The following is a 143084-nucleotide window of genomic DNA, read 5'->3' on the forward strand; positions in this document are numbered from 1 at the left end:
CCATTTATGCCAGAGTCATTATGCTTTCGCACTCCATTTACCTGACGGTGTCCGCTGAGACAAACAGCAGTTTATTATTAAAGCGGTAGCATCTCCGTATCCCCATGAGCCCCAGGCTGGAGCACCAAAGCTCAGGCAGGAGCTCACCGAGACCCAGATGCAGCACGGGGGATGCCGGGGAGGGTGGGCAGGCACCCTGCTTGCTGACGCTGCTTGGTTTCCCCAGGGCAGGATCTGTGCTTGCATCCAAAAACATCCCAATCCCTCTGCAACTGCAAGGCAGCTGATGGACCTGAGCAGGATCCCAAGCAGCAGCGTGCTGTGGTTGGACACAGAGGCAGCCCTGGGCTCTTCCATGGGCAGGCAGAGCCGCCCAGCCCCTCTCACCAAAGCACACAGCTGGTAGAGGATGTCTGCTTATCAGAAACCACAGTTTTCACAGGAAAACAAACAGGTAGTATTTTGCACTCTTTCCCACCAAATTTTTAAACTGAAAATACCACGATTTCCAAAGAAGGCCAAAAAAAGAAAAAATATTACAAGACAGTGCATAAGTAGGAATTAATAGAAGTATTTCCACAGGATTTTTAAGCATAAAAAAGCTTTTATAAATATCTATGGAAAAAGTCCTACTATTTTGGATCAGCTGTGGAGTCAGCATCAAGCAACAGATTTTGCTGAGCATCCGCTCCCGTAGAAACGCTTCCCAGGATAGAAAGCAAAGCTCCCAGACTTCTCAGCACACTCAATTTGCTAATTTTGTCCAAGGAAATCTACCCACCAAGCTTATCCCTTCGTGTTTGAGGGGGAGCAGTCCCAAGGAAGCGCAGCAGCACTGCAGACACTTCGGTCACCGATCAGTCCTTCCTGAAGGTGCAGTGTATGTACAATGGTGTACCTGGCCTGCTGGGGGTCTGCCAGAGCCTTTCCCTTGCCAAATACACATTTTTAACCATTTTAATGCTGATCCTCCCTGCAGCCCCTGAGCGGTAACAGGGGGCTGAAACACAGGCAGAGCATGGAGGCAGCGATGAAGCCGTTCACAAGGTGTTGGGGAAGCACTGAACCCTCCCCGAGAGCCCCGGTGGGAGCTGAGCTCCTCTTGGAACAAGCGGCAGGAGTCAAACAGCAGGAGAATTCTGGGGAACTTCTTCCATCTGCCCAGGGGCGTTCAGCATCGCAGGCAGCTGCATTGAACTGGGGCTATTCTTAAAGAAAAACCAGCAGAAAGCGTAGAGAACAAGACCCTTGAGAGAGGGTGGAACAAACTGTATGGCCACGGCTATAGACTAACAAACAGTGGCTTATTATCTAACTAATGATCAATTAGTGTTAAAGCACAAGGCCTGATCCATTCAACGAGCCAGCAGCAGCAGTGTCTTCCTTAGGAGCCTGCGGCACCCCAGTGCACATGAAAAGACCTTTCTTCATGGGAATCACTAGCAAAACCAGCAACTTATCCCATGCAGACAGAATAATAATAATAATAATTTCAAATAGTGGAACTAATGTGATTTGGCCACACGTTTGGGCTTTTCCCCTCCCCTGGATAAAGCCCTTGTATTAGCATTTATTTATTAACATAAGCTCTTATTGTAATTGGGATTAACCTCCTGCTTTGCACTGCTGAGAGCTGAACAGACACAGGGCACACGGGTGCAGCATAGGGGACCCAAGTCCAAAGGCACCCAGGGTTTTGTGCAAGCTGCGGGGACTGGAAGGGTTACCAAAACGGCACTGCTGATCACTGGGAGGAAAACAACATCAGCGGTGTCCATGGAGGGTGCTGGACTGGTGCTGGCAGCAACAGTTTCACCCCCAGGTTGGTACTGCATCTTCTGGCTGAAGACAAGCGCTGTTCCCTCGAGCGGGGCATGATGCACCAGGATCAGCCAGCATTTGTCCCGAGTAGCTCCTCCAGGCTCGTCATCACCCACACACTCACCCACGTTTTCTGCCTGTACCACGATTGGAAACAACTGCACTGCCGAGACATCACCACATTGTCCGCATGCAGATGTGAGCACAGGGGAGAGAGCAACTTCCAAAACCACTGCAGATTTTGGGCATAAAAACATTTTGGGGGATAAAGTAAATCAGTATACAGAGGCAAATCTCCCCACCTACTGATAAAGCCTATTTCCTGACAACACGTAGCATAGCAGAGCAGCATTTACTCTTCATAATTCCAGTTAAATCAACAGAAATACCTAGAAAACAATTTAGTCCCAAAAGTTAGTTCATATTGAGCCAGATGGGATGAATGACAGTGTGGGTCCTCACTTGTTTGTTTGGTTGTTTTTTTAATAAATCAATTGTCTGGACTTGACTAATAATCCACAACCTGGACTCTTAGTAGAGTATTGATGCATTTTTGGTCCAACCCTAAATCTGCTCAAGACAGGAGGACCATTTTTACTGACTTTGGAAGGTGTTGGTCAGGGCTCGCCTCCCGGAGGCTGTGCTGCCCCAGGCACGAGGTGCAGGGAAGGGGCTTTGGTTCTCATCTGCATGCCTGCCTGGACTGAAGCCAGCACCCACCAGCCCCAGCTATCACTCTGCAGGGCAGGAGCTCTATTAAAAAACCAATTGCGTGAATATTTTACAAGCATACTTTTTTTTTTTTTTTTTACATTTGCCAAAATCAACTCTGTAAACTGTCAATGCTGCAGCAGAGCTCTACAAGACAGGATACTTGTAAGGCTATTTTAAAGATTTTAAAAATTGGGAAGTGAGTTAAAAAATAAATAAGAGTGCCAGCTGAAAAGTATAAAGCCACTTTGCCAGCTAAATGATGCAAGGAAAGCAAAATATAATTAAAAATAAAGGTAGTAAGTCTTTAATACTACATTTATGAGACAAACTGAATATATGAGCTAAATATAGCAGCATTAGACTTAAACACTGTCCTTAGCAGGCTTAAGTTTCGACAATTCATTTGCTATTTAGCATCTACATGAAGTCAGTCAGCACCTTGATTTTTTGAAACAAAGAGTAAATTTTTATCAGTTTAAAGAAGCCCAAATCACGGTGGGCTAAACATAGAAAAGGAGAGCGATACCAGAGAATGATGTAAAACCTAATTAAAGACCTTTGACTGCTACAGAATTGAAAACCAATTAAAAACCTCTTTTTGCCTAGAAAAGTCCCAGAAGAAATTCCTAAATCTTAATTTGCTTCTGTCCTTATCTCCATTGTGACAGGTCTCTGAAGCCTCCTCTGCCAAGCCAGGAAGATAAGAGAGCAGCGGTGCACCCGGTCTGCCTCCCCCTCCACGGGCAGAGCCAGCTGGACCATGATCTTTAATTACGGAGCACAATCAGATGCTCCATTAGAGAAAGGGCTTTTAAAACCCCATTTAAAATTTGATGCGCAAGCCTTGATAACTTGCTGCTAAGTATAGCCCTCCCAGACGATGAAGGATGATGTTCAGCCCAGGTCATGCCTCAAACCCACCTACTCCTGCCAGCAGTTTCAGCTGCTCCCAGCTCAAGCCACTCTGGGTACATCAAGGAGACAAATGGAAATTTTCAAGTTTATTCCCAAAAAAATGACGTTAAAAGGATCAGCTCACTTCTGTTCTGCTGCTTGGGGCTAGTGCCTCAGCACTTTGCCAGACACTTGATACCATTTTGTTTTATTACTGCAGAGAATTATCAAGGAGACAGACTGAGAATACTCAGAAAGTCTTTTTACAGGTTTATATTTAATTTAAGAATCTAATCTAATTCCTTAGTAGCCTTTCCTTTTTGTTAAATTAACACTTAATTCCTTCCTTGCTATTTGAATGAATTCATATCTGTGGTCAGCCAGAGAAGACAAAATTGGAAATTACAATTCTGGGGGTGTTATGCTGCATGAATAATGAGAACTATGTTTTTTTTACATGGATTTTGACATTTATTAATTTTCCTTAATACCACTTTTTGTTCTGTATGACAATCTCATTATGACTTGGGGTTTGAGATTCACAACCATGGCAAGTGCAGAGACCAGAGGTAACCAGAGGGCTCAGCCCTGCTCCCAATTCCACCACCGGGAAGCCGCAGCCTGCCCACTGTGTGCCCACTGATCACAGCAGTTGTCCTCCCAAGCATCGTCAACACGTGGATCAGAAATCCCAGGCCACTGAGACCCTCTGAAGTGTGATCGAGGAGCTGGTGCCATGCTAGAGGAGGAGCATCCGAGGGCAGAGAGGGCATGGTGCTGGATGTGCTGGGGACACGATGTGCCCTTGGAGTGATACAAAAACATCTTTCCTCCTACACATCTTCCCCTTTGAATGTGCCCTTGGTCCTGTTACTGCACTCCTTTTTTCTTCAGTTTTTTAGACCTCCAACATATTCTGTATTTTCCTTCCCACCAAGCCAGACTCAATCTTCCCTACCATTGCTGAGCCATGCAGCCAGGTCAGCTCTCCCCACTGCGGACAGCCAGTGACCCTGCTCACACCGTCCCTCTCACAAGCACTAGTCTTCCCACCTGGAAGAGGGAGATAAAAGTCTTCTTAGCAAAACCCTACAAGATGATGGATGACTGATGACTGACGACTGCACTTTCCCCCTGGAGATCCCACAGGCATTGCTTGAGCTGGCAGCTTGCTGGGATTTTCTTGTTTTAGTGTGTATCCATAAGCTTCCCAAAGAGCAGCTTGGGTAGTGCAGGTCCTTTCATTATTTTTCCTGCTGAAGCCCCAGGCTCCATCCAAGTCACCAGCTGCAGAGAAGCAGCCTGCACCTGTTTAGACACAAGGAAATATCACAGTGCTGGTATTTACCAGCAATTACATAAAGCCAACTTTCACCTTAGGAACATATTGGCATTATTTAAAATGCATGTTCCTGGTGACTTTGCTCCCTTTGCTTGTGCACATCACGATTTCAGCCGCAGCATATTGCTACCTTGAGCACGCCATGCCCATGGGGCTCTGTTTTCTTCTTGGTCCCAGCCCCGGGGCTCTTGCTGCCCATGGACAGGGCTGGGTGCTCTCTCCTCCACCCTTTAAGTCTGCAGCTCCCAAAATGACTTATGCATTTTGTTGCTCAGCTCAAAACCCTCAAAAAGAGCTGCTTTCTCCCAGATGGGCACAATCTGCCAAGCCACACTGGGCACCAATCCTGCTGGAAACACCCCCTTTTGCCCAGGTACCCTTCCCATCTCCAGGTTTTGCAGTGCAGGAAGGAGTGTCAGGGCCAAAGCAATGCCCGCACAGCTCCAGTGTGGGGTAAATGGCCCCCAGGGTTCCTACAAGCTGCTGCCCAGAGAAGGGAAAACTTCTCCCTCAGCAGGAGGGGACGGCAGCTATAGCGCGGAGAGGTGGCACAGGGAAAGATCAGCAGCAGGGCCCAAAGACCACAGAGATGTGTACCCCATATTGAGCAGTTAAAAATCTCTGCAGAGAACTGGATACCAACCCGGGCTCTTCCCCTGCACACAATGAAGAGGGTTTTCTGCTGACGCAGGGGTTCACGGTCCCTGCCATCGTCAGGAACGTGCACGCAGGCCTGACTGTGCACAGGGACCTCGCTGCACACGCGAGCTCAGCGACACGGGGCCGCTGCTGGAGACGTCCACACGCAAGCGGGTGCAGGATGGGACCCCTCCACACAGAGGCAGGCAGCTGCGAATGTTCACTGGGCAGGTGCTGCGGTCTCAGAGCCCAATTACTGAGCCAGAGGCAGCAACGTGTTGGCCATCAGCAAGCCTCTTGCTCACTCATAGGTGTTATACACCAAGATGAGTGATGAGAGCTGGAAAACCTACCGGCCCCGGGGCCCGGCTTTAATTGCAGCATCTTCCCCCCAGGACAGGGGCCTCGGAGGGCAAAGCTTTTCCTCCCCATGGACCAGCTATGCTCGGAGCGCTCACCCTCTGGCATGCTGGGCAATATGCTCCAGGGCTCCGGTGGTCTTTTCGCTTCAGGTGGGTGCACTTATCATCACTTAGCATTTGCAACCAGCCCTCAAGGATCATTTCCGTGAAGGAGGGCGATGAGTCATCCGATCAGTGTGCTTACCATGCCAGTGAGTTTTGCTGCTGCACTCTTTGCATGAAAAAGGCAGCGTTAATTTGGGGAAGGCAGCTTTAATCCTGCTAGAGAAGAAAAGCCATCAGGAGTTCATTTAGCACAGTTCGGCAGGAGCTCTGCGTGTCAGCTCTCACGCCATCAGACACTTAGTAGGAGGCAACTCCAACTGGGAATTAACCCATTTTGCAGTTACTGCTAAACCTCAGGGCTTAATTATTTTAAAGAAAGTATTTTAATCCCCATTGCTGGTCTTTCTCAGAGATCTCTCAGCCTCAAAGCAGGTTCCTTTCTACAATGGCAACTTCAGGGCCTTCTCTAAGGTAGGTTGGATCCAGAGCTCAAGGAGCCTCAGGCCATCAGATCCATCCAGGTATCCCAAGACCATCAGTCTCAAGGGCTCTTCTACACATAGAAACAGGCATCCCCCCCCTCCATTGGTACAGCTGAAGTTTATTTTCCTTTATGCCAAGCCTTTATTCCTGAACAACAGGCTGCCCTGAGAGAAGGATGGAGAGGGACTGTCTAGAGGTTTGTGTATTGTAAAGTCACAGCAGGCTTTCCCTGATGTAAGTCACTAATAGCATGGCTAGACACACTAAATGACATAAAAGTCTAGAGTGGACAATTAAATATAATTTCAAAGTGATACTTATCCTACTTGAAAAGAGCACTGGATTTACAATGTCTAATCCGTTGCAAGATGTCTGTATATTAAGTAGCAATATTTAATGCGAACACGTATCCTCTTGGTGATCTCGTTAGTCTATCCCCTTGCTAAAAATACTCTTGGTTTGTCTCTGGGAATACAGTAATTCTCATTAGAAAATCATGGTTAGTCTTATCTAATACAACAGCACAGACTAATATACATGGAAAATACATCAAAGAAACTAAACGATGGCTTTATGCCTTTCCGCGTGGTAAAAATAGCAAAGCAATCAGCTATTTTCTTGTGAGAATATAACAGAAAAAAACAAGCCCAAACCACTACACACAAAAGCTAGCGATAATCTTGTGCATGTATAAATTAGACCATACACCTCACTGTGCTCAGACCATGCATCGTACCCAGAGCTACATCCTTTGATTTCCTTTATGGCCCCTCTTGGAGGTCCTTGATATGAGCCATACCGACCTCGCAGGGTTATGTGCCAGCTGGAAACACCACCTCAAAGTGCTTTACATTTACACCAGGCTCATTTGGGTTTCTTAAGTCATAGCTTTCCAATGTCTCTTCATTACAAGCACAGGCCCCTGAATTACAGGCAGTTGCTTGTAGAATTCTCCAAAGTGGGTGCTGCTTTCACACCATCCTTGCAGAAGTGTTCCAGCCCGCAGGACGCAGCACAAGCCCTGCGTTGCCCTTTCACACCAAGGCCTAATTTGCAAAAGAAAAATGTATGTTTTACAGAAGCGTTAAACCAAGCAACTAGGAATTCTTAAGATTACGCAAAGCACCTCCCATGAGCATGCTGGTCTTGGGGGTGGTTTGGCTGGTTTGGGCTCAACTTTGCACAAATCAGGATCTCCCTTTCTCACTCCCTGCCCCTCAAGGTCAGTTCTCTTATTTACCAGCAACTAAGCTATTTATTTAGATAAATTCTAACCTTTACAGGCAAGAGAAAGCAGCTAGTTACCTTGCGAAATAGCATCAGGAAGATAAAAACAATCACACTCACATGTTTATTTTTATTGTCATATCAAAGATTATCCATCAGTAAAGAAATGTAATGATGCTTTTTGAAATACAGGACAACTCTTTGGGGGTTAAAAAAAAAAAATCCCCAAAACCCAGACTTAGAGATTTTGCCTGGCAGTAGGACCCTCTTGGGATGTGGATAGACAGCAAATAACCACTTTGCATGCAAGAGCTCGTTTGCCTTCTCTGCTTCATTTAGCTTCTATATTGAGAAAATGAAGTTACCAAAGTAATTCTTATACTCTCCAGAAAGCATTCACTTTGGAGCTCACTTACTCAAATAGCACGGCTGAGCGAGGAGCAGCCAGTAACAACAGAGGCAGCCCAAAACTGCAGGGCAGATGAGTGCTGAATCGGGTTCCTCTCACAAATGGAAACAGAGGCTGCAAGAGATGAAGCTGAGCACACCTGCAGTGAGCCTGGCTACAGGCAAGATGCTCCCTGGCCTGGAGGAAAGCTGTGCCCCAGGAGGGTGTCGAAGCTCTCGGGTACCAGGCAGCCTCGCAAAAGGACATGCACGAGGCTGAACGCTTCCCTGGCCTCCACTGCCTTTAAGCAGCAAAACCGTAAGAACCTATCAAACAGGTTGAAATGTAAGCAGTATTTTTACTAAAACTGCTTTAAAAAAAATCACTGTAGCTTTCAAAAAACTCTCATTTTACCACTAATTTTATCACATCGTTTGGGTAAAAAAAAGCTCCCTCGCTGCTTGGCAACAACCACAAACAAAACTCACACCACCTTGTGCCTGTAGTAATGCTAACAATGCACTCTGGATTTTTTTCCTCAGCCTAAAATTACTTGAAATAGCTTTTCATCGAGACACGTAAATCTGATCTGTGACCCACACACAAACATCTCACCTTGTTCCACATCATTCACTGGAGCTGGAAGGAAAACAGACCTTAAATGAAAAAAAAAAAAAACAAACTTTGCATCTGAGTATTTAACATTGCATTTTTTTTTCAACTGAGGGAAACCAGTTCCCCTGTTACATCCTTCTTGTTTAATGCTTAATTCAGCTGTGAACATACAATTACTGGTGACAGATATTCTAGTAAGTAACCAAAGTTACTTTTAATTAGTAAACAAAGTTACTTTTACAGAATAAGTAAACTGTAAAGCTTTCTTGCTTGCCTACAGAATGTGTTTTCTCTTATATTGTGTGCGATCATATTATCAGAGTCCTATTATGCAAACCTGGTAAAAGCAGCACAAAAATATCAGGCAATCTGAAAGGTCTGAATAAGAAAAATGTTGCTGGCGAAATGGCTGGTGGGGCTGTACAGTTTCTAAGAACAAGTTGCCACTAAAATACCACACCTCTTTCCAATGTCTTAATGATGGAAAGCAAAGGTGGGAGCTTGTTGAGAAGCAGTAAAGCTTCCTACAGGCAATGAGAAGGAGCAGGGCTGAAACTGCCGTATATTTACCACTGTAGTGTGCATTTTTACAACCAAATGTTGATGTATAAACCATCATGATGGAACAAGCACTAAAAATGGAAGTAAGACCATTTAGCTGCTATTTAGCCACTCAAGTTTTTTATTTAGCCATTCAAGGTGGTTTGATATTCGTCTTTTTTTTTTCCAAACAATCCATCCCACTCCACCTTGACAGCTTGTTTACAATTTGTTTCTAGCCACAGAGAGCTGACAGATGTGATGTGATTAGCAAGACAAGACAGCCTAAATACAGAGCAGACAGCACAGCAGAAGACACGCAATGGAACTGCAAGCTACTTTGCACGCTACTTTGCACGCTTCGAAATACCTACCAGTCTTGAAGTTTTCATCTGAAAGTAGAGATGGGCATTAACCCCTGCAATTCCAGGCAAGGTTAGGTTTCAAAACTAACTGCATTTAGGAGCAGACCCAGTTTCTGTTGCATTATAGAGGAAAAAAGTAGGTGGCTTTCTGTGGCTTGACTCTTTCAGACAGAAACATTTTCAGCTCGGTTCCACTATCATTAGCAGAGTTACTAAAATAATTATTGCAGTTCAGCTCGTACTGGTGACCTTCTCCTTGATGCCACCTCTGCAGTGCTATGGTAACAGGAGCCCACGCAACAGGCACTGCAGAGTGCCACAACTGCTCTGATCTGCAGGAGCAGAGGTGCCTGTGGGGAAACACACCCCTCCAGTATTCTGAGCTGTCAGACACGAAGTCATCTGCGTATTTTCCAAGCAAAGGGGTAGGGACTGGGAGGAAGAGAAAAACCAAAGAAATCGCCTAACAAACCCAAATGAGTATCTCTAGTGTTAGTAAATTCAGATACCTGGGGTCTTCCTTGCTAGGGTCTTGACACATAGCAGCGATGCGCAGCATTCTGGCAGAGGCATTAAACCAACAGGGACGGGTATCTCTTGGCTCAGAATGCAGCTGGCTGAGATGCCACTGCACTTTTTGAGCGGTTACTCATCAGAAAAGAGGAAGCCCTCTCACCCCGCACATGGCAGTACTATTTTAGCATGGCTGAAGCTCAGCACAAGCCAAATGGGACACCCAGCCAGGTTGCAGCCACCTCCCACACCTGAGCAGGGATGGGTCAGAGCCAGGAGGAGCAGCCTGTACCATGTCAGACTTTTAATCTGTACCACACCAGACTTTTAATCATGTCTGCAACAAGCCCAGTTACTTGCAGCAACTCAAGAAATGTCTTCATAAAACAACCAGTGCTTCCTCATGAGGTTCTCCTATGCCTTCTATGTGTGGTCAATACAGCTACTTGACAGCATAGTCCTTACTGTTGACACCAAAAAGCTCTGAATTTGACCCATCATCTACCTTCAGGCAGATCACAAGATGTTAGGGCTTTTAAGGAAAAAAAAAAAAAAACAAAACCCAAAACTAATCAATAAGTCCTTCAAACCTTAGATGATAACCAGCATCAAGAGTGTCATAAATTATTTGTTCCCATTTCATGCATAAGGGAACACAGACTTCCCAGGTGGCTTAGAAAAGATACAGGAAAGAGAAAGGTCTTCCTTTAGCAAGCAGGAGAATTAGGAAAATAAAGATGTATCACACCCTCCTACTAAGACCCAGTCCCTGAACTCAGCTCATGGACAGCCAGGGCCAAGGGTGCCCCTTCAAGACCCTGGTGCCGCTCTCCCCAGATCTCCATCCAGAACCGGCTTGCAGAACTCAGACAAGCAGCAGCACGTGTTACTGTGAAGCTGAAGAGCCACGCTGTTGGGAGGTCACGTACCGCTGGAGGTTCACCGTGCTCCTGCTCTCAGGGCACTGGTTTTGCCCACCAGCTGCAACATTCGGGGCTTCTTCTAGCAGGTCGCTCCCTCCACTCTGAGTAAACATTGTGCCAGTAAGATTTAGTAATACAGAGGTTTCTTTTGCATATTAGCTTTCATATTTGCATCTTGCAAATTGAACATTCCTCTACTTAATTCCAACCTATTTCCAATGGCCAAGTAGTAAGATGAACACAGGGTTTAACAGCTTGATACTGCAAAGTCAGATCTGTGCAGGGCCTGGGGAGGAGGAAAAGACTCAGAACAGGGGCTTCTGTAAAAAGAAACTCCTGTAATTTTTGTTTGCTAATTGATGGGCTGATTTTATACTGCTCAAAATAGTAACTGCTATTTCCCTTCAGCCAGTAGACTGTTAACGAAGCTGGAATTTGTGCCAGTGACCATATGGCATACATCATCTCTATCAAGTTATATAAATTCCAGAAAGTCCACATTTATAAGGGTATAAATATGGAAGAGGAAAATGAAATGTGATTCCTTAAGAAGCGTATTTTCTGGAGTAACCCTAAGCTGCAAGATTCAGCTGTTTATTGAATGGCATGGTTTCTCGTACCACATGGTGTTAACGGAAGACTAAAAAAATTCATCTTAATTTGGAATAGACAGCAAAAATGAGGAGTGCGAGGGAGAATGTGAGACTTCATTTTAAAATTCCCAGATCTGATGCCTGGTCTAATGAAAATATCTGTTTACAAATAGGATTGGTTTTCTTGGAGGAAGAAGTAAGTTTGGGGATAGCAAACAGGGCTGCAGCTTTTTTCTCATCAGCATCCCTAAGTACAGGACATATGCTTGGTGGCACGAGGAGGTCTCAGTCACGTTCCTAACTACTTAGCCCCTGCATGCCCCAACCTGCCTGGAATCAGAGACACAAAATGTGTGAGAAATATTTAAAGGCTTGGCAGAAAAGGGGGGGGCGGAACCCTGACTACCTCCAAAATCAGTGGTTGATAAGTGCTAAAACTGAGTGACCTCATCCAGACATCCTCTTACAGTGACCTCTCCACACAAAGATTGCAGCTCAAGTTTGCCCTATGCTTTTGGAGAGCCAAGATTCAAATAGTTCCTATGAACAATCAAGGATAAAAAAAAAAAAGCCGCCTTTTATGCTGTCAGATGAAGAGATTCTCAGGGCTTTGCTGTCTGCACAGGAGCCACACTATGAGCCTTGCTCGTCCCTGCTCAGACAGGCACAGCCAGCACCCTGCCTTCACAACTCACGCTCCCTCCACCGACCTTCAGCTTTCCAGCTGGGGCAGAGGCAGCCGGGCAATGGTCCTTGGCTTTGGGCAGCCGCAGAGCCGTCCCCCAGGCAGGTGCATGGAAACAGGATTTGAGGCTTGGTGCCTCGGTGCAGACAAGTGAGCACTGCTATTCCATGGCATATGACAAAAGTCATGGCTCGGGGAATAACGCAAAGACGTTCGATTTTTTTCTTTCCCAGCACTGTGTCACTGCAGGCCAAATGGAAATCTCCTGGGTTATTAAACAAGATAAATTTGACAGGATCGTAAATCATAAAATTGTCCCAAATTGCAGACCTGCTGACAGCATACACTATAATCCAGTTGGCATCTGATGTTTCCTTTTCTTTGTTTCTTCTTGCCACAGGAAGAAACATCCCCTCCTTAAAACTCTCTACAGCAAAAAGAAGCAGCAGCAATTCCAAAAAACCTGAATGATGAACCGAAACCTGACATTTCACATTTGTTGGGTTCAGCTAAACACAATACTGCTGTAACAGCTAGATACAGAAACTGGCTTTAAAAAACGGTGACAAACCCCCCCCCCCCCCAGTATATCCTCTTAATATTCTATATAATTTTAAAACATTATTCAGAACTGCCTATAAAGAAAACACCATGACTCATAGGAACTAGGGCATCATTCATGTGATTACAGCAGAAAAGTGAGGCATTCGTTATATATGAGCACTTGAGACATCCCATGTATACACACAGTCAAATGTTAATAGTGTAGCATATCAACAGAAGCAATCTGTCTCCATTTTGGGGACAGACTCGGGGATTTACTTAATTGTCTTTATTTACAGCAACAATCCTTTCATTGTTAATACCCTGAACTCCCGACAAAACATGCCTAAGGGACAGCAACTCTCCCTCCCCTTTCTAGAAACACAGGCTTTCAAATTGAGACGTTGACTTTTCTTTCTTAACTGCAATTAAGAAGCTGCTTTGATTTTCCATCCAAGTCGAGTTCTCCTGTCCCTGGTGCAGGTTCTTTAGTTACACAAGGTTGGTCCTTTGAAGCTGGGAGAGCACCACTCTCAAGGAGCCTTTGTGGACAGAAAGGGAGCCTACCAGGCAAAGGCTGAGTAAACCTCACAAGCCAGTGCTCTACCCATCTATTAGCAAGGAATACACACTCTCTAAAAAAAGCTACATAGGCACTACTTGCTAAAAATATAACTGAAAGAGTAAAATATTCAAAACTCAAGTTAACAAGCACAGGCCAAAATAATCTGCATTTAAATGCCTGATGCACAGCAGGCCTGTTCTCCAAAGCTAATTTTTTTTTTTTCCCAGAAGCATTTAATTGTTAAGAAAAGGGACGAGACTTCTTTACCATACCTAACGATGCAGCACAGGAGCCTGCACCCATTAGCTGGAGTTATATGACTTTGTAATGATATTTATTGACAGCTGTCAAAGGTTTGGGTAAAAATATGGAAAGATACACTGGCAGGCACTGCATAAGAAACATGGGGAGGGGACTCAGGTGATCAGTGGTGTGTTTATTTCAGTGCATAAAACATGTAAGGAAATTTATTTCCACACTTCTAAGAAAAGGTTACAAGCAATGAAAAACAAATGGAAAAGAAACCAAGCAGTTTTTTTTACAGTGATGTTGAACAAGGGAGGTAAAGGCAACGTTGTTAATTCAACAGAGGCCAAGTATTTTGGAACAATCCTGGATATGGGGAACACATGTTAAAGTGGAGCAATTTTAATTTTTCCTTCATTAATTGATACTGTTCCATGAGTGAATGTTTAAAATCTGAATTGTTCCTACAGTTCTTTCTCCCCACAGTGTTGTGCAGACAGATGAGAGTAAACAAGCTTGCTCTCTACTGAGATCTGGAAAGTGTGACCAAACCCTGACCTTTCCTCCTGCAATTTCCATACAGGCACAGAAGAAAGAAAGGGCAGAATCAATGGCCAAGAAAGAAGTATTGCATACCAAAGAGTCCCTGTATTTATCCCCTTCCAAAGGACTCAGCAGCTCTGGTACACAACCCTCCTTGAAAAGAGGATGAGGAGATTCTGGTGGTCTTTAGATGCCAGGCTAACTAAAATTTTAGGTCAGCCTTAGAGATTTGCCTCCTGCACACAGATTTTTGCTGGGTTTGGGAACATTTTGCAGACCAGCAAGAGGCTGGCAGGTAATTAGATGTCCAAACCATGGTCCTCATTCCACAGCTCCACATGGTTCTTTAGGAGGCCAGAGCCACAATGTACTTTAGATGTAAGAATCAAAGGTCAGATTTATTTTGTAACTCAATTAATAGGCAGCATGGAAGACAGGAGAGGTGCTTTTACATTTGCCCAGAGAAAACAGACACCTGCCAGTGCAGAATGTTGCAGTCTAAGGGAGAACACAGCAACAGGCCAGCCAAGAGTGCAAAGAGGTATGAACAACTGAGCTCTGCTTCATCTAAGCCAACTATAAATTATTTAAAAAAAAAAAAATCACTCCAGACAGCCTGTGGGAGCTCCATGTCCAAACAAACCTCTGAACCATGCCAACAAACTCAAAAAAAAAAGCTTTTTCTGCCTAGAATTATAATTTTACCCTGCAAGTTTACTAGCTTTGTGTGTTTCCAGTCCCAAACACATTTTCATCTGAGATCTCTTCACATTGCAAACTGAATTCTTCGGAAACAGAGCCCCAGATAGAAAACTTTTTAATGAATATGTGGATAGCCTGACAGCACGTAGCACAGAAAGAACGAACTGAACCTTTCAGTCCCACTACAGATTCAGAGAGGCATTACTCATTTCATGAATAAAAAGTGAAAAATCCAAACAGCAGCAATATAAAACTCCCCAAAGGGGGAAAAAACCCCAGCATTCAAGAGCAAAAATAATACACAGAGGGGGAGGCAATCCCCATTCCAGATCATTCCTTCTGGAAAGTCAACCATGCAGGGCTTCTGCTGTAGCACCACTCCCAGGTTATCTAGGCTGCATCTTCTACAAATCACCTGGTCATTAAATAACTCTGGAGGACTCCTGTGCATCACCTGAATTCCTGACAAAAACAAGCCATGCTGTTTTACTGAGTAAGATATTTGTTGTGGACCAAATCCCACCATGTTTTCCCCAGAACAGGTAACCAGCAGGTCCAACAGAGACAGACATCAAAAGATAGAGCCTATGGACTGAGAAAAGAAGTTCACTTAATGATGCGTAAAAGACTGGCAACAGGAACATGTGAACTGGTGTCAGTCAGTAAAGCCATCCTAATTCCCTAGCTTGTTCTCAAAACTGAGATCACCTTTTCACAGCTGAACAGGTCCTGCAGTACTCATGGGACCAAAAATTTTATCATTAAGCAAAGCATACATAACTCTGCATTTTAAGACTTTTTTTTTCCTTGACTACATCTGTACACAAAGAAATATCATTCACATTTTAACTAAAATACAAAAGAAAAAAATACCTGATAAGCTACACATGCTGTGCAAGTAAAGTACATTTTCACAGAGCTTGGAAAGCATGAAGTACTACATAACAGAGTCTGACTTACCCTCCAGATCTCTGGGTAACCTATCACTACACACAACCTAAAACACCACGTAAGGTGCAAGCCAGGAGCAAATGGGACATGCGTTTCTCCTTCAACACACACATACCTTTTACTAGGTTAAACCTGCTTATGTATTTCCAAGTATGCACAAGCTGAATTATGATAACATTTATCAAAAGTATGTTACATACCAGCAGTGGGCTATTTTCTCCCTTGACATGAGGACCATGCCACTAGAAAAGCTTCAGCTTTATCGATTCTGATTAGGAGCAGAGGAAATAAATATATCAGCTAAAAAAAGGAATAATTAAAAAAACCTAGGAACCAGCAGAATCAGACACCAATGCAAAGATAAGGTAATTACCAGCTGGAGGGTAAATTAAGAAGCAACAACAACTCTAGTAGGTAGAAAGAACTTTGCAAAAAAAAGTGCTCTGATCTTTCCAGATCAGATAATCCCCAAATCTTTGGCTATTAACTTCTCCAGACGTTTGTATTGCACTTATTGCTGTGGCATCAAATTATTTTTTTGATGTCCAACCAGCCCATCAGATTAAGGTTGTAAGCCTTTGGGGAGAATTTTATTTATCTGTATGCAAACTGCCCTAATCCAAGATTTCCATTATTCCACTAAAGAATCAGACTATTGGTTTGAGCTTCCGACTGTTACTAAAATGCTACTCCTTCAAGTTCCATCCCCCTGCCCAGAAACAGAATGGGCAATTAAAAAATGGCATTGGTATAAGAGAACAACTCATTTTTGTCCTGGCACCCACGTTAAGACTCACAGTGATTCTTCAGTACAAGGGAACTCCAGAGCCACAGGTCAGGCTGTCAGATGCTTTCTGCTGCTCCATTTCTCACCCCTTCATGACAACTCTATTACCCCAAGAACACCAAGAGTGCAAATGTCCCAAGATAGATAGGTTGGGTCCTGCCATGAATTGCTTTCCCTAGGCCAGACTCTCAGACTTTATACAACTTTCTGAGGGAAGGGGAACCACTGAAAACTGGACAGCTGCAGATAATCAGCTCTTCAATGTGAATAGGGCAAAGAAACTTCAAATAACCTGGGTTTTCCTGGGTTTTCTTCTCCATCGTTCTTGTCCTGTTTCAAAACACAGCACAAATGAAATGTCATCCTAGACATCTCAAGTAATTCAGAGTGCTGTGTTTCTTTGCAGGGATATCGGCCAGGCCTTTTGACAAGTTGTATATGGAAGTGAGCACTTCCAGCATTTGCTACTAATTGGGCACCAGAAAAACCAAAGTCCAAATGAATTCTGAGATTGCAGTGTGGGTCTGCCATCATCAGGAGAGGGCAGACAGCTCCAGCGACTCTCCCTGTAGGTACACTAACGTAGTCTTATTCGCATTCAGGTCAAATAGCTACTAATTGCTTTTTATCCAGATGCTTTTCTAATTTAGGTACTATAACTGCAAAAATGAAAGCAGTCAGGATTTATGAAAAAAGAGGTGGCTGCTTATCATCTGGACACTGCTGGGCTCTAGATACTATGATGGACTTACTCTTCATAAAAGCAGCCTTACTGAAAATGGAGACTGAATATCTGCTGTATCTATATGTACACCTACAGCTGTAGATTCAGAGACGGAAAGGGTTTGTTATGCTATGGTGAAGAAAGATGTAATGAGCGTCAAGTCATTTTACACTGCATTAGAGTAGAAAACAGTTTGCGGTTTTTGGCAAATCTTTGATGTTTACATTTCAATCCTGGTATATAGATGGTAATTAATGGCATTATGAATACTTTAATCCAGAGGGAGATTTAAGAAAAAACCTCAAAGATTAATTTGACTGAAGCACTACATTTAATCCACTACGCTGCATCCAACACTGATGACAAAATGATGTTCAAAAAGAATTCTTCCACTTTAAGTAGAACAGATGAGTCACTAAAAAAAAAAATCAATCTCTACATTGTGGCCATATACCAGCCCCTGGGCTATTCTCAAGGCTCAGACACAAAACTTTGACATCCTGACTTCTAACTGTCTCATAATGGTTAGAACCTACCCTAAGCTTCTTCCGAATGGAGAATACCAGTGAAGATACTCACTTTCAAACAGTGCATCTCTTCATCGCCAGCATACAGACAGTAGGATATATTTACATTGTCCAAAAGGAGTTGCAACTACTTCAACTACTTTTTAGTTTCATTAATAAAACAGAAATGGAATATGGATTTCAGGGGATTTAAACTCAAGCAGGCTCTAAAATCTGGCCTGAGCTGGAAAAAAAAAATCATTAGCATGTGACACTTCAATGACTGACACATACTTAAATGACAGACCAACATTTTCCTATGTGGTATTTTGCACAGCATTGTAAGAGTATTCTTAAGGTGATGAATCAATTCATCTTGACTGGCTACTTTCCAAGAGCATCCACTGGTGCCACTATTAACACCTGTAACCACCTCACACAGCTATGCAGAATTAAGATTATTATTTTTTTAAAGAGGAAGAATTACTTTTGATTTTAACCAAAACAATTATAAAACCTAAAGCTTATATGTACATTTTGGTAGTGATCATTACTAGTAAACTGAATAAAGAATAGATATCAGTACTTCCAAAATTGACACCATAGTAATACTGCTGCTTGATGCATCAAGCAGGGACAAAATACAAATAGCATACTCCCAACAAAATTCTATTAAGCTTTACATGGTTATTGGTAATAGGTAGCACAATAAAATAAGCTAACCAATTTAAACAGTTTTTCCCCAGATGATGCCCCTCTGACTGTGTTCATTAGCAAAACAACTTGTAATATATGATGGGAAGTTCAGAACAAGCACGACGGTTATTAGCCTTCTATAAGCACTCAGAGCTGCAATTTGTCAGCAGTGCACTGTATTTTGGAGCAGATAAAGATTTCTGTAAATTTGCATGGCTGCACACATAAGCAGTAGTTCTCAAAAAAAAATTAAGACCATTTGTTCTTTTGTCAGTCCTTAACAATAAAATGAACACATCAGGCCAAAACAGTTTCTTAAAAGTAGGTCAAAAATACCCATTCACGATCACTTCTGCATTGGTTTCCTAGCAAATTAATCTACCCACAGATATATGTAATGCGTATCCTGGAGACAGCGAGGCAGAGCAAGAAAACCAAATACATTAATGAGGTAGCTTAGACTGAATAACTGCAGTTAAAAGTTTTATTGAACAAAAGAAGGTAAAACGTGGTAGTCCAAGTTCACTGAGCAAAAGCAGCTCTCTCGCTGAAGCTGCACTTTGTGCTAAATAACCCTATTAACTGAGACTATACAGAGGACACATTATGCAAGTTATCTCAACAGCAAAGGAGAAAAGGTAGATTAAATTTCATCTGATGGAACGATTTGGTCAAATTCAGTGGCTTAAGTTAATGTTTCTAGCCCTTATCTACCTATATTCAGTACAGGCATACAACAGAATATACAACTGCACTGAATTCCCATTTGTTAATAGTGTGTGCTCCCATGCAAGCGGAAGCCAATTCCTGAAAAAACCCGAATTAAAAAACCCAAATGTTTTAAGTCTTTTGTTTTAAGCATCACTCAACTGACTCAGGAAAAACACTTGATATATGTTATAAAAAAACTCCCGGCCTCTACAAGGTCCGCTTCCTGTATAGTGCTAATATTTTAAAATTATTTTATTTCTCCCCCACTGCCTAAGAAACTTCATATGCTCTGAAAGCACCCACAAAGTCAGGTGGGTAAACAGATATGTCAAAAATACTCTGTGAAAAGAGGGAGGTAGCGCAGGCCCCTTGGCAACCTTCTGTCATAGTTCACATTGATGTGGTCTACCTCCCCTTGTAATCTGCAGTCAAAAATGAAGGGAAAAAGGAGTTCAACTATGAAATTTAGTGAAAGAATGTGTTCAATACAGTCTTCAAATTTGACTCATTGGGCTTCCAAATGTAAGCTATAAGGTACCTCACACCCAATACACAACATTAATAACGTACCTAGTTCATACATTTTATAGACAGTATCTTCTCATTTGTTAAACATTTGGCTCGGGTGAGTACATCTTTTTTTGTTAACCACTTGACAAACATTCTAGGCCAAACAAACAGCACAAATAATGTCAAAGTCTTTTTTTTTTTTCCAGTAATTGTACGAAATGCTGTAGGCTAAGCCTAACAGAAACTACTGAAGAAAAATAATAGACTCCATGATGCAGTGCAAAGGTGTTACTACAACATCATAAGTCAAGGGATGTTTCTAAGGTGCTGAAAGAGGAGATTCTCTAGACGGTGACCCTGTATTGTCCTCCGGTGGGAAAACGGTAAGAGTGCAGGCTCGAATGCCACCAAGTGATTCTGGAAGGTCAAATACTTTATGCCACTCATCTTTTTCTGGATCATATTTCTGAACTATTTCCACCATACACCGATTATTCCAAGAATATCCTCCAACAACATAGATTTTATTTTCAAAGACAGCAACCCCAACATCACTTTGCCCACGTAACATGGCAGCAATTGGAGTCCACTGGTCTAGAGTTGGTGAGTAATATTCACAGCTTAGAACATCATCATAATCACTTGTTCCTCTAAAGTGGTTGCCACCAATAACATATAGCTTGTCTCCTACAGTACACATGCAATGCAGACCTCTGACTGTTGTCATCGGAGCTTTCTGAGTCCATTTGTCTGTGTCAGGGTCAAAACACATAAGTTCCTTTTGGAAAGTATCATGGGTAATTCCTCCTAGAGAAATAAAACACATGTTAGAATAGTGCTCACCCTAATAAGCATTAAATAAGCAAAAAAACACATTTTAGTGAATGAATTCTACCTTCCTTAAAACTTCTTCACTTTAGCTTAGATTACTATCACATGTACTCCATTTCAAATGACATTTTTAATGTACCTTGTTCCTTTAAATCTGAATATGGAAAGAAGCCATGTTTCATACAGTACTTCGTTATGTAAGATGACACTGGCATATTAAAAGAACAAAAAATTGTTACCTATGCTTCATTTTGGCAAAATTATTTCTTTGCTTACATTTGTTCAGTTTGCTAGTTTTGTTTCTCACCATCAAGAAAACAGGCATCTGTTTCCCTTTCAAATTTTGATACTGTGCTATAGTGGTCTTATCACATAGCAGAATTTTCTTCAGAAAACTTTTTTCATCAACTTGAATTGAAGGGAGACAGGACACAGATTTCAAGTATTCTTCTGTTAATAGATGCCTATGGTTCTGTCTCTGTTTACCTTCTCCATGGTTCCCTGCAAAAGCAGTTGGGGAGGCTTCAGAGGAAATCACAGGACGATTTCCCATCAGTGGATGAAATGTCCCACCTTTCCGCAAGGTCACTAGGCAGGTCAGAAAGCAGTCACACCAATTTCAGACAATGTAGGCTTATTAGCTACAGTTTAAGACCACAATGGAACTATATTTGAGGTGCTAAAAATATGCAGAGAACACACTGCTACTGAAGAACCTCCTGCTGGGCTAACCATTCAACATGGAATTATCACGCTTGGATAATTAGCAGACAGAGATGGCATGGCATCTACAGGAGTTATGTAAGAAAATACTTAATTCTTCAGTGGGGCAGTAAGAATTAAATACAGAAAACATAGGAAGACTGTCCAGCCCTGACACTTAATGACAGCCATAGTAGTGGCAGTGCTTGGGAGCCTGTCAGAGAGAAGAGGCTTTAATGACAAAAGGAACCAATCTTCACATTTTCAACCCCAAAACTGCCTAGACTCACTGGGATATCTGAGAGAACAGGAGGAAAAGAAAAAGCTGTGGGAAATCTACATGAAAAAAACACAGCAGGGAGCATATACATGTGCCACCTGCAGTAAAACAAAATGGGCAAAAAAGTAGAAATAGAAACATGATGATTAGAAGCTAGCTTAATGGACTTGCTCATAGAAAAATAAGAAGCTGTACCTTATGGTAAATTTTAAAACAAATCCCTTCTAGTCTACTGGCATAAGGCCCCCTGATTCAAAATACCCTGAGAATCAATCTGCTCCAGTGCATCTCCCCACCAGTTCCTAACAGCTAAGCAACCTTGTCCCACCTCCTGCCCTGCATTTCAGCTTAGTTCCTAGAAGACATCCCTTAAAATTGCAGTCGGAGGACATATATAGGTCTGTGATCTCTGTAGGGATCTCCAACAGACAAATTGAATCATCTTTAAAGATTGAGCAGATACCAGATTTTCAGAAAACCTATTGCCTCCAGCTTGGGAAAAAAAAAAAGGAATGAAACTATAACCTTGGTGACATATAGGACTGAGCATATTACAAAATGAAAGACTGGTGAAAGTACTTATCCCTTTCTATTAGCTCAATGAAGGTAGATGTTGTTCTTTAAAGTATTACAATTTCCAATGCTTTCCAAAATGTATCAAAAAAGATGTGTTTAATGGTTATTGCTATATAAATGTGTATAGGTGGTGTTGACATAGAAAAATGTATTTTGACAGTTAAAGGGAATAGCTTTGGAATTCAGAGCTGTCATTTACTATGTAAATGCACAATATTATCTAAAATAATTTTCCCAGGCTCTGCAATATTTGACTGGCTTCATATAAAATTGCATGACTGCTTATACCACAGCATACCTACTGCAACCAGAGACTAATTTTTATTGTCTCCCACTGCAACAGGAAAAGTTAGGTAAGTAATTTTTTCATAGAGATGATATGATCATAGGAATTATTTACCTGAAATATACATTAATCCCCCATACACAGTTCCAGCATGACCATAGTGGGGTTCGTTCATTTTTGCGACATAGCTCCATTCATTCATTCTGGGATTGTAACATTCCACAGTGGCTGTTTAAAACAAATGAGAATATGAAAATGTTGAAAAGCTAGCATGGCAATTTGGTTTTGAGTACAGTCGCAGTGGCAGTAATATATTCATGAACAGAGGAAGTATCAATGAGAAACACTGTTCAGCTGAGAAAGTGTCAGGGGAATTACCAAGCACCATGTCGAGAGACAATACAGAAAAACCTCAAGCTTCGTCCCAGAGGAACAAAAAGGAAGAAAAAACCCCTCTCGCATTCTTGCCTTCCACTTGTCTCGTTCCCATTCCCGCTTGACACACAACCTGTCCCAGCTCATGAACCCTGCCAGAAGTACAGCTGTGGGACATCAGAGAAAATGGCAAAGCAGCTGGGTGAATTCAGCTCTTCTACCCTTTCCTCTTGTACAACTCCTTTCAGTGTCTGCTGTGGAGAGATAGGGAATAGACTTAAAACCTATCTCAAAGAGGATCTGGCAACCAGAGCAGACCCATGTCTTCCGCAACATCCCACCCATGCAGAAAATCAGGCTAGATTTTCTTCTTGGTATTTCACATTGAAATGGTCCTATGCCCTCAGAAGAGGACAGCAACTGTTGTATTGCCATGTTTTATTAAGTACTTGAACAGCAACATACAGCACAGCATATGCAAGTCACAAATTCAAACAGTTTACAAAAGCCAAGCTTAAAAAAAAAACCCAAGATGAAACATCACTGAATCTCGAATAGAGAGAAGCAGTGCCTGTGTCGATACACAGCTCCATTTGTGGAGTTTTCTTTGTGAATTGGAGTGTTAAAATGATCAAAGGATTTATCATATCAGAAATCGCTGAGGTTAGTACTAAGTTAAAAAGAACCCCAGAGCCCAGGCGTCCTTGCAGAAAGCATTTCTGAGAAAGAATCCTCTCTTCGAAGTGAGATGGAAGAGATGTGGGGTTGCAGGAAAAGGTCTATGCAATAAGAATGGAGGATAGAAGTAGAAAACAGATTTAATAATGGATCTGAGCAAGCTGTAGAGATTGGCAGCTTGAATAGTACAATATGACCAGAGGGGTAAGAGATCCTGAAAACCCCGGTAATATAGTGACCTTATGATGCACAAAGCAATTATTGATAATTGTGTTATCTTAAAGACAAATTAAATCTCATTTTAAATAATTAAGAATCAGATTCTAATGCTTATTATACAATGCTTAATCTGAGATGTTTATGAACTATGCGTACAAAATTGAATCTGTCTTTGAAAGTGACATTTTACTTGCTCTCGAACAAGCTTTTTATTCAATCAAGGGTAGAAAATCTGAGCCAGCTGTATGGAATCAGGGATGGTGACTTACAGTTCAGGATTACACATCAATTGAAAGAGACAAGAAAAAAATATAGAATCTGAGACTCTTTTAAAAGGCAGAAACTAGTTAGTGTTAGTATAAGCCTGCAGAATTAGCAGTACTGGCCAGGTCAGTAAAGTACATCAATCAGTAACACTCATACAGTGACTACAAGGTACCTCACCCTAACTCCAAATCTGCCTTTTAAAAAAAAATCCTTTGGGGCATTTTGGAAGAATAAGGTATAGCTATGGTGTCAGACTATCACTAAAAAATCCCTAGTCATGGAAAAATTTAGCAAAGAGCACATTACAGTGACCTTCTGAATCATCTTTTAGCTGCTGTAAAATGTACAACCTCCTTATTGTTGCAGAACGGAATGATATTTTGTAATTCCATGCAATTAGTATCTCAAGCAGACACACTCAAAATAGAAGCTTCTGGTTCCAGTGTCAGGAATACTGTTTGACAACCAGTTCAGCATCATCTAAGGTTAAAAATAAAAAATAAAATAATAATCTATATTGCACATAAGAATTGCTAAATAGTTATAAGCCCTCTGGATTTTCTTCAGCTTTTCCTCAGCCAGGAGCTGAAATTTAAATTTAAGAAATACAAAAAAGTGCTGGTCCAGAAAATTAAGTTCATGATATAAGGCAAAACACATTAAATTCTTGTTTCTTTTAAAATGAATTATACACATTGATTTGTAGGTATGAAATTATTAATTTCATATTCTTGAAACTGTTTAAAAATTATAATCAAAGCCTGAAATGCTTCTGGTTTTGTAAGAGTGCCTTGCACAGGGACTCCCAGTAATGCCAGCTATCTCAGGGCTTTGTACAATGGACAAAAAATAAAAAAACTGATGCAAAGTAACTGAAGTCAAGTGTGTCTATACACTATTGTTACCCTGTCAAATTTGTGATTTAAAAAGCCTGCCCAATATGAGCAAGTTCCCGAGTTTACTCTGAGAGATCATGTCTTTCACTAAACACTTCTACTATCTAGCCTTTTGTTACTGCATTTCCTACCTCAGCCATTTGAAATGAGGCTTGAGCTGCCTTTCAAATTACACACATGTACAGGTAGATAAAAGTCTGCATAAGGGAGGGTACAAAATGACATTCAAGCATTCCTCTACAATGAATATTTTTAAAGTCAGGCTTGATTTTTTTTTTTTAAATAAAGTAAAAAAAAAATCTTAAAAAATTTGGGTATTTTTCCTATTTGACATGCTGCACACTTCGTATATCCATCAAGGACTTACACAGCCATAAAGCCAGTGAAGGCTGGACAGCCTCTTGCCCAAATAAAGTTATAGGCACAGAGAATTGATTCCACAAATTACACCTAAAATTACATTTATGGGTTGTATTTCTGCATATTGCCATCCTGACACCACATGCAGTATTTGCCCAATCCCCAAATAAACCCATGCTCTTTCTTCTACAAATGTATTCATCCATTCCAATATTCTTTTCTAAAAAGGCAAGCTCCTTTTACTCTGCTCTATTTAGCAATCAGAAGAAAACAAAGATGTGCAGAAATTTCAAGAACAGAGAAAAACAGATTTGACATGCAAGTAATTATAGCTGTCCCAGTTCTACCCTGACAGCAGACCCTTCCGACCTGCTGTTCGCTGCTATGCTGCACCAAAATCATCATTCTACTTGCTTTCACAAAAACAAAGGCATCCTCTTTCCCATTGCACTTCCACTCTGTGCTGGAGGTGAGGAACTCAAATTTCTAATACACTATAAGGACAGGAAGAGCAGAGTATGTTCAAAGCAATCGCAAAGCCAGCAGCAACGAGATTAACGTGATGTTCAATGCTGGACAACTGTTTATCTCACTCTGTACTACTGATTGCGTTTAAGAGAGAAACCATAGCCAAAAGACCACTTTAGCAAGAGAAGATAAAACATGCAGAAACTGGTAGACATTACTGCCATCACTATCACCTTCAGTTATCTGAGAAAGGACGCTGTTGAGTCCAAGATCCCTCACTTTCTGATGTGGCTTCAAAATTATCTTGAACACCACCAGTAGAACTGAAGTACTGTTTGACAGTATTTCAGATAAATCATTCCAACTCAAATCTCAAATCTACCATGCTCTAAAACAAAGATAATTATTTCCCTGCTGAAAAAAACCCTACTGTTCCATTTGGTTGTTCTGAGTAGTTGTTTCCCTGTTTCCTTGCAAGGTCATTCCACTTCTCTCTCTTAACAAGATCTCCCTCTGCACTGAAAAGGAAAAAAATATTAAAAATTTCAGCTATTAAAGGTGCCCGACAATTTAAGAGAGGCATCAGGATGTTCCATACATCATCTCCAGACAGCACAGTTCGCAAAACACTCAAAAACTGCTACTTTACTGAACCTAAGCATGTATCCTATATAGCATGCAACTGAAGGATTCATTCTCCTAACAGCATGAATGATTCAAATCAGGCTTTATTTATGTTTAACAGTGGAACTTTTGATCTGTTCATTACCATAACCCAGGGAAGACAGGCCGCATTTTAATAGAATTAAGCAATCTCAAAAAGACACAAAGCTTTGGCAGTCCCAAGGGATGCTCAGTCTGCACTCATTTTATAGTGCCATCTGTGATGCTATTTGAGGAGTATACAGATATTTACCACTTCTCCGTCAGTAGCTTCTAATGCGTCTTGAGGTTTCTTACAGTAGCACTTAGCAATGTGTGTGTGATGTCCCAAACCCCAGGATCTTCATTTTGTTACATTATTCCCATACTACAGCTTGCTTCTGTAGATCTCAAAGCTGTCGTAGTTAAACAGAGCCCTGAGTAATTTTGTCCTTAGCATAGCAAGGAGTCACTTCAACAGAAGCTCCTATGCAAGAGGTCCTCCAGTTCCCACCTTGGTGTGTTCACACAGCACTAGACAGACACCAAACAGCCCAGCTGGATATTGATGCATATTTTTCTTCTTAACCAACAACATTTAAAGTATATATCTATTATATAGACTCACCAGAGAAGTTTTTACATAAACAAGGAGTTGTTTGAATTGAGGGTTAAGCATCATAGAGGGCACCTGGAAAATAAATGCCTTCCCACTTTTTGGGCAAGGGGTCAGAAGAATGCGTAACTGTCCTGCCCTGGACTAGGCGTCTTCTCTTTCTGTCTTTATTGTAGCACGATGATGAAGGTATCAATGAATCTGTGGTTTAGTCACAACCCAATATCCTCTAAAGTGCTTAGGAAAAGTCCATATATAAAAATCTCAAACTCCACTCAAGCCTATCAACAGCAGAGCCTGAAGTATCTGGAAAGTACCTAACTGCACAAGTTTACTCATACTTAAAGGCACAGCTTCTGCCATCACCATCAAGCACCACGACGGAACTATTTCAAAAAAAGAGCTACAAAAATCTACTTGTCTGAGAAAACAAAACAGTACCCAGTGCTCTGCACAACAGCACAGCTGGAAACTGCCAATGAGCTTTGCTTCATGAGTATCTCTGTGAACCACAGCTGGTTTTCCTTTTGTCTCCTTTTCCAAAAGTCTTGCCTTTTGCACACCTGCCCTCTCCAGGCTGGTCTCATCCTTGTGCCGGAGTGCTCATCTCCCTGCCTTCTAGGAATATCTTTGGCAGGTGCCTGCTTTGACATTTTAAAAGAACCAACCAGAATTATGCACAATCCTTCTAGGAGCAGTGCGAGCTTCTGCGCAGCCCCAAGTTGTCACAGCGTTGAAAAATCTGAATTATAATTTTGTAATTCAGTACGTTTCAAAGATACATTTACCACATTCTGATCCATGTACCACATGCAAATTCACTCATCCTTACCAATGAACCAAACTTTTCTCAGTAACACGCTGTTAAAACAGTAGCTGTTTATTACTGCTAAAGCACATACTACTGAGGTAGGAAATCGTATTTACAAAGTTCTCAGAAGATTAAACATCTGAAAACTGTTTTGGGAAGGCTTGATAAAAAGCCTCAAAGAAAGTGTAATTTTTATTCCAATAAATGTCAGGAGAAAAAATAATAAAGAAATTAATTTTAGTAACTTTAATCCTTTGGCCCTTTTCCATTAGAGCTGATCTCCTGGAAAGCTGAATTTAGCTTTTGGGAATTTTTCCTCTCTAACAACAGACTGAAATTAGTTTGAACTCAAGGGCAACTTCTTTAATACCTGTCCAACACACATTTGACCTTCTATGAAAAGCTTGGAAGTTTTTCTTATCTGAAGAGAATGGGAAGTTTAAGCTGGATTTCATCTTTCAGCTGTCAAGGTTTATGAAAGAAACATGAAAATGAAAAGTGACTTGCCTCACAATTAACAAGAAAAGAAACTGAAGCCCCAAATCAAAGCATCAGACAGTTACAATATTTAGCATTTATAGAGTACTCTTCCCGCAGAATGATCCAATGACATTTTTCAGGTCTGAATGGAAATCATTGCAGCATTTTAATGATATCCTTACAGAAGCATTTTAGACAGGTGAAAGATTTTGTATTTTAATTAAAGCTGCAGAAGAGTTGAGGTCAGCAGAACGATACTGCTTGATCTAATTTAAGAAAAACACTGCACTTAAAGCCTGCTGTACACACAGGTTGCACTGGCTTAGTGACAGTATTATTTCATATTGATTTTACTAAACTTGCAACTTTTTCACTGACATTCTTACAACCCTGCTCTGTTTAGATGGCACAGTATACAAGGAGAGCAATTTGATTATCTGCTATTAATTCATACCATTAGAAAACAGCTCAGTGAAGGTCAGGTTTTCTGATACTCAAGGTAAAGATCAATACAGGTTAGTTTGTAGATTTGGTCTTTTGCAGGGTATTAAGCTTGCTTTTAGAATGTATTTTCAGATAGATAAAGTGGCATGTAAGAAAAACTCTGAAAACCTCTGGATCTGCATCAGAAAATGGCTGTCTAGGGAAAACAAGTTACTGGAAAACAGTTTCCCATGTTGTGTGGAAACAGATGGCATTTTTAAATGTCTCATTTCATCAAATATTAGAATGGATTTTAAACTTCGAGCAAAACCAGACCAGTTTTGTGTAGTGGAAGCAATGTACTACATGTTTCCTAAGGAAGTCTGATCATGAAACAAAGTGTGTATGTGAATGACTGAGATGTATTCATTAAAAAAAAAAAATATCACAGATGCTGCAGCACAAATTAGGTTTTGTATTGTTTCAGTTAAACATGTTTCTCACTGCACTTAAAAGATACTAGTGCATTTCTAAAAAGCAAATCTTAGCAGCAAGAGATACTGCCACAAAGACAAGACATGGTTAAGCATTGGGCTGAAAGCAGCAAACAAAATAATGAAATGTTACATATGGTTTAGATATAATATTACGCTAAAATTCCAAGCATAATCACAGTAACATTTCAATTTTAAAGCACAGACAAATTTACAATTGAGTGTATGCTCCCAGACTTTACTGCAAACGCTAACCACTATGTCTTTGGAAAATGCAGTGGATTAATACCAGCCATCCTCTATAGACATTCGTTAGATTAAAAGTTACCACGTATTTGTACTTTGTCTCCAACCATCTTATTTCCCTGAAGTGGATTATTTCTTTTTTTGGTTAAGTAAAATGAATCATCATTTGCAAGGGGCAAAAAAGGAGGCAGCAGCACAGAGTCATTCATATAAATAAGTTAACTGTGTAGTTAGAAGATCAGAGATCACAGGCAAACTATAACATTTTTAGTAATTAAAAAGTCCAGAATTTCAGGACATCTGGATCTCACCGATCTGCGAGTGAAACAAATCACTTGGTCATTAGCCTACCTTTAAAAAAAAAATTACTAGCATTTCAAAATGACTATTCAGAAAATTCGCATCTTTTAAAACACAAGCTTCATTCAACAGTGAGTTTCAGTCAGAAAGTCATGTATCCCTTAAGAGTGAAAAGAGTGGGTTTGGTTTCTCAGCTTAAATAATGATTATTTTTTTTATATATAGTTGTGCTTTTATATATACACACACGTTTAAACAGGTAGACGCCCATGCTTACTTCATGTTTGATGGTAAAGACGTTGGATATTATGTATCAATACACAATTTTTTTTGTGGAAGCCCTTTAATTAACTGCTTATACTATCCAGATAAATTTCTCTATCATTTGCAGTATTTCCAGAAAGAAGCTGCACGCCAACAACTTCAACTTGTTTCCTCTCCACCCATTCACAGGGCAGGACAGTATTTCATGGCCTAAAGGGCAAGGCAAGAAGCCATTGTTCTGCAGAAACACTCACCTAGCTCACCCGCTGCATTTCGACCACCGACTGCGTACAAATGTCCTTTGAGGGCACTTAGGTGGAAGAAGGTGCGCTTCTCATTTAAAGATGCGACTTGCATCCACTTGTTGTAGCGAGGATCAAACCTAAAGACCGTGTCAACCGCCGTCTTTCCTTTCGTGTCATAATTGCTCTGGCCCCCAACTACGTAAAGAAAGTTTCCAATCACGGCAATGCCATGCTGGTACCTTGGTGCATCCATGGGAGCTAAGGATTTCCATTCGTGGGCCTTTTCGTCATACATCCGTAACTCCTTGCTGACAACCAGCTGCTGCCTCAGCACTCCCCCCAAGGTCACCAAGTGAGTACTGTCCGACCGAATGGCCGTCCTCTCCGACTGCATAACCGGTTGCATGTATGGCATCATTTGGTAATTGCTGGCTTCCAAAAGCAAGTTTACACAAGTATTGTCAGTTCTCATGAAGTCCACCGTTTGAACATAGTTAATAAGATCCTGGGGCGTCATCAGCGGAAACCTGATGTTCTTCATGAGCTTAGCGGCGTACTCCATCCGAGGCTCCTCATACCGTAGCCAGCGACAAGCCGCCTTGAAGAGTTCAAGTTCAGTGCAGTGCTTAAGGCTATTACTTGAAAGCACAAAGGCAAGACGTTCAAAGGGGAGTTTCACAAATTCACCAGTACTTAGTAATGCAGGGAAGTTCTTCAGGATAAAATTATTAACATATTTATCCACTTCTGTGAGATTGTATGTGTTGGCAATTCGCCCAACCTCAACACAGTTTTCCAACGAAACCTATTAAGTAAACAGAAAGAGGAATCAAAACACTTTCTTAATTCGGTGCCTAAATGATAATGTAGAATTTAAAGAATACTACAGAATCAGCAATATTTCATTATTTTGCAATGCTCAAGGTGATTTACACATGAGCAAATAAATATTCAATGTGATGTATATATTCATGACTGCAAGGGGAGATCCAATGTATTCCTTATTTTGAAGAAAGAAACAAGACAAGTAACAAGCAGATGGCATATATTAATTATGTCAAATACATTATACAATGATGATACATAGCAATTATACGGCACTTCATCTTTGAAAAGCTCTGCAAACATCTTTGTAAGAAAAACATGTAGAAAGTTAAGGGAGAGGTGACCAGCCCAAGGTTACAGAGAATAATGAAAAGTAGGTTTCGCCATTAGATGTTTTCTAATATTATTATAATTGTATTGTCATAATGCAGCCAAGGAGAATGGCACAGCTACCTCTCCAATGCGACAATTTCAGATAATTTATTTACGGTGTTCAATCCCATGAATACATTCCTTAGAAACAAACAGAATTGGATCTTAAATAAGTCAAGGTGGTGCTCTTACAGAATATATTCAAAATTAAATACACGTCAAAAATAAGACAAAGATAGTGATTTTATTTTATATATATATATATATATATATATATATGGGAGTTTGGGGGTTTTTTGGTTGGGTTTTTTTTGTTTGTTTGTTTTTAAATAATGAACCTAGGAGGATTTCCCCTAGAAATACCCAGTACATGAAATGCTTTAGCAGCATGGATCATACCCTAATTTAATTCAATACCTGAGTGGCCATATCTTGGTAACCATCTCTTTTACACTGTTGCTGCATCTACCTTTGTTACATCTTTGGCTCCTAAATTTCTGAGGTCACTTGGGATCCAAGGCAGAGGGAGGAAAAAAGATGGGAAAGATGGGACATAACTTAAAGCGGGTCTCCAGTGAACCCAGCCGATTCATTTCGGCAAGCTATGGTACATATGCAAAGCAAGTCAATTTTCAAATGCTTCTTGCTGAGAATTGCAGCTTTTTTGCATTCCATCCTTATTCTAATCCAAGCTTCATTTACACATGCTTTCTAGTCTCTGTGCATGTCAGTCCTACTCAATGTTGACAATTTCCACAACTTTGTGATTCTCATTATATTTGTAATGCCAAAAGAATTTAAGCTTCTGAATCTCATGGTTATTTTTGAAAAGATTATAAAGATTGAGAACTGTGACCTGATTGCACCCTAAGAATTCAAAAACCTTCAAATGACCTTCTGGTCATGACAGAGATTACAAGATTTTTAATACTGTATAACTCAATCTGATCGTTGCCCTTTAATACCAGACAACAGAAAAGTCTAATGAGTATGGGAATAGGAGATTTTTTTAATTCACTAGAAACCAATCTAACTTGCCCTAGAGTTAAGATCTGCAGTCATCAAAAGTCTTTATTCACACATCCTGAAACACCTTGATACAGTCAAAGGTTCCAAATCCTACTCTTCATCTCCAGGAATGCTAATTCTGTAATCAGGTCCTACCTAGAAGATGAATGTGTGGCAGACTGTCAGGAGTTCTATTTAAAATATCCGTGCAATATATACATGGAAATTATTTTTGTATTAGAAGTCAAATTGTTCTATAGGACATTGCTAGCTGATTTGATTATCTTTTGATATAAACATTCTCTGATGCTTAAGAAACATTTTTTTCTTTTTTTTGACTGTTTTTGAGAGTCAGTATCAAACTAATTTCTGTACATTTCATTTTAGGATTTTCAATTTACATAAATTAACTGCATAATGGAAGTAACAGCATACCTTAAATTAAGTAAATGAAACAGGGCATTCTTACTTCTAAAATTTCTTTCAGGCTGTATAATAAAAATAAAACAACGGAAAAATCACCTCTTAACAAACAGCTGACTTACAGTGTACCACAAATCTTAACTCTTGCTATACAGTTATTGTATTTAAAAACTACTTTGGAATACATTTACTGGCATCAAACTACAGCAATGCAGCAATTTCTCCATATCAAGGTAAGCAGAGAGAAGGATATTATCACATACAGAAAAGGCATGCTTGAAGTCAAGAGATCAAAGCAAAAAAGGTACAGATTACATATCATTGGTACATGGTATTCAGGTTGCAATGAAGTGTTTAGACCTATTGCAGAATGCATGCCAGTTATCAAGTGCCCAGCACGCATCCAGTTGATGTATTATCATAACTATGTTACACTATAAATCTATGCAATTGAATATATTCCTGGAATGCTTACATTTGAGAAATTTATTGACACATTACACACTGTTAACGACTGATGAACATGACATCAGCCGTTTCCAGTCACCCCCTAACTTGCAGAAAATTTATCTTATACTACCTTAATTAAACCACTAGAATTGTACTGCACTCAGGGTTGGTCATTTCTGTACTATGATTGCAAGTACTCTCCATTATGCTTATGAAATTATACACTTTGTTTGGCTCACTAAAATTCCACCACTCACCCCAAATCAGAGTACCATATTAAATATTTTCTTAAAGGTTACTTTCCTTGCCAAAAGTACTATTACCAATTTTATTGTGCTCTAAGATAACAACCAATGTACCAGGCTAAATTATATTGCAAAGATTTCACAGTCATAAAAATATATACTCTAGAGATTCTTCAGTCCTGAGCCAAAACATAATCCTTCAACAGAATGAAATGCAACAGTCAATTCCACTTAAATATTCAAAATTGGACAGTGTTAAAGTACAATAATGCTATTTAAACACTTAAATACTTCAGTTACTCAAGTGCTGATTTTCAAAAAAAGTTTGACTTATGCTATGGTACTTATGAGAGGTGTGGAAACCATTCTCTATGGAAGTCAGTCAATCAGGAGCTCATCAACAGAAGGAACTGCTACTTCGGGAAATCCCACTGAAGCGAATGGGAGGAATGGAAATATCAGATGAAAATATAAGACTGGCTGTTCAGTGAATCCAGTAACTAGTAAAGATACTCTCACAGAACCAGCTAAATAAAAGCCATAACTGGTCAAACAGCTAAGCAACTTCTTATGAAGTTGAGAATTTTAAATAAACCCTATTTTCTTCCTTGGGCTTTGACTACTGCACAGAGCTGCTCATTCACATTACTCATTGTAATTGCTTGTTACAAAGCAGAAGTAAAAATTCCAGAATATACTAAAAAGCTTTTCAAAAAAGCAAGGTCAAGCACAGCACAGTGTTATTACAGCCTGAAAAACCAAACCAAATGCAAAAGCCAAGGTATTTTCTCAAGAAAGCAGTTGACTTAATTCTTTGAAATTTTGAAGCATCCCAAGCTCTGGTAAAAACTTAATTGACTATAAAATGCTACAAAACTGGACACAGAGCAAAAATATTGCAAGCATGAGAACCCTGGAGAACAATTCAGGAGAAATAAAATGCACAGAAAATCAAGTCCTCAAGCCCAGTACCACAAAATATTTCGGCATCTAACTTTGTTTCAATGACTGTTAGACATTGAAGGACTTAAAGGTAGATTTCTGGTGGGTGTCAGAGCCAGCCCTGGCATTAGATCCCATAGAACCCACGCCCCCACAAAACTGAGACCATCTGGCTCCATCATCAGTTAACCAAGTTCTTGTGACAAGACAGACTTCCAAATATTGAGACCTCAGTATTTGACAATTTGCTAGTTGTTACAAAAATGTAAAGCACAGAATTATAGAAGGAATAAAATTTTCTTATGCAGACAAGACATTGACTTTCAGTGTTTTGGAACGTTTTCTTTAATTATAGCATAACATCCCCTTCCCCATTACACTGTGATTTTCCTGAGTGTTGTAATTTACTTGGATAGGTTTCTCATCTTTCTCTGTTCTGTACAGTGCTGCTACTTTTGCAAAAACATTATTGTGTGCTCTCTAGCAATCACTACTCTGATTTCCATGGCCTTCTTATTAATTTTAATTCTATTATGGCTCATTTAGATGTGAACCTGGGAGTAGTCCTAGTCTATCGCAGAGCTGTAAATATTTAAAACCAATACCAAAAGCGAGACTGAAAACGTCTCAGGAAGTGTTCCAGTGTTTCTCTGGGAGTCTGGCTGCAGAGCAAAGATTATCAGAGCAATGGCCTACTTGACAGGAGAGGTGTAAATGCAGAACAAATAAAAGAACACTTACAAGTCAGCTACAACATATATCATTCTTTGAAGAGGTCTCACTGTTTTGTTTGTTTGTTTGTTTCCACAAATTAAGCTGTTACTTTAAGCTTATGTTTTTCTTTGTAAATATTTCCAATACCCTCTTATGAAGTAACACAGTAACACTATGCTTTACATAAACTGACTTCTATAATCTCTTTAATAATGGACTCCCTAGACAATTCAAGGACAATTAAGTATTTATCTGGGAATGGTTACATCAGCTCTCAGCTGCTGCTCTCAGTCAGCTAGTTTCAGTAGGAATAAGCTCAAGACTTGCTCAGAAAACTCATTTACATTACAGAAATGCTCCTTCAAAAATGGAGTGAAACTAGTACAATGGGGAGTAATCTTTGTAAAGCTAAGATATGGTAATTAAAAAAGCAAAAAAATCCAACCCATTTACTCACCAACTCTTGTTCCTGTTCCAACAAGTTCAAAAGTAAGTTCATTCAAAATTTCTTTATACAACGATGCTGAGAACATAACTAGGCTAACAGCACAAACCTAGTTTGGTACTTCCTGTCCAGTTATACTATGAATGAGATTATGTCCCCTTAGACACCGGTATAAATGAAAGTATTTCAGAAAAGAGAAGCAATAAAATTATGAGAATGAATAAAAATTCCTGATTCTTTCAAAATGTAGTATCAAACAAGACGTTTCTTACTTGAGTCAAAACAGTGACTGAGGCAACACCGTAAGTGAAGGAACCTTCAGAAAACAAGCAATTCTAAACAATGAAAAAAATTCTTCCAAATAACACAATTTAACGTGAAAGAAGCTCTTTCCCTAAGAAAGCAAAACAAACAAGCAGCTGCCCTACCCAGAAAGGGGAAAGGCCAACACAGTGTCCCTGGAGCTCACCTCCCATCAGAGAGGGAGGCTGTTCCAAATCCCCGATTCAAAAGAACACCAAGATCTTATTCCATGTTGGCATTTATAGCAACATCAATCCTAGAGAGGCAGACTGCATCATTCTGGAAGGTAAAAAAACCCTGAGCAACGCAAAATAGGTGGTGTAGGATTTAAGAGTATCAAGATTAATGAAACATTATCACAACATTCTCAGAGAACTGGCCGATTAGAAAATATGCCAAAAATAAAAGCAAAACAGTAGCATTTCAGAGCCTAAATGCCTCTTAACACTTTCCTTATGAAACACAATTGCTGTTGTTAGCAGCTTGGAGTCCTCTTTGCATAAATCCCAGTACATGTCTTCATTAGAGAGGTCATATTTCTGAGCCTGTATTCTGAGAAGCAATGGGAATACCTGCTTCTTTATTTCACATTACAGACTATCAGAAAGCTGAATTCCAAATAATAATATAATTCACGTAGAACACGCTCGTTTCCCTGTTACAAGTAAAGTGAGATTTCTAGTAAGGTATATAAGCAATTAACATTAACATCAGAAAGCCTCCAGGAAACATTAGAAATAATGCCAAAGTGTCTCTCTAGGCAGAACTGCTTTGACAGCACAGCTCTTACAGCTCTCATTCTGCAGCCCCACAAAGTAGACACTCCTTATTGTTGGCAGGACAAAGAGTTATATTAATACAACAAAGCAGGGCAAGAACTAGGAAAGGTATTAAAGCATCGTATATTGGCATTGCTTATATACTCTGTTTAAGTCAGAAAACAGGTAACTGCACCCATATTCTGAGATTGCACTATTTTAGCTACAGAAATAAAGTGAACGTAACTGAAGCATACAAAATGTATGCAGTAAGTTGACTGTAATGCTAGAATGAGTGCAGTCATGCAGCGAGACCCTGAAACCTCTGATATCTGAGATTTAGGAAGTAAAAGGTGTTCGAAAAATACAACCTCTGAAAAACAACCCAAGCTGATCAAATGGGTATGTGAGCTATGCCTAATAAACAACAAGATTAAACAGATGAGCATAAATCCAGTGCTTTTAACAAGAGGCTGGGGCCAGATAAATGGAATGTTTCCACATCACATCTCTTTCCTTATATGCCTTTCTCACCCATGAAGACAGAACCCAGGAAAAAGCTATCACAGGAAGCCAGTTACCACTTAACAAGCTGAATCTTTAGCAGCGCTCTTGCTTTTGCAAAAACAGAAGTTTGTTTTTAATACAGAGAAAAATGCAAAACTGTTTGACATTCAACTTGAAGGGAGCATGGCATTCTTCTCTAAAGCACAGCCTCAAAACAAAACAGGACATCAAGTCTGAAAAAGGGAAGGAAAGGAGGAAGAAAAAAGGTTGTTATCAAAGTTTCCTCTCCCCCAAGAGCAGGTTCAGGACCTGAGACTTTAATCTCTTTGATAAATAAAAATCAGCAGGGCAACTCTAAACCATAAATAGACTGTACTGCATCAGAACTACAGTATACTGCTTTGCAGGGCAATCCTTTTATTTGTTCCAATTGCACAAAAGCAACTGTGCTACATAGGTATTATTCTTTTAACTATTATTGGTAGAAAAGGAGAGAGGTGCTACTTTGGTGGGAGTCCCCTGCTAACAAAAGCACTTATTTTGGTGATTGTGAAAAAATATTTCCCAGTAGGCAAAGCCATTTTTACTTCTAGCAAAATATGGCAATCAACATAAAATCCTTGTAACTACTTTTCTCATATAACCAACATTTCTGTAACACCCCTATTAGTAAACCCTTTAGAGAATGTATTATTCTAAAGGACTGTGACCAAGTTCACTGGTTTACAGAGAAGATGTAATGGTCTCTGTGATGATCACTACAATTGTGGCCTTCATTCCTCAAAACAAAAGGGTTTCAAGAAAGTATATTAAGAGACAGCAACAGCAGCTTGCCCTTCTGTTATTTTTTTCAGTTTAACTCACCAAGTAGCTTTCTTACGGAGGGATGTAGAGTGTGAGGGCATGAACTAAGAAATCCAGTAATGAATCTGGGAACTATGATTATCATCACTGCTATCATCACTGCAATACACTTAGGAATTGGAAGAATTTTAACGTGTTGTAACATTTTTATCAAACTCACACTGTACATAATACTCAGAAGAAAAAAGATTTTCAGGAAAACTACAAAGCAAACTTGTTCTCTGTGAATCCAAATTATGAATAATGGCAAGTTTTAGACTTAACTTTGACTATTACATAGTCATTGTTCTTATTAAAAAAAAAAACAAACAAAAAAACCCCCCGAATCATACTTAGGCCTTAATCATTGTAAATGTGAAACAAGTAGTAAGCCTTACCCCAGAGATAAGAAACACTTTACAGAAGTCCAAAACAGGTAAAATCTGCAGAAAACTGGCAGCTTCCAGAGTGTCCTGAAGGTTGTCCATGTTAAGGGAAAGTTTTGCAGTATAAATGAAATCAATGATCTTCTTTAGGCCTATTTTGTTCACACCATGAAGCTTAATGCACATTAAATCCTGTTCCTTCATTCCACCTGAAAAAGGCATGTAGGTAAGTTTATATGATCATTTTAATTGGGTTGAAATAATTTCATATTTTAATTTTGTGTAAGTTTATAACTTTAAAGTTTAATTTAAAAACCCATATGCAACACTGAACACATGTCTGAGTGTCCAGTTGATGACAATTTGGAGATAGCAGTATGCATTACTTAAACAACAACACCACCTGTGAACATAGCCTTGAAGTAATCACTTGCAGAAGCCATCATTGCTCTGTGAACAGGAAACACTTCGTCACCATCTCCTGGAACAAGTGTCACATCACAAAGCAAACCTTCCACTCGCAGTTGGTCAAAACCCTGCAAGAAAAGCATAATGTGAAACATCCATTCGATCTGGGAGTAGGAATCTCTTTCATTTCCTTCATGTAAATACTTATTAACTTTTATGCACATATGTACTGTAGTTCCATAAAGTCACCAAGAAATAATTTGTCATCTTACAACCATTATATCTAATATGTTCAATGATAATTATTCATTGGAAAACAAGCAGAATAATTATTATTTTCCAGAAATGGCTGAAGAATGCAAAGTACACTGGGCCTTAGAAAGTAGCTTTATTCCATAAATTAAGTTATTTTCAGGAAGGAGTTTGTTTTGTAAGCTTGCACTCCAGCAATTGTTTAGGTAGGGACTGATACTTTTTTTGGACCTACCCTTTCTGGACACATATGCATTCTAGATATATTTCTGCTCCACATCAGTTTAAGTGCTTTGCAACCTAAGAGGCTGCAAAATACTGGGGCCTGAAAGGAAAGCTGTCACCTGGTTCCATGATTATCAAATTTATTATCGAAGTTTACACAGTAAAAACTCCAAAATAAGCTCACATTATATATCTGATCTTTTATGAATCACTTATAATGGCTAACTGTAACAAAAAAGAAAGTCATCAACAACAGCATCCTAGAGTAAGAATTCATCTAAAGATATGCCTGGTTGGGGATACTGGAGGATGGGTGGAATACTCACCTTCTCCACACACTGCAGAACAGAAGCTCAAACATAAAACAATTTCCCTTAACCAGGCATGTCTGTTGTTTTTCTAGTACTAACAAGAATATAAATATTGTCTTTATGATTTAACACTTCGAGAAGTCTTGGCATCAGCCCTCATGGTTTAAAATTTAAGGTATCTTAAACCAAGGCTGTATTTTTAAAACTGCAAAGGTAAGTAGAAATTAGCATTCAAATCTGTTGCACAGAAAAGAACAGAGTGCAAAGGAAAAAAATGAGTTATTAGCTCCAATAAATGAGAAGCCAAACACGGGATTATATAAAACTGATGTATTTCAATGACTCGAACAACTTGCCTGTAGTTCCTACAAACAAGGCTTTACAACTACTGGTTCTCCATTTGATCATTTTGAAGAAAAAAATTGAAGGAGAAGGAAATAAGCTCTGCACACTTTGCTTAGTGTTCAAACAATGAAGAGCTATGCGCAGATGCCCAAGCCTTACAAAACTAAACCAAAAGAATCACTAGCTTCTCTGAATTAAAAAAAAAAAAAAAGTCAAATTTTTGTCCCAGAACTTAGGCAATCTATTTAGGCAGCAAATCGAAAAAAGAAGTGGCAGTTCTCCAAGGAGTCATGCCACACAGAAGTCATCTGCACCCCGAAAAAGACTGCATTGGTAAGCAGCAAGAGCTGTAAGCTTGACTCTGTATGGCATGTAAAAGCTCCAGCAGAAACAAGAGGATAAAATGACTTTACTTTTAAATTCTTAAAGCTTCAGAGAGGATAACATTTTTATCCATTAGAGAAATGTTCTACCATATGGTAGTGCCACACAGTCAGACCCAGCACAGGGCATTACACTAAACCTGGCAAGGCTCTGCCACCTTAGGGACATGAAGAAGGAGCACAGAGCTCTCCTTATCACATCCCTAACACACCTTTCACACAGGAGATGGTACAACTGTTTGGCTAACATAATTACATGATTATATTCAAGTGAGCTTCTTTGATACAGCTGTCACTTCATAGTTTAAACGATGTGACCTCTTAGAAATGAAGAGTGGACAGAGATACAACCTAAGGAAAAGGCCAGGGTTTTTTTCCAAGCTGTTGCTAAAAGTCAAACCTTCAACTCACAGTAAAAGAAGTCACAAGCCGTGCTTGCTTGTGGGCATTGTCAACACAGCACACTAACATGCCTTTTTTTTGAGATTTTTTTAGGAAGTACTAGTCTGATAAAGTCTATTGAGTGAAAGCATTGTTTAAAGCAGCCAAAATTCTCAGTACAGATCAATACTAACACAAGAATATTTAATTACCTGTAATACCACAGAACTGTGAGTATTGCTGGTGAAAAATCTTGTTGTCCCTGTCTTAGAAGACTGTAGATGGGCAGAGACGCCCATATCGCTGCTACCAAGAGATACTTTCATATGAGGATCCTCCTCTTCCACCAGAGATCTAAGAAGATTAGAACAAAGAAACCTTAAGACCAAACTCATTTTCATTCAGCGCTCTTGCGTATTAAAACCACAGTCTTCTGGGATGAAACATAAGAGCATGGAGGCTATAGGTCAAAACCAGCAGGTGACAGAATCAGTCCTTAATGGTCCCCTTCAGCTAATCTAAGCAAGTGAAGCATTAACAGTCTCTAAAACAGCATAACTCAAAAACTTAAATTTTCAGTTAATAAATTTTTCCTTTTCCTTCCACCCCCACCTCCCTGATTAAGACACTTGCACACTATTTTACTTCTGTGTATGCTTCCAGTATGGTAGGATGCTTGCAGGGGTTTCATCCAATTTTCAAAATAAAGCATCTTACCAGATTGCCAAGGTAAGCTATAAGATTGAAACTCTGTATAATGTTAAAGTTCAGTAATCTCACTCTTATGGCTTCCATTATCTTATCTTGCTCAAGTATGAGCATAATGATAGAAAATATACATAGTGGAGTTTCAAACTGTAACACTAAGCTGCCTTTAGAAATACACAACTAGAAGAACTCCTTTAGGACATGATATCCAGTATTTTGCCACTGCAGGCAACCACTTCATAAATTTAATTTAAGATTTGTTAGTGTGAAGTGAATACTTATGTTTTTTATTCTAAGCAATTACTGTCCAAATCTAGATAGGAAGGTAGAATTTTAGGTAGAACTGTTAAAGAATTGCTGCACTATTATTAGTCTTCCATTTTAATCTTGAGATGTAAATTAGGTTTACATAAAGAGAAATGCATATGATATTCTAACTACCCTAACCCCTGATTATTATAAAATGTAAACAAATTTCATCTCCAGAAATATTAACAATAACTAGTTCCTGTAATTTCTGTGATCTAATGTACTACCTATTAGTATGCATAGCGGTACAATGCGTATATACACAATATTAATTAGCAAACATAAGCTGTTAATCCACCCACAGATGAGGGCATCTTCATTATTAATAAAGACTCCATGTTTCAAAAAAGATTCACAGCAGTTTGACATAATTGCTGCAAATCTCAGATACAATAAGTTTTCCAAATTTTAAACGTGTAGGTTAAAACATTGGCCTCCAAGCTAGTTTCAGAAATTACTTTAAATAAGTGACAAACATGTGCTTAAATTCCACCCCACCACCCCCCAGCTTTGACTGCAATCACTATGTAAGGACAAATTTGGAATTTGCAGATGAAAAATAATTTTCATATTTCCCCACCCAAAAAGTTTTGTTTCTTTTTAAAAAAAAAAAAAATTATCCCCACCCTCTTTGGTTACATGGACTATGTAGAGCAGTTTCTGAAACTCACACATTACCCTGATAGCATTGATGTGCCTTGTTCAAACCCATGAGTGCATAAAGTCAGCTATGAAAACATATTCAAAACAAATTCATCATTCAACAGTGTACATGGGTTTGAAACAGTAAGATATCATGCACACAGACATAACAACAAATTATAGGAACAAGGGTACATCTAAATAGCTTTGACTTCTAATGTAGCAACCCAATACTCAGACATCTGAAAAATTAATGAATGTGGATGTACTGCAGCATACAAGAATTATGTCATTTTTGAATCAATATTATCTCTATTATAAAACAAATCCAGAGTGTAATTTAGATAAAGCTTTACACAGCATACCTTAAAAAAGGTGTTCTCCAAACTATCTTTGGCATCCAACAAATGCATACAACAATGTAACACAGCAGCAGAGCAGTTGCTAGCTCATGACCCAAAATATTTTTGTTCTCCTTGTTCTAGGGTGTTTTGCATTTGGGGGTGGGGGTTGTGTGGATTTTTGTTTCAGTTTTAATACAATCACATCAAGGAAAGAGTCTAACATAATTTCAAAGGACACCCAGCCTCTAAATTTGTACATGTCTTTCTAAGAAGAAATATAAAATAATGTGGGGAGACTGGTAAGCATGGGTGGGAAGGAACCACAGATTCAACTAGCATGAATCTGACTATTTGCTCTTGAAGTATCTTCCTGAAATGTCAGATCAGATAGCCATTATATCAAGGGGCTTTTAAAATACTTTTTCTAAACTCAGAAGAAAATAGCAGATATACACATTAGTTAAAAGCATTAGGAAAAGAAACGTACAAGCACACCAACTTTCTTGGCTGTTTGGAGCGGGCTTTTTACCATGTTTGCCACATGCACCATGCTACTTTATTTCCCAACAGCAGCATACTTCCTAAGTTTTACAAATGAAGACAAAGACCTTGACCACAATTCATTTATTCCAAGAATGGCAGTGATAATGGAAGCATTTTTTCTGAACAGGCCACATGACATACAACTTCCCAAGCTTTGTCCTCCGAGGTCCCTCCATAGCACAAGATGCCTTGTTACAACTGCACAGCCAACACAGAGGATACAATATATTTCAAAATACTTGCAATACTTAGAAGTAGGCATTCAACATGCCAGGTTATAAGCAGTTATTTCCCCTACCTGATTTTCAGTACATAATGGACAGTCGTCTAATACCTATATCACACAAGCTCAGCAGCTCACAACTTGATGCTCCTCTGCAAAAGAGATTTTGACTATTTCTCTTCCATATTTGCTGTTATGCATGTACAGGAACTTGCATATGTGAATTAGACATTGAAAATTGCAAACTTCCACATTATAAAAATCCATGAGAATATGAATGTTACAGTTCTAGTCTCAAACATTAACTTGGCTGCATATGACTCCACGAGAAACTTACTAACCAAATTGCATTATTCCTATACTGGTTTTTCCTTTATAGCTAAACAACTATGACAAATTAAAAAAAAGTCGTTTTGTTGCTGGGATTTTTTTGCTTTGTTTTGTTTTCAAAACACACCACCTTTTTTACCTACAGCTTAACAGTGTAGGAAGGCAGAGTACCTCTCCCATCACACAGAAAGTGACATTCAGGAGCTGGGTTTGGCAGAAGTTACAATGCAAGTCAGCAATAAGACCTGGCAACAACGCGCTGATCCCCTGAATCCCAGCCTTGTGACATTCACTGAGAGGGAAAGAGCACTCCCAGAGCGACCAGAAATTATGAGTTTGTCATTGGCTTTGTATCAGTTTCAGCATTTATCTTCACACAACAAGAGAAACCCGTCTTTGTAAGACAAAGTGAAAATGCAACAGCTCTTACGCACTGCGTTAATACCAACACACAAAGAAACAGCAAAACCCTAGCACTACATCATATACAACAAGAGTAATTTTAAAGTACCCTGCAAAGAAATTTTAAACTATTCAGAATATAACTTCTGTCTGGGGGGCCGTAAAGTGAATATTCACAAGTAACTGCCATTCACACCCAGAACAGACGGGTAACATGCTTTATATCTGACCAAATTCCCAGCAAAAACACAGTAAGTACATCTGTCTTGTTTGGACACTTACCAAAGGCATTATTTACATTCATTAACATAGGTCTGCTAAGCACTATAATTAATTAGATAATAATGAATGCAAACATATTGATTTTTTTTTTTACTTTATTGTAAGTACAGTACATCACAATTAAGCATACTACCAAAGAAGAAAGCTAATTCATTTTCTAATTAATTTTATTGTTCTGATCAATAGAAATCATTAAACAAGAAGTGGAGCAGTAGCATTTTAACCAGGGTTAAAAAAGAAAAGTTGGAGGAGACAGTTAAAACTACAATAACATGTAGTGATAATTCACAACAAGTTGCTCTAAATGTGGACATTAACACCACTTTCAATGCATACACTTGGTCTGGAGGGGGTTGAACATTATAGTGTTAAGAACAAGGGAATGTTGGCATTTAACATGAAATTAATATTAACATTGCAATAGCAAGCTGCCTGACTCTTTCTGCAAACTTTGGGAAGCAGTGGCTTGGAGTTCAGAGAAAGGCACCAGAGGTTAATTAGTTGTTATCACAGAATAACCCGTCAGTCAGAATTTTCTTTCTAACCTTATGTTGATTCTTTCAAGTACAGCTAGTTTTTTCCTAGCTACTATATCCAAACATGCTTTTCTCATTACTCCAAGTTAACCCTCCAAGTACTTCCAACTGGTATTTTTGTAGCAATGAAATATGGAGTGTGCATTATAAGGCTATTAATTATGTATCTTAATTTCCTAACTTCCTGACAATTTTGAAGGAAGATAGCTTTGCTTTTTACCATTAAAAAAACGATGTAAAATTCAAGTTTTCTTTCGGTAGATGATTGCCCACTAGATGCACTTTCATTTATTTTCTCTCTAAAGATATTATTTTTAATCTTGTTCATCTACTAAAAGGTACCTAACACCCTCTTTGACAATCTGTGCAACCTCTTTAGAACTAGAAAGAAGACCATAAGCCAAATGTTGAGCTACAGGGGGGGTGAGGGGGTGGGCAATAGTTCAATAGTCTTGCCAAGCTAATGTGAAGCTACACTGACTTTGGGGGGGTTTTGGTTGTTTTGGGGTTTGTTTTTTTTTTTTCTTTGTTCAGGGCTTTGGGCGGGTGGGGATTCGCAGCACAGGCAGAGGAAAACCATAGCTAAGCACCACCCTAGTGGAGAAAATAAGAGTTCAAATTGGAACAGTTCAGTAGTATTATTTAATTTTTCATTGATTTGAAAGATACAAGTTCAGCGGCTTTTAAATATTATCAGGTATATAATTCCCTAAATCTTCTCACAACTCAGGACAAAATATGGTGGGGTAACAACAAGAACAGTTGACTTCTGTTAATGAAAAGATTGGAAATCATCTCAATGGGTCTTCATGAGTTTCTAGGTTTAATTGCTAGCCCCTGCACACAGAGAAGTGGCACAAGTAAATATCTAGGCTAGCACAAACATTAAGGAGCTTAGTATTCCAGGAGAATACTAAACAAGCAACTTGAAAACACGCAGACTGACCAAAGTATTTACAGGACTTCTGTCCACTACAGCTCCCAATTCTGTATGCAATCTCTATAGATTACCTGCAGTGAATTACAGAAACTGTGAACTGACTTTAAAGCAGAAACTGAAATATGAATACAGAAGAGCCACTCAGCCTGTGATGAGGACAGGTGACCAGACCCTGTAGTCAGACCCAGAATTTGAACTTTACTCAGTCAATCCTTGGCTGAAGGCTTGCTGACAAACATAGCTGCCCACATCTCTAGCATAATTGCTATTTATACCTTCCTTCAAAATATGCTTTAAATACTGGAACTTTCCAGCAAATACTGACAAACATTTTTTAACTGGCTGGAGTTACAACATGATTCACAGAGGCAAATTGCTTTCTAAAGCACTTAGCAAATATTAACCTGTTAAGAGTTCAGAAGCATCCAGGTGACCCACGATAAGCAGAGATCTGTGGAAACTATGACATGTTTTACTCTCAATTAGAATATTCAAAATATGGAGTTGCCAATTTGTACAGAGTTCAGTGGCAGCAATGAAATAAAAAAACATTCTGTTACGATGTTTTCAAAAGTAGTTGAACTCATTCTGATGCAACAGAAACAAGGGAACTATGAATATTATTTGGGATTGTTCATTTATATCAGTAAACCATTGATCTGCTCGAAATTGTCAGAGCATAGCGCAGTCTTTGAAAACGAAGTAAGGAGATCAGCCTACAGCTACAGACATTTTAGACTGCATGTTCTCTGATTTATTTAATACCCACAGTCTTTACATAACTCAGTGAAAGCTTGCCAAAGCCATGTTGGCCAGACAGTGAATTCTTAATTTGGTGAAGCTCAATAGTTTGTTTTTGAAAGGATTATAACCTGATTTTCCCTGTCAAACTACTGTTCAATGAACCATGACTGCAAGTGTTCTGGTCACTAGTAAATGGCGTCTTCAACAATCACTCCTGGCATGTGCCAGTACTCTGGTATTTATCAGCGAAGAACCAGATTTCAATTTCATATTGAGATATTCTGATTACATGAGAAATCTTTACTATTTTATCATCTATCAAAAAAATCTGGTATATTACAGGGCTATCCTATATATACAGCTATGCATGTATTTTGCTAATGAACCTATTAATGAAAAAGACAGTGAAATACAATGAAACTCTCATTTACTATTAGATACAGAGTAATTCTTTACTTTGTATGCATAATCTGCCAAAAAGTATTTTAGTATGCTTAGTCTGCCAAAAAATAATTTAAGTATTGACTATCTCACTGTCTTCCTATTATGAACAGATGTTCCAGCTTTGTGAATAATGAATTTAGGAATTCCCCAACAAATTACATGGCCACCTAGGAGCTCAATAAGCATAACTGATATGGCAGCACTGTATAAAAGAAAATCTCATAATGCTTCTATTAAGAAATTCAAATATTAATATAGTGTAGATGAACAAATTATACAATCATGGTATTTCACATTTCTTCCATTCCATATCTTCCACCCATACAATTTCAAGAAATCCTTTATTCGGGCAAAGAAGTTACTTTTACACTTGCCCTCCCCTAAAATAACATCTCATGGTTTTATTACTGTTTTTTAAACAGGAGTCTCAAACTTAATTCCTTTGTGGTATCAGTAACCCAGTAATACTAGCCAGTTTTATAAATTGCTAATGGTTTCTATTACAAAATACAGCAAAAGTTTCTATAGGAAATGCAAGTTTTCATTTTAAAATAGATACATTACTCCAGCTAGAAGAAAAAAAGACAAAAGGTCATTTTTGTTCCAATAGATTGACAGAGCAAGTTAACTCCTCTCTTAACAGACCAACCAACGTGTTCCCCAAACTTCAGTTCTTGATTTGGGGGCATACAGGTACTGACACAGGCTGCGGATAAAGATCTGAAAGTAGGATGAACTCAAGAACAGCACTGGAAGGCAGGACTTCACCTCAAGTGAATTAACATGCATTTTAACTGCTGTGAGTGCAATTTTCAAAAGTAGTTACAGCAGCTAGTGCAGAATACTGCTCACCTTGGGCAATACTCTGATGTTTACATTTGAATATCTCACTTTCTACACCTGACCTTGTTTATAGATTAGGACAGCAGTAAAAGCAGAACATTTAAACATTTGTTGAGTAACTTCATACTGAGCTTTTCTAAATCTCCACTTCAAGAGAAAGGCATAAAGCAAAGCTTACTGCTTCTTAAATTAAAAAATAAATAATGTTCCCATATCCATTTTCTACCTTTCCTCTAAAATGTGTTCTGTAAAAAGAGAACAGAAAAACAGGCTCTGTATAGCAGAGCACACCCGTGAGAAGCAGTATTTTACTTTCACAAGGCTCTGGCCAAGGGCAGCAGGAGAGGAGGATATAGGCTTTCCAAACCCCCAAAATCAGCAGAGAAGGACAAAGATCATTTCTGGACACATGCTGATGGGCAGCAAGCAGAGGCAGGTAGCTCACCAACTTTAACTGCTGTTCGGACACAGTTACAGCACGAGATGCTCATTGCAACGACTAGCTTAAGAAGGTATCTAAAGAGGAAATTAAGTACCAAAGCAATGTAGCCTGAGCAACTCTGCAAGCACAATCACCAAAAGTAGCAAGGACACAAGGGGAACAACATACACAAACTGACTTGAAGGACAGGGACACTGAACCTTGTTCAACCAGAGTCAGGTTCAATGTAACATACTCCAGCTATTCTAGAAGCAAAGATTTGGAGACTAGTGCATAAGTGTCAAGCCTTGAAATTTTTCTTTTTTTTTTTTTTTAAATACAGACACATCTGTTTGGACTTCACCATACAATCACTATCTTGACAAAAAGTTTCTGCCCAAGCACACAATGTCAACAGAAATGATGAAGGCTACTAGAAACAGATGACTGAAGATACGATCACTGTTCCAAATGCCAATGGATCTGGGTGGAAAGGAGGACAACGCAGAAATGAGGATATTCCCAACATCACTTGAACCTTTTTGTATCACTTCCTAGGAAGGCCATAGTGTGACCAAAGCCAAAATTAGGTCCCATAAAGCCAGCAGAAGAGGACTACACAACATCATCAAATGTTTCAGTGTGATTTCCCAAGGATACACACACAGAAAATAGTCTCCTCAAAATTCTTTCTTAAACAACCAAACTATCAGAGGTCTCAAGCTGTTTGCAGCATAATTACAGCCCGCTGGTTAATTCAAACAGCCCGCTGGTTAATTCAAATTTGTTTTCCACAGAAACAAAGCAATATTTGGCTCAGTCATTGCTATAAAGCTTTTGTTCCTAACAGCATTTAGTCTCTCTGGGAGCCTTAGTATCACATCCACATTTATCTATTTGACAAAGGGTTTACATTCATTGAGCCATTTGTAGCTTAAATTTGCAGACTCAGATTGTTTAATGATGCTAAATTAGAAATGGTTCTTTAATGACTTTTTGCCAAAGTTGGTGTTAAGTCTATTGATTCCTGCTCTTAAAAACAGAAAAAGCAAATACACATGCTTTGTAGCTTTTCTACAGAAGCAGAACTACTTTATTTCCTTGACATTCAAAAAGGTAAAATACAACAGTCACTCAAAGGTTTCACAGTTTAGACTGGACTGACACTGCATATCCTATTCTCTACCCTTTATATTTGGTCTTAAGTGTTCAAAAGGAAAGTCATAATTTTAGCTACGCAGCTTAATATTTCCTGTGCATTATCAAACACTTCAGAAAAACATTTTGCATGCACCAGCAGATTACAGTTCTACCTGATGTGTCTTTAAAGTTAGTTTTCATACCCACGGAAATTGTTAAGTTTGCAGAATGGTTCCTTGGAGACAAAAACTTATATATGTCTAAGGTGGCACATGCACATTCAAGATTTGGTCATAGAATATACATCCCACTGTATTCCTGTAATAGATTTAGGAACAACTCCTTTCTGGAGTGTTGGGGTTTTTTTCCCCTATATAATGTACAGAATAATTTTGATAGCTTAAAAGCAAGCAAAAAAAAAGTAAAGAAGATTCTGACATTAGGGTTTGGCAATTAACCCATGCTCTTTCTGCTGCCTAGGTCCACTCTACCCTTCCTCTTGCTTTGTCACTTCTCACAGTTGTTTTAACATTCCTTTATTACAATCTCCTGGGGAGAAAGGGGGGGGGGGCATTAGTTACTTTAAATTGTAAAATATTTTTCCCCTACATGATAAAGAGTTTAAATCTAAGTATGTCAGATACAGGTGCAGGTGAGTTGTCCATTCCATGAAAAAACACATTTCTGCAACTTAGATATTGCAACAATCTCAGTCACTGCTGGACAAAATATTACAGCAATAATATAGATGTGCGCTTCCACTTAAGTGTTATAGCTACACATTATTACACTACAATTCCCACTATTACCATTTAGAACAAGTGACTATTATTTTAAACCCCAAATATTCACCAAGTGCTTTATGAAAATCCATAGGTATCCGCATCCAAACTTCAACAGAAAGTACTGCATAACACTAGAAAAGCCAGTGACTAGAAAGTGATTGCACAACAAGATTTTTCCACAATAACAATGAAATTAATGGCAAAAAATACAAACTGGCAAAACTGACATTCTAGCAGAATAAGCTGAGTAAAATATTCAAGACAATTCAATAAAGATGCTTTAGCATGTCACAACATAATGTCAATATTGCAACATCATGGTATATAAGGAAGAGAATGTGATTTTGAGGACCTGTAAACCATAGCATCACCTATAAAGGTCTGTCCAGAAAAACCACTACTCCTAGGAAACTTCATGACAACCAGGTTTGGGTGTTTTTCCTTGTTTTTGCCAGTTTACTACTGCAATGAAATGTCACATTTTGAACTTAGAATAATCTATTGAAATACCTATTATTTAAAAAGCAAAAGTAAGATCAACAGGCACAAATGAGAACTCTATATACAAAATTACTGGGATTAAAAGCAGTCTTCTATTTATAAGATATAAGCCCCTTCTATTCCCCACCCACCCAATTCATCTGTTTGCATGCACTGTCTGATTAGTTTAAAAAAAAAAATTTTGGAGTGACCTGCACATTGACTTTCAACATGTTGAAATTTGAAATATCTAGGAAGTAATTCTTTAAAATGGCAATGTTGCCAAAGACAGGTGAGTGTTTTGGTGTGAGTACCACATAGTCTGTCGAATGCTCAAGAGTCCAACAGAAGGGTTTATTTACTACAAATGACCAATGAAGACACGTAGGGTAGTCTCACAAAAGTGAATACAGGTAGTCTGATGAATTATGCATACACACCTTTTCCCATTTAAGTATCTATCATTGTATAGCATAAATTCAAAGAGCTCATTGTAGAGCAAATCAGAGATTTGAAAGAAGACACAAAAGCATTAACCTATATAAGCAGCTAAAACTAATGCTGATTACTCCAGAGTATTAAGAATTTATTCTACTTTTCTGCACAGTATCTGATTTCCATTACTGCAGAGCATTTCCTAGACAAATTTCACAACCACATGACTCAGGATAGACAGACTGTGCTGCAAACCCTTCGATAGCAATATATTTGGAATATCGCATTTGTTTATTTCTCCTAACATTAGCAAGTTATTTATAAAAACACATGCAAAGGATAGTTTCCATTAAAATATCAGTACACTATTCCATGTAAAAGAATAGAAGGCACTAAGTTTACAAATGGATTATTCGGCATTAAGAATTTTTTTATTTTACTTATTTTTAAACATAGCATGTTGGAGACTAAAAACACTTAACTGAACATTTAACTTTTCAGAAAACAGCTAACAATCATTCTCACATGATATAGGCTTATAGAACAAACCTATGTCATAGTATTTTTGAAAATAGTATTTTTGCATTGTTGAATTCTTTATAGATGTCCATCACGGTACTTTAATCTCCAGAGTTTCCACAAACATTTCTTCCATTCATGTTATTAGAAGATGTGCACAACTTCGGAAAACAACATAAATGACAATGCTAGTGTGAATAAGTAAGAACTGTCCTCTTAGTTCTTTTATGTATGAGATGACATGACCCATGAACAATAATTGGGACACATATTCCTTTACACCTCAAAGCTGTTACATACAACCAAATTCTGAACCATTCCTCACCCTCTCTTAAGTAGTGCTTCAATTCTTAACCTCTGCTTATGTCAGTCACCAGCTTTTTTTTATTTCTAACATGTGGCCGTCAATACACATCTACGATGCCAAGGGATAGCACTTTTCCAACTCGGTATTATTCACTTTGTCCTTTCCTCTGATTCACTAGCTGAAACTGCTCACCTGCCCACGTAATGTAAGTCACCTATGTCTGTCCCCACATAGTCAACACAACTGCAATATAAGTATGATTTCACTAGCTGACCATAAACTTGTAACGGCTTTCACACTCATTTTGACAAAAGGAATCTATATTCTAAACCCCAATGCCGTAAGTGTCATGAAAGAAAATGTGAAGCAGCTTGGCAAATGCACGTGCAGGCACACATATCTGCACATTCCTAACTCGTGCACTAAGCCAGGCTGCATTACACCTACGTATATTGGTCACATGCCAGTGCTCCAATTCTAATACTATCTAATTTTCCCTATGCAATGTCACTGGATCTCTCCATCAACTTGGTGGAAAGCTCAAGCTACTCTGGACTGGTTCCACCAGAAGTCAGAGGATGTCTGAATTCCCCTTCAGAGGGACCCTTCGCCCTCCATATAACATGAAGTTACCTCTTGCAGTCACGATATCCTGAATATAACTGGTGGCAAACAAAACCACCAGCCAAGAGACAGTGATTCACTGCTGCTCCTTCCCATTGCCAGGAGAGCAGTACCAGACCCAGCAAAACCAGCAGACTTCTCAGTAACAGAACCACGTCCCTGCCTACAAAGTCATCAACTCAACTTCAGCAGGTCCTTTATTGCACATATTACTCAGCCATAAGTTCCCCTGCAGCAGAGATCTCTCTGGAATAAACTCTTTGTACTCATTCCCCACCTCAGGAACTACCGCAAACTTTTCAAGCAAGAGACTGCAGCTAAACCGCCCAGCTGCACAGCTCACAGGACAGTTCACTCTTTTACAGTGGTACTTTGTACGTAGATGCCTGCTTCACCCAAGAAGCCAAACATGCTCATAACCGCCAGTCTTGGCATTTCCATACAAGAAAACTAAGGCAGAGGTCAGGTATCAGGTACACAGACCAAAAACAAACACTAATAAAAATCTATGTGTCCTGACAATCAGTTTAACCTTTAGACAAGTTACTTGTAAATCATAAGCAGGATGAAGCTTTTAAAGTTAAGGTGAACTTTACTAGAAAAACCTGAAAAACTGGAAATTTCAGGTACCAAAAAAAAAAAAAAAACACCTTTAAGACCTCTGCACATTCCAAATTACACTACAAACCTGTAAGATTAAGATGTCAAGTGTTCAAGGGATTAAAAGCTCAATTATACCCTTGTACACTCTAGATCCAAAATATCAAGTATAGAAGTGTTCATCTGTGAATTCAAGAATTTTATGGTCATTTATTTTACATCAATACATGTTCCATTTCTCACGCCACTTATTCCTGAATCTTTTACTCAAAACATAAGCCTTTTGCCAGTGTGCAGAGTACGACTTACAAAAGAAAACTTACAAATATGAATGTGAAAAACATCAGATCACGTAAAACATTAGCAAGTTTACTGTAATCTCTGCAATGAAGATAATGAATTCCATCACCTATTTTACCGGTCAACCTAAATTACAAGGTTCTTTTTAATCAGTTGATATATACTGCCTAATCAAATAGGTGCCATTTTGTAATGTTTCTCATTCTTTATTATAAAGTATATGAATAATTTAACATTACATTTAAGAGTACTGCTAATGTCAGGACTGTGTGCCAGTGAAGAAACATCTCCATAAACACTGGGATACATTGACTCATTATAGAAAGATGATTAAGGCTGCTGATCACATAGTTCTCATGCTCCAGACAAGCTCAGCATCATATAGTTAAGCATGATCACTAAACCTGTTCACATACTTTCAACACACTGACATAATCAGCTACATGATCCCCATCATAAAAGCTGGAGCATACACAGAGCTAGATTAGCAATTTAAAGGCGACACACAAAAGAAACGCTCAGTTTCAGCAGCTGATAGATCAGACCAGGCTTTTTCTGATTTTTCTTCCATTTAGTAAGTACTATAGTTTAAAACCCAAAAGCATAACATAAAACACTAAAGACAGTGTCTCCCTGAAATAGGTTCAAAAGCCTCCCAACTCTTCTTTTATCATGATACTTTATTTGTATTCAGTAATATTTTTTAAAAACTCGGAATAAGTAGGAATTTATGGGAAATAGCTTATCTTCTGGTAGCCTTAAGCATATTTGATGCATCCAGTGAGTGAAAAGGCTGAAGCACTTCCATGAAAATTAATCTTAAATTGAAGCGTGCACAGTACAGGTTCTATACAGCCAGGTTAGCTCCTTAAACCCCAGCCTTTCTGACCGAGAACAATAGTGACCATGCATACGGCATTGTATTGTTTCAGCTCCACTGTTTATCAATGCAATTCTCAGCAGCAACCAAACCCGAAGACATTTAGAGGACCTGTAAATACCTAATTCTTACAGCATGTCCCTACAGTAGCTGAAGCAAAAGCCTATCTGCAAGAAGACAATACAAGCTTAAAAGTACTAATATTGTAGGTATTAGGCTGGAATACTATTGGAAAGTAACAGTCTTTATAGTAATTTCCAGATAAAGTCATCTACACTGCTACCTGTGCATTTTAAAACAACTCTTCCTCATTTTGAAAGAGCTGCTTCCTTAAATAAAGGCAGAAGCAATTCAGTACCCTATGCTTAGTTTTATTTCACAGAAGGAAAAAAGCCACCTGTATATGCTAACACAGAACTCGCAGCAACAAAAGGTGAACAAAAGCTCCATCAGGATTTGGCAAGACAAAGGCATATTGTTTCCATGTGTATTAAAATACTCTTTTCTGTAAAGCTACTTTACATGGACAAACTGCATAAGTATATAAATATTCAGATATGAATTATTTATATTTATGTTTTAAGCTTTTATTATAACTTTGTAAAAAGACATTCAATTTGTATGAAGGCTAAGACTTCCAAGAATAAAACAAGACCAAAGCAGGATGATTTCTTTTGTATGAGAACTTACACGAACAAAAGTGCAGTACAATACAGCAGGTGATTTCATGTTTAATTTCCAAGTGTAATAGTCAGGAGGAGGAAATGTTAGCATATACACTACAAAGAAAGCCTGCCTCAAAGCTTAACTTGTCAATTCAAGATCAGCTCTACAAATTAACAGCAACACAAACTTTTCAAATGAACATATACGATATTATTATGAATATGGCTTAATCTGCACAATTTCTCTACATTTCAACGGAGGGAAAGACTCAACACAACATCCATCAGGAAACATCCAGGATAAAATCTGGGGGGTCTACACAGAAAACAAGGTAAAATTCTGAGTGCCAATGTCATTTAATATATTACAGGGTATTTTGCCACAGGGTAGTCTCACGAAAGCAATCCCACCTTATTATCCTCATTTCTCTCACTTACATGTATGCTGGAGAAAGTGGCGATGACCTGGATGTTTTAAGCACAGGAACTGGGAATTTCCAGATAGCAGGAGAGCTCGTTTTCCATTTCAATGGCATGTTGTCACCACGGTACTACAATAACAGTAAACAGCGTTTCCATAACAGACTACCAACTAGGACTTCCATTCCACACACTACTGACACAGCAGTGGCTGCTGCTAAGAACAAGGAACTGATTCTGCCAATGCCCTTAAACCGATGCTTCCAATCTGTAAAACAGGGCTGCAAGGCATCTCCTTTTAAATCCTGCTGTCCCCTAAAGCAATATGATGATTCTATCCTTCTAACTCAACAATAGTGCCACCTCGTTAGGGAAGCGCTGACTGCAGTATATGTTTAAAAAAAAAAAAAAGAAAGACTGCACTGTGCACACCAGCACAATGCAGCTTTATTTAATAAAAGCAGCTAATTTTTAAAGAACTATTTCTGATGCTATTGTTCTACCTTAACAGGGACACTGCAGCACTGTACTACATTCTCGTTTATTAACCTCATTTCTGACCAATAGAAGCAGAAAAAAAATGGGTTTCATATGAAAATGAAACAACATACCTACTCAGAATACACTTGTCATCCTCTGAACATTCTTCTTTTGAGCTGCAACAATACAAATGGGATATAAATCTCAGCATAGCCTTAGGCCACGGCTAATAGAGATCAGTGACTAAATTCAGCAGCCTGTTTTCCTCCTGTGCAAGCTCTGACCAAACAATACAAGAATGCCATTATGGAAAAAGCCCATTGCAAAAATCAGTCCTTCTAATCCATAGCTAGGAAGACAAAATAAAGCACAGATCACTGCAGGTTTCTGCATGCTCTTCTAATAGCTTCTGGTTCAGGATGCTCTCATTTTCCTATTCTCATTTCCAAGGAGGATGAGCAAAATCTCATGCATTTTACAACATGCTATGGGAACACAAATATCACCCCGTCTTCTGCAGTACAGAAGCAGAGAGTAGCACGCTGTTAATAGCGGTCTTTGTGGGGACGCTATCAACAATCTAATTCTCAACGCCCCCCCCAGCAGCTCACAAATTGCCTGAAGAACTGACGAAGCAGACGGTCACGCAGGTGTCCATCAGGGACCACTCTGCAACTCTGTGCTCTGCTTGGTGACCTCCCGGGGCTGATGACAGCAGGGAGCATAGAAGGCAAGCTATTAAAAAAGGGAATGGGGAATTTAATAGCATATTGTGCATAAGCAGAGCAGGTTTCTCGGGAGAAGAATAAAAAGCTTCAACTATATTGACTCCCTTACAGGAAAAAACAATATTTAAAAAGAAAAAAAACACAACTTTTAATATATTGCCACAGGAGACCAAATCAATACTAAGATGTTTAATCTACAGATTTCAGAATAGTCTTTGTACAGAATGACAATTTTTCTGTTCATCGGGACAGCTTAATCCTATCACAAAAAAGCCAACACCCTGTCACGCTACTCAGCAATAAAGAATAGAACTGGGAGCAGAATTTCTGTAAATTTAAACGTTTTAATAACATTTAATAACACACTGATAGGTTTTTCGTAATGGTGAAACTGACAGTGTCAAGTTTATTTGGGGGATGAAACCACCAGGGAATAATTGCTGGTTCTGATCATTATTATTGAAAATGTTTGCCCAAAATAGTTTGGGGCATTGAAAGCTGTTACCATAACCACAGGCAAAGAACTAAAATAATCCAGTATGATCAGAGCCGAGGACTAATTCAAAACCAAATGCACCTATCTGACAAACAATTGAGGAGTTCTGTCCCACTTCTTTGAAGAAGTTCTAAATTACACATGAGCAGCATTGACGCAGGCAACAAATTTCACAGAAACTGCTACTTGAATGCTGAACAGACATTTGCTGTGTAGGACAACAGTGTTTATATGCTATAAATATTAAGAAACACTAGCCCTGCAGAGAGCAAGTATGCAGTTTTAGCATAAAGAAGTCTTACTTTCAGTAAAAGAATTCATGCATTTACATGCCAACAGCCATGCTTGTCTGCATGCGTTGTAAATATTCAGTGCAACAGCCTCATACATATACATAACACCAGAATACTAGATCATGCCTTCTCTCCACTGAAGGCCTAAAAATTAAGTTGAAGGAGATGTTAGATAGCAGCTGTTACAACCACAAAGAAAAATACCACAATTTTGAATTCATACACTCAATTTTGCTTTTGCATTTCCCATCATACAGAAACTGCCTTAAAATACAATAAGCAAATGCTGTTAGTCCCTTCCTCACATTGAGCACACAGCCAGTGCAACCAACTGGTAACTGCTTTTAAAGTCTATACCCCTGCTCTGCCAACCCCAAGGAGGTGATTACACATTTTATTTATTAACAGCAGCATTACCAATATAAAAGAATAAGGCTAAGGACAATCAGTGGGCCACTATTTCAAAAGTAACTCTTGAAATACCCTTTTGACTAGTAAAATAAAAGCCAACTCAAGCCACACAGTCATTCCCAAGCATTTACTGGTATTTAAGTCAATCAGTGCACATCCAGAAAGCAGAGTTACTTCCCACTTCCAATCCCCAAGATCATTCGGCACAAAGGCCAGCATTAGTGCTCAAATACCTACACCCCTTCGGGTGCTTCTATTCCCAATTATTTTTCATTTCATTTACAAGCAACCTAATTAAAACCTTTACAGAAAACCCAGTAGCAGTAGACTTAACTTTTTTTTTTTAAAGTGTGTGTATCCCAAGCACTGCCCAACTTCATCTCCTCCTAAAGTCCAGCACACATTACTTGATCAAACAGCCAATGTACAAAATACAGAATTGAAGAAAGTAGCAGTGTCAGGTACTCTAAAAACAGGCAAATGCTTTTCACTTGCAAAAGAACAACCACGTGAGAAATGAATCACCTATCTGCACATAAGAAGAAGGGAAAAAAAAAAATCAAACACCATTTTCTTCCTGACAGTCACAAATCAGTTACATATTCCCAGGGAAAAGATTACCTAAATGTATTCTATGCTTATTCCTAAGACAACAACAAAAAAATCACAGCATATTATTCTGTTATTTTAATGAAGACTTCAAAACAACAGTTTAGTTACACATTTTAAAATATGGGAAAAATAACCTGATCTCTTGGAGCGCATTGCACCCACTGAATATACTACATTTTCTGTTCTCACAGTACATTGCTTTGCCACTCGTCCCCAAATTAACTGGTACTGAAGGCCAAAAGCAGCATTACAGCTCTGTGCAGAATCCTACTTGCTGAGCAAACAGTTATTCCTAGTCAAGTGCTATGAAAACACACCAAACTGGAGCACCAAACTGGAGATCTGCTTTTCTTTAAGTTTAAAACTCTTTTAAATGCTGAAGACCCACGATAACTGCACAGATTAAACTCCTTCTTGGGATCATTCACGGGGCTTCTTTTCTACATTTTTCTCCCAAGCAAGTTCACATTCAAGATTAAAAGCATCTACCATTCATAACTTGCTTAAAGTTAACATTCTACTTAATAGCTGAGTCTCTTACATATCTTTTATTCTGTATACAGAAGATGAGACAGAGGAAGTGTTTTGGTTTTAAGCAATCATTTCCACACTAGTATTTCCAAAGTTGCACTGACAGCAAAATAACTGACAGGGTATCAAGCACTTCTGCAGAAAACTCCTCCATAAAGTAACTGAACAGGTGTCATAAAAAGAAAAAACCAAACAAACTAAAAAGACCAAAGGCAAGATCCCAAGCTGCCATTTTACAGACCTGAGCTACTAGCAAAGCCAGAAGCCATTGAACCCATAGTGCAGCTCTGATCCCACAAAAAAAGGGTACATAGAGTGCTTAAAGGAGCAAGGCATTTCTTACCCCTCTTCCTCCACCCCCCACCCCAAAGCCTTCATCACTATTGACCAACAAGCAAGATTTGGTCCCAAATGAGGAGAGTGGGCACTCCTCAAGCACGTGAGCAAACCACACACCGAACCAGCCCTTGCAAGCGTGTTGATCACAGCATCTTTTCCTCTGCAAGCTCTCCCTGATCTTCAGGGTAGGAATGCAGCTAAAACCACTGCCCTTATGATTCTCTTCCTTTTTCTTGTGATACCCTCTTCTTTTTTTTCTACAAATTGAACGTTAAGCTGCTACCACATTGTTTCATACATACCAACCGTCAATATGTTTGCCTTTGCTGCCTTTTACCTGCATTATAAAATACAAGTTCTCCTCTTAAAGCCCAGTATGCTTACATTTCTAGGGCATGTATACTTCCAATAACGCTTTCAAACCACCTCTGCATTTCCCATAAGACTTCCCCTCGTGGTTGTTCAAAGAAGAACAAGTCACAGGCAGAAAGATGTATCAGACCCCAGTGGCAGTGTAAAACTATACCAGTCTGAAAATATTTATTCTTAGCCTTGAAATGCCACATGAATTTTTGTAGGAGAACCAAGCGGAGTAAGAGTTAATTTCTAGACATGCCGCTGGATTTTCATCAGTTCACACAGACTGAATTTAACTTTTTTTCAGCCCTTAAACTGTTGAAAACAAAACCAAAAAACATTTGTTCAGTCAAGTGATTTGCTACAGTTAAAAGATTTGCCGTTCTGCTCTAACAAGCTGCTTACGTCCCTCCTTTTATTCATCTACTAAGCACCAGAGGAACTGAAAGCACTAGGTGGAATAGGGTTATGCTATATGGAAACTTTCTCAAGTCTTGCAAACCCTTTCTAGCGTGACCTGAGAAGTCTTCTGCACTTCCAGAACCCCAGGCTTATTTTAGCCTTACAGAAAAAAAAAGTTCAAAGTTACAGTGACTGTGATTTACATCTCCCATTTTCATCTAGAAATGTAAACAGAATGGTCTAAATATTTGTGTCACAAATACTACATTATCTAACTTTAGACTACTTTACTACTTATAGACTGTTCATATAAGAAAAGATGCCAACACACAAAAATAGGTTAAAATGGGGGTGTTAAGACCAGTAAACATCTTCAGATTTTTGAGATTTTTCCCCAACACCTATGTTCTAAAAATTCATTGATTCAAAGCCATGTTTCCATTTTAAAACAGGTATGTTTTTACATGATGAAACCTCTATTATGTGATATTAGTGCTAAGAAAGCTTGCTCCAAACTGAAGGCAGAAATGCAGTTTCACATTGGAAGGAATTGCTCTGGTCTTTGGCGTATCTTACAGCTACCAGCCCACTAAGCTGATGCATATGACTATACAAGACCAGTTTGATATAGAAGAAAATAATCAGAAGAAAATAATCAAAATCCAGTAAAATGTTCACATCAAAGCCATGGAGCTCAAATGCAATAATCATTTCAACATCAACTCATTTCAGCATTTTAAATACAGCTGTAAAGGCACAAGTCTAGAAACTGAATAGAAGCAAATCAGGATGCATAACATTTCAGGTTCCCTAAAAAAACTGACAGTATGATAGTTTAATTGGCTTCCTTATTCAGCTCTTTGCCCTTCGTATGGATGTTTCTTATGCTTCTACCTCTGGCTTTTCAATCTGTTAAACTGCAGCTGTTCCAATTACTGGAAAAGAATAATTAAAAGATGGTGTTGACAGTACTGCCCTATATACGAGTCAGTTAATTAATACAATTTCTTTAACCATATATTGTGAAAATATTCACACCAAAATTCATACAAAGGGAAAGCAAATCTCTGCTTAAAGAGGAATCCAAAGCAAACCAGTATAGTTATCTTTGCAGTCCCCTCACAGCAACACCATAACATGCCCCAAATATTGAAATACAGATAAAAATTGGCAATGTGCACCTGGCAATACTTTTGACACTACAACTTTTCTAGAAACCTTAAAGACCTTAAAAAGAAAGAGTCGTTCAATTAAAATAAATTAAGAAATAAGCCTTAAAATAGCTGAAGACGGTTATGAGAATTACACATGTACTTTGACTTACTATCTACTATGTTGTCTCAAAGAATTTTTATTTTTTTTAATAACCAGGGGGGAAAGCCCTCCGACACCAGATATAAGTTACAGCATCTTTTGGAAGCAATTACACTGTAGACATCAAGATGCACACAGCCTCATAAATGGAACAGAGATGCTTACGAAACAGTTACTATCAAGTATATTTAATTATTTTAAATTGGGCTAACTGGTCAAGGAACAAGGCATAATCGTAAACTGTAAAGCAGTGAGAAGTGAGTAAAGAAGTGAGATAAACTAGGTTTGTAGCCAACCCCTCCTGCTGTCTAAATGCTGTAAGCAGTACAGGCTCCTGTCTCTATAGCAATATGTGTAGGGCCATTTGTAAAACAGGAAAAAAAAAATCCCCAAATCTTTAAATATTAAGTTAAGCAGTCAGGGCATGTACCACATGTTTAACAAGAAGTACTGCAGTTTGCCATCCACCCACTCAGCATTTTTTCCTGTATAAATAAGGAAATTGCTGCAGTAACATTTTAGGATGCATCATTTCAGTGAAAATTATTTTTATACATAAATATACATATGCGTACTATAGATGTGCATGCGTTCATATATATAGCATGTGTACTATATATACACTATATATATACACACACATTATTTTTATATATATGACAAATATATATCACCCTGCATCTGACACAGCCACTTCCCCTTCCCGCCCAGACACCTCAGTTAAGAAAGATTCGTGTTCTCACATGATTTTGAGACTACCAAAATATATGTTCTTCAGCAAACCAAGGAGGCAGCAGCTGGCTGACTGAGAAGTAATCGTGTTGAGTAATGAGTTTCTCCATTTCATACATTCTTCAAAACCTCACAACCCTGGTCCTTGCAAGTATCATTCATTAATGAGAAAAATACCTTGATAGTTTAAGTATGAAGTTTCTGAAATTATTCAGCAACAGTAAACAGTTAAAAACCCCCACACCATTTCCTATCATGTCACAATCAGATATTTTTAAAACAATTTAAAAAAAAAAACCAAACAAAAAACTTAGGTTAAATCTTAAGTCAGCTTCCCAGAAATTTGTAGGAAAAGGGGGGTACACAAGAAATGAACAAGCCCAATCCCTGTAGTAGTCACACATTTAATATTTAGAAGGGTTAATATATTAAAACAATAAAGTCAGTTTCAGATATATTTTGTAACTACACAGATTCTCAGAAATATCTCAAACCTATTCCTAAGTGTGTGTTTCTAGCCATGAAAGTAGTTTTTATTTTATGCCACTTATAGATGGTCTGCATTTTCTTGTGTGTATTCTTGAAGAAGGCTTTGCTCTAAAATTGAGCTAAGATTTCCAGCAAGGAATCACTTCCAAAAGTTAAGACGCACTGTTAACTTAATGACAAGCTATAGGTTATAATATGCAAAAAAATAAAAGTTCAGCTTTGCTTGGGCAAACTAGTCTTACATAAAAGGCATTAGGTAAAATAAGGTCTTAAACACTTAGTAGGAGGTAAGACTAAAGTGAGTTCTTAAAGGTTTCCAACTTTTGATCCAAGCCCATATACTCTACTGACAACATACTGCTAAGAAGAAATGCTTTTGAATTAACACCAATTTATTCAGAGAACTATGCTCATCTTCCCTAGGTGATTATATATAATAAATCACCACAGAAATCTGAATGCACAGTCACAGCAGCCAGACTGACCCTGCTGAAAATAATTGGTCTGAAGCAACAGTTATTTTTTATTAGGTCAAACTGTGAACAACAAAGAATTTATTTCTAAACAACTTCTCCACCGCTGTTATTGTCTGTTGGCTGCGCAATTTATTTTAGTAAAGTATGCCTAAACACATTTACACATCTGACTCATATGATGCAAATGTATTAAACAATTTAGTAATTAAAAGGAAGGTAGGATTGAGCACCAGCCACTAAGAACTTCAGTATTTCTGCACCACAGACAGCAAACTGCAAATTACATTAGTCATGTGTTGATTAAAGTATTTTGAAAATATTCTTAAAATAAAAGTTTTTCTTTCATTCTTCCATTATTTACATAGAATCTGTTAATCATTTTGCATTCCCTAAACCTTATTGTCTTTATCCACTGGAGTGAGTTTTTGTGGTCCTGCACACCTAAGCAAAGCACTCCCTACTGAAAAGAGCAGGCATGGGGAGGCAAGAATAAAGTACACTGATCATTGCTCTTATTGTGTGCTTCTGTAATGACTCAATTTCTTTAAAAGACAAAAAGATTAACTTTTTGAGTGCAGGAATTCCCACAGCATTGTCACCTCTGATGGATCCAGTCTGCTAACCCACAATCCACAAAATTTCCAGTGTGGGCAGTCTGACATCTTTTGCCGAAGGCCAGAGTCCCTCAGGGAAGACTGGCGGTTTCAAGGAAGATGCTGATGCTTCAAGTCCAGGTTGTCAGAAATCGTCATGTGCAACCTGGGAGCCAAACCATGGGAATGAGTCTTCTAGGAGAAGACTTGAAACTGCTGCACCATACTGCCCATGGTCACTTCACTGCTGCTGGCTGGATTCCTTTAAGGAGTCACAAAAAATATGACACTTGCATAGATTCAATTTAATTATTTGCCATCCGCTAGTCTTAAGCATGTTAGATACAAATTTTTATGAAACAGCAACTTGAAGTTCTTCACACACAATGACACGTGAAAGGCTTATGCATCCAAAAGTTCGGTTTCAAATTTATCACTAATATTAGTATTTCTCCCATTCAATTAAAAAAAAAAGCACAATTTCTCTACACTAGAAAAGGAGTTTCAAGTTGCAGATCATTCCAGCTAAATGCTACGAGAACAGGTGGAAATAGTACCAAAGCTGGAACAGCTGAATGGGCCACATGGGACAAAGAGAGTCTTGTACTAAACACCCATACTTTAAATTTCTTCAATTTTTTTTTTTCCTATAAGCCAGAGGCAATCGGGAATTAACTCTTCCCATTTGACAAAGGTAGGTGTAGTCCAAAGACTCCTTCCCAAATGACAACATAGGGGAACTCCCTGGTTTGTTTGCTCAGGATTCTCCCTTCCTCAGCAAATCAAGCTAGTGATAGCCTCCACACTACCTGTTCCCAAGAAGAAAGCAAAATCACATAACTGAGTCTCTTGTTTTGATGCTCTTCCATTCCAACAGCAGCAGTGAAAATTGACAAAACCGGATAGTTTTCACAGGTTCTTTCACTTGGGAGGGGGCCAGGAGCAGACACTTGAAGATGTGTGTTTGCAGCTCAAGGAAGATTTACATCTCAATAATACCTGTGACCATCCTTGCAGTCCTAAGTGCATGGAACAGCTTTAATTGAAAGTTTTCTGCAGAGTTGAATACTACCTCTTCAGAAGATACCTAGTCATCTTCTACGGCAAAAAGAGGTTTTCTATAAATTCCCACTGTTGAGTGTTGTAATACAACAGACCCAAAAGGCACAGCCTTTAACATTCAGCTGAATGGGGTGTACGGAGGGTATATAATCATGAGTATGTTCATGCCACAGAATTAGCACAATCTTAGTGGTTAGTAACATTAAAAAAAAAAAAGATACTTTCAAAATGTATACCTTGCTTACATTTAGATTTTTCCAGAAGATAAAAAAAGAATGATCACAAAAATGACACTTCATATTAAACAGTTCCTTTTCTCTGAAATACACCATTATATTCTAATTCACCAAATGTCAAAATTCCTGTGTAATAATTAAATTATAGAAAGAAAATTACAAACTGCTTTCTTCTCTAGCATCTATGAGAATATAAATTTAAAGAAAACTCTATGTTTCCTAGGCAAAGTTTCAAAAGATGCGAGTTATTTATTTCATTCAAGTTTGTCATGGTGAGCAAACATGCAAGCTATGAATTCATTTCCAAAAGCAGATTTAAAGTGACAGTTTTAAGATAGTCACTTAGCAGACTGGAACAACTCTGCAGTTACAACATCCATATTTAGTGACAACATAACTATCCAGATAATTTAGGATCAAATCAGGACATACTGCTTTACAGAGAGTAATTGTACATATCGAGAAAAGCCTAAGCACAAGCTGTTTTTAGAAAGGCCCACAGAAGAATGCTAATCTTATTTGGATTTTTTAAAACTATGAAATATTTCATGTCAAATCATTTAAAGTCTCCTGATCACAAACCTTTATTTCGTAAAACTTGAAACATCTGACTCCTAATGAAAACTGAAGTTCAGGGCTTTCAGAAATGTCCATGTAGCAGCTTCTACAGGTCCCACTGCTGAGCCATTTTACCAGCACTACCGCATGCTCTAGGCAGCTTTCTACATCTTTATAGTGTTGTGCATGTGACCACATCACTTCACCCTGACAAACCGTCCTTCAGAAAAACAGAACTGAAAAAAAATCAGCGAAGCTCTAAGGAGGAGAGGAGTGTACGGAGGTGGGTCGAAGGGCTTGGCCCAGGTGACAGCCACCACCAGCAGAGCTGCACCACTTCCCTTCCAGCCGCTCTCGTAGCAGTTAAGTCAGGAAAAAAAAAAGGCTCTAACAATTCTGCAAATAACGTTAGACTCTATGCAAAACATCGCTCTCATCTGTGCTGCTCTAGTGAATCACAGCAGACTCAGGAGAGACCCCATTATAACAAAAAAAAAACAAAAAACAAAAAAAACCAACAGAGGATCATGGTGTAGAGGTCCTTGGGGTGAAATAGCATTGCACAGCTGTGATGCACAAGAAGACTGTACAAAAGTCAGCTAAAACAAGAAATATTTCTATTTCAGCACCTTCTACAGCTGCCATCATCTACTTTTCTACAGCTGAAAATCTCTTTTTGATGCATATGTATACAACACCAAACAACTGTGATAACTTTGAGTTGGGACAAGCCCTTCTCCGAAATAGTTCAAAATAAAACAGCTGTAATTCAGGAGTTTGCCTGCCAGAGGGAGCTGAAGGAAAGAAAAAAATTCTATATATCTCAATACTTCAAAAGTTTTGGGTTTGTCCTACCCCAATTAATTTAACTATTCAGACCAAAAAAAAAGGTTTTAATGCAAAATCAACCCAGCTGTGTCTGGCACAGGGCAGCCTCATGCCACACAGGGCACCCCTGCACCAACACCCCTACTACCAAAACCTTGCTAATTATGCCCAATGCACTTGGTCTACAAATAGGTCCCCCTGGATCTCTGAATGGAAACAATGCCTCCTTTCAAGGTATATTTACATACTGTTTGATCCAAACCATAGTGGAGATGTCTGCACCAGAGATAGGCTTTTCTGGGAAGGAAAGCATCACATGAGATGGTATTTAATGCCTTATTACATCAACTTGTCATTAAATGCATGGCAACACTGTGCAAAGACTAAGTTCCCAGTTTGCCAGAATTAAATACATATGCTGAAAACAGCTTTTCATTTAAATGCTTATTGGTCTCTTTTGCACACTCTTTCCACTTACTGCTTCTAACACTTAACATTGGTACACCTATAAATCTGCATGTGGGTAGAGTTGCTACAGCATAAAATTATAAGTTACCACATTAATAATTTATCCTTGCATAGTACCAGCTAACCTGAATAGTTTGGAACAGGCAGGAAGTGGTCTCATTTTGCAGACTGGTAAAGCAAAATATCTAAACGATGTGTTCACGGGAGACTGGAATTCTGTACAGCAGCTCAGGAAAGAATTCCAGTTCACACATGATGGACAACCCCTTCCTTCCCTCCTGCACTTCAGTTAAACTACTTCCAACTTCAAAAACGTTAGATACAAAAGCCAGCATGAATCCCACCAGAGCTTTCACATTTTTGAAAAAGAGCAGAATGAGTATACCTTTAAATAGCACCCTTAAATATTTAAGGGCTAAACTGATCCAACTTTCCTTACATCAAAATTTGACCAACAGCTTTGAAAAAACCTTAGTAGCATCCTGTGTATTTCTTGCAATCAACACACTTTTAGGAAAATCAGTTATGCCACCTTCTGGTATTCATAAGAACTGCTCTACAAGACAAATACTCATTTTCATAAATTCCCATTTTAAATGGCAAAAAAACCCCAGCGTAACCAGAAAACTCACTTCACATAGGACACTGATGCAAAATAGGACTTTTTTTTAAAGCTTCAGTTGATTTGTACAGCATCATTAGCTTGGACTAGCTTGTGTCCAGCCTTAAAGTCCCTAAGCCTGTATTACCTGCTGACAAATGCAGCATCATTCCCCCACAGTACCTGGTTTGAGATACGAACTGCTCTCTGACCCATCTCACCAGCCATAGCAAAGGAATTGGAAAAGGCGGAGAGGGAAAAGGGCAAGAAAACTTGTTCCTTGTAGAGAAGCCATTTCACAACTTGTAGATTGGACTTAACAGCATGGAAGACAGATAGGCAAGAAATACATTAAGAGTCTATAGTGTCACAAAAAGCACAGTAAAGGTGTACAGGGAGTCATTATTCACCAGCTCCCCAACACAATAAAGAGAAAGCTTCAAATGAAACTAGCAGATGTCTGGTTAAAAAAAAAACAAAAAACAAAAAACCAAAAAAAAAACCCCAAAACCATACAAGAGGAAACTTCTTCACATAACATGCTTCAGCTATCACACCATCAGCTTTTCAGTAACCATTTCTTCTTACGACATAGATTCACAGAAGCAACTGTGAAATGTAATTAAAAAAAGTGGTTCGTACCAAGAGGCATGGTAGGCAACTCAAGCAGAGTCACATACAAGGCCAGCAATCAAACTTCTCCCCCTTACCTCTCACTACCAAAGCATCATTAATACTATAGTAGGACAAATACATGGGTATATAAGAACTATAAACACCATTCCTTCTGTATCATGCCTGGATTTATGCAATATAATCTGTACTGCTAAGCATACAAGGAAGGATGAATTTAAGCCATAACTTCAAGAAATTTTTAATCATTTCCAACATAAGCCTTCAATATAAACCATTTCTAGATGTCGAATTCCCACCGACAATTTCTCAAGCAGAAAAAACAGGGCATCGTCAGTGAAAGAAGAAAGAAAGCATAGAATTAGGTATGAAATAACATTAATAAATTATGTGGATAACTGACTCCAAGTGTGTTAACTCTGATCCTCCACTGTTCCTCACAACACAAACATCTAATAATTCTCCAACCTTAGACAATCTTTGACCCACAAATTACATATTTCTGGCTATAGTTTTCCACTGTAACTTTGAACTACACAAGTTTAATTACATGAATTTAAAATATAATTAGGAAGTTTGGTGTAGGTATCAGACAAAGCCAAGACCATGCTCAGGTTACATGTTATGTGTACATGTAGCGGAACCCACATAAGACACAGCTGAAATACAAGGACATCTATAAGCATCCCCACTTGCTCATCACACCTTCCCGCAAGCCTTTGCATATTCTTTCAGCTATATATATTCAGCTCTTTGCAATATGTGTCCCATTGTATAATCACTTTCTGGATCGCCAAACAAAGCAAAACTTATTTTAAGCAAAGCTTTGCTCTAACCTGTTCTTACAATTAAGGTTTTTACTCATTCTTAAGTTCAGCAGTTTGGTTTCTGGAGATGCTGTAATTATCATTTTGCCCACACAAGGCAGAATGATAATATGCAGAAGGGTATACACACATCACGAGAAGTACAAAACATTACTTTCGTCACAAACACTACCAGAAGTCATGCTGCAACACCACATTATTTGTCTGAAATATTTTCTGAGAACCTCAGAAATAAATAACACTAAAGTTGCACAATAATACTTCAGAAGAATCATGACAGTAACTCAGACCAGGCATAATGTGACTGTGGCCACCTGAACCAAGTCTTGCTGTGTATTGCACAAAGCATTGCCTGGAAAATGCAATACTATAATCCCACATAATGAAGTGTTAAAATAATCAAAAAAACAAAAAAAAAAATCAAGCACTGAGATCAGTCATGACTTCATGCCTGAACTGTTCCTGCCTGCCCATGTATTTATAGACATTTATAACTCCCACTGAATGATTTTTGCAGTTTAGCAAAGCATTTATTTCTTCACTCACTTGGAACACCTATTCTAAATTTCAAACCTTAAACTAAAAGCAGTGTTGGCATCTAGCGATTCAAAGGCAATCTCAAATAAACTCAGTACTTTCATGACACTAAAATCCTTGAAAGCTGAAGCTTTTGAGGTCTTTGAATAGCATATACTGGACACATGAAAAGAAGGCAAGATTAATTCTGGGGGCACCTCGGAAATCTCTGCTGAGCCAGCCATACACTACTCCAAATCCAAAAGCACAGGATACAGCAGCCAGATTAGGAAGGGAGGAGGGCAGGGCAATAAGCCACATATTTATTCAATAGGGTCAGTACTGAACTCGAAGTGAAATGGAGTTGGTAGCTCAAGATAAGAGGAACATTTGCCACAAGAGTCTCTGTAAATACTGAAAAAAAAACAACTGTCCAGTGAATAATAAACGTGTGCAGGGAAACCAACAGTTACTGCAACTACTGGACCACAGAGTTTTACATAAATACTATTACAGAAGAGTATTCTTTCTTTAGTGCTTCTCATCAAATTTCTGCAAACTTATGGTCTGGCTCATATCCTGAATCAAGCAACAACATGCACAAACATACCTTTTTGTGCTTGATTCTTTCACTGAAGTAGAAACACAAGCAAACTACCAACACCTTGCTGCACAAAAAGCGGCTGCTAGGGAGAATTTTTTTTTTAAAACATGACAAAATTTTGCTGACTCCTGAAATGCGCTTTCAGTGAGGAGCAATGGCAATACTCAACTTCAGCATAAAATAGTGATTTATTAAAAAGAAGAGACCTCTTTGAAGACTACCAGGCATGTCAAATAATTACATTCAATAAACAGTTAAGAAGTTGTCCAGGATTCTCAGCCATCGTATTGAGCACCTCAATGTAAAAATAGCAATCTAGTATTTGTAGATAAGCAGCCTATTTATGATTATCTTTTATCAACACCCTAGAACAATGCACAAGGCACAGTGTGACTAAGCTTTTACTTCACTGCTGTAATCTGATGAAAGCACACTGAATCCAAAGGGCAAAAGTAAAATTATTGAGCCTTAGCTTTCCATTGTTGAACGCACAGAATAAATTCTTTTTAACAGCAAATTCCAGTAACGTGATTCAGTTCATTTACCCTCCTTCTCCCTCCCTTTGCTCCCAAGTTCTGCATTGTAAATGGTCTTACAGCCCAGTACGTTAACTGTCCAGAGAACAAGGCCATTCCTGTTCTTAAACAACACTCCTCATTACTCCTAAACCATGCATAGCAGAGAGATGGCTAGTCTAACTTCAGATCAAGCCAGCACACATCACGTAATTACTCCTCATCGGCCGACGTTTTTGTCACACCCCACTAACCAGCAGCAATAAAAGGATTTCCGGTTTACAATGACAGACCAGTGATGTCCTGGCAAAGCCCCCGAGCAAGACCCGAGACAGACTACTATGTATTTTACTATATGGGCCCAGCTCTAATTATCTGAAAACAGAACTGAAGACAGTCACATCGGTGCTCTAATTACTGGGGAGACAGAACGAGAGAGGAGAAAACCTTGCTGTGAGAGCAGAGGAACCCAGACAACTGCCAAAGATGCTGCTCTAGCTAGAAGAGAACAGCTTTACAAAGCCTGCAAACTCCTCTGCTTCAGTTCTCATGTTCTGCTTTACTCCCACACTGCTCTGACTCACTCAAGTCACGTCGATCCTCATTTAAGCAACTGCAAATACGGCTTTGCTATCCTTGTCCAGCTGAGGTACCGAGGAACCTGCTGACTTGTTGATACATGACCTCCATGCTCTTTGGGACAAACAGCAGTAAATTGAGAGTGTCTGAAGATTTAAAACACGTTCACTTCAAATTAAGTTTCCTTCCAGATCCTTGGCTGATACACCTCCACCCATCTGGTTGTCAGCTTTGATTCAGCTAGCCTGTAACAGGTGAGCTGGAGCAGAAGAATGAAACTAGAAGTCTGGAATTTGGAACAGGGCAGTTGCATGCTGAAAACGTTTGGAATCCAATGTGATGGAGCTGGATGTGATAACACAGCTTGGGAAGATGGAAGGAGATTAGCAAGATGCTCAGGTTTCAGAAATGTCATGGGAAGGTCAGGCATAAATATACACATAATATTGTAACAAGGCAGAATAGTAGTGGTTATAGCTGAAAGTTTTCTCTGCCAGACATACTTCTGCATTTTAACAGTGCACTGTTATTTTCAGTTGTTGAATTTACTACAACCTGCAGGAATCATACTGCTACCTGGATTTCAGATTTCAGTGTCCATCTACCTATGGGATTGGTAGTTACCAGGCTGTAGAAGAACATACTGTCCGAAAAATAGAGTTGTTTCCCTCAACAGCCTTCGCTGATCCTACAGGATACTTCTATAATACCTCTGAAGATCATGTGAAAACTTAATAGTTGCTTCAACTTTCACTGTCTAGGGCAGGACACTAATGCAAATATAACCTAGCACTTCTCATTTTTAGAAGATATCCTTAATGTTAGCAAGCTTGAAGTGCAGCTCATTAAAACAAATCAATTTCAGATGCAAACCCTACTGATCTTCCCATATAGTGAACATCCAAGCAAGATTAGGTATCCTGTTTTTCCAGCATAGGCTCCACCACTGTGCAACTATTTTCAAATATGTGCCTGGTTTTGCATCCAAGTGAAATAAAACCTGACTCACAGACACATCCCAAATGTCCAAAGACAATGGAATCATCAGAAATGTATTACCAAGCTGCACACATGAACATACACACACAGAACACCTCTAGCATTAAAAAAAAAATGGAATATGCAAGTGGGGTTTTTTTTGATTGGTTGGGTTTTATAATGCAAGGGTTTTTTGTGTCCAGGTGTGAGGGTTTTTTCCTCTTCAAATAAGGCACATCCTTCAGCTGTTTTGGGGGTTTCTTTTGTTCCTTTGTTTTTAAATGTAGGAAGTACCAAACTATTTAGCACCCACAAATAAAGGTATACTTCCCTTTTCAAAATTAGGTGACTACTTTTCTTATCAGCAAAATGAAATAAAACTTAATCAGATGCACCCACTGCGAAGTTTTATTTTCTTCCCCTTCCCTTTCTGAATAAAGAACAATGTAATTCTTCTATATTTGACTATAGGGGAAGACATTGATTACAGCTGAACGTTAGTGCCAAAAGTATTTTCTGGGAGAAAGGAATTTAAAGATAGCATTGCTGCTTTTCAGGATGACAACTTTTATTCCAGAAGTGTTTGTTTAGATGATCAGCTGCTAGCTAAGGCAGATTAAACTGCATATTAAAATGATTTGGTTTTGAAACAACAAGAGTTAAGTTTTTGAATGTTCTTAAATTATCAATTTAAGAACTATGTCAGTCTGTACCCAAAAGCGTTACGCCCTGTTTAATATAGGGTCACAGTGGACAAATTACACGCAGAAAAAAAACAAATCCCATACTCCCTCAAAGGGAGAATGCTATACATGCTGTTTGAGTAGATTATTTTAAATTTAGGACTCTAAAGCACCATACCATAAGCATAAAGTCACTTTGGATAAAGCTCCTCTTTTTAACTTGATGCATGCAGATAAACACCAAACTGAGCAGGGAAACAATTACTCATAACGCTACACCCACCACTGGCCATCAAGAGAACAGTTATAACCAATACACATCCACCCAAGTGACAGAAGACAGACATATGGAGACAAAAGGGAAAGTGACAATCAGCATGAGATTACATTACACTGCTGACATCATGTCACCAGTTGGAGAACCTTCCAGAGTCAGATCTCTTCAGCAAAAACTGCTTATGCAGTATTGAACACAGTACGAACCAGCCAGACTCCCAAGCAGCTAGCCTAGTTTGCAAGTTTAGCCATCCCACTAAAAGCAGGAGGCTCAGCTCCTTCATACATAGTATAAAATATTTCAGATCCACACCTATTTGCTTCCCACATCAATATCAAGTAGCAAACATTTCATGTGTCAAAGGCACTGGTTTACAAGCCATATACTAAAGTTACATTTGGACAGATGTTAGGATCCAGAAGCCACGTATAGAGGGCATTTAACTGCAGTTAACCCAGAATGTTAACCTGAACCAAAACCCAGCTTTCAAATACGCAAGAAGGTGTTTCTACTTTGAAACACCATTCCTTTCTTCGTGCAAAAAAAAGATTAACAGCAGTACACCCTGTGTTATGCTTCCAATATATTCATCAACCCTGCACATAAATTTCTAGTTATACAAGATCAACTTTTGCTTTCTTATCAAATATTCCATCACAAAGAAACCATTGTTTTTACCTAGTCAATCTTGAAAAAAATTCCAGAGATTTTACTTAAATGCAAGTCAACAATAAAGCTGTGAGTTTTTACTTCATTTGGAGTGGTTGGTTAAGAAAAGTAATTTGGAAAGCTAGAAGTATTTATTAGAGAAAAACTTTTTACTGAAGAGCTTAATTCTTCCACTGAGGTTAAGAAATCATTTCCTCCTAAACTAGCACAAACACTGTCATACACACCATACTGAGACCACATGTGACCAACACAAGTGTCCAACAAATAAGAGGCTTGTCACGTCCTCAAAATAATCCACAGGATTTTTTCCAGTTCTTTCTCTTCTAACTTTAACTCTTACATGAATATATTCAAAAGACTTCATATGAAAATGCCAACATTCACATTTCAAATGAAAAGGTACTTCTAAAATACTCAAGTGTGCATGCTTAAGAACGAAGTACATAAATTAATGGACCTAATGAGAAGGAGAGAAAATACTTGTAATGTTACTGCTATGGACAGAGACAGGCATGACTGCTAAATAAAATCACAGAGGGAAACTAGAGGGAAATAAGATGGAGCAAAGACGTACTGTTTGGGATTACTAGAGACTGGAAGCTTTTGAAGATGGAGAGAACACACGTAACAACTCTGCTCTAAGGAAAGCTTTTAGAATTTTTTTCTTCAAGTTTTACAGCATTATTCATTGAGCAGCCATTCTTCATGCTAAGCGGAAACGTGACTGACCAAAACACTGCTAAAAGGCCTGTTGCATTCAGTGAGTGACAGCAGTATATAAGAATTTCACTCATACAGAAGTCTGAAAAGTGAAACTTGAGAATGAATATGCTCAAGTCACCATAAACGCATCCAGCGGACAAAAGGCACTTGTGTGCCTGTTGGGGGGGGGGGCGCACAGAAAATCTTGTTGCTTCTAATTCAAGATCAAACAACTAGTGAAAAATCCCCCCGGAAGCAGAGCGCAGCATACTGATGAGCTGGAGCATTCTTCAAGAACGATTTAGCTACTGCCAAAACATACCTTCAATAATTTAAACTGTTGTCCCATGAATTATCTGTTTAGACTGAGATCAAAGTATACAAGATCAGTCAATGAAACTACAGAAACAGCTCTATTAGATTTCTTTAGTTTAAATTTGCTAAAAAATAAGGTTGCTTAATGTCAATACAGTCTTTGGAACAGAAATAATTGAGCATTCATTCCTAAGAAGAATGCTCAAAACAGTTCTTTAAATATATTAATCTAGTTAAATGAAAGGTTTAATGTCATTAACAATCAAAATAAAGAATGTAGAAGTCTTAAACAGCTTTATCAGAAAACTGCTAGTCATGGACAATGCCATTTGATGCAGCAATATTTTCAACCACCTACAAGGGAAAACAAATCCTACCAACACTGTTTCCCTGCTGAAACACTCTCATTCATGCTGCTACATTTCATATAGCAGTGCAGAAAAGCACCCAATAGACCCGTCACATCCTCAGAAAAAAAATCAAATCAAAACTAACATTCTTGGCACAATGAAGCTCCTTTACAAAGGAGTGCCAGAAACTTTTGTACCAGCAGCTATTTCATTATAAACTTAAGGCAGCTAAGCTTGTTTTCATTTAAGCATGAAGTTCCTAATTCAACTACAAAAAGCATGAAAACTAGCAAAGATATAGTGTATATCTTAAAAGATTTTCTACAGAAAGATACTGCGCTAGGAACATACCGATTTTTCTAGCTTCTTTGAAAGAATGAAGCCAGTCACTCTAACAAATTAATCGGATCAGACAAAACTACCATTACAGGTGTGCAAAGTACAGCACAAAATAAAAATGTAAACAATTATATAGCTTCCTGAAATTAGGTTCAGTTAGTTAAAATATAATTGTTCCTTTATTAAGAACTTTATTTCAAGAAAGGAAGACACTGAAATAAGGTTGCTGGAATTTCTTCCAGGACAAAGTGATCATCTCTACTCTTGCCCTGAATCTGTGGGTTTTCTTTCTAAAAAAAAGAATAAGCACAAAAAGATTAAATAGCAGGTAGACTGTAATCAAGAAAAACAGAATAGCGATTTCAGTATATTTTAAGATACAAATCCCTTTCCAGCCATATCGGAAACGTTTTTAGCACACTGAAAGATTTGATAAGTAACTGTTATCGCCTCCTTGTTCTAAAATTGGTCTTTGGATACCTAAAAGCAGATGCAAGGGCAGCTTGATCAACTAAATCAGAAAAATCCACAGAAATCTTGGATTAGAGAAGCATTAAGACTAAAGCTGGATTTTTTTTCTGCTTTGTTTGAAAATAACATAGTCCATTATTTGAGAACAAATTAGCTTACAACTCACTAACTAGGTCCTTTTGTTTCTTAAAGTTATCTTCTAATTAGCTCTTTCAGAATTCCTCAGTTTTCCAGATGGGGAAAAAAGCTTCCAGGCTGCCATCCTAAAAAAACCCCACTGACATCTCTGCAGGAATTCAGGCACTTGTGTGGCGGGTTGACCCTGGCTGAACACCAGGTGCCCACCAAAGCTGTTCTATCAGTCCCCCTCCTCAGCTGCACAGGGGAGAGAAAATATAACAAAGGGCTTGTGGGTCGAGATAAGGACAGGAGAGATCACTCACCAATTACCGTCATGGGAAAAACAGACTCAACTTGGGGAAAATTAACTCAATTTATTACAAATCAACCAGCATAGGGTAATGAGAAATAAACCCAAATCTCAGAACACCTTCCCTCCACCCCTCCCTTCTTCCCGGGCACAACTTCACTCCCGGATTCTCCACCTACACCCCCCCACCCCCCAGCGGCACAGGGGGACAGGGAATGGGGTTTACAGTCAGTTCATCACACATTATTTCCGCCGCTTCATCTTCCTCAGGGGCAGGACTCATCACACTCTTCCCCTGCTCCAGCGTGGGGTCCCTCCTACGGGAGACAGTCCTCCATGAACTTCTCCAACGTGGGTCCTTCCCACGGGCTGCAGTTCTTCACGAACTGCTCCAGCGTGGGTCCTTTCCACAGCGTGTGGTCCTTCAGGAGCACACTGCTCCAGCGTGGGTCCCCCACGGGGTCACAAGTCCTGCCAGAAAACCTGCTCCGTGGGCTCCTCTCTCCACAGATCCGCAGGTCCTGCCAGGAGCCTGCTCCAGCGTGGGGTTCCCACGGGGTCACAGCCTCCTTCGGGAACTCACCTGCTCCGGCGTGGGGTCCTCCACGGGCTGCAGGTGGAGATCTGCTCCACCGTGGACCTCCCTGGGCTGCAGGGGGACAGCCTGCCTCACCATGGTCTTCATCACCACGGGCTGCAGGGGAATCTCTGCTCCGGCGCCTGGAGCATCTCCTCCCCCTCCTTCTTCACTGACCTTGGGGTCTGTGGGGTTGTTTCTCTTACATGTTCTCACTCCTCTCTCCAGCTGCTGTTTCTGTGCCAGCTGCAACTTCTTTTTCCTTTTTAAATATGTTCTCCCAGAGGCATTACCACTATCACTGATGGGCTCGGCCTTGGCCGGTGGCGGGTCCGTCTTAGAGCCGGTTGGTATGGGCTCTGTCGGACACAGGGGAAGGTTCCAGCAGCTTCTTACAAAAGCCAACCCTGTAGCCCTCCTGCTACCAAAACCTTGCCACGCAAACCCAGTACAACTTGCAAGATACCTGTCATGAAGCACTGCTGACACCTCCCCTCTGAGCACAGAATGATCCATGCCGCTCAGGTTAGTAACTCCCCTGTCGACCAAAGGAGATGAAATGTCATACATAATTTTAGATAAGAGTAGACACACTGAAGTGTGCTTTACATGGTAGAACACATGAAGTTGTAGCAAATACCTGCCAAAGATCTGTGGAGTCCATATTTTGTTTTTGATAAGATAATTAGGTTTTTTGTTTGAAGAAATAAAAATGAGTCACAGAAAGCCACAAAGCAGATGAGCCACATTCTAAAATCTTAACAGGCACAACAGTATCTACATGCTGTCCATCTCCATACTACCTTTTGAGGTTTTTACAGAAATATGTCAAGACTATTAACAGCAGAAGAAAGAAAACCGACTCAAGAATAAATTCCACCAACTGAAAAGTCTGATGTTAAAAAAGGAAAAATTGTGACAATATAGAAAGTGCCAGTCTCAATGAAAAGCCTTTATTCCAATCTTCCAAAAACCTGCTGCACACTAATTCTTTCTCCATGAATTTATTCTCTACTTCTCAGCTGTGTTGCCTGTATTTCTGCTACTCCCTTGACTACCATAAACTTCAATTAGTCTTCTTTTGGCCTGCAAAGACAGGATCTAATCTAGGATGCTAATTTCTAATTAACTTGTCATGTATTCATGTGTGCTTTATGAACACAAGGAGAACATCTAGGAGGAAGTATCATCATAGTATTCCGTTTCAATTCAAGGACCATTCACTGCTCCTCAACTGCTAAAAGTCTGAACAGAAATAATAGCAGACTTGATCCTAATTTGAAGCACAAACAGTAAATGAAATGAGAAAATTGAATTGTTCTTTTACTTACTCTTCTTTGTTCAACTTAGAGAAGAAAAAGTTTAAACGGATCTAATCACAGGTTTCCAATACCTAAAATGTAGTTGTAGAGAAGATGGAGGTACTCCCTTCACAAGGATGCACTTATCTTTTCCTTTTTTCTCCATTAAAAAAAATCTTTCTTGAAAATGTGTTACAAACTGAATTACTTTCCAATGAAAATCAATATTACGCCACTTCTGTCACCACAAAGCATTCCAGACAATGAAAATATTCTGTATTAAAAAAATAAAAATCACTGAACTTTACTAGTTGTTCTCTTTGCCAACAAAGCATCAAGAATGAAAATGAGATTCAAAAGTTGAACTAGGCCTTTAGACATTTTAATATTGTAAAGCCTTGTGTGAATGTGACAATATTTGTATCAAAATAATCTTTTCATTTCTTCTTTTCTACCCACATACTACTTCGAGTCTTCAGACAGATCTACATTTATGCTTTTCATCTTGCCTGCAGTACTACATTGTTAGGGATGTGCAATTTTGCCTGACTGGTAATTTGTCTGCTGGGGGGGCTAAAGAAAGAGTGTTTTGTTTGCAGGATGTTTTCACTTGGCAAGAGATGGAAGATACAGGAAACACAAAGGGTGCTGTTTCTCTAAAGAACTTACACATTCAGGCTAGCAAGAGCCTTAAACAAATGTAGTTACATTGATAAATGACTTATCAATTTATGTTATCAAGTCAATTAGGATAAACTGCAAAAAAAGCTATCTTTCACAAGTGTGTGCTGCCTGTATATAGAGTTACCATCAAATATACAATAATTTTTTCCAGAACTATTTCTCCAACATCTTCAAGATGCAACCTTTTCTCCCTCGTCATCTAGTCAGGTAAAATCCATCTTTCACAAAATTAAATTATCCTGGTTTCAGAAAAGCTCCACATTTCTTAAACCTCTGAAACTTCTGACATTCCTGCATTATCCCTTCAGACACGTTAATTTACTACTGTGCATCCATCCAATACTCCTGTTTCTCTCACCACATCAAGCATGAAAAGCTGCTTTCTAATGCCCTTCAGGGCTCAGCTTTGCTGCTTTTGCAACATTTGTTCCCCTTAATTAGATCAACCTTTGGCAAACTGTCCAACAAGCACCTCTGTGTTTTCTTTCATGTGACCCCTTATGCACAAAGGTGCCTTAAAAAAAAGCAGCAATAATTTCTCCTTCAAAACAACCACCAAGTCGGCAATGATACGTGGCACTTGACAGAGTGCTGATATGCTACAACTTTCTTTTTCGTCACCCAATTTGATTTTCCATAGATCCCCAACTGCACCTGCTCTCTCATTTTGCGCTCTGAGTTATAAGCACTTTGGATGAAAGATGTTTTATCTCTGTATACCAGCATTGCTTGTCAGGTGAGTATTCAAACAACGTATTACCTAAGGAGAGTTTCTGCAAACTAGCTATTGAACTGTACTTTTCACAGCATTTTCACATACACATAAAATTAAGTAAAAGCATAGTATCTTTAAATTCAAAAGAATTAAAAAAAACAATCTACACTTGTCACAGAGTCAGTCATTCATATGGATGAAGTAAAAAATGAGAAATCTGCTTCATAAGAAAGTTCATAAGTTTCTTCAATTTTTTTATTTTTTTTTTTTTAAATTTAAAACACAAGACTGCCTCCAGTAAGGTAACTATCCACAAGCCTTTGCAGCAAGAACCAGGAGCTCAGGGTTGACATAGCACAGGTGAGCAATACAAGTGCAAGTAAGCAGCAATTGTTGAAGTAGCACTTCACCTCCTGCAAATCCAGTACAAAAAGTTGATTATCTTTGATCAAAAGCCACCCAAACTAAACATGACAAGAGGTGCAAGCTGATTGCCAAGCACTCTGCTGGCATGGTAGCAGAGACTTGGGCCTTTCCACTAGAGGCTATTCTGATCCAGCTGCAAGCACCCAGATGCAACATCTGTTGAGTCAGGGTTGCTTAGGAGCAAGCATTAAAGAGGGCATCAGACAAACATTTAAAAGAAATATTCCCCATGGATTTTTCTCTTTAATTGAAAAGACAATGTTCCTTACTACGTTTTTTTAGAAAATAAATAAATAAATTAACATACCATTTCCAAAACTATTCAGTTTTGGCTCCTTGAAGCAAGAGATCATCATTAAAAACAAAAGTTGTGTGAAACTGTCCAAGTCTAAAAATTTAAGGAAGCTTTACTACTAAAAACCAAACACACTTCATATTGTACACAGGAGTTCATTAAAATTCAGTAGTAGGCATATGCTAGATCCGTTCAGACTTCCTGAAATGCCATTTACAAGCAGTGTAATTTCAGGTAAGCCGCATACACTAAAAAGGAAGTGAGACTGTTTAATAGAACAGGATCCACTACGCTGAACTCCGTAATACAAAACCATATTTAAAATCAGTGCAAGTAATTCTTGTTTTATGTAAACCATTCTACTGCAAAACTAGCTTGTACAGCACACAGAACACTTACATTAAACCAATGTAAACATCTGGCTTGTGAAAAATATACTCTAACATGCAGGATGCAAGCTAGCAATGGAAACATTACCAATGTGCGGACTCTAAAGCTCCAAAAGATCTACTGCCTTGCCCTCATCATCCTAAAACATTTGCCAAAACGGTGCAGAAGGATGCCTGCACCAAATCAGAATACAAACTGTTTCATTGCATACCTACAGCAACCTTTAATAAGACATACAGACAGCAGAATAAACCTCTAGAGCTCTTAACATGGGAAAAGAAAACCCTTTACACAATCGCAATCAAACCTATAATCTCAAAACCATTCAGCAATTTCAACCTCTGCGTAACATTTGCAGGAACACAATCATGCTTCTGTGCTCCTGATCTAAAATGGGATTATTTCATTGCCTAAGTACACTGGCATCTGTGCCCTAATGGATCTTGGCTCTCTAGTCAATCCATGTTTTGGCAGTTATGGGCTTTCTGATTTGAACGCTAAGAGTGACAAGTCTGACAATACCTGAGTCATTGTTAAATTTCAAAGCAAACGCAGACTGGCATTTTATATAAAGATGTATGTAACTAAAGTTTAAAACCAGACCTGTCTGCTAATAGTCATTAAGTGACATGTAGACCAATACATAGCTGGAGCTCTCTTTTACTGAAACTCTAATCCACTAGTTTGTGTCTGCCACAAGTCATCAGAGGTTGCTCCTCTCTTTGTACATTATTTCTAAAGTTTATCTATTTCAGATGAGCCTCTCTTTCCACACCAATGACCTTGAAGATGACACTGCCTCCGACCTCTACCTTGTGCCTCAGCCTGCCTGCTACACCTTTGTAGCTGACAACCTCATCGAGAGCAGAGACAGACAGCCCTTCCCCACCAACACTTCCCATCCTGTAGACCCCACAGGTACATCTCTCCAGACTGCAGTGGAAGGGGCACCTCCTGCCACACACATCCACCGTTCCAGGCTGTATTTCAGGTTTTGGAAAGTAAGCTGTGAAGAACCAGGCTGGCGAGTCCCACATACCTAACCTGTGTTACAGGTGGCAGAAGGGTTCTCCCTTGCCCCCTTCACTCCCATTCTTCAATACCTTTATTTTACTGCCAGCAAAGTTAGCTTTTACCTGAAGATTTCCAAGGACAAAAAAAACCTACCTTACTACACAGCATCACATCTTTCCCATAAATGGGGCAGGGACTGGAAACTCACCCGCCTCCACAAGCGGCTGCATGTGACACCAGGTCAGGGCACTGTGCAAGGACAGTCTCAACCCACTGCACTGAAAGTAAAGTAGCAGAAAGCAGAATTTTTGCAATGCTGAGGTGTGTGTATCAAAACACTGTTTTAAATTAAATAGTCTTTTGAATTGTAAGTCAGCCGATCAGCTGTTTCATCCCTGGATTTGCACAATGAACCAAATGTAAACTCTCACATATTGATGGCAAGATGAATCAAAATATTATGAAGCTTATTAGTTGGCCCAAAAACATCTAATCAATTTGATGTAGAAGTGTTCTTAAAACATTTGAGTCCTTACAGCTTTACCATATCTTCAGTACTCTGTAAAGGACTTGCATTTCACCTGCATTTTCCATCCCTCATAAGGCCTTTCTCCAATGTAAGTCACCTATGGCTACAACTTCAGCATATTAAAGCTCATTCATCACCACCTGTACTTAATAAATCCACACTGGTGAAATAAGACTCCATTGACAAAAGTTTGATTAGATAAGCATTGCACATTAAAAAAAACAAACCCAAAAAACCCCAAGCCACACAGAAGCAATCCAGCAAATAAGAAAAACCTGTATTATCTCCAGGAAGATAACAGGACTCATGACATTTGGATCCCACTTTCTCCTCACTAGTGGTGAAAAAAATCCTGGTAAGAAACCAGCTGCTCACTGTCAGTTATTTTAAGAGCATAAAGCTTTATGTGTTACTAAGATCAGGGAAGGCCAACGGAACATATTAGTCCATTCAGGAGGAAACTGAATAGCTTAGATACAGCATGTCCCTTCGGTGTCCAACTTGTCACATACACCCCTAATCTACTGATTACTGAGGGCACAACTCAAGTACCTATTACTATTGTACAAATTTGACTTACTCAGACATGGGCGGATGTCAAGTAGAACAAGGCACCCTCATTCAGCCTGTCAGGAAAAAAATCACCAGAGGGAATGGGTGTGCATCTCTGTGTTTTGAAGTACATTACTTCTACAATTTTAAGTTAAACATCCAGTATGCTTAGGAATTAGTATTTTTGAAGTTTATGAATGTAGGAGTCAATACTACTAAATGAAAAAGCTTTTATTGTACATTCTCACTTTATTAGCAAAGCCACTTTTTAACTTAATGAACTAAGTTGCAGTATATATTTTAAGCCCTTTAAAGCTTGCTGCTTGGACATTCAAAAGGTGAAACGGTTTTTCACTTTTAACCAGAAATACTGCACATCATAAGTGCATAGTAATATACGTGATAAAACCAACAGTAACAGGTAAATAGCAATTTCCATTATTCAACCCACAAACTTTATGTAACTGTATAAATACCACTCACAGAAAGAGGTATTACAGCAGAGGTTAAAGCCAAGGTTATGAACACATAGAACCGAGAAAAGAAACCAGTTCCTGCACCTCCACCCTGCAATAAGGACTAAACTCTATTCAATTCACAATCTATCCCATTATATCTTACCCATATTTGCCCTTGCAATAATCCCATAAGAACTAATGAAACTAGCCAGATAAATATTACCTGTTATTGCAGCTACTAATGCTGACACAGAGGAGTCTTAATGTAGGCAAATCCAGAAACACTGTTCACGGTGGGTGTCACTGGCTGTAAGCCTTATCCGCTCTCTTAAGTATCAGAGCATAACCTGACCCAGCCATATGCTGAAGACCATGAAAAGCTGACTAGTATGCAACTAAAAGGTCCTCAACAGCAACCATGGGTACAAATTAAATGCTAGCCCCACAAAATAACTGTTGTCTATTTTTCACGGACCCTTTTCCAAAAATTATCACACCAAAATATAGTCAACATCTATAAAAACACTCAAAGAAAAATGTAGGTATTATCAGTAACAGTGGCATCACTATGAAAATATTTTAAATTATGTAGACTGATACTTGGAACATTTATACCTAAACTATATTTCTTGTTAGGAAAAAAAGGAGATCAATCAAGTTCCAATTTTATTAAGCTGATAACAAAGATTTCTTATTAAAAAAATAATGAAGTTATTTCTCAACTGCAAGTTTTTCCAAGCTCCGTAGAGTGATACCCAGCTGGCAAGTAAATACAACTATACTTGTCTAACACACTGTAGCCTGTACAGATCAGATGGCCACACAACTTCTACTTACTTCATTCACCCTTATACCTTCTAGAAATATAAAATAAGAGTTTAAAGAACTTTTTTTTTTTTTTTTAAAGGCTAAAGATTTTTAGTCATGAAGAAGCTCCTTTGTCCTAAGGAAGCAGCCTAGAAAGCTGAAACAAAAGAATATGAACGAAAACAAGTCTTTGGTCATACGCCCTCACCTCATTACTAACAGCAGAAATCTCTGTTGTTGTTGAGTTTGGACAATTTAAACAGGGACACTTTTAAGAACAGTGTCATCCATGAAGGAAGCAGCCTGAGGAAGTAGCAGACCCCTGAGCAGGTCCTACCTGACTTACTGGGTCAGAGGTGGGACTGCCAAAAGATGACTGTCTCAGGGCAGACCAGAGCAGTTCGAGGAGCTGCAGAAGGAAGCTCTGCCCCCAGGAACTCTGCTTGAGCCCTGACCAGAATCTGAAGACAAGGAGAACAATGTGGGCCATGACAGGAATCTAATAATCCACTATTCTGGTTACTCACAAAGGGTATCACAGAAGGTAACATTTTTATTAAAAATGTTAATTATTATTCTTAAAAGTTATATTATTATTAAATAATATTCCATATTATTGGTGCGACTCAGCCAACTGTGGCAAAGTCTTCATGGACTTTGGCCACAAGAGAGTGATCTCAAGATCACAGAGTAAATCAAATCAATACTATCTCCTAGGTAAGTCAGCTGGATCAGCACAAGGATCTCTCTTACTGCTTCATAAAGAATCCAGCACCTGGCGAGGATGGTGTAATAAAGAAATCCTGAACTGGCAAGCAGAGCCTGGGGGAAGCCAAGGGAAAGATGACTACAAGCTAATATTATCTTGAAGCAGATTTTCTCTTGACTGAAAGCAAGACAGAATACCAGCCACTATTTGCAGATGCCAAACCTCACCCCAGAATGAGGGAATTAATCATTAATGACAATTTTTTTTAAAGTTGTTACTAAACTACAAATCACAAAACCATATCTGTGAAAATACGCAAAGGGCTCCAGGATGACAGAAGCCTAAAAACCATTTAAAAACCTTTTCCTTAGATATAGGTAACAAAAAAGGCAAATCCCGCGTAAGAACCCAAACTGTTTCCTACCTAGTACTTCAAGCGATTACTAGTTGTGGCAAGTTGGCCCTGGCTGAACTGTTATAATAAAAGGATATTTTTCAATTAAAAAAAAAAGAACAGACTTTTCATGGTGTAGCATTAATACTACAAATGCAAAAAAATTTTAGAAATCGAGGTGCCTGAGGTAACAGCAGTTATTCTAACTTGAGCTCTTTAGTGCCAAGAAAAACACTGAAGCTGTCCACAAAGGCACCACTCTCCTGGATAATTATCATCAGAACAAAACAGTAGCTCCAGAATATCAAAGCTTATGGTTTAAAAAAAAGCACTCAAGATTACATTTCTCGTATTATACTTAAAAAAAACAAAACTTGAATACATTATATAAGAGAAAATCCTAAAATAACATGCTGCTTTAATTCTCAACTGTTACTGCAAATTTGTGGGGGGGAGGGGGGGGAACACTGGGACTAATTGCCCCAAAGGAAAGAGCTGGTTGATGAGTCTACAGCACTAGAAAGATAGCATATTTATGGAGTCCATCTGAAAAAATAAGACATTGCATCACCTAATTGTGATCATAAAAAATGACCTTGTTTCCACAAAAGTAAATCCTTTAAGTACTTATTTAGATACAGTTATATTCTGTCATAGAGGTTCTTCCTTTCCTGTAATATTTTGGGAGCATAGTTTAGCTGCATGCTCCCAGAGTATTGTTGTGTTCCAGCAGACAGGACTGAAAACTTTCAGGAAAGCTTCTATTAACTGCTACTATTCCCATCTTCATTATAGCAAATATATCAGACTTCCAATCAAAATTGGACAAGGACAATAACGTGTTAATAACCTGTCATGTAGACTAGGTAGTGCCTGTAAGCTTGACAGAAGGACTTCTGTTAAGTACTGAGTTAACCCTGCTAAAAGTTACCCACATACACAATGTCAGGGGTTTTTAACTGATCTCTAGAACACATTCAGCAGTCAACAGTAAAAGCCTTTGGTAGACTGATCACTATAGAAAAGTTCGGCATCATGGTTAATCATTTATGAAACCATACATATTCTGTTCTCTCTCTTCAGGCTCTTTATTCTAACAATCAGCTTTGTCTATGGTTTCCATGAAGGGGCCTATACTCACAGCTTTCCAGAACCAAATGAAACTGTCAGGAAAATGGCACAGTTATTCTAAGTTGGGGTGGGGGATTTAATTCCCACATTAGCATTTTGGGCTTTTTAGAAAACACATCATTTACTCACAAAGTGTCTCTCCACATCATCTCTGATAAGCGGAAATATCTCCTCTGTTCTTCATGCACCTGTAGTCAAACAGAAAAGAATTGAAGCAGAGTCACAGACAGACATCCCGAAATAGCATCTGCCTCTCAGATCCCATGGATTTTCACAAAACAAACCAAGATTCATTCTAAACATTCACACACAATATAACCTTTTTCCCCACTTCACTGACTTTCTCCAGTAAAATTACAGATATGACGGAGCACAAAAGAAAGAGAACTGCTTCTTGTTTGCATGTATTACCCTGCTCTTTGCTGTGGAAACAAGGATGAATTATGAAAACTAATCAAGTGAACAGAGAGAGCACATGCCCTAGATTTTTCAAATAATCTCTTGGTTTAACCCAGTTGTTCCTGAGCCTGCCTATCCCATGAACAATTTACTAAAACGGAAGCTGTGACTCATTAAAGCCACCTTTTATTTTAAGAGGGAGAGAAACAGATCAAATTATTTATGTGCAAGATGTAATCACATTAATTTGTACAGAAGAGGCCAAAATTTTAATAAGTTCCATTTTTAAGATTGAATATAATTGATAAAAACTCCTTGTTCAATTTTTTTTATGTCTCAATATGATATCTTACAGCCATTAACCAAAATGAAAGACTACAGACTATATTCAAGTTTGTGAACTCATACTTCCACTTGAAGGGACAGTGAAAAAGTTGGAACATTTCAATTTGCTGGCATCATTTAGCAGCAAGCATTGCAAAATATAAACTATGCAATATCCCTGAAAAAAGCCACACTTCTGATTTTTGGTCTTGTATATATTTTACACTGATAAACATAAGTGAATGATAAAAAATTAGTAGCTGTATGAATTAGATATTTCTCCAAAGCAATCTACTATTAATTCACAGCCCAAAGCAGTAATTCCTATTTCTTAATTAATACTTTTAACATACAAAAATAAATTAGTATTTTTAGATATGGTCACAAAACAGTAAATCTGTGTAACAGATTTGAAATAACAGGTCAGTTTATACATAACAGAAAACAGAAACTTCTGCAAATCATCCTATCCCCTCCAATTGCTCCATACCATTACAAATAAAATTCCAACTTCAGAAAGTAGGTCACAAAAATGCTAATTTAGGAGCCTGCCTAAAATTTTATTTTGTTAAAACAGATTTAGACATTTAGTGGAAGGAAACTGCACACAATATTTGTTAGCATGAATTACAAATTCAGTGTGTGCTTTGCAATACTTTAAGTGTGCCATAAGAGAGAGACAGCATCAAATAGAATTGCTTAACAGCATCTAACTTGCCTACTAACTCCCACTGATGCTACAGCAGCTGGTAGAATAAGGTGGTTCTTAACTCCTAGTGTTCCTGCACCTTGGGACATCCTCTCATTTCAAATAAACTTCAGGTTTTCCTCTATTAAACAAATCTGCTGAGTAAATAGGGTATGTTTTATCTATCCTGCATCATAAAACTAACATGTTCAAAAAGTACCACGTAAATCTGAACTGCTTTCCCATCATCATACTTGGAAATAGTTATTTGCAAAGTCCTACGTGATGTGCAGCGTGGTTAGCGTAGTTAGGATGGATACCGTAGTCTCACTCCTTGTTTTACCATCCTGTGGGCATTGCTCAGGCTTCTCTGATGAGGGAAACACACTACACACCAGTGTGAAGGGATCAAAAGACAGGCGGCCCTCAACTTCGCAAAACTCTAAGGTTGGGATTAAATTAATTATAAGAAATAAATGAAGTTGGCCTCCTCTTGAGCAAGCATACACTACAGATGAGTTTGTGTAGATAGTTAAGAAGCATCTTCTTTCCATACACCTGCTCAGTGAGGTCAAAACCATGTTCCTTTGATGTGGTCTTTACTAGGGTTGTTTATCTGTACATATCAACTACACTGCTCACTCCAGCTTGCTTAAACATTGGGAAGAAAACCTGATCTTTCAATTATTAACTACAAAAAAAAGTGGTGGTTTTTTTTTTTAATCCTTCTGTTTTACATGATTTCCCTAAACAGGTCATTTCAAGTCAACTTAGCTGCAAATTTGTAAAAGTTTTTGGAGAAGTAAGTATTAGTAGCACACAGTAAACTTGTGCTGTACCCAACAAAACTAGACCTGAATTCCTGAAAAGATCAGTTTCAGTTTCTTCCAGAGGCTGTTTAACACATTAGACTGGCCAAACTATTTACATAGTCAGTACTACTTCTAATAAATTTAACCCTGTTGCCTAGTTTTAAATAAAAAGCTATTAGAGTGACTTAAAAAATGAAATCCCTTCTACCTCTATATCTCCGCCCCTCATTTGAAGGTTTCTCTGGGGTGAGGTTTTAACAGAACAGCTTATGTTATCTGCTCACATTACTCGGCTTGTGAAAGAAAGCTGAGCCAATTATACAGCCAGGTGAAAGCTGAATTTTTTCTTTTTTTAAAATTTGGGGCATTTTTTTTTAAAACCACTTCTGATGGGACAAAAGAAACTACCTCTTTGGAGCTGCGTGGCTGGCTCGCAGTAGAAAATCACAAGAAATGCTACAGGTTTGGGGTTTTTTTTTCCCTGTACATAGAAGAAAACTAAAGATTATAAAAATGAATAGTGCAGGATGGGCAAGCTGATGTACACAAGTTCTAAAACTGGCAACCGATGGATTTTCTTCCAACAAATTACAAAATTCAGCAAGTGCATGAGGAATATTTACCAAGTGTCATTACCACAGAAATTCAGATAATTCAAATTCCATGTTAAAAATAAAATTTTTAATAGAAAAGTGTTAGCTAATTTTCAACTTTAACAATAGAGCTGCTATCAACTTTTCCATTCTCACTGTTGATTCTACATGCCCAACACACAAATATGAGAAATTCACACTTCCGCTTAAAACTTTACAGCTATTCACTATGTCCTCAGAAAGGACACATCTGCTCACCAGCACTAATTTGCCCCCCCCGCCAGGAGCTGGGGGCTGAATTTCTCACTGCTGTGCTAGCTCCTCAGATCTCTTTGGTTTGTGGTGTTTGCTCTTGTTGCTGCTGTTATAGTTTGCCGTCCTTCTTTCAGATATGCAAAAGCAAGTACATATATATACTTATGATTCATTTCCTATATGACCCATTATATTTGCTTTAATAACCTTCAGCATGAATTTAGGAAGACAATTTAAAAGGGGTGTCATTAAGACCCATGTAAAATTCATTAGCATTTCTAATTCCAGCTCCATAGAATAAATAAAAACATCATATGTTGGTCATATGCCAGTGCACACAATTCACATAGCAGACACCCTGTGAAACTAACTTAATTTTATGCCTATATTTCATCTTCTATCAGAATGCTCTAGATATTTCAGAGCTGATAGACAATGCACATGGCTTACGTAGGTTACTTGTATCAGTTACAGTCAGCTCTTCAGAAATGGCACAAGCCATGTCAGAGTATACAATAAAGTGCACAGGGCAGTCTAGGATGCCATTAAATGAACAAGCGCACACATCCCCAGTGGCAAACATACGAGCTTAGAGTGAACATGAAAAACACACTTGTCTGGTCAGAGAACGGACATCACCAAACACATCATTTCTACAGAAGGCAAGTTCTTTTCAAATGATGCTCAGGAATCACAAAGCCCGAAGACACTGTGATTTAGCTTGATCTACGACATTAATACAGTCCTTTCTCTAGCACAGTAGCCAAGGAAAATTAACACCATAACAAAACAGAACTGCTGAAGAACAGACTGTTGACTAAATCCACAGGGAGCAAGAGGCTAAATTCTAGCCTGGGAACATCAACGAAGGACGCAGTTCCGCATTACACTTAGTTTGACCTAACTTCCTCTTGCCTACCTTGTGGTGAACCTAACAAACCAACCAGCTGCACAATTCAACAGAAAAGGGCTGTGGGAGGGCAAGCAGCACCCAGCACAGCTCACACTGCCTCCCATCAGACAGGCGAGGCGATCCCGCTCACCTGGTGGCAGCCGCACACCCCCAGCACCCACCGAGCAACCATGCCAAGAGCAGAAGAAAGCAGCGCTGTCCCTTTCAGCAGCAGCCCATTAAATCTGACATTGAACTATACTCTTAAAAGAGCTGCCTCAATCTCTAAATAAGAAGTAGTAAGAGAATGTCTCTCAATACAGATAAGTAGACGCCTAAAAAGGCATTTTTGTCTTAAAAGCAGGATGTAGAACAGCCTGATGTAGGCAGTTTTCAGTGTGAACTTTATACACATTTCTGGACATGAGCATAGCCTCCCAGTTTTTGTAACAGCTATCAGAGTTGCATTACTTGAGAGCAGCATTAACATATATCACATATCACCCGATAATCAATAATTAACAAGTAGAATCATTACTATTTTCCACCTTCAAACTAGAATTATATAAATATTTAAACATTTTCAATAAAAATCAAGTCCACGCACAAAAGAAACCCCTGTCTTAGACTACAGAAGATACAACTGAAGCTATCAATTTGCTTCAGTCAACCAAGGTACTGCATTTTGAAAAAAACTCATAAAGGAAGCCAATAAACTGTTGAATTACAACCCTAGGTAGCAGAACAGATCTTATCCTAACGGAAATTTAGTAATTGTATTAAGTGACGAAGTTTTACCCACCAAAAGCAATGCCACCGTGCTCATTAACAGCTATTACATAATGTCCTTTGTTAATGTACTTTTAAAATATGTTCAATAAAAATTTTATTCAACCTATTTTAGGAACACAAAATCAATGAAGCTTCAGCATGTTCACACAAGCTTAGAAGTCTTCAGTAATATTTTATGTATAAAAACAAGCTTCTCAGTATAGTATTTCACCCATATAGCAAGTCAAAACAGTTCTCTGAAGAAGAGCGAACCATTAATACACTGGTTATAAATCACATCCAAGTAAAACACCTGCAGTTTAAAATGGCACCATAGGCAGCAGGAAAATGCTATACCACATCAGATGCCCCTATATTACGCTCTCAAAATTGGGAGCTTCAGCAATTACAGCATAGTGTAATCCAACCCCAGGGAAAGAATGGACTTTTCTCCCATTAGGCTGAGCCCTAACAAGATCAGCTCCACACACAGCAATCCCAGCCTGGGAACAAAGAAGAGGGGTACAAGGAGGATGCTGCAGATAACACACAGCAGTGAGTTTAAGGTGCCAGCACAGGGAGAGGACAAGGAGGCAGGAGGGACCAGTGTCCCAAAACACAGGATAGTGCAAGTGAGACAAGCCAGCTCCCTGTCAGAGCCATGCAGACCTGTCAGGTTAGTAACTCTCCTGAGTTCACGTCGGCTTTGTTGCGTGGACAGCACTACTGCTCTGTCTCTTCTGCCCTTGGCCCAAACATCTGCACCATCTCTTTATCCACAGCTGCAGCTCCAAGCACCATTCAGAGCTGTGCACAGCACCCAGATGGTCTGGCAGTGGCAGCTGTCTAAAACACTGTTGTTGTCCCACTGCTATCCCTACACCCACAGTCCAGAGCAGGTTCCTCCCGATGACAATTCCCATACCCCTGTTTGTCTGTGCCCAGACTATAAAGCAAGCATCTTCCATGCAACTCCTCTCTTAAAGGCAACATGGGCTTCTGCCTCCGTGGTTATGACTGGAGGAAGGTTTTTAATCATTATCTCTCAAGAGCCCTGAAAGTACAGAGTCATGATTCTTAGCCTACATGGATTGCTTCTATTTGTCAGGAGCTCCATTCTGGGGAGTGTATGCCACAGATTTAGAGGCATCTACTGCTCTGGAAGGGTTAGTGAAAAGGCCAGTTCACACCAGACTGAAAACAACTGGTAACAACAGAAGGTGAAATCCTGTGAAGCTTTCTAGTAAAATAATGTACACTTCAGTAGACTGAAATCTTCCAGTCTTCAAAAGTGGCTTTTGGATAGCCAGCATACATTATCTGACAATAAAAGCCAAAAAGCTCAGAGCATTGAAGCCCACTTTCCCATTTTCTGCTGTAAAACCTTTTGGCACCCCTCTCCTATATCACACACCAGCGCATCAGAGCCACCTGCTTCACTGAGAAATTAAATCCATCGTATTTCCTTAAGCTACCATTCAAATATCCATGTGACAAGCCACCTTGGAATCACTTTCCATTAAACTCTGAGCCTTCCCACCTGCTGTTACTTTCATCAGCCATGTCCTTTACCTGCAGGCTTCATCTAAACCACATCCTTGGAAAAAAAATATCTACATATGCAAATAAAGGCCTGGGAAAAATGCTTCTGGATCAAGTCAGTCAGCATGACTTCAAACACCAATCACCATCAGCAAGCTTACTAATTTTGGAGTGCTGTTAATGGGTGAAGGTGAAAGCTAAGGGAACACCAGGCTGGAGATCAACTTAAAGGCATTAGTTTTCCCTTGTTTTCTAACAGCTATTTTGAGCATACCTTAAAAAGACACAACCACTGAACTGACAATTCAGGAAACAGTAGGTCATAAGGCTATGCAGAGCACAACATAGCACACACTGCTCAGTGGCTTATCATAAGCCAAACAAATGACATGAGAGTTGATTAAGATGTGTTTCACATGTTGATAATTTGGCTTATTACTTAGTAGCATGTGGACATTTTCTAACACTACGGTATTAATAGCCAAGATGAGACTTGGATTTCTAATGCTACTTGTCCTAGAAATGGACATCAAGAATCTCCCAAACATGAGGACCTTGAACACCAATACAAGAGTCCAGCTCTTTTGGTTCCAATAACCAGCTCAAAAGAAGAGCCAGAGAAGTCACACAACTTTTAGATAACTGATTGGCAGGGAACAAAAAACCCAAGCTCATTCTAGATGTCCCAACTTGGACCAAGAATAATTTCCATCCTTAAAATTCCTTTTAACTACACTGTATATGCATGATTATTCTCTGACATTACAGACATTTGTTCTCAACTCCACAAGAAATCATGAGGTTTTGTCAGAGCAAACCTGCGAACAGCAAAGTTCCCTGACTTACCTTTCAAACAGTGACACTTACTAAATAGGACAGTCCAAAATGCATGAATGTTTTACCTCTGAGCAGCACAGCTTAAATAGTTAGCTCAGTCTACCCACAATGAGAAAAAGTAAACTGAAGCTTTAGGTGCATTCTGGTAAGATTTCAAAACTATTTAATAATCTACAAATGCATACATTTATCTTTTTCAGCTAAGCTGAACAAATTTCTTAAAAAGCTGAAAGCATTCAGTCTTAACAGTATCTCCTTGTGTTACATACACTACTTCATACAAAGAACTAAACAGCTTCCTGTGTCTTTATCAATTGTTCTAATAAATGACCTACGGCTACATAATTTGATCCACAGCAATTTAACAATTACAGTATTTTCTGCAAAGGAGAGTTTTGAGATTTTCAAGATATTAACAGTGCCTAACTTTTCAAGTATATCAACCAGCTTTTGAAAGCCCTGGGTAGAACACTGCTCCCATGGAAGAATTAAACATGACATGGTCAGAGAGTTCTACAAGAGAAAATGAAGTATTTTTAATTTGAACATTTGCATGTTAAGCATTTAAACTTCTGTGAAGAGTTTAGATACAAGAGTTTCCAAGAGCTTCTCATTTCCAATTGATTATATCCAAATGATGATATTTAACAATACAAAAGCCTTCTAATTTCTGTCCCCATGAAGGCTGACAAATAGCATCAATACCGTCTGCTGAAAATTTACACTTTACAAGCATGCTACTCACCCACACAGTCTCTCATAAGTCATCTATTTTGTACTGGGAAAATTCATCAGAATAATTTTCAGTGCATCAATTTAAGGATGCCTCCTGCAACATCTGGAAAAGGCTATATAAAGAATACAGAGCATGTACATACATAAATATTTATGTATCCTTCAAACTAGAAAGTTTCAAGCTACCAAGAACACAAAAATATCTGAGTATTTTGATCAACACTCAATATCTTTCAAGGTGCCTGCTTTCTTGGATGTATAAACCATTTAATCAACATCTATTAAATGCCAAGTTTCATACAAGGAAAACACCACACACAAGCCAGATATGAAAGGTCTATTTAGCCAAGCTTCCTGTCTAACAGCAGCCAATTCAGGAATGATGCCAGTAACATGACACTGCACTCTGATAGCTTCCCTCAGCCAACGTTTTAGCAACTTCCCACAAACTGCATCCAGAACGTAGTCTTTACAACTCCACAATTTTTTCTTCCACTAATTTGTCTAATCACATTTCAAACTAATTTGTGCTCAAGATATCCCCTGACAATGGAGTGTCAATATAATTATACACTAGATAACAATGGAGTCTCACAATATAATTACACATTACAGGAAAGCATTCTTCAGCTACCACCTCAATAATTTCATAACGCACCACCCATAGTAGCCTCCCCACCTCCAGTGCCATACTGGCTGCAGAGACTTCCCCAGAATTGTTTCCCCGAAGAGTGCTCCCGTACTGAGCCACCCCTCTGACTTACTATACAGCCTCTTAACTGCATGAAAAGCTGGGAGCACATCCACACTGAACTACACAATGTGTTGCCTAGTTATGTTAACTGAACAGGAACAGTTTCACTGGGGTTTAGCCATTAAAAGAAAATAATTATTTGCAAACAGAAAGCATCTCAACTTTCTTACTGTTCATGGCAGGATCCCAGGGCTATGTTTCGCCATTCCCAAGTAGTCCAGGTTAATTTTGACATCTAGAACAAGGTTCAGGAAGAGAAAAAATATTGTCACACACGTTTGCACACTATTATTCACTGTAGATGTTATTTTAAAGAACTGCAGGGTACACCGTCTCCAACAGAGTTAACTATTGGCTTCTGCAGCCCTTTGAGCTCTATCTCCACTGTGAGTGGAAAATTGGATAGCCCCACTTCTTGCCTGGAGGGAAAGCTCACATCACTCACTACAAATCTGTGGCGTCCTATTCTTTTCCATGTGTACAGAGTATTTAATACACAATTCTGCAAGACCACAGCTTCAAATAAAAATCAATTTCAACAATAGTGCGGAATAAAAAAAGCCAGAGCTAATTTTTGCTTTTAAACTAGTCAGTCTCTCTGTATATCTCAGAAGCAGAGCCACCATTTTATGTAAATCACTAAATGCATACAAGTCACAGAGGTACAGAAGTCCTAACAGAAGTAATACCTTGCATCATGACACTAAGCCAAGTGTGCTTTTCATAAATTCTCCCCACAATTGCCATCACAGTAGGAAGATATCTGTCTGGGCCTGCAAAAAGAGCACCAGTCACAACAGAGTTGAAGTAGCACAAAGTTACAGCGAAAGGTTTCACAGCCTTTTGGAAGTCATCTTACTGGCCAGAATTAACAACTGGAGAGCAGGAGCTGGGAGGAGACACTGCTTTTCTTTTTAATGCTGAAAAGATAGCATGTCCAATTGAAAAGGAAAAAAGCAGCCATTTAGCCCAAAATGCAAAGAGAAATTAGCACTATTGTCATTTGCAATGGAGTCATTTTTTTTATTCATTCTAACGTAAAGCAGAGTGAGGAAACACCAGCAGCAGTGCTGCCGGCTTTCGCTTCCTCTGCATTTCCTCTCAGAAAAGAAAAAAATTGAAACATTACACTTGGCAACTCATATTCTCACATTCAGTTAGCACCAATAAGTGAGGGTCACTTCTACAATTCAATGAATGAACAACATTTTTTCAGTTACAAGCCCTTGTAACTGACCTGAAGTTATTCAACCAGTTAAAACAATGAAACAATACTAACAAAAATCACATAGGAAACCGCAAGTTTACCAATAATAACAGATAAGAAATGAAACACTATAGGACATTCAAACTTCTTCACCAAAACAGTTACCCGAAGATTACAGAGGTTATTTCAGTCTTATTTCATGAAGCTTTCTTTCTTTTGATACTCCTCCTTAAAATGTGTCAAATTATTTTACTTTTTACAGATGCATATCTATGTATGCCAGCCATCAGGAAGACATACGTTCTAGAATTAAAAGAATATTAACATGTCGGGGATGACACAGACAAGTCATCAGGAAGGCTCTTAGGTCATTTTGGTGAAGACAGCCAGAAAAACAGGAGGTTAGAAAGTAGTTCCTGGTGGCAAGAAGCTGTCTAAAACTGGGTGTAAGATCCAGGCTTCTCACCATCCCTTTATCAGAGCATTTTGCATAACCTGCATCTCTGCAAAGCCGTGTCAGGCTACTCCAGCGACACACACAAGCATTACAGTGGATGGCCTTATGAAAGGCTCTCAGTAATGAAAATCTCAAACAATGTCAGACTTGTTAGACACATCTGGGATGGCACTGAAACAATAAAGTCAATACAAAGATAGCGTTTTTTCCTCCAACCCACTCATTTTTTCCTCCTCCCATTTCTCTTTCCACCATTATTTATTCTTGACTCCATGTTCAGGACTGCAAAGTGTTGCCATGCAACCTCTTCTCTTGCACATTCATTCGCATTTTCCAGCCCAACTCTCTCCTACCATTAATTTTACTAATGAATAAACAATCTGAACTAGTAATGGGAGCTGGTCCACACCACGTCCCACGGCGCCCGCCAGCCTGGCAGCACTGTCAGAACAGGGCTAGCGCTACAGCCATCCCCTGCACCCCCATAAACTATGTCTAAATTTAACCACTTCTTTCACTCCACACCAGCAGATCACTACAGCCTAAGCAGAAAATACATTGATTCCCTACAAGAACAATAAACTCTGGAATTCTCTCACTTCACTTTTAATCACAGGGTTATTTGCAGGGGAGAAGCCACATTTCTGCCTGTGGAACAGCCTTTCAGCTTGTGAACCTCTGCCCTGGGTTTGGATCTCCTCCTCTAGATACAGCTGTGCCATGGAAGAGCTCAGCACCCTCAGCTGCTTGTCCTTGCTCTCTGCCAGAAGGTTACCAGCTGAGCTGCTCTTAAGTACTTTCTAACCTATTTACTCAGGATCAACCGATACAAAGAGTGATTATTCAGGCTGTTTAGACCACCCCAGCTTCAGCTGGCATTCTGCAGAAGAGCTCACATAATTTTCTCAGCTGCCAGAGGTAAGGTTTACAGCCCCCTCACTGACTTACTCCTTCTACAAACCAGGAATGGTAGCGAACAGCAAAACCAGACAAGAAACCCCTGCAGGCATCCCAAAAGAAACTAGGGGTCTTGGCACACTGATCATCACCCAAGGAATGAATTTTAAGAGGAGGGCAAGTCTTGCTTACATTTGCTCAGTCCTTTCCAGGGAAGTTATTTCCCCTAGCTCTCAGAGAATATATAACTTGCATAGCTCCACAAGCCAGGACAGCCACATGAGCACCTATAGCAACACTGCAGGCAAGCCTTTGCCCTTGAAGAAAGGCAAGAGATGCTGGTAAAATCTATCAAGTTGCCTTATGGCTACAAGTTTTGAAAGAGAAAAATGCTACCACCATAGGCTAAAGTTAGACTACATGCTTACTAAGATGTTGCCTACAATGTTAACCATTTTTGTTATTCTGCTGTACTCTCCCCACCCACCACCACACACAAGCCCAACAAAAATAACAGGTGAAAGAAAGACTACAGTAGCATAACAAGTTTTGGGAACAGAAACTGCCTTTTTGGTCTGTGCCTGTGAAGCACTATCACACCAAGGTCTTGGTCCATCACTGTAGCTCTTAAATAGTACCATCAATTTCACAGGGAAAAAAATTAAGAGGGTAGACTAGATAGGGTAGTATTAACATAATTTAGGTGTACTCATTAAAAGTTATACAGTATACTTTCTTATTAGTGATTAAAATTTTCTTTAAAAAAAAGGTGTGAAATCCTAAAATTTAATATCATCCAAAAATAGCAAACTTTCTAGAAGTCCATGCCATCAGGTATATAGATCAGCAAGACTGTTTTACAAATAAAGAAAAAAAAATACAAGTAAGGAACTGTGGTAGGAAAAAAAACCCCAACATCTCAGTCTCTATCTTCTTGCTAAAGAGAGATGCTAGGGGAGTTGTATCAGGGTCCATTTAGACCCTCACTGCAAACTCCTCCATGTATTCAACCTTACATTAAGATAAGCCACTAAACCATCCCCAAAAAAGATTAGCCTACTTGCAAAGATATGGGCTAGGCTCTCTCATAGCAAGCAATACCACCAACATCACTAAGGTAACTAGTTGAGCTAATGACACTTCCACCAACTCCAAGATAGCTGATAATGTGATCATCTCCTTTAAATAACAAAACTCCCTGTTCGGACATTAAGGACAAAATTTTCAGACTAAGGGGAAAGATATGGTACCAAGTCTCACCTAGATTACAAAACTCCCGACATTAACCCTTCTACCATTAACAATGTCAGTGTTTTATATTGCCCAAGTCTAATGAAGAACAGAAACAGTGAATGCTTATGCATTTACCATTACTCCTCCGTGACAAATGTGAGTAGCCACAAGAGACTGGTCTAATTTGCATAGCCACTAAAAAAGCAATGCAAGGCAACTCGAGCGATCTAGTAAATTCAGATTCAATATTGCTGAACTATCTAGAGTTATCCTTTGATTCTTTTGTAGTTCAAGTGTTTAATTCATGATTTCCAGTTTAAAGGTGTAAGCTTGCAAAATCTTTAATTTATATAAAATATATCTCATAGGACATATACCCTGATGGAAATACTTTAATTCCATTGTATAGAAATAAGCTTAGAACAGCAAACATAAGAGCCTGCTTAAATTTCTAGATGCAGTAACATCACTCCTAAATTACAAATTCAACATTAAAGAGAACAAAACTGGTTACATTCTGTTCCTGTTAAAAGCTTCCAACATAAATAGGCAATAAAATAGAGTTGTTAGTAAGTGACAGCAATACAACCACACATGTATTTTGTAACTTCTAGTTGCTACTAAAGTTACTCACTAGCAGTGAGCAGAAAGATGATCAGGGAAGGGGGGGGGAATAACTATTAATACAAGCCTTCTACAACTCTGGCCCGCGTGGTGGATAATCAGCTTCTAAAAAAAAATACATATATACAGAATACATGCCAACGTCTGTAAAATTCTAGTGTCACTCACAGCTTTCTTTAAATAATGGATGTGCTACTCACTTCCTCTGTTCTATTCAAAATCTGTGGGCAGCCATAAACTTGCCCAGAACCATGCCTGTTTCGTAACACCGAAGCTACTTGAGAGTCAGGCACTGAGAAACCAGAAGTTGACAAGGCAGAAGAGCAACCCATTTCTCCCTCTTGGCTTCCTTCAGAAGCCAGATAACACCTGCGAGCAAGACACAGGCCAGTGCTTTGATTCCTCCAGAGCCAAGACAAAAGCTTTCCCCCTACCTTATTGCAGTGCAGAATTCAAGCTTTCATGTAAAGGTTTACTGAAAGCATGAATTTATGTGGATCATTCAGCTCCTACACAGGTGGAAAGCTACCTGGAGAACAGCAGTCCCAGGAACATCACTTTAAAGGCATCTGGAAACATGACTAGTTTGAAGTGGCAGCACTGTCCAGGTCCCGCAGCGTTGAGTTTGATGCTCCATCCCCAGCATCTGCTGGGAGAAGCAGTCCTGCTTTCCCTCCACTCACCTCCAGCCACATCATTCCTGTCTCTACCTGTGAAAGCAATAGCAAGGTGTAGCCACAGGGTGAGTTAGGAAACTGATAAAAACATTACTGAGTGGGTTAGTTTCCCATGAGATAAGCAGCATGAAAGAAATCACCCTGCAATCACAAAAGCATTAGCTCTGCCAAGGGAGCTGCAGCAGGAGATCGGGGCACAAGGCAGGACCACCCAGAGACGCATCAGATGAGGTACCTGCAGCACCAAACTGCCTCCAAAGCCTCTAGCATCAGATTTTGCCCTCCAAGTGTGAATCTTCTGGTTAATTTTCAGCCCATAACAGGTTTATGAAGAAGTTTTAAATTTAAAAGAAATGTTCCACACTTATTTCTTACAGAGTTATTTAAATATGTAGAAAACATACTACAACAATGTATAACAGAAACAGGCCTTCAACTTTAGAGAGCTGGGGTTTGTGCCAATACAGTAAATTCCTGCTGGATATTTCAGATCATCACCTTAACATACGTACTGCTGGATATTTCACATTAGCATTATCAGATAAGGTCAGTTATTCAAAAGAATCAAAGTTCCCACGATGCTAAATGAAATGCACATGGAACACATTCAACTTGAAACTAGAACAGACCACTCACATGGAGATCCCAGAAAACAATCAAGAAAAAGAAACTGGGTTGAAATTCACATGTTTATCCTTGCTTTCTTCAACCTACACGATTCTCTCTAATATTTAATCATATCACTCATACATCTCAAAAACTCTGCCTTATTTTTTTCATGACATGGAACCTTACTTTCCTCATAACAACAGTTTGCACTTGATCAGATGGAGGTGTAATCAAGCTCATTTACAACGCACCGCAGTTTTCATGTGTCATGTTGCTAAATCCTGGTCTGCAATTTCTGAATGATACAGACTGATAAAATTGGCCCTTTCAGCTTATTTTTGTCACCAAGAATAAAGGAAACAAGGTTCTTCCCTCACTTCCCTGCAAAGATGGAAATTTACATTCATAACAGGACTAACACATTGAGATGCTGAGGACTGCAATACCTGTTAAAACATTTACTTTTAAGTCCTCAGAGCTAGGACAGGAACTCAAATCATCCCATCCCTGGTTTTAACCATGAGACCTGCGCAACACATTCCCACATGCTTGTACCAACTGTTTTTCTACTAGCAAGCTGGAACAGCTTAGACAGGACCTCTGTCCTAAAGCAGCTTATACCTCCCACCTTCAGGCAAATTAAGAGACTTCCAAGAGGCAGGACAAACAAGTATGTACACCAGTAGGCAGAAGAACCCCAAGAAAGGTGTCTGACATCATGGGGAAATAGTCCTGCTGCTTTGACTACTGACAGCCAGTTCCGCTTCCGCTCCCATCCACACCTGCACAAAAAAACATCAGCACTTTTGACCTGTCGATGGCCTTCCATGGGCACCACTGTCCGGGCACCCCTCCAGAGCAGGGTCCCTTGGAAAGGAACAGCAAAATGCATAACCTGACAGTTCAAGCAGGCACGGGGCACCTGGTAAGATTGATGCTCTTTAATATGGAAATGGGAAAAGGGTTTAAGTTTTCTCCAAAATTTAAGCAACTACAAGTTGGAGCAACTTCTTCTCAACAGGTTGAGAACTTCTTTGAAAGCAAAACTTCCGTTCACAGTCTATTTTCATTTCTACTTTCACCTGTACATATGCTTTCTCATATTTTAAATACTTCATATTAAAGAAACGAAGCAGAGTAGCTTTAAAAACCGAGAGTGTGTTGGCATTGCCAAACAAATCTCTCGCATTTCACAACTATAGAACGCACCACCAAGCAGCTGCATCAATCACAAAGAAGTTAAAACAAAAGACGCAAGAAATCATATGACCAGTGTCATTAGTATCTACAACAAAGCACTGTTTCCACAAAAGGAAACAAAATTACATATTTCCCAGAACAAGTTTAAAGCAAAAACATTGACAATACAAATCAGTAGCTGGCACATTCCTTCAAAAACTTAGTACACCTGATTCACTTAAAAACAGCTTCTCAAAATAGGCATGGAAGACATCAAATTCACTATAGGACACTGAACATGGGAAATCTTTTGAATTTTCTTAGTCTTCTGAAACACACAGGCAAAATAAAGGAGTCAGACTTAAATTTTGTTCCAGCTTGCAAGCTCCTCTTGGGTTCAAACAGATCCCTTCCTACCTCATAATCCAAAAGATAGCTTCAAGAAACCCACTTCTGAAACACTCCTGTCACCAATACCAAGTCACAAATTGCAATTCCCTGTATCTCGCACCTCAAGGCACTTAGTGCTTAGTTCCCTTGTCAGGTCCTTCTGACACAGGATACAGGCCATCTGCACTATATAGCATAGGTGTGCTTTCACCCCCAAACACTTACTACTGTGCAAAACCCTTAGAGACAAAGTTTTACTAAAATAATTCAGATGAAACCAGCAAACTTATCAGTTACCCTGAATGCCCACTGAAAGCATGCTTTTTCATGCAGAGACTACTATCTAACATTGCTTAATTACTTCCTAGTTTTTCAAAGACACTTCGCTTAGGGATAGCAAATATACTAAGAAAAGTTTCTTCCACACTGGCATTTTCAATTTATCCGTAAAGCTCTAATTTCTCAATTTTAAGAAACCTGTTGCGTCACAAATAGTTAAAAAGGAAACCATAAAAAAGTTTCCATCCAGTATTCTGACAATGCAATACAGCTGTGAATTAAAAAAGCTCAGAGAACCTTGAAAGGAAAGTAGACCATATAAGTATTTAAGCTTTTACCTCCCACTCACACTGACACCCATATACACCATGCCAGATCTGTGATAAAGGCATCTATCTATCCCTGCAAACCTAGCCTGGGGCCATCGAAGTCAACTTTCATAAGCTGTTATGAGTCATTAGAAAAGTTTTGTACTATTGATACAGTGAAACAGCCAAACACCAAACACTCTCTCTGAGGCGCTAGCTCTTAAAACAAATGCTTCATAATTGTTCAATTTTTGCCATAGTGCAGTTTCTCAGAAAGTTTTGCCAGCACAGATATATCAACTAAAAAAGTGAAGAAAAAAAAGTGGCGTACTAAGCATCACAGCTACTTCAGCAATATAACAACCATGAAAAAGCACAGCATTTTTGACAGCTTTGCTTGTGGTGTTTGTGGAGGTGATATAGTAGTGCTAGCAGAACACATTGCAAATTCATTTGGAGTCTCTACCAACATGTTTCTTTGTAGTGTGGACTAATTACGCCTTTCTAATAGCTGGACCACCCTAAGAACATATAGCCCTTGAGGTAACATCATTGGAACTTTTAATTCAGACAGCAGAGGTTATGCCTTTAGATCCAGACATCCTGGGCTTGATTACCACCGTCAAAGAAACATACACAAGTATCATATTACCGTGAGATACACTTAACACGAGACAGTTTGATATTCTTTTTTTAAGGAACTCAGATGTTTTTCTCAGCTTGTTGCAAAACAAAAGAAAAAAACATTTACGGTTACTAGAATTCAGGGGGAAAAAAGCAAGGCTTTACTTTGTATGCTCAATCCCACTGTGCTTCTAGCCAGTTCACACGCCAGCACAGGAGCCCTTTCTGCAGCAGCTACATTTCACTTCCCCTCTGAGCCCCCTTAGAGCTTAATGAAGGATTCATCATCCATCTCACACACTGCCTCTGTAGCGATATCAGCTGAACATAGTCCCTTCTCTGCTTCTCCCCACTCAGCCCTGCTTTGAGCGAGCCAAATCATCTCAGGCTGTTTGAGATGATCCCAGTGTTCATCTCCCCACAGACATGCTCTGCTATCATTTGTGGGACTGCACTGCAAACTGGATCAGGGAGTCTGTGCGTGACCCTTTTTTTCTGGCTGGGTAAGTTTGCTGATCTGCTTCATGCCTGGCATCACCAGTTGTGCCAGCCATACCACAAGTCACAGAAGTCCCCAAGCCACTATTACTACTACAGATTAGGTACGGTTGAACTACGGCCTCAAATGACTTAGTTTGGTGAATCTTCTACAGTAAAGCAGAAGAAACTCTTTAAAAAAATTTTTTAAAAAATGCTGGCTGGGGCAAAGTCACCTTAATTCATTTTTGACACCTGGTGTCAAGCCAAGGCTCACTAGAAACAGTCTTGTTTCTTTGAAGCAGAGCAGCACACTAATTTGTGCTGGCAGCTCGCTACAATTTTTTGAACTTCAAAAGTGAAAGAAAATGTTTAGGAGCATAATTTTGAAAGTCATAGAATCAAAGAGATCGCAAGAATTGCATTCAGGATAGCATTTAATCCTAGTTACTACCCAAACTTTTTTTACTATCAACACTCTGCAGCGTATTCTAGTATTAAATGGGATTGCAGAACAGGCTTTACCATGAAATCAGAGAAGTGGGGAGAGTGCCCTGAAGGTTCTTCATTAGCATTATCACTATGCGTAGCACACTGGGGAAAGACTAAGGAAGACTCCTCTGTGGCATTCTATTCAAATATATGAGCCATATTTAAATGGCCACGGGAGATATTTCTGATGCAGACTTCACAGCAGGTCCAAGTCAGCATCAGTTTCATTAATGCCCAGAACATCCAAGCTCAGAGCCCTTTGCCATACAAAACTGAAAAAGAAGTGCACCTTGCATGTCCTGAATTATACAAAGGACCTGAGCCAAGACTCCAAGGGCTCTCAAGTTAATATCACACTTTTCAGACAGAGGCGAAAAGTCCTGAAGAGTATCTAGCAAAAACAGAGCTCGGTCTAAATTTTATGCAAACAGGGAGAAGAGGAAACCAGCAAGTTAATTACAACCTACAGTTACATCCCCATTTCTAATGGCTACATCTCAGAACTAATCCCCAAAACTCCTTCCTGCACCCAGACCTCAACCAGCCTATTTAAAGCCCAGGGAACAATAAGCACTGACGAGCAGAAAGGGTCGGGGGAAGGAAGAAAACGACTACAACGACTGCAAAACAATGCCTGGAAAAGGAGAGTTGAAGACACTTTTTCAGAGAGGCACAAAGCAGCCAGCCCAGTCCCGAAGCAAGCCGCCAGCTGTGACCCCCCCCCAGCCGGGCCAGCCCCGCTTTGTTCCCTGCCATTCCCACCCAGGACCCCCCTCCTGCAAGACCCCCCCGCTTGCCCTCGCTAACCTCCTTCCCCGCCTCCCCGGCCCCCTTACACCCCCCGGAGGCACGGCACACTGCTCCTCTCCCCCCCTGCACACAGCGCACCCCTCCTTCCCCCTCACAGGGTACTCCCGACCGCGGAGAGGGCACCCCCCTTTCCTCCCTCACAAACCGGGTCCCCCCGCATTGCAACACGCTGGCCCTCCCCTCGCAGAGAGGTGACCCCCCCCCCTCCTCCCCCCAAGCGCAACCGGGGCACCCCCGTCCCCTCCCGCACGAGGGGAGCCCCCCGCTGCAAACACCGCTCCCTTTCCCCCGCCCTCAGGGCCGACCCCCCCCTTTTCCCCCCGGCAGAAAGGCAGCCCCCACCCCGCCGCCCCGGCCCCGCACCGCTCACAGAGGGCCGGCCCGCGACCCCCGGCCGCACAGGCCCCGCAGGACACAAGGGGGCCCCCGGCCCCGCCGGGACCCCGAGCGGGGCAGAACCGGAGAGCGGCCCCGCGCACCCCTCTCACCTGCCGGCTGCGGCTGCCCGCCCGGCCCCGGCCGCGGGCCCCGCTGCGGAGCGTTCCCGAAGTCCCGAGCGCGGCCCGGGAGCGCGGCCCCGCTCCCCGCGCCCGCCCGCCCGCCCAGCCGCCGCCTGGCCCCGCCTCCCGGCACAGCGCGTCACCGCCCGCGCCAACATGGCGGGCCGCTGGGCCCGTGCGCATGCGCCCAGGGGCTACGGCGCTGGCGGGGGGCAAGGCGCGGTAGGCGGGGCTAGGGGAGTGGGCGTGTCTGGGCCGAGGGGGTTGGTGAGGGGGCGGGGCTAGAGGAAAGGGGCGTGGTCCCTGTGCCCGCGGGACGGTGAGGGGGGCGGGGTGGGTGAATGGATGGGTGGGTGGGTGGATGGATGGATGGGTGGATGGATGGATGGGTGGGTGAATGGATGGGTGGGTGGGTGGATGGATGGATGGATGGGTGGGTGAATGGATGGGTGGGTGGGTGGATGGATGGGTGGGTGAGTGGGTGGGTTCATGGATGGGTGGATGGATAGATAGATGGATGGGTGGGTGGGTGGGTGGATGGATTGATAGGTGGGTGGATGGATGGATAGATGGATGGGTGGATGGGTGGGTGGGTGGGTGGGTGGATGGATGGGTGGGTGGATGGATAGGTGAATGGGTGGATGGATGGATGGGTGGGTGAGTGGGTGGGTTCATGGATGGGTGGATGGATAGACAGATGGATGGGTGGATGGATGGATGGATGGATGGGGGGGGGGCTGGCATGCACAGGGGCAGGAGCTCTGCCAGCAGGGGCTCTGTCTCCAGGAGCATAGTCAGGAGAGCGGCTGGAAGAGCAGGAAGGACTGCAAGAGGCAGCAACAGTCCTTGGTGACTTAGCGAATGTGAGTGATAGATGTACAAAGACATCTCCTTGTGTTCTCCAGGGGATTAATTTGGGACCAGCATTATTAGCAAGTGAAAGGCCAGCCCCAAGCTGCTCTTCTGGCCATGGTGTTTGCTACCAGAAAGTTCCGAACTGCTTCACCTGCTCCTGTAGCACTGCAGGATGGTAACCCTGAAGTTTCTTCACAGGCCTCTTCTCTCTTTCATGTGGCTGTGGCTTTGATTTGGGAACTGTTTTCTGCCGTTCTGTCTGTATTGTTTTCTGTAAACACACTTCTAATTACTGAACCCCCAACATTCAGCAAATTTTTGAGTGTAGGTATCTTAGGGCAAATAATGCCTTAGTCAAACCCAGTCAACCCTAATGAAGTTACAGGAATTTCAGCAATGCAATTCAGGGCAGAAATGGATGTAAAACTAATTATGAAGCTGTAGGTAGCCTTCCAGCCAAGACTGCAACACACTCCTCACAGCAGCTCTGTAACTTCAGCTTGGAAAATGTCCTTGGCTTGAAAGATGCTAGCTTTAACCCTAAAGAAAAGGTTAAACAACTTTTAAGACCATACCACATCATTTGAGAATTGCATATCTCCAACACTGCTTGCTTTTAAAGCTGTCTTTTATCTGGAAACTTTTGAAATTGGCTTATCAAAGCCAGTGCACCATCTATCTCAGAGTGAAAGAGATTCTGGTTAAGTAACTCTCTAACAGATTTTGCTATGGGCAGTTTTAGGTTCACTTCTGTTCTCTTCACATCATTAACAGCAACTGAAGCAAATTCAGACACAGAGAACCAGCTCGCCACTACACTCAAGCTGACAAGAAATTCAGTATCTCATTTGCAAAAGAAAGCATTTTTTGTGTCTATTTTTTCCTACCTCTGTCCTTGAAAATGACCTCTTGCATGAGGTATTAACTTATCTTTACAAAACCTTGGGAGGAACGCATCTCCGCTGAGAAGACACATGGACATAGTGATACGCTGGATATTTCACAAATGTTCCCAAACAGAATAACTCCACTCTTGGAATGTGCTCGCTCACAATGTTTTACAAAAGACAAGTTGTAATAGTGAGTTCTTCACCTTTGTACTTATTTCTTTCCATTAGAAAGAAAGTGAAATTTGCCATTTAAACAAACTGTAGCTATAAAACACATGCCCCTCTAGATATAATGCTTTTGCAGCTCTTTTTACTCCCAAGGCAAGGCAATGTCTCCAATGCACATTTAACGTGGGCTCTTGTCCAAGTTTCAAACCCACACTTCTAACCACACAGAAACTTTCTGACCATCTTTGCTTAATTGCATGGCAGAAGGTGATTTTTTTACAGCCCGGGTTTCATCTCATTTCACGGTTGAATATACCCACTTTTTTTGCTAAGGACTTGACAAGCGAATCAAGTACCAATAGTGCTCCAGTGTTCTTCTAACAGTTCCACATTGAAAACCACACAAGTTTTCCCAGGCTTTACCTGGGACGTCTCAGCACCAAAGCCCATAGACATGCATCTGGGAGCCCCCAGGAGATGACAGCCCAGCTGTGCAGGGGAAGGGCTGGAAAGCTCTGTTCAGCAGACCTCGGCTTTGTCACTAAGGATTTCTTATTGAAAATACGTGTACTAGGGTTGCTGAAATGTTATTTTGTCATTAATAAAATTGTTCTGAGCATACTTTCCTACAAAGCATTTAATGCCTCTGTTATGTATTTCTCTGCAAGAAATCCACCTTAAATTTGCTGCAAACTCTCTGTCAGGCATCTCAAAGTATAAACACAACACAAGGCAAACATACAAAATTACTAACATAAAGCAGTTTACAAGGTAAGTTTCTATACATAACTTCACCGCAAGACTATAATCACAAACATTTCCTATTAAAGTCTACTTATAGCATAGTTCCTTTCAAAACATTATTCTAAGTACTTATGCTCACAAATCTGACATTTGCTAACTGTACTGAACACAGTTTGCTGTGGCAAGATACGTTTTCAGCATCTAACAGCAGTATAAGCAATGAACAAAATTACCAGTTCAAACAGAGCATATTTATATTCACCTCGCAATCATTTTGCATTGATATTACAGATTATCTGGAGAGAACAATATCCATTAAGCAACAGTATTTCCTGTTCAGAAATGTTACAACTTGATTTTATCTAAAAGAAAAGATAACACATACCCACCGCCACCTGAGCTCGAAACACTTGCCATAAATTATAACAGAATCTATTACGAAGCCAAACGCAGAATTTGAGTAGAAGAGGAACTAAGCTCCATTAAGCTTCAATTGCTTGTGACGAGGTAGATTCACTATTTGCAGTTCTGCAGATACTCACTGGTGAACTTAATTTGAGCATGTGAGTAGTTGCAGTGGGAATATCCATACGTGTGTATTTAAGTCAGCATTTCTCCAGCTGTTTCAACTAGCATCGCCTGCCAGAGTGAACTGTACCATCCATGACCCCTTCTCCAAGTGCAATGCTGTAGATGGAGATTCATCTCTCTGCTTCCAGCTCTTGAAGTGAGCTTGTCTGCTGCATGAGCGTTTTTTATTTCCTCTTACCTTTTGCATTCTACAGTTTAGAAAACTGTTACCTTCAGGATTTATACTTTTTCTATACTGAAAATGTTCTGTGTTGGATAGATCTGCATATTCGTGCCACAATAACAGTCTCACAAAATTAAAATCTTTCTAAAATGAGAGGCAAAGTGCATATTTGTCAAGCAGTAAACACTGAAAATATTTTGTGATAAAAAAATCATTCATTTTAAGTATTTTTAAAACCCTCGACTTTCCCCCTCACCCCCAGCTATAGACAGCTTGATTCCAGCCGTACGCAGTGCATTTCCAAAGTTCGCTGACTACTCTGGTACCCGCTAATGCACAACAAATCCTACGGAGCTGCTTTTTCCAAGTCATTCTATTAACCTGGAGTAAAAAGTAACATCTGCTGAGTGCAGGCAGCCGGTTCATGGCTGTTCCTGCAGGCTGGCATCCCATCCCAAAGGCCAGGGTATGCAGACGGGAGCTGCTCAGCAGCCGACCATCTGGAGTGGCTCCGTGAGTATTACTCCAGCCTCCGAGAGGGAGGAAGGGATTTGAGCAGTAATAAATCATGTTTGCTGAGGCTGGTGAAGCCTCATAAAAAATCTTCTCAGAGTGGAGCGTACCTACATCCTATTCTTGCAGTTTTCCCACGGTGTCAATTGGAAATTTCTCCAAGGGGGTTACTGAAATAAAAATCCCTAGCGGGAGGTTTGCTGTCCCAGCAGTGCTCTGCCACGTTGTCCTACTCTATCTCCGCTTCCAGCAGCACCCAGGGGAGGCACCAGCCACTTTCCAGGAACGCCACCAAGGAACACCTCTCCATTTCCCAGATACTTCCTGCAAGGAAAGGCAGCCTCGCAGCCTCTTTCCCTGCCCAGAGCTGCAAGCACCAGACACCCTTGGTGCCCACAGTGAAAAAATGGAAATGCCAGCTTCCAGCTCATGATTTAGGGCAGAGAAATAGGTGTTACCTTCCTCACCACCCCAGCGCTGGTAGGATCAGAGCCAGCTGAAGCTCACCAAGCCATGGCTGTGCCTGTATAGACAGCTACAGGCAGCCCTCAAAGAAAATGACACTAAAATATATATTAATGCTTTGTGAAAAAGATATTTGAAATGTCTCTCCTTGCAAAGTCAGTGCCTTTACATTTTTTTAACAAATAAATCACATTTAATTACAAAATTACCAGATATCAGAGTTTTTCCCTGTGCTTGGAAGAGGAAATAACTGCCTGGTATGTTCTGGGACACATGAGCATTTTAAATTACAATTATAATACAGATAGACCCCGCAGGTGCAAGCCTTGATTTTCAACCTTTTTTCACCATCCACAGTCATTTCCACAAAAGTAAAAATGACGGTAAAACACCAACCTACCACTTTTAATGTCTTGTCTCTCTTTGCCCTCTTAATGTCTCATCTCTCTTTGCCCTCTGTACAGTCTCCCACTGTGGAAATGACAATTATTGGGGCAGCAGAGAATCACAGGCTATTTTGACAGCCTGCCCTTCTCTACCAGGCAAAAACACAGCAAAACTGGAAAGAAAACAGTGTAAACTTCATTGCTATTCTCAGAGAAACATTTCCAATGTAAATGGAGCATCTCACTGGAGAGACACAGTCAAAATATTAAAATATGTAGGAAAGGGGAATTATTTTGGCCACTGAACATTAAAATTCATCATGTGTGGGGGAAAAAAGGTAGAAAACATTCAAGGTACAATTGATCCAAACCTTAGGAGTTCAGGAAGATAAATGAAATGTGAAAGGAGTGGAAGTAAAGATGGGGAAATCAGAGAAGACTACTGCAGGGAATATAGTCCGTAACTAACGTTCAGGCAGAAAAGAGGCCATCCAGTGCAAGTGGAGGTTTAAGTGCCTCAGGAATTTGGAGTGGTTGCAAAATTTAACATAGCAACTAAAAAACAGTATCTGACCTAAATATGCCACTTACATCCTTACGTTGTCCAGCGCTACAATAACCTCTATAGTTTGAGAACGTGAAGGACTAAAATAAAAGTAACACTGATATTTTAATCTTATTTTTTAAACTTACACATGATAAGATTGCTGACAGTTATTCATTTTAAGAAATAGCAGTAGATCTGACCTACTGTATCATGCCAGCTTTGTATAAACAGGTGAAGTGAGGATCAGACAGTCCATTGCTCCCTTTCATGGCCAGAGGTCCATCACCCAGAGTGTAAGTTATCATGGTGGATGCACAAAATGTTTTACCCACTTTGCCTTGCAAATTCTTGTATGGTTGCAACACTTATATTTGTAACAAGGACTTCCTCATCTTCAATTGACTAAATTGTTTTGGAAGCCTTCCTTGGGAACATAAGAACTGACAAATAACAAGCAGTCTGCCAGTCCCAGCCCCAAGTCTTCCCTTACCTCAAAGGATTTCACTCAAAGTAAATAAATAGCAGTGGAGCTTGTCATTTCCTCCAAAGTCATTTTGGAGTTTATCGTGTTTTTCCTCCAGCTAATCTCAGTGAAGCAGAATTTTAGGTTTGGATGAATAGCTATTTTTAAAATAAATTTCTTTAGCTATAAAATATTATAATAAAATATCACTATAGTTGCAGTAGAGAGCCATATGGGGAGTTGGGGAAGGCTGCAGGGTATGCCCAATAACTCAGTGCAGGACTCAGTCAAGCCATTTCTTTGGTAATTCAGGTGTTCTTCCACAAGGGCCTTCAACTCTTAAGTCGTACAGGAATTCTCTTGTAAAGTCTTTCCTTGCTTGCTCTCTTTGAGATATATATTTATAAAGAGGAGTGGGGCAACTTAATATTTCAGTTGTACTATTTCTCTACCTTGCTTTTTTTCTTAATTTCTTATACACGTTTTGAGACAGTCCAGAGAGGGGTGAGAATTTGAAGTTTGAGTCATAGATTTCCATAAAGTCCAAAGTCTCTGTTATCAGGGGTTTTTTAAGCCACCTTTGTATCTTCATTGTCTCTTTTCCAAGGTTCAGCTTTTTTCTAGCTTTTACTATATTGGAAAAAAATAGCCAGATGTAGTTCTTCTTTGCTCTTAGGCAATAAGTGAAGTAGTACAAGTAGGGAAATGTTTCCAACAAATGTCAAAGGAAAAAAACAAAATACAATACTCAGCTTCAATCCTACATATTTCCAAAATGCACTACAATGGGGCTTTTATTATCATTCCCATCAATCTCTCTCTTTTTTTTTTAATGTCTGTACAACAGAATGTACCTGTATTGAGCTTTGATGTGCCAGCATGGGGATGCTTTATGACTTATGAAATAATTACGTTCTCATTTACCGTATACAAATTCCAACAGCCAACAGAAATGCTGGGTTAATCAATGTCTTCTACGAGTCCTCACTGTTCTTCTAGTTTGGGCAATATCTGTAACACTTTTTGCACAGGATTACTAGTCACCGCAGATAACTACTTCCACCTCTGTAGACTGTATATTCTCCAGGCTGAACAATTCATCATTGCACGCTTACTTGCTTTAGTTCCCTGCTGGCAAATGGTACTAACTCCTCTCCTATGACTTCAGGTCAGCTCTAAGAACACAACAGGAATTAAAAAATAAAATAAAATAAATCTCAAACTTCAGTAAAATCACCTTGCTTTTGGCTCCTAAAACTGGTGATACAGGTCTTTCTTATCACAAAGAGGAAACGGAGAGCTCAACACTCCTCATCTTGCCAGGAATGGGGCAGGATAAAGAAGATCACTTTCATCTTCCTTCCCGTTCCCACAGGTGGGGATGGACAAGGAACAAGTGCCAGCGGAGGAAACGGCTCCAGCCAGCACAGTTCAGCCAGGATGCAGGAAAAGTGGCCTGTGCCAGATGGAGGGCTTAATGTATATAATTCTCCCTGGAGCAATAGGGAGAGCAGTGGCTTTTGATGAGGCAATATAGCAGCGCAGTACAGCACCGCACTGCTCTTTTGCTCAAGGCACATGGCATAAGCCATATGCTAGCTTGGTACCTGGGATTTTCTTTCCATATAGAAGAAAGCAATGCACCTTTGTTTCCTTATAATTAGCACAAAGGATAAAAAATTTGGAACTCTAACAGCTCCTGTATGTCTTAATAAATTATCATTTATCACTACGATATCTAAACAAGATAAAAACTTCTGTCAAACATTATTTTTACTATCATGAGAAAAGTATTCAAAGCTGGATTTTGCTTGCCTTTTGCAAACACTTATGCTGATCTCTGGAGCAGTGCTCATGTGAAAGTTGTAAGACCTGACTGAAGTTGGTTATGACATAACCTAGCTATGTCCTGCTGGCAGAAGCTACCTCTTACCTTCCTTAACATCACAAAAGCGGTGCAAGCAACTGTATACTCTTCTCCTCCAGAATGTAAGCTGTTAAGTGGGCTTTCTGCAGCAATCAATAGTTCTTATATCCAAGCAATCTGTCTTTAGGTTCACTTCCAATTAAAGATCACAATGAATATAAAATAAATTATTCATTGTTGTCAGGAAATACATTAACAAATCTGTCTCCAAGCAAGAACAGCTCAATGGTTCCAAGTGGAGCAAATTTAGTAACTGTCAGTGATGTGGAAGTACTCTGTCCATCAGCTGAGCTCACCCAGTAGTAAAGCACCTTAGTACCCTCTGAGCTACTCCTAAACCTGGTCAGGGAAACAATCCAGGACTATCCAGTGGACATTTCCAAAAGCAATGCTTCAAAAAGAAGTTTCAAGTTGCCACAGGATAAAATGTTGTAACTCATTATGATATTCCCGAAAGCAAGGGAGCACATGTCAAACTCTCAGTGCTCTCCTGCCCTGAGGCAGATTTAGGCACAGCTACTAAGGCTAAACAGCACTGCTGGAGCAACGGTGAAGGGTTTATTTGCGAAGTTATTTCTTCAGAGATAAACAAATCGTCACGAAATGTGCTTGCAGCACTGAGATACTGCAGCGTGCACACTATCAGCAGAATCTAATGAAACCAGCTATCTCGTTACGGGGTATTTTACTGCAGAAGCTGTACGGGTATAAATCCTCAGTTTTGAGTTGTGACTGCACTAGAAGCCCATGCCCTTATCTTTCTGTTCAGCACAAGGATATTGACTGTGGAGGGAAAACAAAGAAGCAGTTCAGTCCAATACTTTAGTAATAGGGGAACATATCAGGTACTTGCATACTGAATTGGTAAGACCAAGATCTGTAAGACCAAAGAGGACAGAGGCAAATTTCAGAGACCCCCATGGAGCCCAAGTAAATGGCACAAGGAAGGTAAAACTCACAAAAATAACAACACAACACACATCAGAAGAGAAACAACCTGAGCTCCTTGCAAGGTTCACAGCCCAGCTCCTGAACAGACTGATCGTTATGCAAGGTCTGCTCAGGGATGTCTGTTCTGACCACTGAGATTTACCCTCTTGATATTTCTAACATGGGCTTCATTTAGTGAGGCACATTAGGCCATAAACAACAGCAATCAGGCCATAGTGTCATGGTTTCACTAGTTGCAGTCCATCTCCCATGCAGTGTATTGCCATGTAGAGGTTGCATGAGCAAAAGCTCCTGCATATATGAGCTCTGTAACCATCAATAGGTCATCCTAAATTTTGTGTTTGAGAAAGAGGGGGCACAGCGAAGACAGCCAATGCTGACAGAAATCTCGATTACCACCGGCCCTCCTTGTTGTGCCCCAGTGCCTGTAAAACCCTGCTTGTTTTGTTGCCAGGGGCAGGGGGAGAGATATTATTTTAATTTTGAAATTTGATTCTCTGTGTTTTGGCAGAAGTTCTTAGCAGTGTGCAAGCCTCCCTTTGATGAGACAAAATGAATTAGCATAAAGTGAGGGTTGTAAATTACAGGTCATCAGTATTGGCAGGAAAATTACAGGTGCCTGGCAGCACAATAAATACTGGAGGTGAACCCAGCCAATTCCTTTTGAAATTCCTTATTTACTGCTGGCCCCAGCTGCAGGGTTGTGATGGCTGTAAACACTGCTCTTGAATAATGGGACAGGGATCACAGAGAACGTCTGGTATAGAGGTATAGAGGCAAACCCATACACAAAACAGAAATGCAATATTGAAAGTAATACAAATGTATAGGGTGTCTGTGTCAGTGAAGCTGCAATTCATTTGGTTCAACGCATCATTGAAAATAATTTCCATTAAACTATACCGTAAGCATTTTCAAAATATCCTTGAAAGGCTCCTGGAAATAGCTGCGAGCGCCTGATGAGAGAGCACAGCTAGCGCTCCTCTTTGTGCCATTAAAACCAGAGGCACAGAAGAGAGCTCTGATCGTCTTTTCTCCAGCGTTTTGTTGTCTGGGCCCCGTGACAGTGTTTTTTATGTGATGACTGGAGCCTGCACAGCTGGGAATTTGAGGGGCTTTACTAGGCAGAGACTCCATTTTCTTTCAGACACCCTGGATATCTGCTCTCTAGCAATCCCTTCAGCGCCAGGGAGGGATCCTCAGGGAAGCTCTAATCCAGGCGGTTGAGCAGGGAGGGGAAAATAAAACTGGTTCTACATTTCCCTTCAGAAGCAGAGGTTGCAATGTGCTCAGTCCACGGGCTGTGCCTTGCAGGTAGCCCTGTCAAGTCCGTGCTTAAGGATGCAGCTAATGATCCTTTGCCGTCTCATGGCCAAGCACAATCCTTTGACATCGCGGGTGCCTTCCCAAGGACGCTGACCACCCCATCGTGCCTAGGTGTATTTATCACATCCATTTAACACCAAACTTCTGTCTCCCCTCCCCTCCTTGGCACACTTGCCACTATCCGGTGGAGGGGCTCTTGCTGCTCCTTTCCACCTGCGTGCCCTGGATCCCCCAGCGGCAATCGATTTTCCTTGCATGGGCAGATGTGCACCCACAGGGACATCAGCCACCGCTGCACATGGTTTCCAGCCTGCTGGGATGCTCAGAGCCATGCTGGGCTGCCTGAAAATATTAGTAACTTTATTCCTTTTTTTATTCAGGGAGGCATTTAGAGCATCTTTTTTAAAATTTTTTTAATATAATTTTATATTTTTTATATCCAACTCCATTTCCTGGCCAGCCAGTGCATCCCAGTGGGGTGATGTGCCACCTCTGTGGCTCCTTCTGGCACAGAGTCAGTTTATTCAGAAATGAAATGAGGATTCTCATTAAATGAGAAAAATCATGTCCATGCTCAGAGCTGCTCTGTCTCAAGGCATCACTGCTGAGCTGCTTAACCCTCTTTTCGGTCTCCTCCTTGCATGAACGGTTTGTATGCAGTGTCCCAGAGGCAGCTCCCAAAGTCCCTGGGCTTTTCAGGAGAAAAGAAGACATTGAGGTACTTCCCGTGATTTTTTTTTCATCAACAGACTTGCCATTAAAAACACACATTTCTGACACCAGAAGCTTTCACTGGTCCCGCCACATTATCAGCAAGGAAGCCTGAAGAGACAAATTACTGTTCCTGCCTCACTGCATCCTTCATATTTGCCCACGGTGCTGCTGATGCTCAGAAATGCAGGCAGGTGTCCTGGATGCTGCCTGCTTTTTATTATGCAGCTCCTGAGGGGCGATGAGGAATCTCACTTTAATACAGGGCATCTGAATTTTAATTGAATTGTAGCCTGCAGCTAAGTGGAAAGACATTAAAATCAAACTTCAGTGTTTCACTGTATAGTTGATGTTCTACCGTACATCTGAAATAATTTATCATATCTCTCTATATATATTGTCTCTTTCTTCACCTCTGGCTCTGCGAGCCTCTTTCAGTGGCCTGGTACATATTCCCAGGCAGGTCACAGAAACATGGACCGTGTCCCAGTGACACCCGTTCAAACCACTGCCTGATGCTGACAGTGCTGAACTGCACATATTTTGTCTGTAAACTGTATTTGAATGAGGACTGCTGTAAGGATGAGGTTTTACAGATAATCCCTCAGTATAAAGAGGGATCGTGACTGTGTAATCTGAATCTAAAAGAAAGACCTCTCTAAGGAGATTGTCTAAATGAATAGTAAAACCCCTTTAGGTGGGAGCTTTTAGGCACTTAAACTCACTGCTTTTGTTTCATAAGAGAAGGGCAGCTATGCCAAAAATGTGCCTGCTTTTTTTCCAACTAAAGAAGTCTAAGGAATCATCTCTCCCCCATCACTTCACAGCTAGAAGCCTCCTCCAGTGTGGAGATCCTGCTTAGCCAAAGTGGGACAGAAATCAACATCGATCCAGGAGAAAAGGTCTGGCCAGCAACACGGGACATCAGTCCTGCTGTGAAGTGTCGGTAGAAAAGCTTTTTTGAGGAGCCACAGCCCTCTGCTCCCTTCCTGGTGCCATAGATTGGCGGCAGCCTCCAGGCCAGCACCTCCGAGGTAGCTGGGGAACGTGGACCACAGACAGATGCATATACATACTGTGGGTGCAGAAAGTTCCTGCAGAAACCAAACCAAAAAATAAATATTATATATGCTAAAAAGCATAATTAATAAATAATAACACAGACCACTTCAAAAATATATGAGTCACTGTGCACTTTGTAGCTCCCCAAATCAATTGCTCTTTGAATATTTGATTCAGTGGCAGTTGCAAATTTGATTTGAATATATGTTGGCCCACTTAATTCGTCCTGCCTGGGTTTTGCAGCATGACTCCATCCTGGTGCTGCAAAATACAAAGTAGGTGTCAGAAACAAAAAGGTATTAGACACACTTATCACCATGCCTGGAGTTTTTGGTCATGCAGCACCCCAGAGACAAGAGTGGCCAGGATGCCTGGTCCCAGAGGCATCCCTGACAGCTTGCTGATGTGCTAGAGGCACTGGCAGTGGTGACCATGGTGGTCAGTGAGTGGCAATTTAATATAACGTCCTTCTGCTACAGCAACTGCATCCACGTTGCTCCTTTCCTAGGCGTGATTTAGTTCTCACTGTGAGTACTGTTGTTCTCAGTTCTCTACGTGCAGCACAAACAAGGTAAAAGTGCGGAAGAGGTTTGTAAAAGTTGCTGGCTTAGCTGGAACTCAACAAAAGAACAAGAAAGCCACAATCAGAAACATGGAGCAGCTATAAATGGACCCACCCTTGCAAGAGTGGAGATCCAATAAATATTTGAATACACTGACCTCTGAAATCAAAATGCTGAAAATAGTCTCTAGCTTTTGTTTTTCAAAAGGAGACTATCCAGTTGCCAGATGAGATTTCTCTACTATTTTAGAGAAGAGATTAACATCATGCTTCCCAGCTGATGTGAACCTGTCTCTTGCCAGGAGCAACAGGAGACATTTGGGTTTTGCAGAAGCTGCATCACATAAGGCATAATTGCAGTCTCCACATCTGTCCCCCCTCCATCCCCATCCCCACGAGCCACAGAGGGGCTGGGGCCGGCAAGGAGGGGCTCTGGCAGCTCTGCTCACTGCAGAGGCAGCGCCTGGAAGGAATTGTTGTATTTTCCCTATTTTCCCTGCAGAGCAGGAATGTCCCCCTCCAGCCAGCTCTTGTTTGTTACTTGTCCATATGAAATTGTGAGCGTGGGTGCAACATTGCGGTGCAGCACAGCTGCCCGTGTCATGTCCCATGCAACGCATCACTGCTGCTCCATGGAGACTAACCTTTTTTTTTTCCAGACAGTTTAACTGCCCAACATCATCAGTTAACCCCAGGGCACTTCTTCTCCATTGGTATTTGAAGTCTGTGGCTGCTATTTCAGACCTGAAATGTGGGTTGTATGTGCAGAAGCGTGTCGGTTCTTCCAGCTCTATCAATGTCACAGAAGAAACTGTGTCTTCCTGAAACTTCTCCCACTTCCATTCTCAAACCACCACAGCTCCAGGAGTGCCACTGCTGAGCATTTTCTGGCCATTTTTCTGGTTTTCTTGTTTTTTCAGGGGAGTTCTTGCTTTAAAGAAAATTGTAACAGTATAAGAAGCAACTTTATATTAAAGAGCAAACCTTCCTTAGTATGTCCCACTTCACTGTTGGAAGAAGAACCGTTTTCCCGGTTTAGCTCCAGCGATCCTATCCAGCAACCTCCACAAAGATATTTCATAATTCATTTTGTATATTTTATGAGTCATTTAACGTGCATGAAAGAGATGAACAAACAAGGGTCCACACACCAATTCCTTGAAATGCCTGTTATGTAGAATATAAATATTATTTGTGTGAAAGGAAAAAATAATACTCCTAAGAAATGAAAGGCCACTGAGGAGCCTTGCACCACAGCAGTGCCAGCTGGCTCACAGCTGGCTCCGCTCATTGAGGTGGTCAGGAGGGATTTAAGCCCTTCTGCCACTTCCAGCCAGTGGCATTGGGGCAGAAATTGCTCACCCTCCCGGGGCAGTGTTTGGAGGTTGGCCTGAGCTCGCCCCCCTGACACCTCTCAGGTGCTCAGGGGATCGCTGTGAGCTGCAATGGCAGGACAAGGCTTGGACATGGTCCTGGCTCACCCCAGGTCCATGCAGGGTCCCCAGCACAGAGCATCTCCAAGGTTGAGGTGGGAATGCCGTCAGGCAAAACCAGGGACAGCCAGGAGAGCCCCAGCTCCTCACCAGAAGCCCCGAGATAAAACAGACAGAACTTTATAAATCTTTAATAATGGTGGAATGATGTTTAATTGCAGCAATTAATATTGAGCGTAACAAATGCATGAAGCAAAAATACAAAGGCACTGGTCACTGTAGGGCAAACTGGGGCATTTGTGTTAATCATCCCGAAGGTCTCCCGGCAGAGGACAAGTGATGCTTCAGGCTCTCCTTACCCACAGGAGCCATTTCAGACCTTGGGGGACCCCAGAAGACTGAGCTCTGCTCTCCTGAGGACACGTGCCACTGTCCTGCACGTTGTCTTTCACCCTTCTGAGCATCTGCAAGCTGCAGGAGTAACAGCCGACTCAAATTCAGCCAAGAACAGCATCCCCACAAAAGAGGTGTTACCACCTGCACTGGAGTGCTAAAGAACTGCAAAAAACTGCTCACTGCAATACTGTATCTTACTGGAAAAGTCGTAAAGTAAGAAATGAAAAGAGACCAAGTATCATGATAGGGGAGAAAACGTGACTGGCTGGGGAAAGGAAATCTCTAGGAAGAGATATATAAAATGCAGCTGATAGAGGTCAACTGCTGCCCTGTGACAGTTTTTTGAGCAATGGGATCTACAACAAAACTCACTGAAGGTCAGAAAAGAGATGTTGAAATGCCAGGCAAGGACATATGCAGAAAGAAAATGCTGGTTGAATATGTGCACGCAGGGGCGATACCCAGTGCACCGCAGACCCCTGCCTCTATCAATGAACTCCTTCAAAGGGAGATGTAGGGCTGAGACGATCATATGAGATGATTTCCACTGAGATCTGGTTACCTGCCACTGCTGGCAAACTGTCCAGAAACTTTACAGACTATGCTGAGGCCTCCACTGGGCATCATTCTTGCTGTTGCTACTTCTGTGGTAGCCTTGACCTGTAAAAGGACAGTTAAAAACTATTTCTACAAAAGCTTTTCACTTTCTATGCCACAGCTTCAGCTTTTGGGGAAATGTTCTCAAACAGGAATTCCTTGTATGTTTTCAAAGAAAATGGAGATAAAGTGCATAGTCCAATAAATAGGACAGACGTGGCCAACAGAAGCAGGGAGAAGGCTATATGGAGGTAAATGCAGGCAGAAACGTGGGTGCAGTGTGTCAGCCTTGAGCTTCTGCTCTGAAATACGCCTTGGCCTCACTGAAACATGCTGCTGCTACCTCTGTCCCACTCAACTCAGGCATGGCTACACCACTGGCCACAGGCATTAACATGCTCCCTCGCTGCAGCCATCCAGCAGCACTGAGCTGCATCCACACTGGTTTTTTGATTAAGTAAGTGCTTCGTGTGACTCTCACGTCCTCACAACTCTCTGTTCAAAGCATTTGCCCTGCTTCCAGAGGATGCGGCATCGCTGGGGCTGGGCACTGCCTGCTTCAGGCATCTGCCTGGGGTTCACGGAACCGCAGGGAAGAGCGGTCCCTTTTCATCCATCCATCAGCCTCGGACTGAGGTTCATTTGAATGTACATGTACCATCATAGAATGTAATTGTGTTTACAAGCGTGAATGAATCTCATCAGTTTTGCTTATTATTTCAAGGGGTTTTTGCTTGCTTAATGCTCTGTAGTTATTGTCTCTGCTGCAGAAGAGACAAAGCTATTGCTCTGTTCTCAGTCACAGCTATTTATATCTTGCAGTAATACTCCTCAGGATACAAGGAAATGTATGAAACCAATAGTGTAAAATTAGGACAAAGACACAACCTCCAGGGCCTTTCTGCTGAAAAGCTGTCACTGACGTTACCACCTTGCTTTTGTTTTCTCTTCTGGCTTGCTCCCCTGCAATGTCTCAGGTGGATGCTCTTTAATTCTCTTTATTTAAGCTTAATTCAAAGCAAAAGGAGTCAGTGTCTTTGGGGAGATCAGTCCCACATTCAGCACTAGACATGCTGACACCTCCAAGAGGCCAGTGACAATAAATCTTTCAAGAGCATCTAAATGCTGGGAAAATCAGAGGTAGCTATTGCCAGCACTGGTCAGATAACACCCCAGCTCTGCCTTTGATTGCAGCTCTCGCTGTGTGCGGCCACTCTGGGTTGGACATGTCTGAGCCTCCTGGTCGGTGTGAAGCCACTCATTGGGGAGAGATTCCCAATGGAGCAAAGGGAAAACAGACCCGTGGAAATCCAGCCACATCTGAGCATTTGGCAGGTACTTAGTGTGCCTTTTTAAATGCTTCTGCTGACTTTAAAATCACAGCTTGTCTTTTCAGGAGTTTGTTGAGATACTGCTTTGCTGCCCCCGGGATGTTTTTCCTTTAACAATTCCCTAAGGAGAAACTGGCTGACAAAAATATGTACTTAGTGATTCTTTGGAAATCAGATGTGGATGCTATTCCCTTAAATCTCCACTGCCAAAATATATATGTTTGTAGCATATATATAGTTCCTTGTGCCAAATTGTGTTCAGATGATTTTCTAGTTGTTTCCCCTGCTATTAAACCCGTCTGCTAAAGTTTCACAAACATAACATCAGAGGTCCCACTCCTTCAAAAAACTTTCTGTGCTTAAAAGTGACTCATGTAACCAGATGTGCCACAGTGTGTTACATGCATTCAGTGCTTTTTTTGCCCCTCTCTCTCTGTTTTCTTCAATGATTAAAGCTTTTATCGTGTAACCCAGCACTTTGAAAAGGCTGCTCAAGTTTGACACCGCAGTTCAGTGCTCCATCCCTGCATTAATCTCTCCCTGATTGCAGAAAGATGCTGCCCTAAATGCTCTGGGCAGATGGTGCCAAGCTTTGAGTACAGCTGCCACTCCGCTTTCTCTGGGTTTTGTTTTGAAAGGTGTCTCCTCTGGATAGGGATGAGCTGTCTGGGGTGTCCTTCCAGGTCTCCTTGGGCCTGAAGGAAGCCAGTTCAGGCCAGGAGACCTACAGGGATGTTCCCAGCCCACCCTTGCTTCTTGCCTGACTGCCAGTTGTGGCCCCAACACCACTCAGCAGCCAAACGGCTCTGCAGCTGCCGGCCAGGAAAGTGAACTTCAACTCTTTCCCTTCCCCTCTTTCCTACATTATTTTCTTTCAAAACATATGCAAAGGGTGATTGAAATTGTAGATGGTTTCAGAAAAATTTCAATTACCTGATAAGGGTATCAGAAAAACATCAATTTAAAACCCCCAGCTATTGTGTAAGGTTTTTAGAAACACACATTAAAAAAAAAAAGCTGTCAATATTTCAAACCCCAGTGCTTGTGACCAAGAAGCAAGGAGTGGAGCTGTGCCTGTGCCTGTCCCTGTGCATTGCCCCGTGTCCGCAAGGAGCTCGCCCAGGGCTGTCGCATCGCTCCTGAACCCGCCTGCACCTTCATGGTTTCTCCCATCGGCTCAGAGCTGCTACCTCAGCACCTGGCTGCAGGAGAGGGTGCATTGGATCTAGATAACAAATATACCTTGTTCAACAAACATTTGACTAGAAATGCAGACAGTATAATCAAGATACCCATCTGCTTCAGAAAAGGCTTCTGAGGAGTTAAGTTACACCCTTGCTACGTCATATATCCAATTATAATTCAGCTACCCCCCCGGGAATTAGCATAGAAGCTAATCACTGTGTAAACTGCAGAATGTGTGGGAAATTGTCTTTTATCAGCACCAGTGTTACCCCTGGGAACGGGAGGGTTCAGGTACCAGTATGCAAGGTCCTCCCTGCAGCAATGCTGCCTTGCTTCTCTTGGCTGCTGCCTGTTTCAGGGCTTGGGGAAAGCAGCTTGGCCCAGGGTTTTCCCTGCCCCAAGCCCTGTGGGGTGCACACCGCAGACCCCTGATGCAGCTGTGGGCTAAGGCCAGGTCTGCTCCTCTCTGTGGGTGGGCAAAAAAGGTGTAAGGGCTGGTGGCCAGTGCCTGAGAGCCTCTCTGGAGCCTTGCAGCTGGTGGCATGAGGAGGTACATGGGGGGCCAAACTGGGAGGAAGGCTCTAGGTCCCAGGGCTGACCTGCTCCTGGCACACACTGGCCACCCCCAAAGGGCAGGTTAATTCACCTGAGCACTGCTGGGGCATCTGTGATCCCAACTGTGCTGGAGGAAGCTGTTGCTCTGTAGATAAAGATGAGTCACTCCCCTCCAGAGCAGCACTTTCCAACCTACGAGGCAGGCAGGATTTTTTTTTTTTTTCCTATAATTTTGATATTTTTTCTTGATCTTAAAAGGTGCAATCAAGAGAGCAGAAAACGAATCTGTGGACATGTGAGAAGATGGTGCGACTTTGCTCTGAGCAAGCCCTGGGAAACCACTGCACCTGTGCATTGCAAGCAGGACTCAGTTCAGGATTTTCTAGTTGAACTTTTTTAGAAGATAATGTGGTATCTACTAACTCAACTTTTTCCACTGGAACATTTCAGTTGTGCTGAAACCCCCACCAAGAAATGAAATATTTCATTTTGAGCCAGCTCTTTGAGGTCTGATGCCTGCCATTCTGCAGTATCAAATCAAAACTTTTTCCATCCTCCCTCCAGCTGAGTCACCATTGTGTCAAGAGAAGGGTGGTGCTGACCCCAGCCAGGGGCTGTCTTCCATGAGGAGCATGCAGGCAGGAGGCCCTGAACTGCCTCTCCACAAGCATGAGCCAGTGTGTGACACACTGAGCAAACACCCAGCCATACCTATGGAGCAAGGATATACTTTTAGAGTGGCCGGTGACTGAGGAGTTGTCTGGCACCCCAGGAGAGGTTGGGAGTTGAGTCCTTACATGATGGCATTGTGGCAAGGCAGGCAGTCCCAGTGCAGTGCTGAAATGTTTTGGCATTTCTCAGTTTACTCTTTTTTTTTTTTCTTTCATCTTCCATTTAACAAAGGCATGATACATGCACAGTGACCTGATCCAGAGCACAATAATATATCAAGCTGCTGGCCTTTCCTCAGGCCTCTCCCCATCACTGCTGACCTTTGCTGAACAAAGAGCTGCCTGAGCATCATGCCCTGAGACAGCTCTTGACTCGCCACGAGGCTGCTCAGGCTGAAGGTACAAACTGGGGCTTGAGCTTTGCTGATGGATGGTGCAGCATGGCAGCGGGGACAGATTGGTATTGGCTCTCCAGGACGTTTGGAAGGACATTTGGAACAGGGTATGGGAACATTTGTATGCTGTTACATTACAGAATGCCTGTGGGTCATGTTCCTTAATTTTTGAAGTCACTCTAGAGTTGCCTTTGTCTTTTCTACAGCCAGGTATAATTTGTAGCTTGTTCTTGCTAGTGTTGGCCCACAACAAATAAGCAGCAAAAGTCACATTAGCATTTTCCCACAATAGTCTCCTTGTGAGCCAGGACTGTGGCGTTATCTGCATCGGGGCAGCAGTCAGTCCCTGAGCCAGAGCCCTGATGTTCCCTTTGATTAGGACCATGGTGCTGTTACAGAAGTGCCTGTGCTCAGCACAGCACCACTGCACCGGAGAGCCCTGAGGTGGGCATCCAGGCATGGTTTGGTCCCAGAGTGCTTCAGATTAGTGGGCTCAAAGCAAATATTGCCATAGTTTCACATTCCTGACTGGTTTTGTGTCAGTGTACATCAGCATAAAAGATTGGATGAGTCCTCAGGTGGAAGCAATACGGTTATTCTTTTAGATCTGATGAACTACAATAGGCAAAAACACAGAAATCATTCCTGGCTGAGGAGTAAATCAAATGCAAGTGGCTGAGATGGCACTGGAGTCTAAATTCCAATATGCTGAGGGCCAGATGCATCCAACAATAGTACAAACATTGTGTTTCCTAATAAGCTGCTCTTCCCAGCACCCACCTGAATTAAATGCTTCAAAACACAGACTGAGCTACACTTCCTGCTGCTTTCCTGAGACCACGGCTGGCTCTGCACTAGCCACCCCCTGTGAAAGTCTCTTACTTGGCCATCATCTACGCGGAGGTAAACAAGTAATTTCTGCATGTGAGTGTGCACAGTTCAGTGTGCTGTGCAGAGGTTTTGCATGGGCTTTAAGCCTCACTGAGCTTGCTTTATTCAGTCCTTAACTAATGGGAAGTAATTTGAGCATTGGTGTAACCCCTGGGTTCAGCAAAACTGCTGCCACAGACAGGACTGGATCTGGCCCGACCCTCATTAGCAGGAATAAGGACAGACTGTCACAGTTGCCATCAGGAGAAGTCCCTGCCTGGCCCTGCTGCTGCACCCCAAACGTTTCCATCCTGTATAAATAATAAATGCAATAAGCCAGGCTTGAATTTTCCCCTCGAAGACTAGATGAAGCTCTGTTCAAACAAATTAAATCTGCTTGCTCTCTTTTGGTGATGAACTTGAGGTTGATGAAAGTGAACTATTTTTAGTGCTAGCTAGAGGCACAAACGAATAGCTGGCAAAGTGTGGAGCATGTTTCCCTGCCCTGCCAGTGCATCCAGCTGGGACCTGCACCACCCAGGCATGAAGGATGCCACAAGCCTCAATGCCATTACGCAGTTCTGCTCAGCCTTGCCCCTTTTCATTTACAGTACACTCTGTGGTGCCTGTTACGCACAGAGAAGCTCCTCCAGCTCAGACCCCCCTCAGGTAGGTGGGTGCCTTTCTTGCTTCACCAGTGCGAGGGTTTAACACCGCTGTGTTCAGCATTGGGTGCTGGCTTGTGAGCCCCATAGTTTTGCCCCTGGGAAAACACTGCTTTTCTGCCTTAGAACAGCTCAATGGAAAATCCTTCTGGTGCAGCTGGTCCATGCTGTGAAGCAGCACATTGCCAATGTCACCATGCGCTGGAGAAGGAGGAGAAATCACCTACCTTTGGTTCAGGGTCATCCTCAGTAGCATGAGCTGGAAATTGGCTTCTGCTGCACGTACTGTGCCCCACATCATGACAGGGGGATGCTGGTACTGGAGCTCTGCAGAAGCAGCTTCTATTTCCTCCAAGTGCTCCGAGGGCTGCTGACGATTTCAGCTTTACTTATTGTAATGTGTCCTTTACTGTGGTCATTTGTCTTGTTCTTTAAAGGCTACGGACTGACATTTCGTCTTTGCTGGATTTTGCATTGCTTCTGAGCATAAAGGTTCTGTCTGCTTAAATAAAGTTTTATCTCAGATGCTATTTACAAGTTTCTCTTCCCTCCTCACCAAAATGTCAATATTTGCTTTTACTGCAAGCTGGCAGGGCACCTCACACTTATTGCTGAGTAGCAGTGCAAATTGCATCTGCTCAGCTGCCAGCCAGTGTTTCTGAGCCCCCAGATGTATTCCGAGGGCTCATGCCCTGGGGAGCTGCCCCCTGCACATCCAGCTGCGGCTCCTTTGGGAAGGGTCTGGCTCCTTTATTTCTAAGTTCGTATTAGAAGTTACTAATTGGGCTTTTTATACATAGGTACTATCTCTGAAAGTGTTTTCTTCTCTTCCTCGACATAGTTCTTTGTGCCACATGCATGGAGTTTATCTGCCCGGGGACACATACTGGTCCTAGAAAGGGCAAGTCTTTCTTTATAGGCTTGGTACAATTAGCTGCTCATTTTGCTGTTGTAAAAACAAATGAGTGGTTAAAATCTGCAAGGCAGGAAGATTCTGTCTTGTATTTCCAAGCACCATGTGGGCTATGCACAGCCTGCACTGAAGGAGCAGGACCATATTAGAGGTGGTGGCCCCGGCCAAGGCCAGAGGGAGCAGCAAGGGTGAAGCAGGGTCCCTGCCCGCAGCAGCTGCCAGATCCAGGCCAGCACAGGCAGAGATGGGTGCATGGCTTACCCTGCTGAATGGCCCTGTTAGAGCATTGCTCTGTGAGCTTTCATCCATCCCACTTATGCTGCAAGGTTTTACATCTAAAAGCAGTGGCGGCTGCGCCACCTGAGAAACAATAGAAAAACAAAGTCTTGCAGAGAAGCATTTGAAGAAGATAGATAAAATCCATAATGAATGTGATTCTCCACATGACACAGGTTATCTGGTCTCTTTGTGTACACCACTCTCAATTACACAAATGAACAGAGGTCCTTTGGTTACATGGAATTGCCTTGAACTTGCAGGAGTTAATCCATTTACATGACTCTGCCCTGCTGTAGGACACCAGACAGACTCTGGACACCAGTGCCAAGGCCTTCTCTCATATGTCCTGTGCTGAGGGCAGACAGTGGATTTACCACTGACAATTGCCTGCAAGCGTACCATGGATGGGCATCTGTGAAGTTCTACAACTTTTTGGGGGAGATCTAGAGGCTGGGATGGCTGCAAGAGTGTTTGCTAGGATTTTAACTAGTACTTTCCTAACATTAATGACAGCACTTGGTAAAAATGTGGTTATTAACATAAGGCATCAGAAAAATCTCACAGAGTGTTCCCACAGTGTAGCCCACTCACCCTCAGCCCTGGCAATCCTTGCAGGATTTACTGCACTGCAGCAGTGCCCATTCTCCTGATGCCAGCATCGCCCTGCGAGCACTGTGCCAGGGAGAAGCAGCCCTCCACGGCTTTGCAAACTGCCTTCCAAATCAGGTATTCAGACAAAACTCCAGCAGCCTGTATGCCAAATGCTCGGGGGCCTGATGCTGCTTTGGCTCTAGAGGCAGAATGACTGCGGGGGATCTGGCAGCAGATATCCCCCCTGCCTGCAGCGTGACTCTTGCATTCATGCACGCACTGTCCCCCGCAGCAGTTCCATCTGCACATGGCAGTGCGGTGGCACTACGGAAACACCCAAACCTGGTCAACAGGAGGTGGAGACAAGCCCATAGGTGCCATCCTCAGCACAGCACCCGGTGCTGGACACCCTCCCGCCCCCGCTGCCCTGGGCTTGCTCTGCCCCAGTGCCAAGGAAGGGGGGGGGGCTCCATTTCCACTGCACCAAATTGCATTTCTTGCCTGCAGCAATATGTTTTTCCAAGTCATTACTGCAGAAGCAGTGGTGTTTTTCTGTTATACCAGAATTACCTTTCACTCCTGCCTGAGGAATTGCGTAGTGAAATGTTGTTTGCTCTGCTTTAAGACATTGTGAGGGGAGATAAGCACCAACCAGCAACCTAAGCAATACAGCAAGCTCTTTCCAATAAACGCTGGCCTGTGCTGAGACCTGCGCTTTGTGTGATGAATCAGTGTCCTTCCCAGAGATCTTGCAGAACAAGATTTCCTTAATTCTGTGGTATTCAGGATACAGAGCTAAACTCACAGGAGTTAATCTATTTAAATTATTCTGTGATATATATATTCAGGAAAACAGAGGTACACTCATAAGAGTTAATTCATTTAAAATGGATTTTGCTGTTCAGCCTTTCTGAAATATCTGTGCAGGAGAGCCCGTGGGCTTTCTGCATTTCTCAGTTAGAAAAGGGACCAGCCAAGCCAAACCATGCATGGGGCGGGGGCAGACCTCAGCTTGCTTTACTGCAGCCACACTGCATCCAGTATTTCAACGGGTACCCAAGAACCAAACTGCTGGAATGAGCTGGGAAAAGCCACCAGGGCCTTGTTTCTTGCAGAGTAGATCAAAATAACCCCTGAGAGTTGCTGCAAAGACGAGCAAATGGAAAGGTCCCAAAGGAGTGAGCACGCTCAAGCTCAGCTTTCACGTGGAGGCAAAGAAACAGCTTCGAGTTAGTTCCTTTTGCCATCCCCTGGAGCGAGGCACGATCCATTTTCCCTTAAGGATAGCTTGAGCTGTCGGATAGCGGTGGCAGGAGGTCTCTTTCCCCTCAGCATATCAAAGCTACGTTGACCCAGGGGAAGTAGCGGCCCCAAAGCCTCCAGCGGGGTTTGAAACCGGGGCCCCACCGCGCAGCCCAGCCGAGGAAGGACTGCCCGGGCTGGGTGGGCAGGGGCACTGCTGGGGGTGCGGGGGCTTTGTGCTCCCGCCCCGTGGCCAGACGCCGGGGGCATCGCACCCCCCGCGGGCAGGGCCGTGCCCTCCGTGCGGCACCTTGCTGGGGGCTGCCTCTGAACCCCACCGGCTTCAGTGCAGTGCGCTGCTTTGAAGGAAAACCGAGGTGATTTCAGCGAGGCGGAACACTTTGCCCCTATTTTTAAATCCGTAGCCATGCCCCTTTGCTTTTTTCACTACAACCCGGTTAGTTTATTGCCTCTCCGATCCGCCCTGCCTCTGGGGAACAGCCCCGCAGACCGCCGCGCAGCAGTTGACGGGCTGCTGAAGAAACCCCCGGGCAGCACCCAGCCACTTTTGCCTTTCGGCTGCCCGGATTAACCCCCCCCCTGGTGGGCGGCGGGAGCCCGGCCCGCTGCCGGCTGCGCGCACGGCGGGGCCCCAGCGCCACCGCCTGGGGGGGACGCGCCCGGAGCCGCCCCGGCCCCCGCTGCCCTCCCCGGTCCTCCGCTTCCCCCCACACCACCACCCCCCCCGGGCCAAGTGGGCCTTTGCTTCCCTTTTCAGCATCCCTCATCTCTGTTTTTGGTGGGTTTAGCCCTGTGCGAAGCAGCCGGTTGCCGCGGGTGTGCCCCGCCGCTGGGAGCTGGGGCTAGGTGCGGGATGGGGGGGCTCCGGCCGAGCCCCGGCTTCCCGGCAGCGCTGGCTCCCTTGCCCTGCTGAGAATGCCCAGGTTTGGTGACCGCCTGGCCTTGCTCCAGAGCTGACCTGTTTGCTCAGCGGTCGCTGGGTTGTGCTCGCTACAGCCCCTCGCACGGCCGTGTGCGCGGCGCTGGCGCAGCGACGGGCACGGGGGTAGTAAGGGCAATCGCGCCTTTAATCACAGCCGCGCTGTCCCCAGGACGCTTCTGCTAAAGTGGACCCAGGTCAAGCTGGTCGTGCTCTGGCATGCTGCTGCTGCAAAGCAGCCTGGCCGTGCCGGCACACGCCAAGTGTGCCAACGTAGCCCGTGAGCCCGCCGGCTGGCCATCACCCTTGGTTGTTTCCACTGCTGATGCTGTTGGGCAGAGCAACAGCCTGTCCTGACATGCACCCCAGCCCCAGCAAGAGAACACCGTCAACCGGTATATAGCACTCAGGCTGGAGTGTCTTTACTGACTGCTATGCAGTCCTTCATGGTCGGGAAAATACTGTAGACACAGGTTACATTCTTCTTTTTACAGAGTGAGACCATGCCCATGAACAAGTGCAAGGCTGGTTTTCCAGTGTGCCTCCTACCCCAGCAGCTGCACCAGCAATACAGGACTTTGCTTTGCGCTCTGATTTCCCAGTCTGGATAAGCAGGGCTCCATGAGAGTGGGATGCAGGCACTTTTCCAGTAAAGGACAATGTCAGCAGCTGGCATAAGCTGCTCCGGCGTAACTCGGAGCAGTCCTGTGACATGCATCCGGGCCCTGCGCTGCAAGTTTCAGAGGTGGAGCTACTACGCCCAGGCAGGAACTATAATTTTGGACTGGCTCTCCGGGCCCATGTGCTGTAACTCCACAAAGAGCTCCTGCTCCCCACAGCTGGGGGATTGAGCCTCTGCACCTCTGTGCTGCCTTTTCAGCTGTGGAAAGAGGATATTTATTGGTCATTGCAGAGCCAGCTGCTGTGATACCCCATGAACGCCCAGGAGGAGCAATATCTGCAACCACTACATACCTGGAATTATCCCCCTGTATCACAGCACCCTTCCCCATGCTGCCTGCCTGGGGACCTGCTGCCTCCAGTCCTTAATCCTCTCACTCTTTACTGGGACCAGCTCTCTCTCAGACTCCTCCAACCTTGGTCCTTCACCAGCCCCTTCCTTCTCTGGCCTCATTCTCCCACATCCTCTGGCCCAAGACTGTCCAAGACACCCACGTCATTCTGCCAGGTGATCACTAATGCTCAGCACTAGATTTTTTTTCCTGCAGCACTTTTGTCTGCCTCCCCCTGTCCTGCTCTGTCCTCAGGGACACTTCTGACATCTCCAGGCCGCCTGCAGTGGCTGCTGGCAGTGCCAGTGCCAGCCCCTGCCAGGACCAGGTGCTCAGCATGTGGCGGTCCTTTGCTGTTACTGCCAAAAATGCAGCGAGCCCAAAACACACAGGGCCTGGCAGGAGTTTGGATCATGCCAAATAGTTGCCATTTATCCAAAACATTTGTTAGAAAGAAGCCATTAAAAAAAGGCATATTTACAAAGATTCTTAAGTCTCCTGTTCTTTTAGGTAAAGAATCTTAACCTTTTTAGGGCTTTTTCTAAAAGACTTTGTAATTTTATTTGGTGTCATCTCTCTTCACATAAAAATGGGGTTTTTGTTTCTTTGTTTCCTGATCAGCTCCAGCTCAAGGGAATTGCCTCCAGGAGGAAGGATGCTGCTGCAGAGGAAACCTTGAAGGAGAAGCAAGACATTCTGTAGCACAGACCTACCCAAATGTTGCTCATACCAATAGATACTCTGAGAACAAATTACCGTATAACTTTAGTAACATGCCGCGGATGTGAGTACTTTATATCTGCTTATAAAAGACTCCTCTTGTTATTTATTGTCCCTCTCAGGATTAGCTGAGGAAGGAAATGGGAAATTGTACTTGCTGGCATGTCACGAAGGTGGCTGAGATGCTGAAGAGGAAACAAAACAGAGGCCAGCTGAGAACAGCACCTTCCAGCCAAACCCCGCAGGGTGGTTTTGGCCCGTGTGAGGAGCAAGGCAGCTATTGAAAGACTCAGCTTTTGAAAGGTGAAAATTTAAAACCAAATCAGCGTGGTGGGGAGCATTTCTGCTGCTTCCTCCCATAACCACCAACCCCTGCTCAGCCACAAGTTTGGACGGAGGATCCCACTGTAGAGCTGAAGACGGTGACGGGCTCCCAGTTGCCTCAGAAGGACAGTGACAAATGCGCCATGTTGTTCCCAAAAGCCTGCAGTGATGTGTCCCTCACCCCTCTGGTGAAGGTCACTGCTGTCCTGCACGCTGGGACACACAGAAAGGAGGGTCAAGCACGCTGCCTTTCTGCTGGAGAGGGCATTTCCCTCCCATACTAAATATGGAAGCAGATAAAAGTGACCCTCTTGTTCTTCCCAGGGTCGGCCGAGGCACAGGAAAATCTGGAGGAGGTTTTTCCTTGGGTTCCGCTCCCAGCTGCTTCCCTCCCACTGCCGGCAGGGCCAGAGCCAGTGTGATGGGGAGGACTGGCCTTTAACACTCAGCTGCTTCAGGAGTTTATTCTTCCTCTGAACACCTACCTGAGAGCGTGCCTTGCCTCCAGGCTGGCTCCCTGCAGAGGACGTGGTGAGCAGTCACAACCAGATGTTCCTATGCAATTTCTTTCCCTATACCCAATGAACGTTTGCTGAAATTCTGACCCTGCAATGCAGTATAACCCTTGGCAGGGCAGTGATCACTATGGGTGTGAGCTCCTAAATCACTTACAGCCAGAAATAGGTGATTGCACAGCTTCAGCGGCCTTGCTGCGAGCAGTAGCAAGGCCAGTCCCACCAAATCAAGCATCATGGGGTATCTGGGATGAACACACCACATTCACGCAGGGTCCAGGCATCCTCTCTGGGGTGCACCTCCAGCTCCAAGCCACCAGTCCTGGGCCGTAGCAGGAACTGCTTCCTTCCAGCAGAAAGCTGGTTCTAAAATAAGTTACATCTCCTTCATTGTTTCTTGGCTCCAGCCTTTAAAAGTTCAAACTGTTTTTGTTTTTCCTGGTGTTAGTCATGCACACAGATTGGGAGTCTAACCTGTAATTCTGGCTTTGCTGCTGGTATAAAACATTCACACTGTGCTCTTCTAAACCAGGAGTAGAAACCTTTAATTTAATTCCACTAGAGGAGTTTAATCTAGGACTATGACATTTCAATTACTTAGTAATGCATATTTAACATTTAGCTGTATACATCCAAAATTAAACCAAGAGAAGGAAAAATGTTGTATATAAGCAACTACAAGGATTTTATTTAAAGCCAGTATAAGCTGTAAATTTAGAACAAAGATCTAAACAAAGACCATTCAGTAACCCCTTTTGCCTGTCAGGCTGCATGATTTATGGAGCTCTGTTCAAAACGAAATGTCTGAGATTTCCATTTCCCCCTAGTTTTGAATTTTTGGCTGACAAAGGACAGAGAAGTCTAAAATATTGAAAATTTCTCCAAGATGGGAAAACCATTTCTGTGGGACACTGGTCCTGGTCTGGAGCACACAGATGTTCCTCATCCCCAGGGATTCAGCACAGCCACATGGGAAACCGCTCAGGTTTGTTCCCATTGCTGCCAGCTGTGCTGGTTTTCAGCCTAGCAGTCCATAAAATAACAGGATAAACAACACACTGGTAGTTTTGCCTCTCACACAAAGAACGTAGGCTCATTTTTCCCTGCTTTGGCTTTATCACCTGGTATCTATAGGTCCTCTTTTGGTCTTCAGTGGGGCTGTGAGCTCCCTAGGGCAGGGTGTTTTTCATTGTCCCATGCTGGTGCAGATGCTGATCCAGTGAGATTGCTCATCTAGAGCTTGGCATTACTGTGCTGCAGTACGTGAAGTGCACAATGGCTTGGCTTTCTTGAATAACTGTGTCATTAAGAAATATCTTCAGTTTTATATTCTTTAACATTGCTGCTTTCTGCATCCCCATAGATGGTTGTTTATTGCCCACTGCCAGAGAGGTTTTTGCTCCTCTACAAAGTAAGCACAAAAAATCAGACTCTTTTTAGCACAGGGTCAAGAATTCCCGCAGCAGTTTCAGCTCCTCCAGACCCACAGTGTGACTCAAAGTGGCAAATGGAAAACCAGACTTTCCCAGTAAACCCCTGTTTCTAGACAAAAGTTATTGCTGGATATGGTTTGGTTTCATTTCCATGGTGGTCAGTACTGGGGATCCCCAGCCTCTGGCTTAGCCACTCCAAGCAGGGCATTGCAGGGAAGCAAACGGGCAGTCCTGGCCCCGGAGAACCCACAGAGTGGGTGCTGGGTGGGCTGGAGTGGTGGGTGAGCACGGGACAGTTGATGAACAGCAAAGGGATAAAGGAAGAAATACTGCCAGGCTCCAGTGGTTTGTAATTAGCCCCTTGGAGGCAGCTATTCAAGGGGGAGGGGAGTTTCCTGGCTTGGGCTTACACACACACACTAGCCCACCATGTGCAGGATGCAGGTAGGTTTCTGCACTTCCTAAATATTTCTGGGATTATTATTACTATGTTTTAATTAATGCAGGAAATTAAGGGAAGCGAGAATGAAAGTGCAGGTGTCAGCAAAGGAGCTGCTTTGTTATTTCTCACCCACAGCACAGCAGGGACCTGGAGCTGCTGGATAAGCCACAATATCAACATTAGAGTCTTGGAGCTGCTTTTACAAATGACTACTGATGTCTCTATCAGCTTCCACAGCAGATATCAACACCTGTAGAAAGAAGGAGATTTATCCCCACTAATAATGCATTCTCTGCTAGCAATGGAGGCTAAGTCAAATACTGTTAGCTTTGTCTAAGAATAAAACATATAGGCCACATAGCGCCCTTTTAAAGCTCAGATGTGGTGGTTGTGCCAAACTCACCACCCCTGAGATAGGCAAGCTGCTCTCCTGGCTGCCAGCGCATACAACGATGTTAATGTGGTCCTCAGCAGTCTTTAGAGGAAAAGTAAATACTGAGTCTCATTAAATATAATAACATATAATAACCTGATATTCATTTACTTAATGCTCATGCTATTAATAGCAGATATTGACCCAAATGTGGGCATAGCCTTATCCAATGTTCTATCATCTAACATTAATCCTTATCAGCTTTGTGGTTGTGTTCAGAGAACTCCCTCACGTATGTTTCCTGGACACTATTAAACAAATAAATTGCTTCTGTTGGCTATAATTAAATAAATATATTCATCAGCAAAGGGGCACAAATGGAAGTGTACGTCAGGAATTTGCTGCACCCTGTGTTATCCTTCAAACAGAGCATGACGGCAGAATAAGACACATACCCTGCTGGCAAGGAAAAAGCAGAAAAGAGAATGAGATTAAACACAGACTGGCTGCAGCGCGGTCTCTGGGGTGCCCTGGAGTTGCTGCAGCAAATACTTCTCTGATCTCTGAGGGCTCTGGCTCATTTGATGCCAGCACCTCTGTTTTCCACTGCTGTTATTCCAGCTTTTACTGCCACCCTTCATAGACACCTCTCTGCTACCACCTGGGTTTTTTTGCCTGTCTCTGTCCTCTGCCAACATCACTTCATGCACCAGAGAGTACAGCTCATCTCCAGGAACGGGGCATGTGATTCAACGAGTGGGTTTTTTGGTAGATTCTTTCCATAAAAGCTCAGAAGGCCCATTTCAGACTGATCTCCCACATCTGGCCAGCCAGGTTCACAAATATTCACCATGTGCTGTTTCTGAGCACTGGAGAGAGCAGCAATGGACTATTCAATTTCCTCTGGGACCTCTGGACCTTGGAATCCATCAAGAGAAAAAGCAGCAGAACAAGGCACTGGAAGTAAATTGTAATTATCATCAAAAGCACAGATATATATATATATATAAACTGGGGTTAAACTAATACTAGGGTAGAGGCAGAAAACCATGAAAGCAGGAGAATTCAAAGCTGGGGCTGCCATGGCAACCCTGACTCACGCTGGTGTGGTTGGGCATTACGGCATTTCCCGGGGACCTCTCAGCAAACGCCAATGTTTGCTTGGCATTTTGTGGGCATTTTATGGACAGGTAACAGAACTGCTGGAGAAAGCTATTTGTGGAAGAGGATGCGAGTTTTGAGGGAAGATCTGGAAACTCAGTCCTGGAGGGTGCAAATACATGCACTGGTGAATCTGGGCTCACAAGTAAGATTGCATATGAACTCCTGAGCCCACAGCCCCAGCAAGCCATGGGACCACTAGAAGCTGGTCAGGAAAGTAAAAGTTTTAGTAGTGAAACTTGAAATACTGAAACCCCAGGTGCAAGCCCTAAATCACAGCCAGCTCCAGCACAGGCCCTGGTTACAGAGCTACTAACTTCCAGCTCCTGCTCTGCCTGGCACATACCTCTGTGTGACAGAACAGCTTTATTTTTATCCAAGTAAAATTCCCTATAGTCATTTTTCTCTCTTCATGCAACTGAGTCCCATTTGCAATTGTTCTGTGGAGGAATGGAGTCTAAACCAGAGACTGATAGCTGATAAAATCTCAGTTAAAAACAATTTGACCTGCTGGTTGTAGCCCAAGAAAGTCTGGGTTCTCCCTGAGCCACATCAGAGAGGCAGCATCCAGGCAAGGGGCTATGCTTATTAAACACAGGCGTGATGACCAGGAGCCGGAGAAGAAGTTTTCTTAGTACTGACTGGCTTCATGTTAATGGCATATATAAAGCTATAACTTCCAGACACCACAGTACTTTGTGGTGTAATTATATCTTTAGAAATCTGACTGATTTTTATGAGCATTTTTAGAATGCAACCATTTTGGTGTGAATTTGGGTCCAATACAGAAAATGTATGCAATATAATTTCTTCACTGTAATGTTATTATCTTTTCTATTTCTAGTTTCCTTTCAAATATAAATGTTCAAATATAATGTAGAACCATGTTAGTAAAAGCTACATATTTATTTCTCATTCAACACTTGGATGAATAATTTCGGATTTTTTTTAATCTTCACAAGTAGCAAATTACCTTTTCAAACCTGACAAAATGCAGTTCAAAGCAAGCTGCTCACAATTCTTCCTTACAAAAAGAGCAAACGCACCCTCTTTAAGCATTCACTCCTTTGATCATGACTTCTGGAGAGCTCCAATGAAGAACAAAAGTAGATCTCCAGAGGAAAGCATAACTCTACTCTGCTATAGGGTGATACACCAACTCTGATTCATAAACTAGCAGCAGGCTTTTAGGCATTTGGAGACGCAGCATAGAGAAAACAAAAATGTTACAAACATATATGAACGCATATGCATCCATTGAGCATCTTCAGACAAATATAAAACATGGAAATTTGGAGGACAGAGCATTTGCATTGGCAAAGGCTGAGACGCAATTCATCTGCACATGCAGAAATTGTCAGCATGCCAGGAAGAATGAATAAAGAGCATGTCTGTATAATTAAATTGGTTTATTTGTGAGAGCAGATGATGTAGTGCAAGTCAGAGCAGCAGGAAAATTCTTTGAATACAAATCCATGCGCAGTCTGAGTTCTGGGAGGGCACCTCGAGAGACAGACAGAGCTTTCTCAACTCTTTCTTACTCCATTCAGCAGGCACTGAGTCTGCACCTCACCTTCAATTTAGTAGCTGCGCTCCATCCTGTTTCACACTTCGGGTAGCTCCCCATAAAAATAAGAAGGCTATTCCACTTCCAACAAACCAGCTTGATGCTCTGGTTCTGGAAGAAGGGAAAACCCCCAGACATTGCCAGTTTTTCTCAGCCCATCCTGGCTCCTCCTTGCAAGGGACCAGCCATCGCTGCTCAGCTCCAGGCACCGTGTCCCCGCGCCTGAGGGATGGAGGCAGGGATGGAGGCAGGGATGGAGGCAGGGTCCAGCCTGGGCTTTCCCTGTGCTGGGAGCAAAAGGGCACCAATCTCCCAGTGGATCTTAACCCTTCTTCCTCCCACCTCTCGGGCCATGGGAAGGAGCCTCCGAGCTGCAATTTCCCAGGGTGAGACGGGCTTTTGCAGAGAAAAATCAAGCCAACGGTTTCAGCTGCATAAAACATACCCTGCTGAGCACCTTTGGGCGCGGGAAGCGCAGCCCCGTAAGGAAGGAGGCTGCAGCCCTGACTGACGGCTCCTCTCCTTGTGGCTGCAGGGCTGCAGTGGGACTGCTGAAGGACCAGAAAAGTTGTATTACGGGAAAGTCTCACCACCTGTCTGCAGTCATCTATGCCCCAGGTTATGTCCTTTTGCGACATGACTCCTCCAGCCTGTCATGTCAGGAAAAAAGGGAAATCTGTCATTCCTGAAGTCCTGCTACTTCATCAGGGCTGCAAACAGAAGAAAACTGGCACTGAAGAAGGATGCCACAGCTTGTCTTGCTCACACAGTTCAGCGAGAGCCTGAACCCTCCAACATAACCAATTCTGCAGAGTCTCTTTATGTCAGAACACATTTTCCTCTTAATCATGGCAGGAAAAGACTATCCAGCCCATTGAGGGAAATTATTTTCCACATCTGCATTTCACAGCTATGTGGGATATCTTCTTTCCTACAGCATGCCTGGTGCTGAGCACTTCCCATGCTCCCAGGAAGGAAAGGCACGTGTTATAGCACTGCGTGCTCTCTGCCAGCCTCATAACCTGCATGAATACAAACTTGTTTCATCACTGCTGGTGTAAACAGCCCAGGCACAGGTCTTGCAGCGTGACCTAGTGATCAGCAGCTGGCTAATTCCACTGTCTCTGTTTCTACACCTGCCACACACAGCAGCAGTTGCAGCCAACATTGCCACATCTCTCTCCCTTGCCACACCTTCTTCAGGAAACATTTTGCTTAACGTATTTTTGTCAGTGTGTTTGCAGTGATCTGATTTGGTATTTACGGGGGTTTTGTCGCTGTTGTTACCTGGATGCCCCAAGAGGGCTGCGTGGGAGCCCTCAGCTGGGTATGAAGCATTTCCCAGCACAGGTTTCCCACTCCTCCGTGCCTGGAGGCAGGTGCTGAACCACATTCCACCGGTTGTCCCTGTGTTTGCATTTCTCAGCACATTTCTTCACCCCCTTGCAGGATGATTTGAGTTCCCCCATAACGTTTGGCTCCCTGTTTGAAGGGATCCTCCCTCCTTCCTCTAGATTCCCCTGGTTTCTCTCACTGTCAATACTCTCCCGAAGCTGCTTGCCCCTCCTCATCCTCCTGTGACCCTCCTGGCACTCCTGCACTGTTTTGGGTGGTGGCAATTTCTGGAGGCTCTGTAACAGCCTGCAGTAACAAGGTATATCAGCGCACAGGGATAATCTGCTGGGCTTCCACCTGGGACCAAGGCAGGGGAGAAAGCAAGGGAAAGCAAAAGGAGATACAAGTGATGGAAATCCAGACCAAACATGAGCTCTGTCTGACTGCCCGAGTTGTGCACAAGCAGCAGTTGGATGGTTGTAGCTGGACCACAGCTCCCTGTGGTCTGCTCAGCCTCTGCTACATCCCGCATCATGCTGCCTTCCTCCCTGGCATACGTTCCTGGCATGTCAGCTGTAACAGCGTGCTTTGCACATGTGTGTCTGCATACGTACGCATGTGTATGTCTCTGTCCCTATGCATGAGCATGCACACACAGGTACAGGATGCTATTTGCAGAAGTCACAGGACACCTCTAAGGACAGGGCCAGGCTGTTGTAAGCTCAGTGCATAGTTAAACCTTATCATGTGTGAGCACTGTTTGCAAAAAGCTGCCTGTGCAAGACAGTCGTGACCCCACCAAACCTCCCAGTGACCCCTCTCCCCAGCACGGCGCAGGGACCGGGGTGCCACGGCGTGACGGCTGCAGTGGCGGGTGCCAGGGGAAGCTGCCCAAGCAACGGCCGTGAGTCAGCAGCGGTTTGCAGCACTGGGAAGGAGCAGTTCTCACAAAGTGAACCAGAAATCATGATTTACATCAATAGGCTGTCAAACGAGTTGGCAAAGATAGATGCTCCTGCGTGGTGCTCAAGGTATGCAGCTTTTCCTGTTTTCCTGCTCCTCTTAGACCAGCACAGGCTTGGTGTGCAGGACTTCAAACCAGAGGGAATCACCCTCTTTTATGTGACCATTGATGCCATTCCCAAGCCACATCACAGCTCCACATAGCTGTCACCTCTGGTCATCTTTGTCTCTCCTACTCTCACCAAACTCAGTATCCCAGGGCAGCATGGTCACACAGATAAGCATCTCCAAGTCCTGGGATGAGATGCAGAAGACCGTGGTGCAATTCTTCGTTCAGCCACATGTTTTGGGTTTGACTTTGACTCACCTCTCCCCTTGGCTGATGCAGGACCAGCAGTTCCTCCAGCACATCTCCCTCTTGCCTCTCCCTGCGCCCAGGGCTGCACCGCTGGCTATGCTGCAGGAGGGAACCAGCTCCAAGTTCTCTCTAAACGTATTTCTTGCCCTTATTTTTTTAATGCAATGATAAAATATAATTTTGCTTTAAGAGCTTATGTCCCTAGGTGACCAGATGAATCAGGAGACTGGTAACATTTTGCAGAGGCTGCAAATCTACCCTATATCTGTCTGCGGTGAATATATTATGATTTAGTGGGAGCAAGACTTATCTGCCAACATCAGCACTGCTAGCAAATGAGCTAGGAAACAACTGAGAGGGACTCCAGTGCTTTCTGGGCCTCTGAACTAGAAAAGCAGCAGCACCCTCACTTAAGCAGACACAACCCTTTATGCTAGAAGTCAGTCTGGCAGTGGCAAAAGACTGGGAAACTTCCACACGTCAGCGGTGATTTTGGTAGGATGGTCCTGCTCACACCACAGGGTGCTCGGGACAAGCAGACATGTGAGCTCTGATTCACCGGAGTCCTTGGGGGAAGTCTGCGTCTAAGCCAAAGAAGATAAAAACTATCATCACCTAGTCAGGAGCAGAGTGGGCATGTAGGACCTTCAGTGACCAGGCACAGGGCTCAGCCATGGGGTACTGGGGAAGCACTGGGACCAGTCTGTGCTCACTCGGGTGTGAAATGCATAGACTACCTGTTGAGCAGTACACAGAAGCCAGAAAGTAATCCAAGTAATTCAGTCGTGTATGGTTTTACTTTAGGAAATCCTAGCAACTGTACTATCTGCTGTGCTAAAGAGTCTGCCATTCGTAAGGATTTTTACCTATGATTTCCTCTTCTTCCTCACATGGGTTTGGCTTTTGGGACAACTGGCCCAGGGGCGATGTTGGGTATAAGTCTGTGGATTTAACAGCCCAGTCCTTACAGAGCCGGCCATTACAGTCCCTGCAAGCCAAAGCACGCTGCTTCCACGGCAAGGTGAGACGAGCCCTTGCTAGTGCTCACTGCCACCCCGGTGCTCGTCCCTGCCTGCAGCCTGGGAAATGGCTGTGCCAACCCTGGGGAGAAAACACCCGGGTCATTTGTAAACACTAGTTATAACCTATATCTTTTGCCTCTGGAAACTTTGTCCCGGTTACACCCAATTGTCCTCTTGCCGATCTCTACAAGCAGCAAAGATAACAGCATTCAGCCCTGGCCAGGCTCTGCAAAGCCCCGGCAATACCCTGCAGAGTCAGGAGCCAGCGTAACCCCACCGGCACCTGCCAGCCAGCAGTAACATCTTCTCGTTCAGGCTCTGTCTTGGCCAGTGGGTTTCCTGATGCTTACATGAGACCTTCATAGCCAATATTGTATGTCTCCATGGACAAAGGCAGGCTGGGCTGTGCCACTGTGTGGCCCCAGCCTCCCGGTCTGGGGGCTCTACCAGCCTCTGAGAGGCCACTCTGATGTAAAAGGCAAGTGGGTTTGGAGTGGGAAGGTCAAGATCACTGCAGTTAAGCTGAATGTTAATCATCATGTAGACCCGACTAAATGCCAGAATTGGGCTTTTATTTGAATGTTCCTCAATTCTGCAACTATGTAATTTCCTCTGCCTAATAAAACATGAAGTTGTGCAGCTGCCCTCAGTTACTGGCAAACTGATACACAATTCAAGATGCTTCTCAATAGCATTTTTTTCCCAGTTTCTAGAGCCGTCTGCCTTTCTAGCTAAGGTTACATCATTGTTGTCTTTAATAATTTAGAGACCATCCTACTTACTCTAATGCAATCGTCATGTTTGGCTGTCAGTTAGAGCAAGAACAGTGAGCAATGAATTACAAATCAGTAATTTTCTGTACTACTTATTTGCCCAAATTCTTCGGGATTCAGAGCTTAAGTTGTACGCTGGGCTCATGTTTCCTTATTTTTAAGAGGAATCAGAAGGATTGCTCATGCATTTCCAATTCGTCTCCTTCCTGTCGTCCCAGCCCTTCTGCTGGTTTGGCTGAGAAGCTTCATGATTTTTTAAGGGCACAGGAGGACGTGGCCCCCACACCACACGCATGTGCAAGGGCAGGTGCGTGTGTGCGTGCCTGCATATGCACAACCACCTCTGTGTCAACCGATTTGACAATGGTAGCTGTCTCATATATACTAAACTTTTACCTGTTTTACAAAAATAAGTGCATAGATAGAGAGCTCTAGTTTCTGTCGCTGCTTTGGGAAAGGCTGTGCTTGTTAGAAGTCAGAGAAGACTCAGAAAAAGAGCTGTAACCCAGCTAAGGGTGCCAGAGAGGAAGAGGGACAGGAGGTCAACACAGAGAATGTCGAGGGAAGCCTAAAGTTATAATCAGCCTGTCATTGTCACACATATTGATGAAGGAATACTGCTTTGGCTCAGAAACAGGTAGTTATTTCCGTGCAGATATTAAAAGGAAAAGCACTTTGGGTTTCAAAGGGAAGCCTCTCTCCTCCGTGAGTTATTGCTGTCTGATCATTCATAATTTGATGGCAGAAGATAAATGACTGGAAGATCACATGGCAATTTATTGGAAGCAAAATACAAGGAAAAGCAAATAAGGAACCATATAATTTAATTCCTGTTACCGGCTCATTACAGAAGTTAATGGAAAAAAATGCTTTAAAAATTTCTTAGCAATTCGTCTAATGGAGTATCCTA

General features: G+C 41.3%; 1 protein-coding gene across 7 annotated transcripts; it reads right to left on the minus strand.

Moving 5' to 3' along the window:
* Window positions 1-18942: 18942 nt before the first annotated feature.
* KLHL13 (kelch like family member 13) lies at window positions 18943-105884 on the minus strand. Of its 7 annotated transcripts, XM_075053943.1 has the most exons (10): window positions 95196-95265; window positions 86553-86611; window positions 82953-82998; window positions 82052-82121; window positions 40891-41032; window positions 38777-38909; window positions 38386-38582; window positions 30162-30957; window positions 22483-22596; window positions 18943-20500 (listed from the first exon to the last, which is right to left on the minus strand). In XM_075053943.1, coding segments are annotated over exons 3-10 (1941 nt in total). In that variant the 5' UTR covers window positions 82954-82998; window positions 86553-86611; window positions 95196-95265; the 3' UTR covers window positions 18943-20012. The 7 variants fall into 7 exon arrangements, with proteins under 7 accessions (XP_074910044.1, XP_074910046.1, XP_074910048.1 ...); XM_075053945.1 differs by lacking the exons at window positions 82052-82121; window positions 82953-82998 and adding an exon at window positions 105777-105849 and having other exon boundaries at window positions 95196-95260; XM_075053947.1 differs by lacking the exons at window positions 82052-82121; window positions 82953-82998 and adding an exon at window positions 94282-94384 and having other exon boundaries at window positions 95196-95242.
* Window positions 105885-143084: the final 37200 nt, after the last annotated feature.

Source organism: Buteo buteo, chromosome 22, assembly GCF_964188355.1.
Source record: "Buteo buteo chromosome 22, bButBut1.hap1.1, whole genome shotgun sequence".
Classification (NCBI taxonomy): domain Eukaryota; kingdom Metazoa; phylum Chordata; class Aves; order Accipitriformes; family Accipitridae; genus Buteo; species Buteo buteo.

Coding starts and splice junctions, on each gene's coding strand:
- KLHL13 (XM_075053942.1), bottom strand. CDS start 55,660: ATGCCATTGAAATGGAAAACGAGCTCTCCTGCTATCTGGAAATTCCCA. Junction 41,033..55,562: donor CCACTTTCTCCAGCATACAT/GTAAGTGAGAGA, acceptor TAATCTTCTTAG/ATCTCTGGTGGAAGAGGAGG. Junction 38,910..40,890: donor ACAGTTCTGTGGTATTACAG/GTAATTAAATAT, acceptor CTTTTCTTGCAG/GGTTTTGACCAACTGCGAGT.